The sequence below is a fragment of the Xenopus laevis genome, chromosome 2L (genome assembly GCF_017654675.1).
Source record: "Xenopus laevis strain J_2021 chromosome 2L, Xenopus_laevis_v10.1, whole genome shotgun sequence".
Lineage (NCBI taxonomy): Eukaryota > Metazoa > Chordata > Amphibia > Anura > Pipidae > Xenopus > Xenopus laevis.
The window spans coordinates 117914590-118058768 of NC_054373.1; the positions used below are offsets into that span (position 1 = coordinate 117914590).

At 38.4% G+C, this 144179-nt stretch overlaps 1 protein-coding gene across 2 annotated transcripts; it reads right to left on the reverse strand.

Moving 5' to 3' along the window:
- Positions 1–7423: 7423 nt before the first annotated feature.
- LOC108708431 (phospholipid-transporting ATPase VA) lies at positions 7424–84472 on the reverse strand. Of its 2 annotated transcripts, XM_018247118.2 has the most exons (21): positions 83661–84472; positions 55898–56102; positions 43702–43787; positions 41424–41527; positions 41211–41342; positions 38496–38626; positions 37060–37312; positions 30396–30613; positions 29778–29972; positions 28057–28615; positions 26676–26779; positions 25821–25947; positions 22856–23040; positions 19779–20106; positions 19361–19437; positions 18213–18338; positions 13399–13599; positions 13059–13139; positions 11327–11431; positions 10900–11087; positions 7424–8853 (listed from the first exon to the last, which is right to left on the reverse strand). In XM_018247118.2, the coding sequence occupies exons 1-21, from the start codon at positions 84098–84100 to the stop codon at positions 8211–8213; spliced, it is 4488 nt and encodes a 1495-aa protein (XP_018102607.1). In that variant the 5' UTR covers positions 84101–84472; the 3' UTR covers positions 7424–8210. The 2 variants fall into 2 exon arrangements, with proteins under 2 accessions (XP_018102607.1, XP_041438313.1); XM_041582379.1 differs by lacking the exons at positions 7424–8853; positions 10900–11087; positions 11327–11431; positions 13059–13139; positions 13399–13599 and having other exon boundaries at positions 18230–18334.
- Positions 84473–144179: the final 59707 nt, after the last annotated feature.

A 144179-nucleotide genomic window follows, 5' to 3' on the forward strand; every position in this document is an offset into this window, starting at 1 on the left:
TGTAGCACATTGAGACTAGTTGGGGGGTTTCCATTGTTTCCTGCCATTCTTCATCCAGTATGAAATCTGTTGCTCCTTCCCACTTTTTACGGAGGGTATCTAGTGGGCCAGCCCTACTTTCTTGCAGTAGTAAAGCTTAAAGGATAGATATAAGGCCTTTGATAGATGGCAGCCTTTTTTCCTCTACTATTATAGAGTATTACTATAGCCTTCACAACATCATCCAGCAGTGCATTCCACAACTTCACTGCACTTAGCATGAAGAACCACCTATGCTGCTTCAGATGAAAGTTCTTTTCCACTAGTCTAAAGCGATGGCCTCTGGTGCGGTGATCCTCTTTATGGGGAAACAAGGTGCCTTGTTACTGTCTATAATGTCCTCTAATGTACTTATAAAGAGTTCTCATGTTCTCTCGGAAGCATGTTTTCCAGAGAGAACCACAACTGTGACAATCTACCCTCATGATTTAAATCTTCCATCCCTTTAACCAGTTTAGTTGTGTGTCTCCAGCTTATTTATATCTGTCTTAAGGACAGTCCAAAACTGCACTGCATATTCAAGGTGAGGCCTTATCAGGGACCTATAGAGGCAAAATTATGTTTTCATCCTTTGAGTTAATGTCCTTTTTTTGCTTTAGTAGCCACAGAATGACACTGCCTAAAATAAGACAACTTGTATCTAGAAAAACCACTATATATTTCTCATTCTTAGAGAAAGATTAGTATGGCTGCATCAGGCCCCACTATAGGCTATTTATATAGAGCAGTCAGGTGGACCTCAATCACTACAATCACTACTTTCATCACTACTTTCATCATTCTCATGAAGTGAGATTCAGGTTAAACAACCTTTTTTTCCCTTCCCTGCTTAGCATAGCAAGCACCGATAATGGTGATTTACTGCCATGGTGACTTGGGGTATATAGAAATGTTGCTACTTACTCTCATAACAATTTCCAAGTCAGTTTCCATCTTCCCTCTCTTCAAAGGTTACTGTTATTAAAGCTGGTTGGTTGGAGAGCAGCCCTTTTTAGTTTCTCTGTTTTTGATGGCTGTGCAATTTTAGACTTATTTTAGTCGCTATATTCAGGGGCCACTAATGGACTTTAAATATTGAGCACACAAAGTTAGATGGCGTTGCACTTAATATACGGTAAACGTCACCAATTTCTCAGGTTTTTAAGAAGGGAGAGGGAACAAAATTATTGTAATTGCTTACCCAATTAAAGGCATGTATGAAACACATTATATTTGCTGAAATATAAACAGCTTTGGGCATACTTCCTACTTAAAGAATGTATTCGCAGTTAATAAACCAGAGCCTAACACTAAATTGCATCTAGTACAACTACTGACAGGATGACAGTTTGAAAGACTATTGAATATATTTTCCCATAGTGTTCATTTATGTCTTTATGTGTTAAACCCATCAACTACATTCAATTTTGACTGATTGCAAATGTTCTATATGGCATTTGGGGATAATACCAGCAACAAAACTTCATTATGTTCTATAATTGTGAAAATGAAAATGTTTTATTTACCGCATTATTGAATCAATATTCACGACTGAGCTGCAAATGTGGCTACAAAATTAAACATAATGCCGTTAAAAAAGCAATAAAATGAGCATCAGTCATACAAAAAAATGGTAAGATCATAAATTGATCTGAGAAAATAATAATTTCATTTAGTAAAAGCACATTTTCAAATGTTCTGTGTTCTCACCAGATTAATGTACTTTGTCTATATAGCATTTACAGGATCAAAACTAGATACATATAGTACTTTTAAATATAGTATTTTTAAAATTCGGGTTTATTTTTGATGTAGACAGTGAAATACAAGGTTTGTGTGATGTGCTGAAGCATTCTCCATAAATAACATGGCATAACAAGTCACCCTGAATAGATGATATTTGTGCAGTTGTATTGCTGTGGCCTTGGATAACCATAAGAAAAATAAAGCACCTTAGCAGCTGTCAATGAAACTGCTGATTTTCTAGAAAATGCCTTTTAAAAAGTTATACACAAATAAAAGCAGCCCCAAAAGGTCTTTATTGGCAAATGAGGTGATTGCATGGGCTTTGGCACCCACCACAATTGACTCATACTGCACAAAAACTTTCAGGACAACGTGGGACAATTCTGGGCAGTTTAGTACTGTCTTTTAAAAAATTGCCAAATCACCCACAATTGACCAGTTTGCCATTGCCCTATTACTTAAGACAATCTTAGAATTAACTTTTAATTTAAAATGTTCTGATTACTGGGGTCAGATAACTCCAACAGAGATTAAAAAATATGTCCTTGACTTTACTCATAATTATCCCTCTAGTCTAAAGGTTAATTTGAAATTGCCTAACTCCCTTAATAAAGAAAAAACAGTACTTTTATTTATACATTTTCTATTTTCTTTAAATTGAAAAGATTTTTTACAGCAATAAAATGACTATCTTACTTTGAGGAAAGTATTTTCTTAGGATACACATCATGACTTTCATCGTACAAGGAAGATCATATTAAACGAGATGGTAATGTACAGGCTTCAGTACTTTTCTATTTTTCTAGGATTGCACCACTTGTGCAAAACTGGTATTAGCTTTGATTCGCTGGACACAAGTCTCTAGTGTCTACTGACGCAACTGCCACTTCCATGGTGGCAATAGTTTCAGGGTTCCTTAGAGTCAGTACACGTGATTTATTAGAAGAGGCTCGACAGATGAATTGGTGCTATGCAGAAGTGCAAACAGTGTATTTGGCCTCAAGTACATTTAGGGGCCAATTCATTAACTTCGAGTGAAGGAATAGAAGAAAAAAAACGTCGAATTTCGTAGTGTTTTTTGGGCTACTTCGACCATCGAATGGGCTACTTCGACCTTTCGACTACGACTTCGAATCAAAGGATTCAAACTAAAAATTGTTCGACCATTCGATAGTCTAAGTACTGTCTCTTTAAGAAAAAACTTCGACCCCCCTAGTTCGCCACCTAAAAGCTACCGAACCCAATGTTAGCCTATGGGGAAGGTCCCCATAGGCTTGGCTAAATTTTTTTGGTCGAAGGATAATCCTTCGATCGTTGGATTAAAATCCTTCGAATTGTTCCATCGAACGATTATTCCTTTTATCGTTCGATCGCAGTATTTGTGCAAAATCCTTTGACTCCGATTTTCGAAGTCGAAGGATTTTCATTCCCAGTCGAATATTGAGGGTTAATTACCCCTCGATATTCGACCCTTGATGAATTTGCCCCTTAAACTATAGCATCAAAACACACACAACAGTTATAGTTCAGCTAAAATATGGTGCACCAGAACAAATCACCAGTAACAAATTTAGAGAAATTACATTTTCCAAATGCCACATTTATATTTTAAAACATTAAATTTGAAAGAATAGCCATATAGGCAATATATTAGGGGCAACACAGTTCATTGCATAGTCCCTCTGGAAAATGACCAGATGTTTTAGGAGCAAAGATCTGTGTAGATAAAAGGCACTCTAGGTTACATATTGGGGCATATTTAGTGCCCTAATCTCAAGTGCATACATAATCTCTCTAAAATCCCTGCGGTAAAACTAGACAGGTTTGAAAGTAAATAAGTCAAATCAGTGCCAAGAAACACATTTTCCATAGACGGGGCAAAGTAAATAAAAATGTAAACAAAAAGCGCCAACCTAACAACCAGAAAAAGTTGCTTGTTTACGGGGTCCTTCGCCAAAAAACGTTAAAATATTTCACAGTTATTTGTAAATGTAACTGCCAGTGAAAGCAGTAAGAAAGCTAGCCTATGACTAAATGCCACAAAGCGTGTAAGGCTTTTTTTTTTTTTTACAGATGTGATTTTTGTACAATAAATATTTTTAAGCAGCAACTTGACTGTGATCCAGTTTTGTGCCAGCCCATTTTTGCCTAATGATGAACCGTGAGGGTCTGCAAGCTTGAGAAAGGACTTCTACAGTCTAAAGGTTTTATGGTATATTGAGAGAGTTTTGCATCTTTATTATTTAGATGCCAAATGTTTGTGGACACATTATTTTGCTTGATTGTAGCCGACATTGTGCCAATGTAAACTCTTTTTATATTCAACTATTTCTTGTGCCACCTAAGATCTGGTTTGGAAAGGTCACCAAACTTGTGGATCTTTAGCTATTGTGTTCACCAATGTATTGAAGCACATCAGAATCCTCTGTCTTTTGCATGTGTGTAGCTAAGATCAGTTGCACTTCCATATTTTACAAAACCCCCCATATTGGGGAAAAATTCTTTTGCACAGCCTATTTAGCCAGTTTTTATTTTTACACAGAATTCCATTAACCATGCAACTTTGTACAAGACAAGTTCTCAGTTTAGAAAGCAATTATGTGTTAATTTGGCACAACATAGAAACAGTAAGCAGAAGGCTGGGTACTCACTGTGAGGGGGTTGCCAGTCAGTCTCCATAGTATTCAAACCAGTAAAAACGGGAAAAAACCAAACCAAAAAATTGTACATGCAAAAGGGTATTTTTTGCATGTGCCACTGACTGAAGACCCCTTTTATGGGGTTAGAATGCATTGGGTTTCCTATTTTTTATATAATTATAATGAAAATTTTTAATGCTGTTGTGCCCCATTCCCTTCACTCAAGTTCTCAGATTAGAACACAATACATTATCTTACAGTGCTTTACAGTAGGTAACTGGTTTCTCTTTGGGAATGGCTAAGGAAGCTAAAAGACTGGGCTACAGATACAACTTACTGGATCAGGATATCACTGTGATTTAAAACACCACAACATTTGTAATAACAATTTATAATTCCAAACAGTAAAATACAATTGATATAAATAATAAAAATGTATATAAAAAGGTATATATGAAAACCAACATTTAAAAATTAAAAAGTCATTTTAAAAATAAAAAGAGCATTTTATTTTTCCTTTAACATTCTACCACATTTGTAGAGTTAAACAGATACTGGCTTGAAGACATGTTTTTTGTTAACAGGGTGCATGCGAAAATGTAATTAAAATATATATATTATAATCTTTTGTGCTTTCAATACAACAATAACTTTCTCTACAATTCTTCCTAATTCTAAAGGAAAAGAATTCTACATATTTAATCAGAAAATGGAGAAAGACAGTGTTTATCCAGAGGTGAAGACCTGACTATAAATATATATCTATAGGAATCCTGTTTGCAGACAAATAAAATTTTTGCTTGTGTAATAAAAAATAAAAAGCAAATTGTTTAATATCAACTAAAATGGTTTTCTGTATTTTAAAGTTAAATGTTCATTACCGTACAACATTCATAAAAATGTATTAAAGGGCCAGTGAACCCCCTTGTTCAACATGAGTTTAGGGACTAGGGCTTGTGCAGAACATACTTGTTATACTGTTTTAAAGGATAAGTAAAAAATTCAAAATTTGATGTAAAATTGCTTAGGGTGTTAAGCACTTTCTTTTTTTTCAGGTTTCAGAGCTATTTATTTTTATTAACTGCCAATATAATGAATTTTGTAAATAACAGCACCACCGGCTGGTCAGTTCCTATAACAGTACAGCCAAAGTGGTAAATCTTCAGAAGGAAATCAGAAAAGTGTTTGCCTCAGAAAGGAGGTGGGAAAGGGCATCTGAGGTTTCTGATCCTCTTCTCGAGCAAAGCAACATCAGAACTCTTCTCTGTTTTCCTTTTTAAGGTAGATCTATTTGACTGTACAGTTACAGGAACTGACCTGCAGCTGTGGTTACAAAAGTCATTATATTGGCAGCTAAAAAAACTGAAATAGCAAAAAATTATTAATTGGAAAAAGAGTGCTTAGAAAAATTACCCTTAGCACTTTTACATTCAAATTTTTAAAGGTTATCATTCAATTAAAATAAATCAATGTTTTTTCTTATTTCAAAGAGGGAAACTGGAGCTACTCCATGCTCGGTCTTTGTTCAGCAGATAATTAGATTTCCAAAGCACAGATATGCAAATATACATTATGCAGGGGGTTAATCTGTGCACTAGTAAGATAATTACCTACCTCACAAGGACCAGCAGGAAGAGGCTTCAATATCCACATTTAGCTCAATAAATAAAAAACAGATTTTTGCACGATGAAAACTATAGGAAGTAGGCATGTTCACCACAAATACTGTTAATTGAACGTGTGCTAATATAAGGGTATACTCCTGCTTTAAGGCAGCTGTTTATGGAAAGGGTTTCACTAAGGGCTGGGACACACTGGGCGATTTGGGGAGATTTAGTCTCCTGGCGACTAATCGCCGCGACTTTCCACGACCAATCTTCCCCGAATGCCTCCATTCGCTCTGCGCCTGGCTAAAATGAAAAATCGCCTGCGCTAATCACACGCGGCGATTCGTTTTCCGAAGTCGCCCGAAGTTTCCTTCGTTTTCCGAAGTCGCCCGAAGTTTCCTCACGAAAAATCGCCTGCGCTAATCACACGCGGTGATTCGTTTTCCGAAGTCGCCCGAAGTTTCCTTCGTTTTCCGAAGTTGCCCGAAGTTTCCTTCATTTTCCGAAGTCGCCCGAAGTTTCCTTCGTTTTCCGTCCGAAGACTTCGGAAAACGAATCGCCGCGTGTGATTAGCGCAGGCGATTTTTCATTTTAGCCAGGCGCAGAGCGAGGGGAGGCATTCGGGGAAGATTGGTCGTGGAAAGTCGCGGCGATTAGTCGCCAGGCGACTAAATCTCCCCAAATCGCCCAGTGTGTCCCAGCCCTAAATGTTATTCCTTTAAGATTATTTAATGCATTTTATCAGTATTTAAATGATAACAGGCTCATTTGGCTAATCTGCACCTGGTCAGTAACTCATAGAAACCAACCAGAAAGCTGCAGTTCGAACTATGAAAGAAAAAATGTAACTGGTTGTTATGGGTTACTGCCCAGGCAAAACTTCGAAAACTTTATCTGTCTAACAGAAAGAGATTTTTCAGTTTTTATTTATTAGTTATTCATTTTTATTTAATGATGAATTTTGAGGCAACACTCTTGCTTTTTATTGATGTATAACCTACTGAATATTCTGCTTCCACCGTCACCTAAAATCTAAAAAAGCAGTCATACATGGACCTTTTAGTATTGCCTTTCAAGTTTGCAATCTAGACAATGGTTTGGGTATTCAGACCATCAAACGTGTCTAAATTCACACAAACAAAATATATATATAAACAAAGGATAAATTAATTTTACTGGAGCTTTACGTTAGTGCTGCCAACAAATGTATAAATGTATCACTTATAAATAACAATACAATCTGCTTGAAATGTTGCACATTTCAGTATGGTTAAGAATGTTAAGAATTACATTCAATCAGTGTAATTGACTGAAAGTTCCTCTATGAATCATCAGCTTAATGGCACAATAACGCACATGCCATATAGACTTTTGTTAAAGAAATATAAATATATCTTCTTTTAAAATTTGGTATAACCAGCTACCTAGTACTTAAAAAGAGATGAAAAATATTCAATATTTGTTAATCTCTGAATATACATTTTACACTGAATATATACTCTGTGTGTGTCTTTGTGTGAGAGAAAGAGGAGGGGTGGTGTTGGTAGTGTCCTCATGTGCACAGGCCTATTACTGTACCTAGTGGCAGCTCTCACAAGCACCCAAGTGTCTACATACTACATTTGAGGATATTGTTTCCTTAAGACCTGTAAGTGCAATCAATTTACTCCATCTCACAAATATACTCTTCTAAATGAAAAATACATTTGCCCTACTCTTTGGACTTACACGTAAACATTCATTATGCTGTACTTGTGTGTGTTATAATATACATATACAGTATTTGTATGTATAGAATATACATCACAATGAAGCTTACAGAATGAAGGTATTTGCAGGATTAACGTAAAAAGAAGCAAATGCAGGCGTTATTCCAAAGCTTTGTAATTTACCATGACATTGGTCATTTCCCAAAAAACAATTGCAGTTTGTGAGCAAAACACTGGAATTGCAGCTAGTCCTACAAAGCTCATCATTGTGAATGCTTTTGTTTTGCTCAGGAACCCCGGCCTTGACAACAGTAGGCACATCTTGAGCTACAGCACTATTCCTCTTACTTACTGATAGACACAAACCATATATATATATATATATAAAATTTATAGAACATAAAAAATATTTTGTACCTCTAATTGTTCTCTATAGATTAAAATAAAAATACCTGTGCAAAATGGAAAACAAAAAAAAAAGTTTTTTTTCTTTATAAAAAAGTTGTTTGCTGCAGTTCCCCATTTCCACTAGTCCTAATTACTGTGTCTTCATGGAAATGTGGATTGCATATGGCAATACTTTCCTGGTCTTTGGGGCTATAAGAGCCAGTTGGTGAAAAAGCAGTATCTTTCAGACTGTCCTGAATACTGTTGATACTGTTTACATGTTGGCTATACTTTTTAAACAAGGGAGTTGATGTCACCCAGTTTATTAGACTGATATCCGACTGGTCTAGCTTTGAGTTCCACTGGAATGTTTCATCCAAGGGTAAGGTGTCAAGTAGTATAGAAGAATCATGGTAAAAAGTATTGTTCCTTGCTCCAGGTTTCACACAGCTGGAAATATCCTCGCAGGAACAAAAGCTATGGCTGGCTGTCTCATTCCTTGCTTCATTGGGTGAGGAATAATACTGGCGATTTTGGTCAAGATCCATATTATTTTGTCTTTGGTTTGTGTTTGAAGCAATGCTATAGTTATTTGGTTCTGTTGTTTTACTTTGCATTTCAGATGCAGCGCTGGATTTCAATCTATTAAGATTACCAGTAAGGCACTCTGGATGGGCTCTCAGCAGTCTGCGGCCAAGTTGTATATGTGTTGGAAACATAGTGCCCTGGACAGATTTGTATAAAAACCTACAAATGGAAAACAGGAAAATGCTTAAAATACATATCTGAACAGAGAATTTATAACTTATACTTATAACCCTCAAAGATTGTGAAGCATAGCTAAGCAAACTTATGTAACATGGTCATTTCACAATGTGGCAGTGGGCAAGAGGCAAAAAAATTCTAAAGAACTCCAACAATTCCAGAAAAATATTTGAAAATAATGTTTTTTTTGTTTTAAATTGTAGAATAAATGTATTAAACTGTAAAGCTGCATTCTCATTTTAGGGCTTTGAAATAATACTTATGAACGATGACATTTAAAATTATATTTACCACTGTCTATTATGTGCCGGTATCACTCTTTAATTTCACATATTTATTGTAGGAAATAGTATGCCAGACGTCTGTGCCTTCTCTACAATGCAATTAATATTACTAATACTATTCCCACGTGATACTTGGTTGAGCTGGTCATATCTCACAGAACCAAAACTCTGTCTATGGGGTCTATGCACAGTGGTCTATCAGTATAAGTCATGGACCTTCAGATATGAGCAATCAAAATAAAAAAAAAAAATAAATAAAAATCTTGTTAAATGATGACCACTGCAAGGTACAAGGGGGATCTAATGTGAATATCTTTATGTTTTTCTCTAACTAAATGCATTTCGTTGAAAAAAGAAATAAGTAATTAAGCAACAGATGATATTTATGTTATACATGTTTATTATGTGCCTCCATAACAGGTATTATTATGTACAGGCATTCTGCTCATATATTACAGGTATGGGACCTGTTATCCAGAATGCTCGGGATCTGGGGTTTTCCAGGTAACAGATCTTTCCGTAATTTGGGTCTTCATGCCTTAAGTCTACTAGAAATTAATTTAAATATTAAATAAACCAAATAGGCTGGTTTTGCTTCCAATAAGGATTAATAATATCTTAGTTGGGATCAAGTACAAGCTACTGTTTTAATAAGAAAATCATTTTTAAAAATTTGGATTTGGGTAAAACGGAGTCTATGTGAGACAGCCGTTCCGTAATTCGGAGCTTTCTGGATATTGGGTTTCCGGATAAGGGCTCCTATAATTGTATTGTGTAAGTGCCTGGAGGCCCTTGAACAAAAGGCACATGAATTTTATGAGCATTCTAGCTTGCATTCTGCTAAAAAGTGGCTTCATTCTGTAATTCAATATATAAATGACAGAAAGTATTCAATGATTCACCTGATCTTAAAGAAATCACTATTCTATGACTGCACCACCAAAGTTACTGTGTAAAGCTGGCCATACACATAACCATACGCCTGTTTGGCGAGGCCATCAAACCAGTGGATCTTTGCCCAACTGGGCAATTTATGTGCTGGGTCCAAACAGACTGATCCAGTTGTTATGCTCGTTATGAGAGGACTAGATCATCATGTCGATGCAGTCCTTGCCCGACAGGATTTTGAAACTGGGAAGGGTCCATTCATGGGCAGATATGCTGCTGATTTGGTCTGAAGGGGCCAGATTGGCATTTTATATCTGACTGCCCAGTGTGTATGCCCAGCTAAACTGCCCAGATTATAATCAGGAAAAATATTCTATAGGGTTAAGAGATCATTATTTAAAACTTAAATTATATTACAAAGTATAAAAATAGCTGTAGTTTAGGATGGATAAGATGCAGCCATAATGTGAAATAGGGGCCAAATAGTAAAAGAGCAATGTGGATTGTAAATGTTCTTACAGATACTGAAAGGAGTGTGCGTAAAGAAGGTATTGGGCAAAATAAGAAAAACCTTTTGCAGCTGTATCCACTTATTGACCCCCTCATTTGAATTTCACCCCATTTTGCCTTTGTGCACACCACCATGTATTATCTTGGCATTAGAAGGCAGTCCCCATATTATTTTGTATATTCTACTACAAATACCCACAACAGCAGTAATTCCAAAACTGCGCCACCATTACTCTTACTTACTTACATTTTAGGTGCAAATAAAACCTCTTATGCAGGAAAATGGCAATTGAAAGAAACAAAACAGGACATGAAATGATAATGAATAAAAAGAAAATACAAATACCTTGGCAACAATGCTGTAACAGGTGATAAAATGCAAATAAAATAAAATAAAGGGTTGGCCATTAATTTCTGCATAGTCCAATAGGGATTTGAAGGAGGGTTGCATGTTGGACAAGATGAATTGTAAACAAGAGCCACAGTAAAAAACAAAAGGATGCTGAACACAATTGAAGATACATTGATCCATGTCTGAAAACAAATCAAGAATAAGTAGTTAGCGAAACCTAAGGAGCACCAAGGTTATCAGAAATGTGTTTATAGTTTTAAAGTAGGTCTTACATAACTTGCCCTAGATTATTTCATTTGCAGCTACTCCTGGTGATATTTTGCAGCCCTGACTTAACCAATATTTTTCAATAAAAACCTGATTAAACATTTTACCAATTAGAGCAGTTAACTGACCAAGTTAAAATTATCTTTTCCCTCACCCATGTTTTAGTTTCCATTCCCAAGTGCATCATAATCGTGAAAAGTGCACAAGTCACAATTGGCGTCCCCCAGGTAAATAAATCAATGTCAGAATCGTAGAAACTCTGGAGAATAAAACACATCATTATTTTGATTGATATAGCATTTAGGTTTTTAACTGCATGGTATGAATCAATTAGAGCAGTTCAGTAAACAAACACTTAGTCAGAGGGCACTGCCTGAAAAAAAAAAAAAAAACAAGCACATCAGACATTGCAAATCAATGGATTGTTGAGGGCAAGCCTGAGAGAGGAAAATGTTTTTGAGGAGAACAAAATCAAAGGGTCTGAAAGGTGATTTTAAAATGTACACTATAGTAAAAGAACAGTATATTGATATGTAAGGTTGGGCTTTTTTTTGGTGGTATGAGATAAGATTCTAGGGGACAAATTTACTAAAGGGCGAAATGACTAACGCGGGCGAATTCGCTAGTGAAGGAGACAGTCTCTAGTGATACTTCGCTCCCTAACGCCTGGCAAATTTGCGCTCTGGCGAATGGACGTAACTACGTAAATTCACTAAGATGCGGATTTTACTGAACGTTACCTCTTGTGCCAGACTTGGGGTAACCGGCTTCCCCCATACATTTCCTAACATATGGCACATAAACTATACACTGGGCTCATGTGTAGGGCATTATAACAACTTCATTTTATTTTATTAAGATTTCCTATGCTTGTGTAGTGTAATGTATTTGCTGCAACATATACGTCCATTCAAATTTAACTTCCTGCCGTATGTAAATTAGGCAACGCTAGTGCAACTTCGCTTTGCTTGGCGCAGTAACACTAGCACAATTCCCCAGCGTTCAGCTCCCTGGATGCAACTTCGGATTTTAGCGAATCAGCATTGTCCTGGTGAATCTATGCCTGGCGAAGTGTTGCGCTGTGAGCAAAGCGGTCGCTGGCAAATTTTCAAAGGTTAGTGAATTTGCCCCTATGGCTAGAAAGAATATTTATGGTGTGCATGTGCAATGCAGATTTATGGGGATTTGATAGTGTATATACCATACATAAGTATACATATAAGTATTACAGAGTCAAACTGTGACTGTGACACGTAATGCAATCTTTCGAGATTATCATAACATATGCTAAACAAGTGGAGGAATAGTCAGAGCAGTACAGTTAAGAGGCTGCTTTAGAAGATTCATTACAGTTAGGAAAGGAGGCAATCCATGGAAATGAAGGTCAATTCCACAGAAAAAGATGAATAGCAATTGCTACAATTTAATGCACGGAAGAGACAAGCAAATAGACATGCGACGAGGGCAAGGCAAGATCACATTATGGAGAGAGTGCTGTACACAAATGGTGAAGAGACAATTACCAACAAAACTCCCAGTCAAAGACAACTGTAAATGACAGGAATTGGAGAGAAAGGCCTGAATCTTGATAATGAAGTAGTCTGCAGAACTTAAGATAATGTCTACAGTAAGTAGGAGATCTATCTAATATTACACATGGTAGTTGGGAAAAAGAGGAGAGATATTATATGTCCTGAGATTATGTGCACACTGTGTCATTAGGTTGCCAAGATGTAAACAGGAAGAAGAAAAGTAGCCAAATAATGTAATGTATTAAGAAAAGTTTGAAGAGGAACATGCGTTAGAAAGGTAGATTCGTAATAAATATCAGATGAAGAAAGCAGAATAAGAACCACTGCAAGAATAATAAAAAGTAAGCTACTTACAAAATATGGGATGAAAAAACATACAAGGCTTTGGTAGAAAGCATCAACCATATTAAGCCAAAACATATGAGGCTTGTATTCCTAGAAAGTGCAAAAATATCATTTAAAACACATGCAGTTCATCTTTCTAGCAACTATCACAATGAACCGCCCAAAGAGTTATTTCTCATTTACTTAATGGAAATAAAAACTTGTGAAAATTGCTTTATTCTGAATTTAAGAGTAATAATTTAATCTTTCAGAACAAAATCTTACATTATCTGACAAAAATATTTACATTTATTAATGTATATTATTAAATTTACTCTGTGTTTATGTGACCTATATCTTATCATATCACCTCCATGTTGGGTCCACTTTTATAGAGCTCGGGATTAGCAGTCAGCATTTCAGCCGGCAAGTCTTTGTCCAAAATTCCAGTGATGAGTTGTGGAATGGATGAAAATAATAAATTATAGAAGATTAAATACCACTGATCAATCATTGCTGATCCAGAGAATCCACAATAGAACTGGTACCAGAAAAGAAGAGCCACAAACATCTAGAAACGAGACAAAAAACAATTTTTGTGCTAACTAAAAGTAGAAAAAAACGCACAGAAATCAGATTTCTTGTAATATATGTTTGATAAGAATGAATATACATGCATATATGCACATTATTTCATATCTAAATGAGTGGGCATTGCCCTGAATCATACAGCACTAACAAAAAAATAAAACAATGCTAGGCAGGACATTATGAAGGCATAAAGTTCCTATACCAGCAAATGGCTGGACATTGCATTCTAATTAAAACAAAATGATGTTATTTATATAACAATCATATCAGTCCCTGCCCATAGCACATTCACACAAGGTAGGGTCAATTTTATTAGAAACGGGTCTGCATGTTTTTGGAGCTTCAGAGGAAGCCCCAGAAAAATCCACTCAGACATGGAAAGAACAGTGGTTGTAGCACCCCATATCCCCCTTTAAACTAGTGGTGATCCTATGCTTTTAAAATTGGGCATTTGTTTTGGGAATATTTCTCCTTTAAAAGCCTGATTGCTGGCTGGGGAGGATTTAGCCCTCAGTGAAAAAACAGCGTTCAACGGACATTGATTACAGGTAATGCTAGAATGCACATAAAAAATAAAACAAGTTAGGGACCGCCATTCGGGGTTTACCTTGACGTGGTATGGTGGCTTATCAATTTTATGATCATAACTTTGTAACAAAATAACCCCTTTTTTGGGTACATATGCAATAGCATTTATTATACTTATATATAGACTTTAAAGCCTTTAGAGTGCTCCCACAACCCCCTGTTTTGATATTATATATATACCGGTATATATATATATATATATATATATATATATATATATATATATATATATATATATATATATATAGAGAGAGAAGTGAAGAAGCTCGCACTCACAGGACTTATCAAAATCAAAAATGGTGTTTATTTCAATATAAGTAACTAACGTTTCGGCTTGCACTCAAGCCTTTCTCAAAGTGAGAAAGGCTTGAGTGCAAGCCGAAACGTTAGTTACTTATATTGAAATAAACACCATTTTTGATTTTGATAAGTCCTGTGAGTGCGAGCTTCTTCACTTCTCTACTTAATTTTTGGGCATATTGCACCCAGGCAGCGATGACTTTTTGACGTGCTGTGCCGGCTTCCTGATTATCTCATATATATATATATATATGCTGGAGTTATATAAACAGGTATAAACAGGTAATTTTACATCAAATTTTACTTCTGTGTTGTAAATATAAAAAAATTTGGCTCCTAATATGTGTATAACAATGCATTGATATTAGTCAGCCAGCATTCTGTTGTTTGGCTGGTTGATTACAACACACAAATATTACTTTATTAATATCTTACGCCCTGTGATTAGAGGGGAAGATTTTCCTGATCTTTTCTAATTTTAGTTATATTCTAACACTAGGTTTAAAAATTGTTACAGCAATAGCATTTTATATTTTGTCTCTCAAAATATAGGTATAGGATCCATTATACGGAAACCAGTTATCCACAGAGCTCAGAATTACAGAAAGACTGTCTCCCATAGACTCTATTATAATCAAATAATTAAAAATTGATCGTTCAAATCCAAGTAAGATCGCATTCGATCAAATTCAATTCAAAGTATTTAAAAAAAAAAAACACAGAATGACTCCAAATAGGTTCTAGGAGGTCCCCCATAGGCTAAAACAGCAATTCGGCAGGTTTTAGACGGCGAAAGGTCGAAGTTTTAAAGAGACAGTACATGATAGATTTCGATATTCGAGTTTTTGAATATTTTTCAAATTCGAATCGAATTTGGAATATTCCCTAGTCGAAGTACACAAAAATTACTCGAAATTCGAAATTTTTTACTTAGAATTTTCAATTCGACCCTTGATAAATCTGCCCCTTAGTATTGCATCATAGTTTCTCTTTCTCCAACCCCTATAATCAAATTTGCCAGATCTTATGTATTTTAAAAAACCAGCCCAAAAGGAATGCTTATTTCTCCTTCCCTAGGCTGCCATCTTAGATGCAGTTGCTACTGGTTCATCTGCTTCTCCCTTTCCTTTATGCCTATTTGTCTAATACTGCTCATGTGCAAGCTTTTAATGGGTCCTCTCTATGTGAATCACCTTTTAATAAGGTGCAGCCTGGTCTTCTGTATATATTTGTGCTTAATTACATTACTGGCTGCATTTTTTTCTGAAGGGGATACTCTATGAAACTTGAATCTTTCCTACACTACACTTCTGCAGGTTGTGCCCACACACAAGACAGACTGAGGGTTCTGCGCATGTCCTGATAAGTGACAGCAGACAAAAAAGGAGAGAAGGAAAAGGATATGACTTGCCCCACTAGATGAAAATCTGCACTTACGTGCAACTGAAATGTTTTAAAGAAACATTTTAAGGGGTTAAGTGACTACAATGGGGTATTGTTTAAAATGCCCAACACAATGGAGTTATGCCAGTTGAAGGTTTAGTTCTCCTTAAAAGACAAACATTCACACTGTATTTAAATTGACAGTACAAATGCCATTATGAAAGGGATTCTAGTCCCAGCCTCTGACACTCAGAAGTCATCAGAGATGACTGTTCGAAAGCAAAATGGTCAGGTCCAAGGTAGGTTTAACCAGAAACAAATAAATCTATTACTTTGCTGCATCACAAAGCTGCATTACCTTTTTCATCCTTTATTTAAATTAGTTAAAGCTTTGTTAGGCCTTAGTACACAAACACATTGGTAGTGCACCACACTGAAGTTTTGTTAACAATATTTAATGCGCTGGTAAGGAAAGGTAAAAATCCTAGGCACTTCTGACCCAGGGACAGTATGCTTCTCTTTCTTGGAGAATTTCTGTACTGCATGAGCCTGCCCAGGGAGCTGCAGGGAATGCTGGGAAACCAGAGCAACATGGCCACTGTGCTGAGAAGAAAAATAATCCCCTGGGTTGGTATATTGAAAAAGTGGAGTGATGTCCTTTTCTGAAGTAGTTTTCGGAATTTTATTGCATGTTTTTAGCACAAAAATAAAATGTATACTTCCAGTTATTATTTAAGACACGAACAAGCATAAGGAATAAAAATTGCAGATGAAAATATTAATTACGTGTTTAAATGAGAACATTGAGGCATTTAAAACTTTTATTTCCTGCATAGCTTTGGGAATTCACTGTACAAAATGCCTATATATTGAAGTTTTGTAAAGTAGTCAATTTAAGTGTGCAGTTGTGTTCAATAAAACTGAATTTTCTTATTGAATCTATGTTAAAACTGCTGAAGTGGAAATTGCAAAGCAGATACTGCAGATCATTTATTCAAGAGTATTTTCCATACATAGCATTAGATTATAATGCAGTACGATATAGATGAGGGGTGAAGTTATACTGTAGTTTAATGAAGGAAATGAAATCCATAGATAATTTCTCTTGCACAGACAGATTTATATTAAACCCTCTACACCCCCAGACAGAATTTCTCTGCAGTTCATTTCTTGTTTTTATGAGGGAATATGAAGATATATTTTTTTCAAAATTTAAGTGGTTATAATAATGAATCCCATAGATTTTCATTAAACTGTGGTTATTAAAAGGTGATTTCTTTGCACATACTTAATCTGCATTCTTAAAACAAAGCATGTATTTTTAAGGCAAGGTTCATTATTGAAAAGCTGGTGCTATACTCATCAAAACAGTAGAATGCTTGTTGTGAATCCCTAGCATCCCTAGCATGAGTCTCTTGGCAGTATGCCAAGAGACTCATATTCCTGATATGGTGCCAATATTCAAAATGAGAACTTGTCCTCAGCTGGAAACTATAAGCCTGTAAGCTTGATGTCTGTAGTAAGAAAGCATTTAGGAATCAAGGAATCAATGAAGATTTATTAATTTATGTAATAAAAGTCATTAATAGGGTAATGTAACAAAAAGTCTAAAGTTTGCTTATCTCAACCTATAGCAACCAATCAAAAGCATATTTCTAAAAAGCTGAAAAGTCAATGCTAGCTGTGGATTGGTTAACTTTAGACCATTTAGTACTTTACCCACTGGGTTTTGCATATGCGAATTAGAGAAAGGAAGATTTTAAAAAGAACTGCGCGCTGTGCACATGGAAAATAAAAAAAATCACATGATTTTAAGGATTCAGTTTGACCAGACACTTGAATTTGGGTGAATCTGAATTTTTGCTGCAGGGCACCACAGTTAAGGTGAAAGGGGTTAAAGGAGCGCAAAGAGTTCCATTCTAAAGGGTTTTCCTTAGGCAGAAGCTAGATGTGTGTGTGGGGGCACACACATATATAGTATATTTTTTCCAAATAAAAATTATGTATATTTTTTTAAAGAGGCTCACTGGTGCAGAAGGTTAGCATTTGGGCTCACTATGAGGGTAGCTAACAAATTGCCATGTCTAGTGGTTTAAGCTCCTTTTAAAAAAACAAGTATTTATTTTTTTTATAATGCAGTACATCAGTTATAACATTTTAAACAAATAGACTGGCAGGAATGGAAGAGAATGTCCTAGTGGTGCTAGAGACCCAGAGAAAACAAAGGGCATTAATGATGCAAAGTCCAAGGGAAAACACACTTGGATATATTTGTTAAATTGACAGCATAGTTGTATATTTTCATTACAAGCTGTAACTTACTGCATTTTTATAGAAGAAATACAAGACCATGTTGGCCAGCCTGGAATAACACCATCGACCATGAACAAGCAAAAGCTTTTCCAAATGCCGAAACCTTGGAACAGCAAAATCACTTGCCATTACTGCCTACAAGGACAAAAGAAAGGAAACTTACTATTCAGATTACATTAAATGACACAATCATTCAGGTGAGTAACAGCAGCTGATAAGAAAAAAATATCTGGGCTACATAGAGGAGTCTAGCAAGTAAAGCAAAAAAACATAACGTTCCTAAGCTCTTGAATAAATGAGTAAAACAGGATGCCCATGTGGGCTACATTAAACCTAGCTGTATAAGGCCAAGTGTGATTTTCTTCACATTTATGTTTTTCTTTGTTTTGTGCTACTTTACACAGATCCATGCAAAATGAATCTAAACTAACACTCACAAAAAAGGTTTATTTAGGTAGCCAGCATTACACTGTGCACTGAACTGAAATGCACACAGATGTCTTTTTGCCCCACTGAGCAAAAATTTGTGCAATTAGATGTAAAATTTTGTCTAATAAGTATAATGGCACAGAACTAAAAGTCAGTCTGATGTGTTGGGTTTAAAATTTGTTCTGGGAGGTGTAATGGAGTGAAAAGGAAAATCAATTTGCTTTATTGCATATAATGGAGTGCAAGGAGAGGTTAATTTAATTTGCTACATATCCATTTTCTCTGTGCATAATAAGAGATTACTATTTGATTTTAGGTATTATCCAAATAAATGTTTCTAACTAAATTATTTTAAGTTCTAAGTGTAAATAATCCACCTACAAACATTAATATCATTATTACTGGTTAGAGAAAAAACAAAAGGCAATTTGTATTTTTTCCTGCTATGTAAATAATAAAAAACAAACAAACAAAAAAAAACCCCATAAATACCCAAAATAAAATAAAATCCCTCAAAAAAATCTCAAGGCAACCTAGTTTCCTGACTTTGATGCATCATAGAGCAACAATCCTATGTGGCGAGCAGAGAGGACTTGCTACCTATATTGATTGGAACAAAAATCCCAGACTTTCCCCTAGTGAGGTGAAACGTCCAAAGGACTATGCATAGTCAATTGTGAGAAAAGATTTCTCTATGCACAAATTTAAATTTAGAACAACAAACTGACCTGCATTCCTTCTTGACCAGAGATTCCAACCCCAACGTCAGCCACCTGTATCATGCTGACATCATTGGTTCCATCTCCTATTTAAAAAAAACAAAAAAAAAAACAGGTGAAACAATTAAAGATATAATATAAAATACGAAGAATTCCAGCTTTTAGATACAGCAACAACGGTCTAGCTAGCAGTAAAAGGCATTACTGGAGCAATCTGCTGTTGGGTGCACTAGGGATCAAATGAAGCAAACTACTATAAAAAAGTATTCTAGTAATCAGTAGCAAAGTAGTTACAGGGAGAGTTTCATGTGTGGATAATGTTATGTGAAATATGAAATAGAAGTATGGTACACAAACCTAACAAAACACTCGTATAAATATGGAAAAAATATGGAATTAGACCAGATCTATAAAATGAGATACTTACCTATTGCTAAAGTCATAGCTCTGAGCTTATCACGAACAAGCTTTACCACCATGCTTTTCTGAAGAGGGGTGGAACGACAACACAGAACTGAACGGCATTTTCTAGCAAGTAATAGAAATTTTTCTGACTGTGTTATATCTAGTGCAAAGGCTAAGGTTTTTCCATCTATCACAAGTCCAAGGCTAGACTGCTTTAAATCTGGAGGCCAAAGAGTATTGTTCTGGACAGAGTCAATGCCAGTCTCGCCAATGACTTTTTCCTGAGAGCCACTTGAAAACTTGGATTGTACGTAGTGCAAACACTGTTCAAGCAACATAGAACATTCTTCCTGGATAGAAAAATACGGGACAGTGAGAGCTTAGTCACATTGCGCTGATTTTTTGCAGTTAGTGCACTTGACAGTCTAGAAATTCATTATATATTTGTACAGATACGCATACTTGAACAATTGCTACACTTTGCTTTTACTTATTGCTTTTAAATAGTTTATGCAGTCCAAGCTAGCTTCACAAACTACATAATTACATATAGAATATTAAAGGGGAACTATTGTGAATTAGAAAACACAACACACAAGGATAAAATATTTGCGACATGATTACATTTATTTTTTAACTTTTTCTTGGTTAAGCCCATCTCTAGCCCTACTAGTTACCTGCTTAGAAAGGAGGTTACAGTTCCACTAAGAAGGGTAGGTATATACGGTTTAAATCCTTTGCATTAAAGGAACAGTAACACCAAAAAATGTAAGTGTTTTTAAGTAATGAAAATATAATGTACTGTTGTGCTGCACTGGTAAAACTGGTGTTTTTGCTTTAGAAACTCAATTATAGTTTATAAAAAATGACTGCTTTTTAGCCATGGGGGCTGCAATCCACAGCAGATAATCTCTGTATTTTTTTAATAGGATTCTTCAGAATTTATAGCCCCATGGCTACACTGCAGCTTGTTATAATACATCTATACACATCTATAATAAACTATAGATGTGTTTCCAAAGTAAACACTCCCGTTTTACCAGTGCAGGGCAACAGTACATTATATTGTCATTCCTTTAAAATACTCTTTAATTTTTTGGGTGTTACTGTTCCTTTAAGTGCCTGCTCTTGCTCCCTTACCTGAAACTAGCTGCTAAATATATTTCAAAACACACACAGTTTAATTGTGGTTGATTAACAGATTTGCACCTATTTATTGGCAACCAGACCTCCTCTCAAATTGCTAGTTACCAATGCAAGGATGATGCCACGACACTGATATTTTGTTGGCAAATAAACCCTAGTCCTGGAAAACTGTTCTACACTCACTGAAACTTGACAGACATTTGTTATATGAAGGAATTTGTCTAGAATTTCCAACAGAACATGCTACTGTCCAGAGGAGCTTGCGTTCTGGAGATATGCATACTGTCAACTGAGACACAAAAACCCTTGCTATAGAAAGAGAAGCGCTATAGGCCATAAAGAAGCTTACTGAAGGGCCCAGGATGTAGGAGTTTTAAATATTCTATCTAATCTATTTAATATATCTACTGTTCTATCACATCTGTAATACAGCACTTCCCCCACCAGCCCCATTATGCAAGGGAATTGTGACCTCTTGAATACACTGAAAAGCGTCTTTTCTTATGAGTCTGATATGTTGCATCATTTTCCCATCAGAAGTGGGTTGTGATTTTCTTTAGGTTAGATTACTTGCTATTTGAAAAATGGTATTTGTTTTCATTGATGACTAGAATAGCATTTCCCAACAAAATAAAATTTAAAGTTAAAAAAAGGATGATAAGAAGTCAAAATGGCCTTATAATTTTGTTTGACACCCAGGACAATGACACACAGGTAGCTTTGTTGCCTACATGAATTTGCCTCTCCTCTGGAAGACTTTACATTGCAGACACCCAGAAAAATCAAAGAAAGATGTGGGAAAAGGCATTTTCACACAAATACGCCAGCTCAAGTACAAGGAAAGCTGAATTCACTGGAGGGTACCGAGTGCAGCAGGACAATTCAGAGAACATACAAAAGAACCAGTGTACAACCTCAAGCTGTAAGAGTAATTGCATTACTCAGCCTTCCCCTAACTGTCAACGTCAAGAAGCATGAACTTATATGAACAAATGGAACATATATTACAATTTACATTCTTCAACATTAAATTCTCTGAACTGCTGAGATGGCAGATAGTACGATTAGTAATTAATTAGCAAGGAATGATCTTTTATTGTCAACCGGCATAATTGCTGCAACTAATATCTGCAAGGTTATTCCTGGTCAATTCTTAACCTAAATCCACTAATTTAAAATACTTTGTATTTTTAATATTGATTTATTTTAAATATGACGCACTGCTTACAATAATGCTGAATAATCATATGCAAAACAAAATCAATGGTTTGTAATTTTCATGTTGCAATAAATGAAAGCAAACATCTAGAAATAATTTTTTGCTTCTAAATGATCAGATTCTCCTTTCCATAGGTGATAACCAAATAAAACTATGTACATATTAATTCTGTGAGCATTCCTTGAGATATAAAGGCTCCTTTACAAAAGCAAACACAACTGCAAAGTACTATAATAGATGTAAAATTTAGCGTGTTGAGGTTTAAAACCACAAAGGTACTTGCATCCATTTATGCTACTTAGCAACTTCTGTCAAGCGCCAATAAACCTGTTCAACCTGCTTTGATAAATTGTGAGCATAGCAATCCTGAAATCACTGACAGCTTTCACCTGCCGGTCACTCCATGCCTCCCTTAGAGGCTTTATAGTCAAATTTGGCATGTGGCAAACAAATCAAATGGTAATGTTGTTATAGACACCATGCAGTAGATGTGATGCCGTGATGCAGACCAATATGATATGAAAAATAAGCCTTCCATGACCATAAGAATGCTGTGTAACATAGGAAATTTTTCTATACTCCATCAGACATCTGTGAGGGATACTTCGAAAATCCTTGAAAAGTGAAGCCTGGCCCTTAAGGCTAGTAATTTAGTTTACTATACATTGTGGAGACATTTTATGAAACCTGCTAGTTTACTTAAAAAATCAAAAATCAAAATAAGCAAAGCTCACCAGAGATTCCGCATTCAAAGTGATTAAGTCATCATCATGATCTAAAAGCTTGCAAGAATAGCCAATATTTACAGCAGTTTCTTGTTTGTCTCCAGTTAGAACCCAAATCTGCATGCCAGCTTTGCGTAATCTCATGATGGTTTCTGGAACGCCTTCTTGTAAACGATCTTCTATGCCAGTGGCACCTATGTTTAAGACACAAAACAACACTTTAACAACACAAATATTTAAAAATAAGATATTTAAACACAGAACAACAACTTATCTCTAGCATTTGTGTGGGTGAGCATTTAGGGAATAGTGATCACAACATGGTCTCCTTTGAGGTAATGTTGCAGAGGCAACTCTATAAGGGAGTAACTAAAACACAAAATTTTAGATTTGCAAACTTTGCCAGTATAAAGGCATCTGTGCAACATATTAACTGGGAAAGGCTTTTCACGGAGTTAAACACAGAACAAAAATTGGATGTCTTTAAAATTCTGCTTAATAAATATACATGTCAATATATTCCCCTTGTAACAAGGAACATCACAAAACAAAACCTTTCTGGTTTGATAGTGTTGGTCTCGAGATGGGTAAGAAAAGACATGCTTTTAAGGCATTCAAGTTAGATACAAGGAGGCCAATAAATCATGCAAAAAAATCAGACAAGCTGAAATTGACATGGAAAAGGGTATTGCAAAAAAAGAATCCAAAATAATTTTTTAAATATGTAAATAGTAAAAAAAAAAAAATGGAAGTGGTGGGACCCTTAATATCAGAGGGGGGTTTGTCTACACAAACGAGGAACTAGCTAATTAAAGGGGACCTGTCACCCCAAAAAATTATTCAAAATCCTATTTTATCACATTAGTCAAGCAAAATAAACTTTAATTACACTGTATAAATTATTTGAATCTTGTTTCCTTCACTCTGGGAATTCATAATTATAGCAAGCAGGCAGGAGCCATTTTGTGGACACTATTATAAAGGCAAGAATTGCATCATCTCAGAATCTGTTTGTGCACCAGAATAGGGGACCCGATGTTCATTCCCATGCCCTGGCTACACAATTAAATGGTGAAGTGAACGGGGGAATGTGTGGAAAGCAGTGATATCTAGGAAGTGCTGAATGGAAAGTGAAAGTAATTGTCTGCCCCACCTCAATGCCCAGGGCATAGAGGAGGGGCAGACAATATTTGATTGACAGCTGAGATTTTTAAATGCGCTTACAACAGCTATGAATGCTTTAATAAAAAATAGAAAATGGATTTCATGATTAATTTGAAAAGGACTTTTATTATACAGATTTTTCTGTCTGAGTGACAGGTCCACTTTAAGGTTTCCTTCTTAAGAGTACCAATCCTAGTAATACAACTAATATTGCATAGTTCACACACAAGGAAATTCAAACGAGACTAGAACATGTAAAGATATACAAAGGTCTGGGACCGAATGGTTTTCATCCCAGAGTAATAAACAAGCTTAGCGCTGTGATGGCCAAACCTGTTAATTTTTCAGGAATCACTGAGGTCTGGCATGGTGCCAAGAAACTGGCGAATTATTAATGTGGTGCCGCTATTCAAAAAAGTATCTATAATACTATGAGTTTGTGACAGCATGGTTTTATGAATAACAGATGTTGTCAGACTAATTTAATTTCATTTTATGAGAAAATGAGCAGAGACCTTGCGCAAATTCACTAAAGCGCGAAACGCGTAACGCTAGCGCAAATTCGCCAGCGTGACATCATTTTGTTACTTCATTGATTTACTAATGGGCGCTGGCGTAAATTGGTGAAGTGGACCTACTCTAGCGCTACTTCGCACCCTTACGCCAGGCGAAGTTGCGCTATGGCGAAGGGACGTAACTACGCTAATTCACTAACTTGCGCATTTTACTGAACTTGTACTGAACTGCGCCAGACTTCCCTTCGCCACCTCAGACCAGGCGAAGTGCAATAGAGTACATAGGGATTGCTTAAAAAGATCGAACATTTTTTGGGGGGTACCCTCCTTCCCCCCTACATTTCCATATGGCACCTAAACTATACAGTGGGCACATGTATAGGGCAAAATAACAACTCTATTTTATTTTATGAAGCTTTCCCAGGCTTGTGTATTGTAATGTATTTGATGCTACATATACATCCATTGTACTTTAACTTGGCGCCGTATGCAAATTAGGCATCGCTATCAAGCATGATAAAGGGGCTTGCCCTGAAACGTTGCACGTTCGCATTAAATAAACAGCAAGGGGTAACCCTGGATTCCTTTGCCTTGAGTGCCATTGTGTCCTATTTACAAAGCAGTTCATACCCACCCTCGAAAATAATCATAAATGACTACTGACAGAGAGACTGCGTTTCACTATGTACATAAATGCAGTCTGTTTCATATGGGATATACTCATACATTGTGACATTTAGAATTAAGAAAACATGACTGAAATCCAGTTCCCAAGTCTTGTGTTTTGTCACTGAGACTGTTAACGTGGGTGACTTAACAGCTGTGCTAAGCACCAACTTTGCTCAGAGATGCATTAATCTATTTTTGAATATGACTGGTAATTGCTTATTTTTCTGTATTTAACAGAATACATTTATGAGGATTCTCTTGAGGGTGTCTGCTTTATGATCAGATTATCGGTCTATTTGTGCATCAGACAAATCCTTTCCCCAGGGAACAAAATTGATTTTAAAAATTAAAACTATAAAAGCAGTAAAGTAATTCAGTAGAGAAGGCTGGAGCCCAATAGGTGACGTTGTGTTTGCATAGCCAGTCCTGTTGGTCCAAGCCCCCACTGTTGGTTACCTACATACAGATGTGACTGAGTAAGGAGACAACATCACCCATGTGTATCTATCGATGGACTGCATAATGGGACCAACATAATAGGATCAGATTTTGCTCCAGTTCTAGTAACCTACAGCAACCAATCAGCAGGCAGAATTTATGGGTAAACTAAGGCAGCAGTAACATACCGAGTAAATGTAGATTAGTCTCCAGACGAACTGCAGACTGGAACAGTAGTTCTTCCCGATTCTCTAAAGAAGACTCAGCTTGCAAATGAAATTTCAGCCAACAAGCATATTCTTCTTTACTGAGCACCTAAAGGAGATAGCAATTTTAATTTTGTTCTGCACAAAACAATTACCCAATAATAAGCTGTGGATGTGGGAAAATATGCTTCGACACAATGAATAATTCCAGTATAATTTCATTAAACCACATTTAGCAGTAAAGAAAAAAATTACCTTACAACAAATATGCACCTTAAAACTATGAGTATTGTATATATTATCAAGAAATCTTTTGAGAGTAAGACTAATACCTTCATGAAAATCAATGATCAAAATTTAATAACTATTTTCAGCATGAGAAAATAAATAGAACGTTGAAGTTGAAAGACATTCCCTTATTCTTTTAATAAGAAAAATTCTACTTTAAATTTTAAAAAACTAGATTAAAATTAAAAAGCAAGATTATTTTCAATCTTACTATTAACTACCTGAGTTACATTTTAAGTAGAAACATGAAGTAGTCCCAAACTGTAAACTTACAAGAAATATTTTTCAACTTTTCAGTATTACTAGCCCTTCAAGACATAATTACATGCAGAAAAATTTCTGTCCTTGACTTTTTTACTCTAATAAATTTTATTCTATTGCAGTCTGATGGGATTTCTGATTTTGTCTCAGCCAAATGTCAAAGCACCACTAAGAATAGAATTTGAATCTTTGCATCTATAAAATAACATTTCCATCCAATTAATTCTCTTCAGAAATTGAGGGTATTGACTTGACTAAAAAAAAAAATGAGCGGTCATCCATACTTACTCGTTTTGCAATACACAGAGTTCGTAGACCATCAACTGCGTAACAATTCAAGTAATTTTGTGTTTTGGCTTGAATTTTCCTTTGGTGCTTTCCCAGAGGATCATCTAGAGAATGGTAAACATTTATTACTATCTTTATCTAAAACCATTCTTGTAACATATGTTTAGTGTAAACCAATATGAAAGTTCATTTTATTAACAATGATGTAGGCAGATAAAGTTGGTATGCTCGTTTCCTGGGGGTACTACCTTTTGTCTTTACACTGTGAGTAAAGTTGTTGTTACATATTGCTACCAATCTACCTCTGGTAGGATAAAGTACAGCTGTAATAATATCTGTAATATTTTTGGTAACTGTGGTGAATACTTAAGTGTATAATAATAACATACGGTTGGAGAGCAAATTAACTTTATAAGCTACTAGTAATGTTCCTGTCACATAATATATAGTACATTAGTATGGCTGAATTTTAGACCTGAGCAACATAATCAAGTGTGGTACAGATACAATATCCATCATCTGGAAACCCATTATCCAGAAAGCACAAAATGATGTTGTTAGAGGCAATACAAGCCTATCAGGTTTATTTAATGTAAATTATTTTTTAACAGACATAAAATATGGAGATCTGAAATATGGAAAGATTCTGGATAACAGGTCCTATATCTGTATGAGTTTATGCCAGGTATCATGTTATCTGAAATCATCCATTAAAAAGAACTAACCTTAGTGTTTCTAATGGTGTGAAATGTAGATTTACTTCACTGTTACACTATAATTTAAGCTATTTTTCATACACCCTTTATAAGCGTTAAAAAATAAACAAATAAATAAAAAGATGCTGCAAAATGTGGCAAGTAGCATTTTTTTAAGCAGAAACTGCTTGTTATGTGTAATGTCTAGAATCAATACACAGCTTTATCAACACTCTTGATTTGGAAGAAAAGTTAGGACAGTCCACTAAAAGTATAATTAAGAGGGCAGGAAATGTTCATTTACATTGCACTTTTGAAAATGTACTTCATTTCAAGAAAGCGTGATTTTTATTGAAAATACTTGTGGAATTTCTGTTATGGCTTCATGATTAAGTATTATCTTAAGTTGCATTGAACACAGCAGACCAGGTGAAATTTTTCTCCATTGATCTGCAGACGCAGCATAGAGAAGGTTGGCCTGAAAATGGGAAATCATGCATTTTCAGGCTGACCTCTGCTCTGCTGCGTGTCTGCATGCAATTTTAATGTAGATCAACAGAGCTGGGGCATGGTGAGGATCTACTTCTCACAGCCGCAGACTGAGAGCAGCGGAGCCAATGCTCTGCGTGCCCTGGATTTAATAGTCAATGTATTTTCTTTTAGCACAATATCCGCAAATGTCTTACCTTTAGAGCATAGCTGAATAAGGTCCAGAATAACAGAATCTGCTCCTTTAGTGTAAACCACAATTTCATCTGTAAGTGGGTGTCTGACAACAACAGACATTCGCTTTCTGACTGAATCAAAACCAAGGGTGTGCAAGAGTTCAAAGTTTAGCTTAGCCAAATGCGGTAGCTCTACAGTTACTTGATCTGAAAGTCTCCCAACAAGAGCACAATTATATGCTCTGGAAGCATATACAAGAGCAGCTTCATCAGGACTCTCTGCTTCAAAGCGCAAATCCCCTTCATGTCCATCTACTTGTTCTTTAAACCCTGTTTGTATGCCTAGTCCAGTAAAATGTATCTGTGGTGAACTCGAAAGTTTTCTTTCTAACTTCGTAAAACTGCCTTCAGTGGAACTAGAAGACATGATGCTGGATCCAACTCTGTGCATTGACTTATTAGCACCGAGGCTGGATGAACTGCTGCTATTAGATCCTGAAGTTAAACGGCTGGGTGTAAATCTACGGATAAAGTCCTCTATGGTTTTCACTGGAGATTTCAGTTCAGATCTTACTCTCACCTACAAGTAGAAAAATGTTAAAGTTAAAAAAAAACAATAAAATAGTTAAATGTAGTAAAAGATGTAGCCATTTGGCTCAATGAGAGTATTGTTGTCATATTTATAGTGCCAGTGTGTTATGTACTGCCTATATACAAACTATAACAACACATTAACAAGAGTTGAATAAGACTAAAAAAAGTTTCAAATATAAAGCAAGGTTTTAACCTAAATCAGACATTATAACATTACACTATCTAACACACTTGACAAAAGACTACTCACTACCCACCACAGATGACCAAAACCTCAGTCCTGGCACACAGTATGTTCAGAGGTGCTGAACTGCCACTAGAGAAAATTGCACACAAAACCAGACTTCCTACACTACACATCCATGCTTTCATCTTGCAACACTTTTCCTCACAATCATCCGATCCCTGAACGCCTGTTCCAAACTTCCAACTCTTTTCTCTGCCCACTACTGCATGACCATCCTTCCTCTGTCAAGATCTTCAAAGCCAATTGGAGAAACCGCTCACCTCACAAAACCCAAACAGCGTGTCCTGGTGCTCGGTGGCAGGGGAATCGGCAACCTCCCAACCAAGGTACGTTGGTGAATCACCAAGCACACAGGAATTCAGTTAGCAGGGCAAGCCCTTGCAATTTTATTAATGCATTAATAAAATTGCAAGGGCTTACCCTGCTAACTGAATTCCTGTGTGCCGGTGATTCTTCTACGTACCTCTGTCAAGATCTTGCCATATACTTACAAGAGAATATAAAAATAATTAATAATCAGGTGCCAGCACCAACCACCACCACTGTCATACACAGGCCAGGACCCAACATCACAGCTGTCACAATTCTTCCCAATCATTGTGGAAGAGGTAGCTTCACTTTTCTCTACCTCACACCCAACCACCTGCCCTCTTGACCCAATCTTGTGACAACTTTTTTGCTTACTAACATCTACCCATTGCCCAAAAAAGTCAACCCCTTTGCTAACCTTTGATTTGCTGCAAATAAATTACAAATTTTGACAATTTGGCTAATTTGTACCATTTTGTATAGTGCTGCATAAAATGTTGGTGTAATAATAATAATAATAATAATAACACTGAGGAAGAAGCAACACATGCAGTGACCATTAAATGTGTTAAATGAATGGTTTTTTTCTTACCTTCTGTCGTGGTTGATTAGGAGAAGTAACAACAACTGTATTGCAAATTGTCAAAGCAATAAAAAAGTCAAAAATATCTGAGAGTTCTGCAGTGAGCTGAGAAAATGGTTGCTTGTGATTTCTCATGATCTTCAACGACTTTGTACACTCATTGACCTTTTCTAGCAATTTTGGGTCTGGTGTAATGTCCTTTTCCTAAAATATCAAAAGGCCCTTATTTCAGATAAAACCAATAGTACTTTATGTATTATAATAAACAAGTTTCAGTGAGTCATGTGAAATTACATCACTAGGCTCCGATTATAACAGATGACATAGTTTATAAAGATATAATTTGTGTATTATAAACTACTTACAGACAGGTTATGCATTCCAGTTATAGCATAACAGAATAGGAAATATTTTATGTTCATGTATAAAACCATTTGTATTGTTACAAAATAAAATGCCCCAAAGAAAGGAAATTATTTTAGTCATCTATTTTTCTAAAGTCTTACAAAAATATTGCTTTTCAGCTGATAGCGAGCCCACAATGTGCATATTTCTGTATATTATATATGCCTATTTATAACACATGTATATGTAGTTACAGTTTAGAGTGTAGCTTGTGTGACTTACCATTGGGCTGCTGAAAGCTGTGTGCTTGGACAATATGTTGGCTTTCATCGCCTCAGCTCTGCTCCCCGTACGTCGATGAGTCTTGGTATTTTGGCTTCTATATGCAGCTTTAACACTGTGGTGACTGCTATTACTATCACGCCGAGAAAGTGTTCCTGCTTTTGGCCCATTGGCTTCATCTTCAGAGTCTGCCTCTTGATACATTGCGAGACGTTTTGCTGTGAATTAATAAAGAGCAAATGTCATAATATCTTTACCAGGTAACTTGCAATCCTCCCAAACATCCCAAAATATAGTGCTTATTGTCAGATATAAGATGCATGACAAACTATACAGCATTGCCTTTTTTATACAGTTCCCACATCTAATAAATATGTTAAAAAAGAGCTGTAGATAATGAAATCCCACTGCAATATATAAAGATATCATAACTATGGAGTTATGTGATTTGTCCAAACATTACAAAAAAACATTTAAAGTTGCTCTTCCATCACAGAAAAAAAATGTCATGAAACTAGCATATTTTTGAGCCTTTCTTGAAACAAAAAAAATGTAACCTAACCCTAACAATCAGTATTCCACGTTTGTACAGCAGACCAATTTTCCAAATAATTCACTGTGTGCAACTCTACAAGTACATAAAAAAAGTAAAAATAGATGTGTGGAACTCAGAATATACAATACAAGTTAGTTTAAAGGGATACTGTCATGGGAAAAAACATTTTTTTCAAAATGAATCAGTTAATAGTGCTGCTCCAGCAGAATTTTGCACTAAAATCCATTTCTCAAAAGAGCAAACAGATTTTTTTTACATTCAATTTTGAAATCTGACATGGGGCTAGACATATTGTCAGTTTCCCAGCTGCCCCAAGACATATTTTGTTTTATAGTTTTTTCGAACCCAGAAACTGTTTAGTGGGTACTTCTGACAGTGAAAGTTTGTGAATTTATACTGATCTTGCCCACTCCCAGACCTTGTGGGACATTCACTAAGATTCGTAGTTGCGCCAGGCGTAACTTCGCCGCACTTCGCCAGGCGAGGTTTCTCCAGCGCTTCGCAAATTCACTAAAATCCGAAGTTGCGCTCAGGGGTAGCGTAAGGTTGCGAAGTTGCGCTAGCGTTGATTCGCTAAGCGAAGTTATGCTAGCGATGGTTAATTTGCATACGGTGCCAAATTGAAGTTACAATGGAGATATATGTAGCAGAACTACACAAGCCTGGGAAACTTTCAAAACATCAAATAAAATTTTTATTTTGCCCTACACATGTGCCCACTGTATAGTTAAGTTGCCATGAGTTAGGAAATGTAGGGGGAAGGAGGGGAGCCCCAAAAAATTTTTCGATCTTTTTCAGCCTATCACCCATAATATAGAAAAAACGCCAGCGTTTTTTGGGACTTAGAAAAAATTGTAACTTTTTTTGAAGAAATCCCTATCTACACTATTGTGCTTCGCCTGGTCTGAGGTGGCGAAGGATGTCTAGCCTAAAAGGTAGCGTTCAGAACAATGCGTGCATTAGTGAATTTGTGTAGTTACGTCCGTTGCGCAAATTCGTAAGGCGTAAGGGTGCGAAGTTACACTAGCGAAGTTACGCCAGCGTCCGTTAGTGAATTTGCGAAGTAACGAAAATGCCCAACGCTAGCGAATTGACGCTAGCGTTAGGCACTTCGGCGCATAGTGAATTTGTCCCCTTGTGTCTTATTCCCTTCCCTTTAGATTGTAAGCTCCTTTGCACAGGGCCTCCCTCACCTTTTGTACTGGTATTGGTTGTGATGTATATAATTTCATATGTTCTATGAATGTAATTAATGTGATTTAGTTGTATAAACACATTTACTTTACAGCGCTGCGAAATATGCTGGCGCTATATAAATAAATGTTAATAATAATAAAATAATAATTAGCTTTTTTGTACCAGTGCATAGCGTATGTAATAAACCTTCTTAGTGGAAAAGTTATTTTTGCTCCACAAGATTATGCCACATATAGGGGGTTATTTATCAAAGGTTGAGTTGTGTTTTCCATGATTTATTATACCCCAACCTTGGAAATAGCTCTTATATGAAAATATGGTATTGCATTTGGTAGCTAAACTGAATGAGGCTAAGCTTCTATAAATGTGTTATAAGAAATCTTTTAAAAGAGGAAAGGTTGGGAGAATTCCAGAGGAGGGGTGAAGCCCTTGCTAAGTCGTGTATGCAAGCGTGTGAGGAGGTAATGAGAGAAGAGTTGAGGAGCAGGTCAGTAGAGGAGCGTAGTAAGTGGTTGGGTGAGTATATAGAGATGAGTTCAGAGATGTAGGGTGGGGCATAGTTATGATGTGCCTTGAATGTCAGCGTTATTTTGAATTTTATTCTGAAAAGTAGTGTAAAGCAGGGATTGGCAGGGGAGGAGCAGTTTTTTTCAGTGGGTTTCGATAACTTGATCAGTTCAAGCTATTTTACATTTTAATGCCGAAAACTTGGTTTTCGATTTTTTTCAGGTTGTTAACCCCGAACTTGCTGATTCAAATTTTTTGACGTTTGAGTTTTTTTTTTAATTAGAAACCATCCGAGTTGTGAATTCATTCCAGGTTTAAAAAAGCTCACATAGCTCTAAAATTCGACAACCCTAAAAAAAGTGCACTATGTGTGATTAGAATTTGCAATACAGTTACAGTCTAACAAAGAATAATACATTGCAAAATGTGAATTTTTATTACAATTTTTGGATTTTTTTTCTTCTTATATTTCCCCCTTTCCTCATTTGACTTTGAAAAAATTTGTCCTATTTCAGTGAGTGGCCTTTGTTTTATTAGAGATAAGCAAGGTACAAGAACAACATTCAAGAAATGGGACATCTGCAATGTTTAAAAGGAAAAAGTTAGAATAAAAGGCAAAATCACAGCAGAAGTGAAAAAGCTGCTTACCTTAAAAAAAAAAAAAAAAGGGGGTGACTATCTTATGAACCTGTTTTTAAACAACATTATTTATTGCTGCAACAGCAAAGTTAAGTATAATGGTCTAAGCAAGCAAAGCCCAACTCTGACAGGGAAAGAAAAGTAAAACAGATGCCCATCTCATGGGGCACTGGAGTGCTGAGCTAAAAGCCAACAGCTGAAACATTATTCTCACAGATGGCACTGTTTTGGTTGATATCTGGAGTGCTCAGGTAGATTAGCATGCATTTATCCAACAGACTGCTTCCCTAGGTTCACGGAAAAAAAAAACATCTTTCATCCTTAACACCTGATACAACTGCATCCAGTCTTTTTACACAAAACTATGTTGTATTGTAGGACATTGTATTTTACCAACACTAAGAGTTCACGAATGAACTCGAATGAACTCACAACTTGAATGGTTTTTAATTTAAGAAAAAACTCAAATGGAAAAACCACGAATTAGCAAGTTCGGGGTTAACAACCGGAAATAACCCATTTTTCTGCAGGAAAAAACTAGATTCGCTCGAGTTTTTGGGCAAAACTCTCCAAAAAAAACGGACATCATGAAGGCTATTAACATCTTCAAATGGTTCAAGGGACCTCTGCCATTGACTCATACGTTACCTCATCAGGTGTATTTTCCATTCAATCTATTTTTTTTTAAAACTTGATTTTGACCTAAAAAAAACCCTCAAATTTTTGTGACAAAAACAACTCAAACCTTAATAAATCTGCCCCTTAGTGAATTATCGATTGGATATCCCTATAATATATAGTTCTTTGGGAATTAAAAGTTAAAATTTGTCTTGAATTGAAAAACCCTCTTCCTCACTTTATTTGCATCTTAGATTGTAAGCTCCACTGGGGCAGTGCTCATGTGAATGATATCAAATCTGTGAAGCGCTGCAGAATATATCAGCATTATAGAAATAAAGAATATTACTAAATAATACTAATATGTGGCCAGTGGGAAAGATGGGCTGAGTTCCAGAGACTTGTCATTCATAAGTCACAGGACATTTTATCCTTGTTTATCCTTGTATCCATAAAAAAGAACAGGCAAATTGTAATTATTATATGCAAGTAATTGGCTTATTGTAATACAGGTATGGAATTATTTCCCTTTTTCCTTTAATAATGAAACAGTACCTTGTACTTGATCCCAACTAAGATATAGTTAATCCTTATTGGAAGCGAAACCAGCCTATTTGGCTTATTAAATGTTTACATGATTTTCTAGTACCAAATTATTATAATTTGGTATGAAGATCCAAATTACGGAAAGATCTGTTATCTGGAAAACCTCAGGTCCTGAGCATCCTGGATAATAGGTCCCATACCTGTATTAAAATAACTAATTTGACAATATTTTGTGTGTAGGTTATGGTACATATTGTATTTTACCTGTAAAAAAATATATGATGTATGCATATAGAAAAATAGTAAAATAGAAGACAGAATTTTGGTGCCCATCAACAGGAGTGCCTGGCAAATATTGCTCCTTTGTACAGTGCATTTGTACGATGCATAAGGCTACAACAGAACTTACATGGATGAGAATATGCCATTTGTTTGGAGAAATAGTGGTCAAAAAAAACTAAGCTAACCGAAAGAGGCAATACTAAAAGAGATAAAACAGTGTTAAACAAAGTCAAACTCAATATATCACATGATATATCACATGAAACTAAGCTGGAGCAATTGCAGGAATAGGACATATGATCATTGAATTCTGTCATATGCTAAGATGAATCAGCCTTTATAGTTAAAGGAACAGTTACATCAAAAAAATCAAAGTGTTGAAAAATGATTAAAATATAATGTAGTGTTGCTCTCACTGATATCGTTTTCAGAAACTCTGGTAAAAACCGTGTGTTTGCTTCACAAAGACTACTATAGTTAATATTAACAAGCTTTTGTGTAGCAATGGGGGCAGCCATTCAAAATCAAAAAAGTAGAAAAGTCACAGGTTACACAGCAGATAACAGATAAGCTATGTAGTATACAATGAGATTCTTCAGAATGTATCTGTTATCTAAGTACCCTGTGCTTGAATGGCTGCCCCCATGGCTACACAGAATTAATATAAACTATAATAGTCTTTCTGATGCAAACACACCGGTTTTACCAGTGCAGCACATCAGTACATTGTATATTCATTACATTAAAACACTTTAATGTTTTGATGTTACTGTTCTTTTAAAAATGGAGCAGTTCCTGGAATTGGCAGCAATATCATGATACGCATGGGTCCCACTACTCACCAATATGGTGAAATTAAAGCCAGTGGCTATTGGAGAAAATGCACAATTTCTTCTGCAGTAACAGATGCATAGGGCCTCTATAACTGCTTTGCCTGGCTGACTGGAATGTAAAATGCAGTCGCAGCTATACTTATATTAGCCTACAGTGAAGAAAAATTGAAGAGGATGTTAAAATTGAGTGCTGGAAGATGTCACTTATAGCGTATGCTTCGGCAATGTTGCTAGGGAAATCAGAAAGGGATGGGAGTGAAAATATTTGAAACATGCATTTTGAGCAGCTTTAACTATTAATGCCCTGCCCTTGTTTTGTACACTCAAGTTGTTGATGCATCCCAACAGCACACATACTCTATTGGTTCCAAAACAGATGATAAATCTCTAGTACACAAAGCCAGATGTATTCAGTCTTGGTTTCAGGAACATAAAGATATAGAAAATTGTTTTATTGGAGCAGTTTGACCACGCTAATGGGCAGATTTATTAAGAATTAAGTTGTGTTTCGAGTTTCAAGGATATATTTTTGGTCAAAAATCTACTTTTCGGGTAAAAAAAATAGAATTGAAAAAAAAAACCCCGACCATGGAAATAGTTCTAATCCGAAAATACACCATGTAAAACCTGTTGAGGTCATGTAGGAATCAATGGCCAAGGTTCCTTGAACCATTCAAATATGTTAATAGCCTTCATGATGTTTGAGGTTTTTTTCAGAGGGTTTTGCCCGAAAACTCGATCAATTCGAGTTTTTTTCACTGAAAACTCGATCAATTCTGGGGGTTTTTTCGTTGAAAACTTGACCAACTCGAGTTTTCAGGTTGTTAAACCCAAACTCGCTTATTCAAGTTTTTTAGAATCAAGTTTTTCCTTAAATAAGAAACCATTCGAGTTGTGAGTTAATTCAAGTTATAAAACAACTCGAGAATTCGACCTTTGTTAAATAACCCCCAGTGAAATTTCAGGCATGGTTTTAGACTTGTTACGGTGTAGCAGCAACATTGATTCTTTTTACATTTCTACATTAGCTCTATTGACGGCAACAGCCCTGAATGGTTGCATTATCTCTCGACTTTGCTATATCTCTTGACAGTCACTGTATTCATTTGTACATTATTTACTTTGAAAGCATGTGATCCTTTTGTGATAATCAGCTGCACCCAGCAGTAGGATTTCATCCACGAGGCCACTCCAAATCTAAGGACATTTTTAATTAACACATTAGGAGTTCTAGCTGACGAAAGAAAGAGGTCTGATTTTTTATAAGATTCTGAAAATACGTTCTAGTTCTGATGCAATTTATTTTCAACTTTGAATTTTGAATCTCATCTGTCCATTCTGTGCACAATATGAACTTTTGAATGAATAAATTTCAGAATGACAAAGTCCTTTTTAAAATTATTGAAGAATCCTGCAATATATTATTTTTCAACAATAAACAAAAAGTAATCAACTCTTTTACAATTAATGCAGCTCGAACCCTTACCATTATCATCATGAGAGTATTCTACTCCAGAGACAGTGCACCTTCGGAAAACCATTTTATTTTCAGTGAGTGTTCCAGTTTTGTCAGAGAAAACATACTGTATCTGTCCTAAGTCTTCAGTAATATTTAGAGCTCTGCACTGAAGTTGGGAATCTGTTTCTTCATCATATAAATCTTTATCTTGGTGAATGAAATACACTTGGCATATTTTCACTATTTCAATTGAAACATACAAAGACACTGGGATGAGCACCTACAATTTAAAGTTGAAAAAAGCACCTATTAGTCATCGTGATTCAAACTAATTCCAGTTTTAAGAAAGGTGTAAAATGTTTCCCTGCTGGTAAACTGACAAAAAAGACCTTTGCAGATATAATATTGTTAAAAATGTGTAAAGGGAATCTGAAGGACTGGGTGCAATCCCTCATACTAAGGTTGGGGAAAGTGATGAGCTTTTCAGTCTAGAGATGCATGGTAGTGATGTGCAGGCCAGGAGAAACTCAACCTACACCCGACCCTAACCTGCAAAATATTGCCATTGTAGGACTTGCGCCCAACCTGTACCCACGTCTTCTCACTCTGTAGGCTACTTATGTGCATGCCTTTGGTTCCAAAACAGGGAATCTTTTGGAGAAAAGGAGGAGTATACTTCCCCAGACTGACCCACACCCAACCCTAACCTGCACTAGTCATCCACATTTCAACCAGAATCCACCCAACTGGCAGTAATACAACGGTGCCCGCAGGTTACCGATCAATTCACATATCACTAACACATAGGCTCAAAGGCAAGGCAGAAATAGAAGAGCATGGTCTATATAGGTAGAACTCAGACATGGCTGGCTGGACCAAAACATGCATGAAGACTGCCAGTATTTGGCAGACACATTTTGGAAAGGCCAAAATCCCCCAGGAACCAATTGGAGCTTACGAAGTGGAGTAAGTATTGAACATCATCAAAATAAGGAATATAAAACAGAAATAAATACAGTACTCATTGCGTTGATAAGCTTTGACATATTTTTGTCTTAAATGGAGGGAGTTCACAGTATAAATTTAGTCAAATTACCAACATTAAAAATATATATTAAATAAAAGTATATATTTAAATGCATATGCTAAGTTGGCATGCTGATCATGACCCTTTCTGTCTCCTTTAGGTTACACAGAAGTTTTAATTCGGCATGCAGACAGAAGCAAAGAGTTGGATGGCTACATGTGACATGTAGCAAGTGGTTTGCACGCATCAAAAGATTGAACTCCATGGGGATAGTAATGTATTAAAGGTATATGCACTAATATAGTTTTTGTCTAAATAGCCACTTTATGTGGTACCAAGGAGCATATTTGGATATACAGTACCAACTGAAAGTAAATGCCAAAAATTCATTTTAATAAATGTGACATTTTTAGAAAAATTTTACAGATGACCCTACCTGCAATACTATTATCATGGTGAAAAATAAATATACAGCTGAAAGAAATGGCTTAACATATTTGCCATCAGATCCCAAAACATCAAACACGGGTCGCTTTTCTCCATATTGCCAGACCCAGAGAGCATGACCTGTGCAAGAAAAAGAGGCTGTTATTACATCTTATTTCCCAACATCAAAATAAAGAGTTTGGCAGGTTTTAGGTGCCAAGCTTTTTATTTATTTATTTTTAAAAACTTTTAGGTATTCAAATGAAGAAATCACGCTAGAGTTTATGAGCGCTCGCATTTTTGTAGTAGCTGGAGTCTTGAGCATTCTTACATTGTCATTTTAAGCAAGTTTGCAATGCATTTGCACTAAAAATTGTGAATCATTCGCAATAAAGTATTTTTTTTTTTATCATAGGTCTTTCTATAGATGCCAGGTGTGGGGGGGTTGCAACCCATTTTTTTCCTTGACAGAGTGCGCACAAGCAGATCATATGTAATGTTGAGTGTAGACAGAAATGGGTTCAAAGTTGCTACTGCGACTTTATCTAATTGTATTTAAATAATTTAATTTTTTAATTTGTACTTTTTTTTACAGCTCCTTAATTTTCCATGTGTTACCCATCTCAGCCTTCAAAAGCTCTGGGGCAAATGTTGCCTCTCCTCCATTTATCAGGTTCCTGTTTACTAATACAATAAGCTGCATACAAAAATGGAAACAGGCATTTCTAAACTTTGTGTCATGTCCCAGCATAAGCTGTCATCATGCTGTTGTATTTCATTGCTCCTTTGACCAACTCTCTCTGCTGGACACTTGCTGTAAGTGCGCAAGGCCACTTCCTGTATTTGTTCTGCACCTCCACATGGCTTATGGCAGAACTGCATTTGGACTAATCAGGCTACCATACTCCCACCATGTGACCTAGAGCAGTGCCTTGTAGGAGCTAAGACTCCATTTTACAGACCATCCTGTGGAAGAAGTACGCACTACTTTCTGTTTCACCTATTCCCCTTGCCATCCAGTAAAATCTACAGACTTCAGTTCACAGTCTCTTTATTGGAGTGTGGGGAGGTTTAGCTGCATGTCAAACTACACAGTGTCCCAGGGTAATACGTAGGGAGGACAGAACACTTTGCAATGCCAGACTCCTACTAATCTTGACATGCTGCATGTTGCCAGAAAAGAAGAACCAGCATTAAACAAAAGGGAATGCTGAACAATATGATTTTTGGTACTGGCACAATGTTGTGACATGTATGGGGTTAAGAGCATAAAAACAATGCTTTCAGTACATTAATAGATTAATTTGAATAATAGTAATATACAGTAGGTATGTAAATTGTGTGTGAAAGCACAGGATAATGGTAACTCAAGAGACAAAAAGCTAAAATCTAATAGTGTTGGAGCCCCTGGACACAATTTATGAAGGCAGACTCTGCTGCTTTACATTTACATAAATAGATGCAATAAGTAAAGAAATATATATTGCGTATGTGTTAAAAATAGACAGTACATTAGGGCTGCAAGGCCTGCCAATAGGGCAGTTACAATTTAAAAAAAGGAGAATTGCAAAGGTTAAATATTTGGTTAACTAATTAAAAGGAGACAATATAAATTAGACATATTGTTGTACAGTATGGGATCGGTTATCCAGAAAGATCTGAATTACTGAAAGGCAGCCCCCATAGACTCAATTTTATCCAAATAACCCACATTTTAAAAATGTATTTCCCTTTTCTCTGTAATAATAAAACTGTACCTTATACTTGATACAAACTAACATATATTTAATCCTTATTGGACCTATTGCAACCTATTCAGTTTATTTATTGTTTACATGATTTTCTAGAAGACGAGGTATGAACATCCAAATTACAGAAAATTCCCTTATCTGGAAAGCCCCAGGTCCTGAGCTCCCGAAACCCAAAATACAGTATACAATACAGGCCTCTCTGATGTTATCAGGCAGAAAGGGTTGAACACAGGTTCACAGAGAAGGAAAACCCCTGGGCTCAAAACCCCTCCCCCCTCCCCTGTGTTGCCCCCCCTGCCTCCTCCCCCTGGCCTACCTGTCCCCCTGGGCAAATGCCCCTAACTTGTTACTCGCCCCTCTGCGCAGGTCCTGTCCACGGAGTTCACAGTCGCCATCTTCTCCCCCAGCGCGTCTTCTTCCTGCTTTGACCGGCATCTTCTGGCGCATGCGCAGTAGGAACAGTTACCGGTATGGATCTACTGCGCATGCGCCAAATGTCACGAAGTGAAATCGGAAAACTTTGTGACATTCGGCACATGCACAGTAGATCCGTACCAGTAATTGTTCCTACTGCGCATGCGCCAGAAGATGCCGGTCAAAGCAGGAAGAAGACGCGCGTGGGAGAAGATGGCGACTGTGAACTCTTGGACAGGACCTGCGAAGAGGGGTGAGTAACAAGTTAGGGGCATTTGCCCAGGGGGACAGGTAGGCCAGGGTGGAGGAGGGAGGGGGGGGCAACACAGGGGAGGGGTTTTGCGCCCAGGGGGTTTCCTTTTCCTTTAAATCTCTTACCAAACTCAGGTAGGTTGGCCCATTTTCGAGAAGGGTGAAGAAGGGTTGAGAAGGGTGAGGGGTTGGAAATTCCTGACCCAGTATCACTAATACAGTCTTCCTGCTGCTGTTCTAAGGTTGGTTGCATGAGAACACAGTTCTATATGAAGGCTAATTCTTTATATAAAGGCTGCATATCTTACCAACAGCTGAAAAAAGGCACATCATGAGGAGGATTAGAACACACCAAAATACATCTTTATTCATTTGCCTCTCGAGTTTACTACGTTTGTAGCGAGGTCCATTGTTGTTTAGCAAAGCTTTAGTTTCATGGCCTAAAACAAAATATATAAATATTTATTAAAATAGATTGTCTTAATAGCATACTCCTCATGCCTTTATTTATAGCAACATACCTGCATAGATAACAATGCCAGATACAACTTCTGTATTACGAATAGTGCACCCTCGCAACAGAAGGTTTTCCTTAAAAAGTCCAGACTTTTTCCCATTTTTATGGCTGTTGAAAAACATAAGAAATTCCTGAAAATAAATATTGCTATCATTTATATAGCTCCACACACTGAAAGGGGTTACGAAGGCACACATTTAAAGACTTAAAACCAACCTTGTATAGTTGTGATAATCTGGAGTAGGGGAATTAATTTAACAATTTCAGTACCAGCCAATTTCACACCCAGTTTGCAAGCACATTTTCAACATACTGTGCCCTCTCTCTCTCTCTCTCTTTAGGGGCTACTTTTAGCTTCCCTAAGAATTATTAATATTTTTGCAAGCCAACAAAAACTTTCTATATATGACTGAATTACCAGAAGTATAATTTCCTACAAGATCTCCAGCTCACACAAACCGTTTTCTCAAAGCTCCTTAAAAATCAGTTTCTAGAGGAAACAAATGTACCTGCCTATCATAACAGATTGCAAGCTCTTCTGTACAGGGCCCTCATTCCAACTTTATACTGCAACAATTACTGCACCCTGTTTGTGTTTATTCCTTGTAAAGCAACGTGTACATTTGTGGTTCTATATAAATAAATACAATACAAATAACAATATGTGAGCTAATGGTTTATTTGAAAACTTGAATTGAAAAGTTAAAGTGTTTACCAGATAATAAATGAATATTTAATTTACACACACACCTTCTATATATGTTCTAAGTCTAGCAATGACCTTGGGTTAAGAAATGCCTCAACAAATAAAATATGAATGACTCTATAAAATGCAACTGTAAAATTGAATAGAATCTGTGTTTCCGTAAACCAAGCAAATGTTAATAACATTTATTAGATACAACTGTCATAGCATTTCCCATAACAATAAAACTAACCAAGGCTGTGAACAGAATTTGGTTCCGGCACTGTGATTTTGTGCCCTAGGAAGCATATGGTCTCATTTTCATGACGCAGAAATCAGAGATAAGAGAATTTTCAGATGCTGAAAAATTTAATTTTGACATCCAGAGGGTAAGATCTTGAAAGTCCCTCAATATACTCCTTTATACACCTAACAGCATTTTGTAATATGATGTTATAAAAAATTAAAGACTTCCCTACTACCATTTTTATAAAGTATTGCTTTTCATCGTTTCTCCCCAGGCATATTGTTTCAGATCATGACGTACAGTTTTTACATCTAGATATATATTTAAAACTTCTCTCCTCCTTCTACTTAACTGAAAGATATCCATTTGAACTTTTAAAGTCTTTTACGTTAAAAGTTATTACTGGAATGTAACCATTTGTAGAAATCCCCTACAATATTGACAATATCTTCTGGGATTTGAACCAATGACCATGGAACCAATGACCTCCAGCATCCTTTAATGTACAGGAATGACATCAGTTAGCCAGAAAGCTCCAAATAACAGAAAGGTAGTCTCCCACAGACTCCATTTTATCCAAATAATCCAAATTTTTAAAAATGATTTCCCTTTTCTCTGTAATAATAAAACAGTACCTTGTACTTGATCCAAACTAAGATATCATTAATCCTTTTTGGAAGCAAAACCAGTCAGTTTACATGATTTTCTAGTAGACTAAATGGATGTAGATCCAAACTGCAGAAAGGTCTATTAACCAGAAAACCCCAGGTTCTGAGCAATCTGGATACAGGTCCAATACATGTATTAATTAGCTTGGTCCTATAATTCATCTTCCTCTCTTCCCTGACCACTGTATGTAAGGATCTCCTTATGTCATCATCAAGCATACCTTGATTAGGCCTTCTCTAGCTCAGCGTAAGTTGCTGACTGCCCTCATGTTAATCAGTTATCATGCACATATGATAATCAAGCCCAGTATCTGAGTGTATTATCTTTTGTGTCTGTGTGCAGGGTAGTTTTCCTGTTGCCCATTTTTATCAGATCTTGGTATTACTGCAGTACTCTACAGCATGGTGACTGCAGCTGCTACCAATAGCAGAGACCAAACAAAAACACCTAATGTTTCATAGCTTTTAGTGAAGCTTGCAGTTTTTGCTATTGTTGGTTGCCATCTTCTAAATGTTTGATTATGCCAAGAGGGTCAAATCACATATTTATTTCACTTTTATCATGTTACATTGTGCCTGTTACATTGTCCCCTCCATGCTTCTTGTACACACTTCATTAAAGTGATTTTTATGTAACAAGTGGTTTCTTCAAAGTAATCAAACACTGACTTAAAATACTTACATGTAACCACGAAACCTGGCTAAATCATTGTTTGGTTTCTCACATTCAATGATGCTATTAAACGTCATCGGATCAAATTCAGATTCCTGAAAGATACACAGAAGCAAATATATACATATAAATGTAAGCATAGTGAAAGCTAAATAAATAGTACATTAATGTTTATTTAAATTATATATGAAATGTTCTTTTGGTGACTACATACTTCAGATATCTTACCTGCTAAACAATGTATATATCCATACATCTAATAGTTCCAATTTCTTTCCGTTTGTAAAGATTTCAACCAACCAGCTTTGAAGCACATCCTGCATTAAAGGGACAGTATACCCTCTTTTGCAACACGGGTTCGATAGATAGGGCTTGTGTTGACCTACTTGTTACCTACCTTTGCTATTAATTGAACTAAACTGGGAATACAGGGAAACCAAAGATGTTCCATATTTGGTTCTTGCAAGGCAAATATTGAGATTACCAGTTCACAGATATGCGGAAGTCCATTTTACAGGATGTTTACATATGTATTTGTAATGTAATTATCTACATTGCAAGGACCAAACACTGAGTAGCTTCATTTTCCATGTGTTATTCAAGAAATAACAAAAGTTTTTTGTTTTTTTTTATTAAAACCACAGGCAAAGAGTATGTTGTGCACAAGCCCTATTCACAGAATCCTTGTTAAACAATAGGTATGAGTTCAACTCTTTACAAAAGAGAAACAATAGATGCAGGTTGTTGCTGCATTTTAATTACATTTATCCTTTCTGGTTTAGTTTACTAACAGGTTGTGCAAATAAAGTGCATCGGTAGCAAATTTCAGAGACAGCTGGTGCCAATTGCAAGTGGTAGTACAGGTTTTAGCCAAAAGCCAGACACAAATATATCAGTATGTCAGCTTAGCAACATATCACTTAAGGCCAATGGTAGACTAGACGGTTTCATGTATTTTAAACACCACAGTTTTAGGCAGGCAAAACACTCTACCCAATGACTTCCATGTGAATCTCCTGCAGATACTTGTGCAAGTGCTTGTCAAGATATTGTTACCCGAAAACACAACAGTTTGCATTTCCAGGGAATAATTGGCTGATAAGTACTTGTGATTCACATAGAGGTAACTGTGGTCAGTTCAAGACCTCAGTTACCTATATATTTGCAAAAGTTAGATTTGCAGATCTATGGTATCACCAAATCTGTTGTGAAATAAAAGTCACAAAGGAACCCCTGCAGAATGCAGATGTACCAATGACCTGCTCTGAGCATTTAGTAGCACTGTCTGGTAATGTAATAAATAAAAAAAAAATCACTCTACCTGTCATGCAGATGGCATGTAGCACCAAGCTGAAAGGGCCACTTTCTAAATTCTAATTTACCGTACAGGAGTCACTGAGGCAGATACTAATGGCTGAATTAAATTCAGATTAAGTCATTCTTGTCTGGTTTAACAATCCCCTTTACACTGACCTGACAAATACATTGTAAGTAACATATAATCTTTCAAGCCTGCCTAAGATAAAGGAGTTTTTTCTGGTTATAAGCCTACAGCTCACAAAGACGGTTGCTTGCCACAATAAAGCCTTTGATTTAGTACATATTATAAATACAGAAAGGAATGTCACCTATACTTGTACCTGTAAGAATACCCAAACTATTTGTAGTTAGGATTACAAACCATCCCTTAAAAAAATGAAAGCCGAAAAGTCAGCTTTAAGTCAGAAAAGACTGCTCATTAATGCACCTACAACCATGTACATAGAAGCCCCAAAAAATCCCATATTGCATGGATTAAATCAGGGGTGTCCAATCTTTTGGCTTCCCTGGGCCGCATTGGAAAAAGAAAAATTGTCCGGGGGCCACACATGAAATACACAAACACTTTTGATTTGTAAAAGTAAAGAAAATACACAGAAAAGAACTGCAATACCAGTTGGATAACAAGATGGAGCTATACACTGTAATATGGGGCATCTGGATATTAAATAGACTTATTATTATATTATTATTGACGTTTCCTCGGGAACTGAGAGTTTCAAGCTGGGCCGCATTCATATCCATCCCGGGCAGCATGTGGCCCTCGGGCCGCAGTTTGGACACCCCTGGATTAAATCAATGTATTATTTTTCCCTGGTACCTGTGGTTGCTTTATATTAAGTAAGAGCAAAGCAGAAGAAAAAAAGTCAGCTAAAAGAAGGTTTCCTTCCATAAGCTGTAAAACTATATTTAATACATTTTAAAAAAGATTATTTTTAGGACTGGCCTATCTTACAAAAATGCCTGAGAACACACACTGCGAAAATAAATCCTGGGATATCTGGATCAGCGCTTTTCCCAGGGTACAGAGTGAAGCACCCAGTGCCAAGTTAAGGTGACATTACCATTTAAGATTGAATCTGAGGTCCATACTGTTGTTGAATATATGTTTTAATCTCTAAAAATTACTTTTGAACTATAAGGGACAGTAGCACCATTTTTAATACTGTGTGCACAGTAAGTCGAAATACAAATAAGTATAGAGAAAGGAAACCTTCCAGGGCTTTCCAATACCAAGCTTACACAGATATTGAGTTATATTGTGAAAAATAACCCTCAGCTTTGGTTCACACACATTTCCACTGTGGGGTATGCTTTAAATAACTAGCTGAAGAAAGAGGTTACATTGCCACTGAAAAATCTAATTTAATTACATGACACTCAAAAATATTATATATGCATATGTTGCTACAAGAACATTTGTTATATTATTACAGAGAAAAAGGATATCATTTTCAAAACTTTGAATTATTTGATTAAAATGGAATCTATGGGAGATCGCCTCTTGTAATTTAGAGTTGTCTGGATAACAGATTCTCAACCTGTACTGCTTTCCTTCTGCTGCTCTCTTTTTAAGCAAGACTGATCACCGTTCAAAGTCTGGGGTTGCTGAAGCAGAACACTTGCCTTCAGTGTAAGATAATCAGTCTGTTAATCCTTATATTGGTTCTGAGAAATTTCTTCTCTTCGAGGTTTTTTCAGTAGAGGCGAGTTCAGCTCAGGTTACCTACAGGAACAGCTTGTTTATAAGCATGACTATTTCTTATACCCACCAGTTAAAAGTAGTTTGTGTCTAAGGTGTCTAAAATGTCCATCAGAATCAAAGGTATATTCATAATGATTAAGTAGTATTTCATGGTTTCACAACTAGCCTCACCGTTGCTTGTTAGAATTTGATACACACTCTAACACTTGTCACCCAGGCACAAAAAGCTGTATAATAAAAGTCCAGTTCAAACTAAACATGAAATCCAATTTATATTTTGTATTAAAGCATTCTTAGATTTTGTAAGCTCATTTAAACATCTCAGCAGTCAATCAAATATTATCTGCCCCTACTCTATGCCCTGCGCATAGAGGCGGGGCAGACAATTACTTTCACTTTCCATTCAGCACTTCTTAGATGTCACTGCTCTCCACATATTCCCCCCTTCTCTTCATCATTTAATTGTGTAGCCAGTACATGGGGATCAGATCCCCCATTCTGGTGCACAAACAAGATTCTGAGCTGATGCAAGGCTTGTCTTAACAACAGTGTCCACAAAATGGCTCCTGCCTGCTTGTTATAATTATGTGTACATTATAGAGAGTTCTAAAAACAAATTCTTAAAGGAGAAGGAAAGTCCTTTTATATATGGGGGCGCAAAAGGTTAGGCATTCGCATGATCGCATTTACTTACTTGACACTCTGGGCCTGTGCGATCAACTTTCGGGTTCTTCTCCCTTCTCGCGAATAGCCGAAGTTGGCTATTTCGTTCTACTGCGCATGCATCAGCCCCGGGAAATTTGAAGAAAGAAGCAGGAAGACGATCGCTTCGTGGTGCTCGCTGGAAGAACCTAGGGCTGTTGCAATTTTCTGCTGATAGGAGCACTGGCTCGGGGTGCCAGGTAAGTAAATGTGATCACTTTGGGGTGACTAACTTTTGGCACCCACAAGTAAAAATGACTTTCCTTCTCCTTTAAGTTTATTTTGCATTTAATAAAAAGGAAGTCTCCTTGCCAGCTCATTTGTTTGCATCCATGTATTTGATTCTCTGGGGATAAAGCACAGAATGCTTGCAATATCCTCAATGAAATCTACTGTATAGTCTGTTCACAATATGATTCTGTATGCCACATGTGGAAGAGCAGTAACTCAGAATATAGTAACTAACTGGAAACAGGCAAAATATGTCTTATTTGCCAGAAATAAGACATATAAAAAAATACATAGTTTTCACTTAAATATGTTTAGTAGATTAGTAGTTTCTGACTTTGGAACTTTAGTAGTAGATTAGTAGTTTTTGAACTTAAATTTTTTTTTTGAAATTTGCTTTTTGAAAGAAAAAAATTAATCTTTAATACATAGGGGGAAATTCACTAAAGGGGGAAGTGACTAACCTTAGCGCAAATTCACCAGCGTGACGTCATTCTGGGACTTCGCTGATTTACTAACGGGTGCAACTTTGCTAGTGAAGGAAATAGACTCTAGCGCTACTTCGCACTCTTACACCAGGCAAAGTTTTGCTTTCACGAAAGAGCATTACTTGGCAAATTCACTAAGATGCGCCTTTTACTCAACGTTACCTGTTCTGCCAGACTTGCCTTAGCCAGCTCAGACCAGGCGAAGTGCAATGGAATGTATAGTGCTTCTTCAATTTTTAATTGTCCCAAACGTCCCAAAAAACGCTGGCTTCTTTCACTTTTTCAGGGTGACAGGCTGCAAAAGTCCGTACAATTTTTTTGGGTATCCAGGCTCCCCCATACATTTCCTAATATATGACACATAAACTATACACTGGGCACATGTGTAGGGCAATATAACAACTTTATTTTATTTTATTAAGGTTTCCCGGGCTTGTGTAGTGTAATGTATTTTCTGCAACATATGCGTCCATTCAACTTTAACTTCTCACCGTATGCAAATTAGCCAAAGCTAGCGCAACTTTGCCAAAGTTCGGCTCCCTGGACGCAACTTCGGATTTTAGTGAATTACTAATCTACGCCTGGTGAAGTGTTGTGATGTGAGCGAAGCTGGCGCTGGCGAATTTCCACAGGTTAGTGAATTTGCCCCATAATGTCTTCATACCTTGTGTTACATAGTTACAGTACATAGTTAAATCGGATTGAAAAAAGAGAAAGGCCATCAAGTTCAACCCCTCCAAATGAAAACCCAGCATCCATACACACACCCCTCTATACCCTCACATAAATTATATATACCCATATCTATACTAACTATAGAATTTAGTATCACAATAGACTTTGATATGTGTTATAAGACAAAATATGAGAGAGGAGATGTGGATAAAATGGGGAAGAGAAAGAGAATTTAGAAATGAGCAACAAAATTCATGGAGCTGGGAGGGAAAAACAAAATAAACTTTGATGTGTGTGTGTCTTGTGTTTCTCTTAACTGCACCTCGTTACATATATATATTGATTTACTGATTGACCCATATATGTGTGGACCAATCTTTCTATTTACTGACACTTCTGTTACTGTTATATAAATATAAGCTTTTATTAGCAATTTTTATGAAACTCCTTAGGTTTTAATCGTAGACAGGAATGCCAGGGGTCTTCAGAATCGATCGATGCCAGATATGAACCTGTATATACACACACACGAGTACCAAAATATATGACAATTAGAGACCCCAAAACTGTCTGTTTAAATTACTACATACAATGAATGCACAAATAAGCAATCAACAGCAAATAAACTAAAATGCATAATATCCATAATAATGCACTAGAAATGTCCAGAATAAAATAATTACACAGTACAATTAGGCAATAAAACATTCAGTACTGTTAGTGTGTCCCTGCACATCCCCAAAAAGTATATATACTGTATGTGTTAAGTATAAAAAGTATGTGTGTAGCACAATGTGCCCCAAAATGGCAGGGGGATAATTGGGCAGGGTAATAATGCAGTGACAACAGCATAGAATAGGTTGTGAAAACACTCTGAGGCTAAGCACAGTAAAAGAAAAAATATATGCATTTGCACAGAATACATTACATGGGGACAGGAAATGTGTATTTAGCATTTGTTTCTTTTTTAATATTTGCAGTGACAACAACAAGCTCATGGCTTTCATGTCTGCTCTTGTCTACAGAGACTGCATATTTTATCCTTATGTCCGATGCACGATCGTGTGCTGCAATCTCCCGACCTACAACTAACCATTCAGATAAAATAAAGTAGTAAAAAGAACAAATCAGACAATGTTCTGGCCATGAATTGACAGACGGCAATAGTACAAAAGTTGTGTCCGACAAATAGTTGTGACAGTCTCCCATTGATATCGTCAGATAGACAATACATGCAGAGATATCATAGTTATCCAACAGAAATCTTCTAACCCGTCCTACCTAGTAAAAGACCATCGCCATGGTACGAAAAATGTTGGGACAATCCACACACGGTCCGAAAATCTTACGAACCTTCATTTCATACGACTTAATATTTGCATCTCTGGCCAGCTTAAGGCTCCAAGCGGTCACAGAGGAACTAAGGAAAATTTCACCACCAGCAAGTGACTCAGATTGGCACAATCTGTGGCACTTAAAGGTTACTTTATTAAAAAATATTGTTTTCTTAAATTATTATTATATATAAAATATCAATGAAATAAGCCGGTGCATTGACAGGATTTTCTATATACATAAGACAAATTAAAATACATTTTATACATCATACATAAAGCTGCCAGGCACACCACATAAGGCATTAGATATTAAAACTGAATGAATTTTCTCTGTGCAATGATTTTAAGGACACCTATGAATAAACCTCAGTTTGCAATACTTACAGCGACATTTCTTAAAAGTATGTAAAAATATTAAATGCTTTTCCAGGAAGGTAAAGCTGGTTTCTGACTGTAAAAATCACAAACTATGACATAAAACCAAACAAAAACTTTGCATTTGAGCAGTAACACAAAACCTTATAGTCATTTCTTAGGACTGTGTCTTCTACCCTTAACTTCAACTGAAGACATGAGTAAAACATTCCATAAGCAATTATGGGTGCGGCAACATAACACAGAAAAGGCATTGATTTCTGTCTCACAAAGTGACTTCTGTTTAATCATTTTGGAAACTCCTATAGCTCTAACTGGAAAGGAGTTAGGTGCGTCTGGGTTAAAGTTGATGTTTTGACAACACCAGAAAATCTGTAGTTACTTGTTCTTTCCAGGGCGCACTATAAAAAAACATACTTAAGTTTGGCAAGCGACACTGAACCTCAATTTAGCATAAAACTCCTTGCACAGAAATAACCTTCTTTTTTTCCCATTTGTTTTTATGTTTATATGAACAATATTCTGTAATTTTGAAAAGTCAAACATATTATGTGAGAGGCATGTATAACGAAACCGTTATCAAGAAATTGGTCAAATAAAAAGAAGCCGCAAAATTTAGGCTTGGTACAACATCACACTTTATAGGCACATAATGAAAAATCAGTTCTTCACACTAGAGGAATATGTATTTGTCACTCATAATTCACAGCTCTGTTACCAAAACCTAAAGTAGAACATTTTATATCATGCTTCACTTCTTCATGAATCCCCCCCCCACCGGTGTCAAAAATAAGCTCTAAAAACAGAAAAACTATGCTTTTCAAGGGGTGGTTCACCCTTAAGGTAACTTTTATTATGTTATAGAATTGCCAATTCAAAGCAAATTTTCAAATGGTTTTCAATATTTATTTTTTATAGTTTTATCGTTATTTGCCTTTTTCGTCTGGCACTTTGCAGCTTTCAAATGTGCGTCGCTGACTCCCTTTTAAAAAACAAATGCTCTGTAAAGCTACAAATGTATTGTTATTGTTACTTTTTATTACTGATCCTTCTATTCAGGCCCTCTCCTATTCATATTCCAGTCTCTTATTCAAAACAATGCATGGTTGCTAGGGTAATTTGGACCATAGTTGCTTAAGATGCAAATTCAAGAGCTGCTGAATAAAAAGCTAAATAACTCAAAAACCTTCAATAATAAAAAATGAAAACAAATTGTAAATTGTCGCAGAATATCACTCTCTACATCCCCACCAGTATAAACTGTGAGCGAGCTAACTTCAGGATCAATATGGCAGATTCAGTTATAAGTTTGGCCCTGGCTTATATAATATATATATATAATAAAAATAGTACCCCCAGTTGCAAAATATAAGGATATTAGAAGTTACCTCAGAGTTCCATGGTCATGAAACTCCTCGGTAACTTATAATATCCTTATATTTTACAAGAAGGGTTACTTTATTCAATATATATATATATATATATATATATATATATATATATATATATATATATATATCTATCTATCTATAAATATGCTAGGCCTTCAGCCTCATGGAACTCTTTATTAACTTATAATAATATTCTTATATTTTACAAAAGGGGGTACTATGTGTGTGTGTGTGTGTATATATATATATATATATATATATATATATATATATATATATATACAGTATATATATATATATACACACACACGTACATACACCACTTGTTACTTATAAATATATAAAATGGCAACTTTTTTATCAGGCTGGTAAAATCTTTTCAGCAAAATTTCCATTATTTACGAAGCTTTTGTTCACTGTGTGAATTTCCGTCCGCAAGAGCTTCTTTACAAGGAAAACTACCTGCCCTTAAATATGTTATTATTGGGTTCTAATGCCTGCTGTGTACAGACACATTATTTTTAAGGGAACAAAGCAATATTGCAGGCTACTCCCAAAACTCAGCAGGCAACAGTGCTCAAACCTGTGTTCAGTTCTTATCAGTGTCCCAAACCTTTAAAAATTATGTAACATCAACATTTTATCACACATGGAAAATTCTTCCTTAGAAATGATAAACAGGGTGTTGTTTAGAAATTCAATCTGGAAAAGCAAAATATACTGTAGTGAATAACAATATGCAGTTTAAGACTTCTGGAATCAAAACGGTACTGCAACACACTAGTTAGAAATCCCCTTTAAACTGCCAGAAACCTATTCAATGTGCCTTGCTCCCTTATTAAAGGAACAGTTCAGTGTGAAAATAAAAACTGTATAAATAGATAGGCTGTACAAAATAAAAAATGTTTCTGATATAGTTAGTTAGCCAAAAATGTAATGTATAACAACTGGAGTGGCTGGATGTGTAACATAATAGCCAGAACACTACTTCCTGCTTTTCAGCTCTATAACTCTGAGTTAGTCAGCGACTTGAAGAGGGGCCACATGGTACATTTCTGTTCAGTGAGTTTGCATTGATCCTCAGTGTGCAGCTCAGATTCAAAAGCAACAGATATGACCCAGCCTTTATACATTACATTTTTGCCTAACTATATTAAAAATTGTTTTTATTTTGTGCAGTCTATTTACCCAGTTTTTATTTTTACACTGAACAATTCCTTTAAAAAGGCAGAATTCACTTATGCACCCCTTTTTAATATAAGCAAAATAAATATAACTTATGCAGAAAATGTAATCCCTTTTAAAGGTGTTTTAACCTTTCAATTAACTTTTAATATGATGTATAGAGTGAACAATTCAGAAGAAGAAGGCAAATAATTTAGAAACTATTAAAAAGTAAAAATGAAGATCAATTGAAAAGTTGCATAGAATTTACCATTCTATAACATACTAAAAGTATGAGTGAGCCACCCCTTTAAAAGAACAGATGTATTCTAACAGGTATTTATGGGTAGAAAATGTTCAGGAAAAGTTTGATTTATCTATTATCAGAGCAGTTAAGAATAGGATTATGTTCTAAAAAATGTAGTGCTACTGTTTTAATTAACAAAATCCATATTTTCTCTATTTTCTTAAAAAGCACTAAATGGATTCTGTCATGTTTTTTATGATGTGGTTTTTTTATTTCTAAATTACACTGTTTACAATGCAAATAATTCACTCTACCATATAAAATTGGATTCCTCCATCAATTAGGGGGCAGATTTATCAAAGGTCGAATTTCGAAGTGAAATATACTTCGAAATTCGACCATCGAATGGCTATACTTCGACTTCGAATATCGAAGTCAAAGTATTTTTATTTGACTACAAAAAAACGTAGAAGTATTGAAGTCAACGTTTTTTTAAAGAGACAGTACTTCGATTATCGAATATCCTAATATTCAAACTATTTTAGTTCGAGCCGAATTCGAAGTAAATTCAAAGTCGTAGTATCCTATTCGATGGTCTAAGTATCCAAAAAATTACTTCGAAATTTTTAATTTTTTTACTTAGAAAATTCCCTCAAATTCACTTGGACCCTTGATAAATCTGCCCCTAAGTGTATTTTTTTTAGTTGTAATATTGTGTGTAGGTAGCCATCTCATGTCATTTTGCCTGGTCATGTGCTTTCAGAAAGAGCCAGTGCTGCACTATGGAACTGTTTTCAGGTAGGCTGTTGTTTCTCCTACTCAATATTAGTGAATGTTTCTCAGTGGGACCTGTATTTTTACTATTGAGTGCTGTTCTAAGATCTGCCAGGGAGCTGCTATCGGGTTACCTCCCAGTTCTGTTGTTAGGCTGCTAGAGGGAGGGGGGTAATATCACTCCAACTTGCAGTACAGCAGTAAAGAGTGGGTGAAGTTTATTAGTTACAATATCTCTAGCCCCATGTCAGATTTCAAAATTAAATATAAAAAAAATCTGTTTGCTGTTTTGAAAAACAGATTTCATTAAAGAAGTCTGCTGGAGCAGCACTATTAGACGATGCATCCCATGATCGTATCCCTTAATGGTCTTTTTGTTTTTACACTCAATACCTCTCTTGTTGAAAGTTTGAACCTGAAACCGGGTTTATTTGCCCAATTAAGCTAAAAAAATAATTAAATAAAAGATTTTTCCTAAGGAAAACAGGCAAAAAAGTATATTCAGAAACATATTCATTGAACTTGTTACACCATTAAGCTATCTGCAGAATACTACTAGATCCATTTAGCACATGGAAAGATCAGCCATACACATAATATAAACATAGGAACCTTAACCATGCATGATACGCACCTCAGAATAACAAATTGTGACCAAAATAGGGGCCTTAACTCAAAACTTGCAAACAAGTAGAAGATTTTAATAACAGATGACCTTGAAAGATAAGCACAGTTGCAGAAATTAAATTTAAATAAATTAATTAAAATTAGTTAAATGTGCCGTTTTTTAGTCTTTCAAAAAAAAAAAAAAAAAAAAAAAAGTAAGTTATTTATTCATTCCAAAATGCTATCTAAACAGAAGTAACAACTCCCCCCCAAAACAGGTGCAATTTCAAATTACAGGAGGTTTTTCATCAGCTGTACCCTCAGCCTTTATTGTGAAGGGATTCATTATCGGCTTAAGCCTTAAAAGACACCTATGGGCACATTTGCTAAGCTCGAGTGAAGAATTTGAATAGTAAAAAATTCTAATTTCAAAGTAATTTTTGGGGTACTTCGACCATCGAATTGGTCAAATTCTATCGAATTCAATTGAATCGAATGATTCGTACGATTCAAAGCAAAAATCGTTCGACTATTCGATAGTCGAAGTACTGTCTCTTTAAAAAATACTTCGACTTCATACTTCGCCACTTTAAACCTACCGAGGTGTAATGTTAGCCTATGGAGGCCTTCCCCAGCACTTTTCTAAGCTTTTTTTGATCGAACAAAAATCCTTCGATCGATCGCTTAAAATCGTTCGATTCGAAGGATTTTATCATTCGATCGTTCGAAGCATTTGCGATAAATCCTTCAAATTCGATATTCGAATTCAAAGGATTTTACTTCAAGGGTCGAATTCGAGGGTTTATTAACCCTCAAAATTCATAAACTTGATAAATCTGCCCCTTAAACTATATATGTTAAAGTATTAGTTCTTTTTTATATTTTATTAAATGTTTTAAAGCTGAACACTGAGCAGACTTATCTGAAACGTGGCACACAGAGCTATATCCTTTTTAAAACTGAAATTAATGTTGTACATTCCACACTGTGCATGTCACATGTATTCTGTGAGTGTTGGTAATATTTTTAAACAATGTATTCATGCTATAGTTAGTGGAAACATTTGATGTGAATCAGCTGTACATTTGGACACTGCAACCTTTAGAAATAAAACACGCAGTGTATTGGTACCAAGAGCAAAACAAGGGTCTAATCTTCCCTTTATGCATAGCGAATGCTGAAATATAGCTCACCAGTTCTACAAATCCTTTCACCACTTGTCTTTGTTTCAAGTTTGTTTCTCCATCCAGATTGGCGGTTTCAATGTGACAGAGTCCATCTGGATCACTAGAGGATAGCAGCAATATATCAGCAGGAATGATTTCATTGCAACGTAGTTGTACAAAGTCTCCAACCTGAACTTCCTTCCAGTACTTTTCAAGATATTTCTTTGCACGCCTACAAAACAAACATAACAACCTTTAAAACATATACTTACAAGTAAATTGTCATTTTACCAAATGAAATGTAGCTCTAAAATTTAAACATTTAATTCTCATTATTTCATTAACAGAAAATGTTGCCTTTTTATTGAGACTTTGTATCTAAATTTCAAATAGGAATTGTAGACACCCATGAAAAGGTTAAGCAAATACAGGGCCTCATTTCTTAATTTTAGAAAAATTTACACCAGTGCAATAACCAGTCATTAAAAAGATTAATCAATTGGCAGTAAAATAAATATATGTTTACTTACAATGGGATACTGCACTGATACAACTTTGCGCAGTATTAATAAATGAGCCCTGAGTGTGAAGATTATTTAAGCACCTAATTGCCACATTGTTGCTCTTTCCACTCCTTAAAGGGATACTGTCATGGGAAAAATGTTTTTTTTTTCAAAATGCATCAGTTAATTGTGCTGCTCCAGCAGAATTCTGCACTGAAATCCATTTCTCAAAAGAGCAAACAGATTTATTTAGATTTAATTTTGAAATCTGACATGAGGCTAGACATATTGTCAGTTTCCCAGCTGCCGCCAGTCATGTAACTTGTGCTCTGATAAACTTCAGTCACTCTTTACTGCTGTACTGCAAATTGGAGTGATATCAACAACCTCCCTTCCCCCTCCCAGCAGCCTAACAACAGAACAATGGGAAGGTAATCATATTACAGCTCCCTAACACAAGATAACAGCTGCCTGGTAGAAATAAGAACAAAATCCAGGTCCCACTGCGACACATTCAGTTACATTGAGTAGGAGAAACAACAGCCTGTCAGAAAGCAGTTCCATCCTAAAGTGCTGGCTCTTTCTGAAAGCACATGACCAGGCAAAATCACCTGAGATGGCTGCCTACACACCAATATTACAACTAAAAAATACACTTATTGGTTCAGGAATAAAATTTTATATTGTAGAGTGAATCATTTGCAATGTAAACAGTGTAATTTAGAAATAAAAACTACATCATAAAAATTATGACAGAATCCCTCTAAGCAACATGGTTCCTGGTTCCTAAAGCTCAAATGTTTCTAGTCAGGCTATTAAAGGAGAAAACTCTAGGTTTTTTTAGGAAAAGAAAACTTGATTTTTTTCAAGAAGTCCCGTTTCCAATTTGAAGATATCATGGTCTGTGCTAGTTTTCATACAATAATCCGGAAAATTTGGGGGTTCGGACTATACCTTGAAAAAAATCGAGTGATTCAGGAGTCAAATCTGAAAAACTTGTATGATTCCACTTTTTCCCCATTTTATCGAGACTTTAACCAAACCAAATTTTTTGAGTTGTTTTATTAATAAATAAGGTAAAATCGTGGGAGTTTGGTTGAGTTTGTTTTATTGAAATTTTGAGAAAAATGTGAGTTTTAGTAAATAACCTCTATATACCTGATCCAAAATGAAAATGTCAGATAAGTAATAAGCAGCAGTTTTAACATGTTAAATAGAGAGGATGTGTATTTTATTATTAGTATTTTCTTTTTTTTTTCACACAGCCCAAATATTGGCCAACTCCAAGGTACTTATGTCAGGTTACTAAGGAGCATATATTATCTGAAATTAAAACCCAATTCAAACTATTACAACTGTGTTCCAATCTGATGCAAATGCAGCAGTCATAATGCCATTTAATTCTTTGCAAGGTAATTTTGTCTGGACAAATAATGGATCCTGAGGCATTAAGATAAGTGCCTTACAGTATATACTAAATAAAGAAAGTGGATATGGCATGGCCCCTTTGACAGCCATTTATGCAGTAACAGAATTTCCATCTGACTAAACAATCTGCTCTAATAACATCATTGACAGATTAGGCCTTCCACCAAATTTGTCACCAGTCACCAGACTGGCCTGACCCTCTTGCAAATGGCCTCTGACAAAACCTACAGAGTGAGGCCAATGCTGTTCCAATTTCCACTTAAAATGTCTTTTTGCATTTGAAGAGAGTCATGCGTAACAGACTAAGCATGTCATTCTGGTCTAATGGCTGATAAAATGAAGCAATGTATAGGGATAATTAGCAATGTCTGTCTCGTGCTCCATGTTTAGCTGTCCGTCTTCCCCTAACTATTCAGATAAATGTAATTAAAAATCATTTTTAGCACTGCTATCTTGCTGCCACAATTGACTCATCTCAGACTTCATCTGTCATCTGAATTTTCTTTTCTGTTTATGTCTAAGATGAGTGAATGTAATTTATACACCTGCTGAACACTTGACATGAAGAACAGCTGCATTTCTAACTAATAGCTTTAGCTTATATCTGGATTTGTAGTAGTTAGTCTCAGTTTCACTGCAAAATGAAACACCTGTGCTTCAATAAGTATTGCTAAAATATACATTGTACAAAGTAAAATACTAAAATGAAGTCCTTGAGAAGTTAACTTGAAACATTTATTGTCATCATACATTTAAAATTTTTGAGGTATGTACCTGCTGTGCTACTATTTGGAGGAGAATTTAGACTAATCTTCCAGGTTGATTAGCACCAGATTTTTCAGTCAAGTTGAATGACACTTGTGAACTTCAATTATAAAAAGTAAGCCACAAATTCTGAGCTGGTTTGAGATCAGGGCTTTGAACAGGCCATTTACAGGACATTCAACTTTTCATTTACGAGCCACTCAAAAATTACTTTGGAATTGTGTTTGGAATCATTGTTCTTTTGTAAGATTAATTTTGTCCCAGTGTCAGTTTGTTAGTGGGTGTCAGTCCAATGTCTTTATCTCAATCCAACTGAGAATATACGGCACTTTTTTACATTTAAGATGCAAAAAACAACCTGCAGCAAATCTTACCTTGGGCTCAGTACCCACACAAAGGACACTATGTCAAATGCAGACAAAACAGTTCTCTCATTTTTTCTGCTCTTTGTCTTTGTCTTTATTTACAGGTATATACACCCAAAGGTTACAATTAAATTAACATCTGCATTTTTATGTATACCAATGCACCACACAGCAAGAGCAACAATAACGTATTCTGTGCTGCTTAAAACATTTTAAAAGAAACATCTTAGCAAAATTAAAGGGGTTGTGCACATTCTAAGCACTTTTTTCAGTTGAATTGTTTTCAGATTGTTCAACTGAAATAAAGACTTTTTTCAATTACTTTCCACTTCATCTCTGGAGTATTAGCAACTATTGTATCAATTCTAACCCAGGGATTCTGCTCAGCAGAGACAAACATAAGAATGGATCAACTAAGGGGCAGATTTATCAAGAGTCGAAGTGAAAATTCGAATTAAAAAAATCGAATTTCAAGCTATTTTTTGTGTACTTCGACTAGGGAATAGTCCTAATTCAATTTGAATTTGAAAAAAATTTGAATATCAAAATTTATCATGTACTGTCTCTTTAAAAATTTGACTTTGACCATTCACCATCTAAAACCTTTTTTAGCCTATGGTGGACCTCCTAGAACCTATTTGGAGTCAATTGGTAGACTTTGAATCGAATTCGATCGAATACGATGTTACTTCGATTCCTACGATTCAAATTCAAACTAAAATGGGCTATTCACCCGCAAAAAAAAAAAAACCTTAGATTTTTTTGATAAATTTTGGTTGGTCTTTTTTTTTTTATTCGAATTTCGAAGTTATGGGAGTTCAAAAAACTCCCATTACTTTGAAATTCGACCCTTGATAAATCTGCCCCTAAATGTATCAATTTAGAACGGTTTACAGGGTCGGCGACCCCCTCTAGTAGAGCTGCTTTAGAAGGTGAAAAACTACACTTTACACTACAATATTAGTAAAAACACATATAAAATAGAAAGTAACTGGAAAAATTCTTTATTTCTGGTGAACAATCTGAAAATAACTGAACGGATACAAAAAAAACCTTGACTTGGGTCAAACTTTGTTTTTTTGTTCATTATCTTCGTTATACAAAAACCATGCCAGATTCCTCCACTGTGAAGGTCCCCATACACAGATAGATATAAGCTGCCAGCTTATTGGGCAGTGTATTTGGGCCCATATTCTTCTTGTTGTGATCTGCTTGTTTGGCGACGTCTCTCTATGTATGGCCATCTTAACACTGCAGTAGTTTTGATTTCAAAAAGAATTATCCCTGTTTAAGTATGCACATTTGAACAAAGGTTCAGATTAGATTTAGCCAAAGCCCAAATGTGGATACCTGCTGCAGACCTCTTTGAGACTGTGATCCTGTAGTCAATCTACCAGAACAGGTAAATCACTGTTGCATCCAGAGACACAACATAAACTGAATTGTCAAAGCCTCACTTGCACAAAGTATAGCACTAGTGCAGAAGTTAATTACAATAGCTAGTTATTAAAAATGTGATCTGGGGCTATGACCTGTTTTTCTTTTCCCTTTCCACTGAAAGTATCAGATCTACTCCCCTATATCCAGAAAACCCAATATTATTCTCTTCTGGTATTAAATACACTATTTTAATGCTCATGGGAGCCCCTAAGGGCCTGGGCACAATTCTGCCATACCTTGTAGTTAGAGAAGGTTTGCCAGAAAGATTTGGTTGTATCCAAATTCTGCAAAAACACTGAATAAGTTTCTGAGCTAAAACAACTGTACATAAGACAAATATTTGGATTTAAAAAATATATTTGGGAGTGTCACATCTGATAAGGATACTGCAATCACGCCTTTTATGTGCATGGGTGGCATTCATATTGTGCACATTTGATATTTTGATTTAATTTTAACTATTTTTGGCTTTAAAATGAGCAAGGCTAATATTTACACAATGTGTCCATCACAATAACAAACAGAACACAGTTTTTCTTAAAAAATAGGAAAGGCAGAAAGCGAAAAGGCATCCTGTCCATGTACTGGGACCAATGTGCTCTTGGAAACAAACTGTACAATTAGCATGTTTCTCTCTTCCAAAAAAGACAATAACACACAAAAAATTAATAACACAAATTATACACAAAGCAAATAGAACAGGCTTCTGTCAAAATACACATAGCAATGGACATTTAGCATTGGGGTGTAAAAAAAAAAAACAGAAAAAAGATTCTATAAAATATAAAGTGTAGGTATTAAAGAGATATTAAAGCACAACTTATCTGTGCTATGCTAAAAATCAACATAGTAATTGCACTTTAGATACTTATAATAAAATAAGAGGGTGCAAAGGCATTCTGTATTTTCTTGTGCCAACAGTGGATAAAACGGTACAGAACTAACTATACATATATATATATATATATATATATATATATATATATATATATATATACACACACATATATATATATATATATATATATATATTACAAAAGTAGTAAAAATTAATAATCATAATAATATAACATATTAAAAATACATACTACTAAAGTCAACAAATGCAATCATTTGCAGAAAAGATTTTCTATGTGAAAAGAGCAGTTAAAAAAAAAAAGGGAAAATTAACTCTTAGGCTACAGCCAAACCAGGCTATTTCTTGGCCATGAATATCCTGTTAATGATATCCTTATAAAGAGTGCTTAGTGATGTCATCGGTTAAAATCGGAGCTTACTGATGTCATTTCTGTCACGACTCACTGAAACTTGTGTATTATAATAAATAAAATACCGCCTGTTGCAAAATATGAGGATATTAGAAGTCACCTTTGAGTTCCATGACCTGTATAAAAACATTCGGCCTCATATCTTTATATGGTCATGGAACTCCTCAGTAAGATAATATCTTTATATTTTCCTTCATCCCTCTCCCTGTAATCAGCTGAATTTGTTTAACCCCCTTTCCCTGTTGGAGGTTAGCTCTTTAACTCTTTTACCCCTGTTTCAACAAGTACTTTATTTCACCAATAACTTGCCAGTTATACAATGTCCTAAAATAATCCAAATCACTTCCCAGCAAGGTCCGCCTTGCATCCTTTACACCGGACTATGCTTACCACCGGGACTGACATTATTATGCATATCAATTTTCAAGTCAAAAATACACACTGCCATCCAAGAGACCTCTATTTTATGGCCTAATCTTCTGAAAAATCCAGTGGAGGACAAAAGCATTCGATAGGGGACAAGATGGAATCTCTTGAAATTAAATTTTTTCATCTTCATTTGTGGAAAGGAAATGGATAGAGGGCCCAGAATAAAGGTAAATTAGAATAACTAGATCACCTTTTTATCTGAGCATACAAAAACAAATAGCTGCACCATAGATGCATATCATTTATTGCTGCACTAAAAGATACACTTTTTATGCATAGTTGTTTAATTAGCAATTTATCATAATAATTTATAGAAAGTTGTAAAAACAATTAGTAATCAAATCAGATGCATGCTGTGCAGTGTACTGGTCTCTGTTCAATTAAGTAGTGTGCGGAGTACACCTATTATAGGTGCTGGCTGAACAAATATTGTATAAACTTTAATAGGTGATACATGTTATACAATACATTTAAAAGGGTCCTTGCCTAAAAACATTTTTTTATGTAAACCACTTCATAAAACATAGTCATTAACACTTTTTAATGGTTTTATATTTAAATGTAGGCACATTCCATAGAAGTATTTGTCTATAATACACAAAAGCCATGAATATCTTGTAAATTATATTCTTATAAACGGTGAGTTCTGATGTCATCAGTTATAAACGGTGAGTTCTGATGTCATTTCTGTCACATGACTCACTGAAATTTGTGTATTATAATAAATAAAGTACCCCCAGTTGCAAAATATGAGGATATTAGAAGTTACCTCGGAGTTCCATGACCTGTATAAAAACACTCGGCCTTCGGCCTCGAGTTTTTATATGGTCATGAAACTCCTCGGTAACTTATAATATCCTTATATTTTACAAGAGGGGGTACTTTATTCACTATATCCCTTTCAGTTTTCTGGATTGAACTCAAATCAATGTAACAGAAGTCAGGGTACACCTTTATTTATAGTTGCTAGATGAACAAATATAAACTTTAAATTGGAAATTCATAAAAGGAAAACTATGGCACCAAACAATGTACCTCTCTATAAAAATATATTGCATAAACAGCTCATATGTAAAACACTTCTTCATCTAAATAAACCATGTTCATAATAAAATACTTTTTTAAGTAGCACAGGTATGGACCTGTTATCCAGAATGCTCTGGACCTGGAGTTTTCTGGATAAGGAGTGCTTCCATTATTTGGATCACCATAACTTAAGTTTACTAAAAAATTATTTAAACATTAATTAAACCCAATTGTATTGTTTGGACTTCAATAGGGATTAATTATATCTTAGTTGGAATCAAGTAAAAGGTACTGTTTTATTAATACAGAGAAAAATTACATAATTTTTTAAAATTCTAATTATTTGATTAAAATGGAGTCTTTGGGAGATGAACCACAGTGCTCCACTTTCCCCCTCCTCTCCTGTAACGTATGCCCGGTGCTGGTTAGAGCAGTCGGCCCCTCTCCCGCTTTAGATCAGGAAATTGATAGCAAACACTATGGCTAGTGTAGCAGGGTTAACCCCTGCACGTTTATTTTCGTCAGTGATGTAACGTTTTGGGGGCGTGCCCCTTCGTCAGACATCTGACAAAGGGGCACGCCCCCGAAACATTACATTGAGTGTTTGGTATCAATTTCCTGGTCTTTGGGAGATGGCCATTCTGCATCCTATACCCATATATGCCATTGGGTAAAACTAAGGTGCCACAAACAAGGGCACACATACATTTTAGTTCATAAGCCAATAAATGGACAAAGTTCTGTCGTGCAGCTCTAACAGTGACAGGAAGAAGTGTGGGATTAAATCATTCCTTGTGAGATGATCTCTGAGGCAGCACAGAGAATATCATAAAATGGTGGCTCAAGGTTAAAGATGAAAAAAGGACAATATTTAGTGATATCCATATTCCAGTTTGGTAAAAGGCAACTTAATATGCTGGATAAATATTCATTCTGGGGTATACATTTCCTTTAACGGGGGGGGGGGTATAGTTTTAAAGAGGCCCTCCTCCTAAAAACTTTTTTTCCATAAAGAAAGAAAACGTAAGTATAAAGAACATATTCATTACATTTCAGTGGTTTTTATAGTTATGTAAAGGAACTTGCAGTCAAAAACAGTGTTTGTTTATCACTGTTTTCTGGATCTGACTTTTAAAGCGATGTAACAGCCACATCTCTTCCAGTTCTTTTAAATTGATTTTATGAGCTGGCTTGCAACATTGTTTCAGGAGTCAGAGCCAGAAGTTCATAAAATGTAAACAGCCAGAGAAATAATGCTTATAATAACAATTAAATGTACAAAACTATTGAAAGTGTGTCATTAGTGGATATTGGAATGTTCTTTATATGTTTTTATCATTAAGGAAAGTTATTGGGAGGAGGACTCCCCCTTTTTTTAATCAATGGATCAGCACTTCCAGCATAGATGATATAAAAAGTGAGGAAATAAAATGTCATATTATTCACAGAGGGAAACTGCAGTGGAAATCAATGTCACTACTCTTTAGCCAAACTGCCTAGAAACTATCAGCAACTGTTACTACTTTATCTGACCCACAAAATCATGTCATGCAACAGTGTGGGACAAATCTTGCCTCAAGAGGAAACTTCAAACGATTTTGGAAGACTGAAGAGACACATGGGTTTTACCAGCAGCGAGTCACATTGTTGCCGGTGGGAAAGCTTTTACAGGAGATTAGTCGCCGCAGAAGTATAGATATATATCGCTGGTGATTAATCTCCTGGTGTGCCATTGCCCTTAGGGACAAGGCCACAAATTAAAGCTAAATTCTTATACTTTACTGTTTGCATAAAGGGATTGTTGCTAATAAATCCTGGTTGCACAGTTCTCTGCCTGGGTGCTTATTATGTTCTTATAATGTTGTCCTGTGCTCTAGGATGTCACAAAGCTGGTGGCTATAGTTATAGTAGTTAACTCATACCACACTAAAACAATGGTGTTCCCCGGGGGCTGCTGCTGGGGGATGAGCTGACCACTGCAGAAAAGATTAGACCAATTGGACACGTCTTTGTCAGGGACCCCCCAAGGCTGACACCTGCTTAACCTGTTGTCACTATATACACTGTATATCAGGAAAGCCCTGAGCCTGACCGACTGAAAGCAACATCAGAGACCAAAGAATTTGCCATAATGCACATCACTGGGGAGACAGATCCAGAGGGAGATGGTTTTATTGCCTAGAAACCAACAGGGCTCTTGAGAATGGGGCTTTTTTTTTCTCTTTTGTTAGGGGGTCACATAAAGATTGGAGAGAGTCAAAATATACATAAACAAGAACAAAATATATTCAGACAGCAGGATAGAAGAGGTATCATTGTTGGTTATATGCAAAGCATTGTTAGGCTGAGTCTCAGTAATTTCCTCCACCAGTGAAACTGAAACCACCCTTGCAATACCTTATTCACTTAAAACAGGCTGAAAGTCAGAATATGCTCTTGTGCTCAAAGTACAAGTTTGGGAAAGCAGCAATCATATGACAAAAAGCAGGCTTTTGCCATAGATTATTTAGAAGCACTGGATGACTAGCTTCTAAGCACAATTTAAATTCTTCATCTGTAATAGGTTACAGATGGAGAAATGTAGCACACTCCTGCAATATTCCTCAGCATAAAGCTTGTGAGAAGCATGTGTCCCTAACTGTTAGCTGATTTATACTTGCCAAAATGGAAGAAAAGAACTACAGTCACCTCTTGTGCTTCTGGTCAGTTGCAGATAAATAAATATAATGAGATTTAACACTTGACAGCATAACCTGGGGTCTCTGGATACTGTTGGATTAGAAGAACACCACTACTGCCAATATACTGTGCATTTTTTGGAAGCAACAGGGTCTTAGTGCTTGAAGGGTCACTCAAAGAAACCACAAGAATTATTTATTTGGCCTGGGCAATAAGAGGAGAATGAGAAATGAGTTAAGGAAATTAAGTCAGTAAATTAACTCAGTAAAGTGGCAAACAAAATATTAATTAAATATTAATTAAAAATGTGTAGGTTTAGAATCAAATTTATTTTGATTATTTTGTCAGGTGAAAACAGCTTGAAACCATAAAGTCTAGCAATTTAGGGCCGAATTAAATGTAGGAGAAATTATTATTTTATTACAGGAAGGAGTCTTTTTTGCTGGTGCTTAGTGGGAGATTGGTTACTTTAAATACATTATGAATTAAACAACTGCAGCAGCACTCTGATCTTTGATCAAACTTTTTATTCGTGCAACAGCGGCTTGATAGAGGGCTGGTATAGCCCAAAACGTTGCAGTTGTTGCACGAATAAAACGTTTGATCAAAGATCGGAGTGCTGCTGCAGTTGTTTAATTCATGTGTAGAGAACCTGTGCAGAGAGGAGTACAGCGTGCACCCGAGGCTTCAAACAGCGAGTTGTGTGAGTGTGGTGTGGCACTTTACTTTGACTTTAAATACATTATGGAGATAAAACATTTTACTAATAAAATAACACAAAAGTAGTATTTTTCCTAATCATTGGAGCCAACATAGGGTGGGGTAAAAGACAAAATTACAAACAGTGGCGTAACTACCGGGGGAGCAGGGGGTGCAATTGGGCCAGGGCCTCCGCAGGGCCCCCCGGCAGTCACGCGCCCACTGCAGCTCCACACGGAAGAGGGCGGGGGGCAGGGCCCGGCCCGCACCAGGGCCCGGCCGCACGGCCCGCACCAGGGCCCGGCCGCACGCCCCGCACCCACCTAGTTCCGTCTCTGATTACAAAAACATACACCACAGTACCTAAAATGTTAAAGTGAAAGTGACACCTCTAGTTGTGTGCTTAGATCTCTACTTTGATGGCAATAATAACCATTAATCACAAAATTACTGATGTAAACCCACAAGTTAGTAAAATATATTGTATTTAAAAAACATTACACTTCCTCATATGGAGAAGGATACTACTTCCTATAGGGGGCAAGTACTACTGCTATCAGCCTCTCTTATCTCACACCCACTCTTGCAAAAAATAAAAGCATCCGCTTTCTGAAAATCTCCTTAGATGGTGCTTAACTCCCTCCCTCTTACTAGGTTATATACTGTATGCGTGTCCCTTTCCTGCCTGCTTGACTTTTCCTGCATTGCATCTACTCCATCTCTGTGGGTTAATAGGTGAATCTTGCAAGCAGTCCTGGCACATATAGCACAGTGACACATGGGGCGTGACCGTGACATATAGGGGCGGGGCTATGATGTGGCTATTGCCGTGTCAATCAGGGGGAATCCTGCCCAGTTTTTCGTGACCCGGGCAGCCCTTCAAAATGCTGGGCTGTCTGGGTCAAAACCGGACATGTATATTACTTCCCGGCCCTGCAGCTCTGATTGAAAAGCCCCAGGGGGCCATAAGAACGTGTCGGAGTCTGACACTCTTTTAATGGAGAAATGACCTTTGTCCAATTTACATAGAAAGAGGTCACATTGAGGAAAATGGTCTAAAGGGCATATAGGCATATTTTGATGAAGAATTCAATTATGTTAAAAGAGATGGGTGTTGATGTTATAAAACTTTCACAGTTTAAAGGGGATGTATGGTCAAAATTTTTAATCCCCCTTTAATCCCCGCCTACCAATGAAAAACTAGTAGTAGCACATCTAGCAGGCATCTGCAAACAATACTGCCTACTCGTTTTTCATTGGTAGGTGGGCGGGACTAGCAGCGCAGCGGCATGTTGCGGATATGACTGCGCTGCAAACAGTTACAAAATGGCAAAAAAACCCAACTATTTACAATTTGAAAAATCCTTCTATTCACTTCCTAAAGCCAAAGGGGAATTAAAAATTTTGACCATACATCCCCTTTAAACAATGTTTGGTAACCCACAGCAACAAATTAAAAAGTAGCATTTACTGGTTCACTGTTTAAATGCAAGGATTATGTGGGTTACTACACCTGGTGCAAACTTTGCAACTTTTACTACATCTTGAGATGTACAATAGGGTTCAATTACTAACACAGGAGAAATATGTACCATTGCAAACAGTAGCTTATATCGGGTAACTGTGTGGATAATATGTATACCTTGGCTTCTATTCCAAGTGCCTGTACTGTGAGACAGCCCACTGGCCCTGCAATTGAAGCCATAGAAATGTATAAATAAAAAAGGAAATGGACCACCCACAGACATAACAATCTCATTACAGTCACAGTGGTTGACTGGAGAGGTGTGGTTCCCAATACGTTTCAGAATAAAATGCATGTGAGAACACTACTAAATATATATATATATTTTGCCATTAAGGGAATGCCTTCTCCATGCATGGATTAAAAAGGTTCAGCAGCACCAGAAAAGATGACAAACCTTGACAAAGAATGGGGGACCCACTCAAACCACTGTCATTACAATCTTGTTGTCATTAAGAAAACAAAGCCAATTTAATTGTATAAGGGTACTGTCCTATTTGGAAGATATATCAAACACGTCTTTTTAATGGTGGAGTGGTCTTTAAAAACTGAATGTTGGTTTAGGAGACCTTTCAGATATAAAAACCTTGGGGAGGATCAGCTTGTGAGACCAATGCTTTGGTAAGGAGACAATTTTCACAATAATGCAACCGTACATGGAAGTGTAAGCCAATGAAAAATGTGAGGTAAAAGTTGATGTTTGCCTTCACCTGGGTTTGGTGGCTTGGCAACATTGATTATAAACTCGTTGTTCAAGCCCCTTTTTATTGTATGTCTGAATCAAGTTTAGGTCAGTCATATCTACAAGTTCAATTTCCTTGCCTTTTGTTTTGTGGTGCATGTTACTAGTTAACATGCTAGTTGCCTTATTTTTAACTAACTTACTCCATAGGACATTTTATATAGTGTGGTTACAACCATTTCACGGTTTATTGTAACACTTTGGATCATAAGTAGGATCCAAGAAGTCAAGACAGAACTTGAAAGACAAAGATGGCAAGTCAAATATGACACTAATAAAAGCCAAGACATTTTTATGCTGTTACTTCAGGAATTCAGGAAAAAAACGCTTATACACATTTCTAATTTATTATGTTTCCCATGGAAAAACAGCACACTTGTTAATACAGTACAAATGGTGCATATTTATAAACTTGTAAAATATTGTTTTACAAAAAAGGGTTTATAGTTGATTTAAAGCAAATGCATGTGTGTATATTTTTATTTGTATAGCGCTCCTTGAGGGAAAAGCACTGTACAGCAAAACAATAAATTAGTAGTAACAAACAAGGGGTCATTGAAATAAAAAGTAACAATAAGTACATTATTAGAAATACAATTCACATAAATATAAAATATAATTACAATACAGATTAAGTGCTCAGTGTCAAGGAGACAAAAGGCTAGAGGCCCTACCCCGTAGGGCTTACAGTCTAAATGGGAGGGTAACATACAGACACAATTCAGAGGGGTATTAAGGTGCTGCAGGTTACAGTTTCTTACACTGTTGTATAAATGTCAGTTCTCAGTTCAGGTGTTATCCAGGTGTTGCCAGAGGTAGTCTTTGAGTTTCGTTTTAAAAACACTGAAGGAGGATTCTCTCCTGAGAGATTCAGGAATGGCATTCCAAATATAAGGAGTCGCAAGAGAGAAGGGTTTAATACGGGAAACAGCAGTAGTAGTGGGAGGTAAAACCATGCGGTTGCTCTGAGTGGAGCGGAGGTTTCGGCCAGGAACATATAGAGAAACAAGAGATGAGATGTAGTTAGGTGCAGAGGAATGAAGAGCTTTGTAGGTTATGAGGAGGAGGAGTTTATAAGTTATTCTTTGTTTTATAGGAAGCCATGATAAGGACTTCAGCAGCGGAGGGGCCTGTATCCCTTTGGATGAGAGGAGGATAATTCTGGCAGCAGTATACAGACTGTAGGGGGGAGAGATTGGAGTTAGAAGTAGTAGGGAGGCCAGTTAGTAGAAGGTTACAGTAATCTAGTCGGGATAGGATGAGAGCATGCATGAGTGTCTTGGATGTATCAGGTGAAAGGAAGGGACGGATTTTGGCAATATTGCGTAAGAAAAAGTTACAGGTTTTCCCAGTGGTGTTAATAAGATCAGAGAAGGAGAGAGAGGAGTCAAAGATTACCCCCAGACAGCGAGCTGAGTTGACAGGATTAATGAGCATGCCATCAATAGAGATAGTAAATAGGGGAGTAGGACCAGGCTTATGTGGAAAGATGATTAGTTCAGTTTTTGTTAGGTTGAGTTTGAGGTGGCGCTGGTTCATCCAATTTGAGATAGCTAGGAGGCAGTTAGAGATTTGAGCCTCTGTTCCAGCTGTTAATGAAGGGGTGGATAAATATATTTGGCATATTTTGTCATCAGCATACAGATTTTAATTAAAGCCAAATGTGCTGATGAGATCTCCCAAAGACAGAGTGTCTTGCATTTATAAATTTCAGCAGTTATCCTTACTTATAAATGAACCCCATGCATAGTCATTATGGAAATTACTGATTATAAGGAGTTAAAAGTGATTCAGTTAAAAGGTGTGCATATTAGTATGTCAAACTAATGCCATTATTAAAGGAACAGTTCAGTGTGAAAATAAAAACTGTGTAAATAGATAGGCTGTGCAAAATAAAAAATGTTTCTAATATAGTTAGTTAGCCAAAAATGTAATATATAAAGGCTGGAGTGAACAGATGTCTAATAAAACAGCCAGAACCCAACTTCCTGCTTTTCAGCTCTATAAATCTGAGTTAGTCAGCGACTTGAAGGGGGCCACATGGTACATTTCTGTTCAGTGAGTTTGCATTGATCCTCAGCATTCAGCTCAGATTCAAAAGCAACTGTTATGACCCAAGTGGCCCCCCCTCAAGTCTCTGATTGGTTACTGCCTGGTAGCCAGGGTAACCAGTCAGTGTAAATCAAGAGAGCTGAAAAGCAGGAAGTAGTGTTCAGACTGATATGTTATACATCAAATCACTCAAATCATATATGTTATACATCAAATCATACCCAGTTTTTATTTTTACACTGAACAATTCCTTTAAGGCCACTCTGCATCCTATATAATTAAAGTCAATGGTACAAATTCAGAAGGCAAAGAATTTCTGGCATGCAAATTTGTGTAAAAAGGGCAGTGACACAAAACAGCAGTTTTGAATTGCTATATTTTTTTTTTTTTTAAATACAGGAACCTATTATCCAGAATGTTCGGGACCTGGGGTTGTCCGGATAACAGATGTTTCCGTAATTTGGATCTTCATACCTTAAGTCTACTGGAAAATCATGTAAACATTAAATAAAGCCAATAGACTGGTTCTGCTTTCAATAAGAATTAATTATATCTTAGTTTGGATAAAGTACAATGTACTGTTTTATTATTTATTACAGAGAAATTTTATAAATTGTTATTATTTGGATAAAATGGGGTCTATGGGAGACAGCCTTTCCGTAATTCTGATCTTTCTGGCTACTGGGGTTCCGGATAACAAATCCCATACCTGTATAACATTTTTACAGCTATACAGTCACCTATAATTATTACATAGCTTTATAAATACATGTGATTTTGCAAGGGTTCTGTGGCATTAATTAGAATTAATATGCCCCTTGCTTTACGTCACAATAACATAACATTCATGTTAAACAGATATCTAATTCATCACATTATTTATATGTTCCCTCAAATCTGTTGTTTTCTTTTACACCTCAGTTTGGACAAAATAGGGAAGGAAACAGATGGTACAAAATGACAGCTGGCCAAAAATGCAGGTATATGCCTATATTAAGGCAAAATAGAAATGATGGTGCAAAATGGTATGTTTTAGACAACTTACAGGTGTATTGTTTCAGCCAGTTATATGATAGATTTGACAGGATATCTGCTTCTGGCCTGTAGGTCATAAAGAGCACGGATTACATAATGGTTTGATTTATTCATTTTAGGAATTGCGTTTTGCAGAGCGTCTTGACTTTGCAGCAAAAACATCTTGGTCATGATTCTTTTTGCCACAATCATGGGTTTTTTTTAGAGATGATTTGTGCTATAAAAAATATGTAAGGGAAATTAAAAAAACCTACTGAGATGATCTGTTGGCATATATGTATATTCAATCCTTGCAGTTTCTTTTTTTTGTTGGGCTACCTTTCACAGCAGTAACAGCATTAGATCTTTGCTATCAGCTATGCATATTTTAATGCCAAAAAGTGATTTATTGGCAAATAGTTATATATAGACAATGTTTGGGCCTTTATCAAGTCTGGGTCAGGTAGTCTGTACTTGAATTGATCAATGTTGCAACAATCCCAGCAGATTCTTCATTTCATCAAGATCATGGAAACAAGGAAAATTAAAATTCGCTATAAGGCACCAACCAGCAAATTTAATCTCTTTCAGCAAATCCGTTCAGTCACCTTACATAGTTACATAGTTAACTTGGGTTGAAAAAAGACAAAGTCCGTCAAGTCCAACCCCTCCAAATGAAAACCCAGTATCCATACACACACCCCTCCCTACTTTCACATAAATTATATATACCCATACCTATACTAACTATAGAGTTTAGTATCATAATAGCCTTTGATATTCTGTCTGTCCAAAAAATCATCCAAGCCATTCTTAAAGGCATTAACTGAATCAGTCATCACAACATCACCCGGCAGTGCATTCCACAACCTCACTGTCCTGACTGTGAAGAACCACCTTCACCTGTGTATCGTGCTCACTTTCCAGTCAGGCCACACCAGGAGACCCACAGACAATTTCAGCAAACGTAGGTTTGGATGGAGCACATAACTGCAGACTCAGCCGCAAATAAATATTTATTGAATCACAACATGTTTCGGATCACAAGGATCCTTTTTCAAGTGAAGGTACAAAATTAAGGCGTGTTTGTAAATTTTGTACCTTCACTTGAAAAAGGATCCTTGTGATCCGAAGCATGTTGTGATTCAATAAATATTTATTCGCGGCTGAGTCTGAGAGTTATGTGCTCCATACAAACCTACGTTTGCCAATATTTAATCTCTACCTTGTTACCCAGCCAGCACTCCTCTTCTGAAGAAAGCTGTCATTAGGGGCACATCGTATCTCACTGTAGCCATGTCTTTTTATTTTGAAAAGCAACCTGGGCCAGCCCAGAGCCTCAAGTTAACAAGAGAAGATTTACTGGTGCCAAACAAATTCACATCTCCTTTCCAAGGGGGTGATCACCTTTTTGTTCCTGTGCCACTTCATTATTACTTTTGTCTTGTGTTTGGAATCACAGTCTTGCTAAAAGATTAAATTTCTCTAAGCTTCTGTTTTTCAGACTGAAATCGGTTATTTTATAGTGTTTCCTTGTACCATACATTCTTTCTTCATTTGCTGGATTAAAGAAAGTTTTCAGAGGGTAGAAGAAAGAAGTAGGACAATTAAGTGGCAAAAGTTTGCAATAGCCAAGTCATTAATGAGAATTGCGGCAGATCACTAGAAAAGTCAATGGGTCTGGTGCACAAACAAGATTATTCCTTGAAAACTTGGGCACTAGAGGCTTTTGAGAGTTAATCACACCCACAAGTCATACAGTATTTACCCATTGAATCACTCTCTATTTCATTGTGACTACACAAATTGCTATGAAATACTCTGGCAAAAATCCAGCTCATAAAATATAACTAGTACATTGTAATTGTTAAAGTATTTTCAATTAACATGTGTGACAGAAAGGGCAATCCAAACATCATATTTAACTTTGACCATTATAATAGGCCAAAAAAAAATCACTGTCCCGACAATAAACAAACACACTGCATTTGTTTTGTTCTCTTGTTTATGTGCAAACTATCATTCCCGTACCTCAGATGATAAATAGAGGGGAAAATGCAAGACTCAAGCAATAAGTCTAGCAGCAGACAAAAATCTGAAGCTATCCTTAGGTTTTGAATACAGAAGCCAAAACGACAAGATGATCTAGCTAGCATATGTACAAAAGAAGCTTTACAAGTTCTGTTTTATAGAATACTATATATGGAAACAGTCTACTGAGAATTCTGCATGGAGGAAGAAAGGAACTTATCACACCTTTACTGAGGCAATCAAACAAAAACACTTCCAATAAAACAGATAAAGAAATTGCTGTTTTCTTCATTTCCCCCCAAATTAAACATAAACATAAATGCTGTGTTTACTGGCACAGATATAGTAAATAATTCAGGAAAATACTAAACACTGTACTAGGGTGCACTGAAATTTAGAACTACATACTGGTTTTATCTGAAATAGCAATGCACAGTGATTTGGGTGAGTTAGAGGGGAAAAAATACATGGCAAGTTATCATCCCAGAGGAAGCTGTACGATAATAGATAAGTTGCTCTAGTTTTATAGCCAGCATTTCCACATATACATTATGGCTTATGATCTATACATATATACCATCATTAGTAATAACTTAGTATATTAAATGGACACTATGCTTACATGAACTTTGGAAATAAATGTTTTAAAAACATTTCCCAGTGTAAATCTGTGCTTACTCCAGCATATGAGTAAGTAATATATGGGTATGGCCACTCCCTCTTTTGTGAATAAACGTGAGTGGATATTTATTCATGGATTAAAACTATATATGACAATATAATGTGGAAGGAAAGATTCCATCAGTATGCCTGTTATTCATGGGTCAGATCCCTAAAAACTCAAGTTTAATTTAAAAAAAAACACACATTTACCACCAGGTAGTGGGGTCATACGCTGTCAAATGGGGGAATGGGAGATAGGAAAATGGTAGAGAACAACATATACAGGAGAGAAATTATTAGAGGGGGAAAAGTAGGAAACTGCAGTAACCGGTCTGAGCTTTGAACTGTAAAAAGTAAAGTAATGCCCGTGCAGAAACGGAGTGGCTGGGTTCAGGGTAAGAGAAAACAAAATAGATAAATGAAGATCTGACATAAATTAGATGCTACAGATCATTGTCAACTATACTTTATTCATGCCTATTCTCTAGTATAGCTGAGCTGGTGGCCAGGAGATTGCAGTAGCCTATCACTGGCCACACTATTTTATCAGCCTTCTGGGTATTTTCAATTTTTTGCATATTTAAAACAATATAGATGCACAAAACTGAGACTTTTCATATTGCCATCAGTCAAATCTCAAGGATGAGGATAAACATAAGAAACATTGTAACACTGAAAAATCAGTTAGCACTCACAAACAACATGATTTTTTGAGACAGGAAAGCAAGGAAGTCTGGCAAAGTATTACAGCAGTGTTAGGAAAAAGGAATGTCTATAATGGGATGCATTGTCTGTCAAAAATTATTTCAGTGACAAATTTATCAGGGATTGTCTGTGTACTGGTAATCGAATTATCTTCCTCTAAGGACCAAACATGGAAACTCTTCACTTTCGCTGTTTCCCCTGTTTAGCACAAGAATAACAAAAACATTATTCAAAAGTAGGCAAAAAGTATGTTCAGCACAAGCTGTATTCATTAAACTAATGTAACAAGGTGGTATAAAACTAGAAATTTAGATCGTACTGAAAAATCAGACAGCACTAACAAACAGATTTCAGGTCTGTGGGCAGGGTCATCCTGGGCCGATGGGACACTGGGAGAAAACCTGGTAGGCCTCAACGGTGCAGGACCGCTCCCCTGCTCACTGTCTGCTGGGAAAATAGGCACAAAGGGGCAGTACCATAAATTATGTAAAAAAGAATAAAACATGTAAACTACATCCAAGCTATACATAACACTACTTTCACTTTTATATATATATCAATAACAAGATTTACATCTTCCATAAAAATCCTTAGAAAGACCTTATAGCCTCAAAACACAATACAAAACGTCCAAGGTTGTTCTCTCATACAGTCAAGCAAGGTAAAGAAGTAGTAGGCACACTTGTGCAATCTTGGAACTCTAATTAAGCTTATAGTTCCCAAATTTGCATCTTCAAGAAAGTAATCACAAACATCAATTTAAATTCAACAAATATAATCCTAGTAGCTCCAGCTTGAGACAGGAAAGCATAGTATTTGGATCTCCCTACCCCTGAAGAAAATCTACTAACTAAAGATCCAATTTTTCAGCCAAAACTAGCACCCCTGCAATTACAAATTTGCAGGGGTGTGTGTAATTACCCGAAAACAACAATTTGTGATATCTAATAATCTCTATTTCATTTTAATCAGGGATGTGGAGTCTGTACATAAATCCTTAAACTCCGACTCCTCAGTTTATGGTATCTCTGACTCCAACTCCGGCACTGAAAGCGTTTAGAACACTTTCATTTTTAGTGCTACTGTAATTTCCATGTTGTTTGAAAGAAATTAAGTACACAACATACAAGGCATTTTATCACTCCCAAAGCTCAAAAATATAAACCATAGCCTTTGGTACTTCTAAACCAAAATCTAAGTTAAACTAAATTAGGGTTGCCACCTTCTGACCCACCTCAACGTAATGGAGGCGGGTCCATGATGTAACAAGGCCGGTCATGACATCAGGAGCGGGGGCAATGACGTGGCAATCACCCACCAATCGCCATGTCAATTATAGGAAATTCTACCTGGTTTTCCTCATTTTGAAATCCGGGCAGGCAGTTTTGACCTGGACAGCGCATTAAAAAACTCGGCTGTCCGGGTCAAAACCGAACAGGTGGCAACCCTAAACTACATAAACCAAACACAATTGGAAAACCTAAAACAACATATATTAACCTGGCATATATCTGTAGACTAGCTGTTAAATAAAATCCAAAATTAACTAAAGTATCGTTCTTAGAAACAGAATTGCTTCAGTCATATCCTCCTTCATAGAAGCTCTTAATTTGATTATTTACAGTGCTTGTATTTAAAATTATTAGGATTCGGTACATTTTACGCGACTCTGACTCCACAGCTCTGATTTTAATGAATTACAAATTTCAGAAAGCAAACGGAGTACTGCCCTGAGAGTTTAGTGAGCACCAAAAGTCATTATTCTCTATGTGACTTCCTCTGTACTGTGAAGAGTTGAGCTGTATTTTCAGGCTTCTCTAGCTCTAAAAATACATGTTATTGCTTTTTATTACTCATCTTTCTATTCAGGGCCTCTCCTATTCATATTCAAGTCTCATTCAAATCAGTACATGGTTGCTATGGAAATGTCCTAGCAGCCAGATTGCCGAAATTGCAAACTGGAGAGCTGCTGAGTAGAAAAGCTAAATAACGGAAAAACCACTAATAGTAATTCACTCTCTATATCATAGGTCCCGACCATTTTTACCTGTGAGCAACATAAGTATGCAAAAAGTTCCTACAGCTTCGAAATAAGGCCTGTAATTGGGTATTGATGGCCCGTATGTGGACTTGCAGCCTACAGGAGGTTCTATTTGGCAATACACATGGTTTTTATGCAACTAAGGCTTGCCTTTAAGTCTGGAATAGAAAAAGAAGTACCTGCTTTGAGGCCACTGAGAGCTAACAGCAGAGAATCAGGCAATAAACACGAGTATTTTTCGTAAACCTTGTAGTGGCAACACTCTTTTGCATGCCTCTTCCTGTCACCCAAAAAAATTAATAGAAGGACGACCGGTGGGACAGTTTCTGAGGCTTCGAAGAAACTGCTCCACGGGTAAGGACTTTGGGAATCAGGCACGGGACATGCAGCAGAGATTTGCGGAGAGAGGTTACAAACATAAAACTATACAGAAAGCTTTACGGAGGGCAAAAGGGAGCGTTAGAGAGGACTTGCTAAGGACCAAAACGAAACAGAACAAGAGCTCTAACTGGTCAGATAAAGTAGTACTTACTACTCGGTATAGTAAACAATTTTTTGAAATATCCAGGATTGTTAAAAAATTTTTGCCTATCCTTTATGGGGATGAGCACTTTTTTAGAGTGTTGAATCCAGGGATTAATGTGATTCCTAAGCGAGCCCACACTCTGAAAGATATGCTATCACCCAGTCACTTTAAAAAGAGAGGCCAGGAACGAAATTTGGGGCCACTTACATCAATTGGGAACTATAGATGTGGAAGTCAGAGATGCATAAAGTGTGGACATATGAAAGTATCAAAAAAATTTAAATCAACAGTGACAGGGAGGGAGTTTGACATTAAAGGCTATATCAATTGCAACACCACTTATGTGATATACTTAATTACGTGCCTTAAATGCCAAATACAGTATGTAGGCTGCACGACTAGGAAATTGAAGGAAAGAGCAAGGGAACATTTGGGCCAGATAAAAAATCTGCGAATGACCGAAAAGAGCAATGTCACTAGGCACTTTAATATATGCAATGGAAACTCCTTGGAATTTTTTAGTATTCAGGGGATAGAGAGAGTTAGACTGGGAGAAAGAGGAGGAGATCAGTTGAGCCTCTTAGAGAGGAGAGAAGTATTTTGGATATTCCATCTGGGCACACGTTTGCCCTTAGGGCTTAATCATGAATTTGATGTTACCTGTTATACGTGAAAGGGTTAACATTGTTATGGGGCTATCTAGATTATAAAATAAAAAAAAAGAGAGCTATTGACGGTTTATGAATAACAAATGCAAAAGAAGTGAGTGCAATTGATTTTTGGTTACTACACTGTTTTGTTGTGAGATAAATTATGATATATATTTAACAATTGAATTCAGAAACAGTGATATATGAAAAGGAATGCAAATACCCCATATAGGCATGTTTGATGAGCAATTAACATAATAGGGTTAATCCCTCAAAGAATTTGATTGGTTTTAAGAAAAGTGGGAGGGACTAACAGGGTATAAATCCCGCAGAGGCTATGCTGTTTACAGATACACCTATGACTAAGCGCCGGAGGGTGCAAAACGCTTAAGGTGGGCCTGGGGGGTCTGTTTGTTATTGAACTTTTAATGCTAATTTAAATAAAGAAATTTTTTATGGAAAAGAAAGCCTTGGGACAGCTATCTTTGGATAAAAGGAATTTTGATGTATATATCGCCTGTGAACTGGGGCGAGTCCCTTGGGCTTAACTAAGTTTAAATCAGAGGTGGACTCCCAATTTTTGTATACAGCACTGAGAGCAACATCCAATGTATCGGAGAGGAACATGTTGCTCACCAGAGTTTACATCAGGACCGCAATCAGGGGTGGCACAGGGGGTACTCCTGTATCGGGCCTAAAGGGGGCCCAGCTGTGCTGCACTTTTCAAAATAGCAGTGCCGAAGCCGTGCCGCCTCTTCTGAAAATGTTGATGTATGGGGCCCCGTCATTTTTAATGGCGGCCCTGCTCTATATTATACTAAAGGTTGGTTCCCACTAAGTCTGAAACATCACATCAACATTTGTTTCAAGTACCCACCATTACATTCTGCTAAAACTCCTGTTGGTATTATTGAAATAAAGCATACTAAAATTATCAAGCCTCAAATCTTTGTTAATCAACAGTTATATAGAAGGCTGTGTCAAAGTAAACACTGACTTGAAGTCAGACAGCCAGTTCACTCAACTACAAATAGCTTCTGTTCTGCTCTAGGGTACTACAAGTGGGAAAGCTGCTTCCGTGTATTCCTTGGCACTTGGCCATGGTCTAACAAACATGCATGTCATTTATATATATATAGACATTAAAGAGAAAATGTGGCATATTTTTCCAGTGGGATGAGGAAACCATATTATACTAAAACAGTTATCTGACAACATTTGGATTAACAGAGATACTTAAAAAAAATTATTACTGCTGAGTGATACTAAACTCATTTCAATGTAAAACTATTGAACATCCTGCTTTTACAAAATTAGCTAAGCAATAATATTTCAACCTTCAGCTGAATCTCACCATTCACCTTAAACGACATGGAAAGGCCAATAGGTTAATGAGCATGATGAAGAGGGTGTCTGGCCAATACGGCAATTGCGGCCCTATTGCAACTCACATTTAATCTTACATATCAAGCAATGACAATTACACCCTTGCTGCTTTTCAGTAAATTGATTGTATCACAGTACGTAAAAAACCTTCAACACACGTGGAGATTGGCGGAGATTAGTCGGCCGGCAACAAATCATTCCTTCCCCAAGCTGCCTTCCCAACAGCTGGAATCTAAATTGCCAGCAGGATGGCACTCGGAGAACTTTGTTTTCCGAAGTCGCCCGAAGGCAGTTTAGGGAGATTAGTCGACTAAATCTCCCCGAATCTCCACGTGTGTCTCTGCCTTCAACCTTACATCCTAGCAAAACCTACCATACTGCTAGTTGATATTTTGTGAACATGGGTACTATGCACTTTCTTCATGGTAGGTGCAAAAAGCCAACATTTTATATAAGGCCTTAACATTTCTAATGGTAGTCCTGCGTCTATGGCACACATGGCATTTGTCCTACATCTGTTCTATATGTGAAGTGAAAAAAATGAATGATATTCACCAGTCACTACACACACGGGGGTACACTGCAGACAGAAATGTAAACACAAGTGTCTGCTGGCTGAACTCCCCATGTGTGAATTATGGGCAGATTTCATTCATACCGGTCACCTTGAACATGGCCAAATACAGGAATACAAATACAGGACTACATGGAAATTTAATGAAGGGTGCTAATTTGTTAAGAACCTTTTCTCCTCAGAAAATAAAATAGTTTATTTTTTTTTACCCTGAGCCAGGACTCCTTAAAGGAGACAAAATATACATTTAAAAAAAAAACTAATATTATAGGCATAATGAATACTATATGTTGCTGGTTTTACTTTGGCCTGAAAAATTAATATTATCTTGAAAAATTATTATTGAAGCTCCCTATAGATCAGATATAGGTGCTGTCCAAGCACAAATGAGGGGTGGACATGTCCTAATGGTCCCTGCCAGAGCACAGTAGGTATAGGAGTAGTAGTCAATCACAACCCTGCACTCACACAAGCAAAGACAGGCTTCAGTTCCCCATAAGGTCTGCCTAGCTGCTGATTGGTTCCTATCCTACTGTGCAGTGTGCCACCTGCTCCAATGCACGGCCTGGGAAAGGAGGCAACAGGAAATTGAACAGATGGGTGGGACTAGTAGGGTTTTTTGCAGAAATGTATAATAAAGTAACCATAAATACTACTTTTTAAGCACATTCATTATATGTGTAAAAGAGTATAATGCACTGGCATATCTTGTTTTAAACACAATACTGTAAATCTCCTTTAAAAAAAATATTCCATCTTATTTTCACATTATTTTAATCTCTCAAAAATTTCTTGCACCACGAACAAATATCCCAACATCTTCCATGATCGCATGGCTAACATCCATTTTGCAGTAGGGAGTGATATCAGGCCCAGACTGGCAATCTGTGAGTTCTGGCCAATGCCAGGACTGCTATAGAATGCCATCGGCAGTCATTGTTTAGTGGCTGGTGGGGGATGGATTGGGCCTATTTGCACTTGAAATGTCAGGGCCCAGATTTGGGTAATATTATAACAGACTCAAAGTTTGCTTAATAAGTTCATTATATAGAATATGGCATTTTATTCCAGATTCATTTTTAGAGTTTTGTTCTCCATTAAAGAATTAATAAAACTGGACAGCTAATGTTGCATTAAGAAGGTGTAACCACAGATCATAATGAAAAATAACATGTTCTACAGTGGAAATGATGTGCCAGATCAATATTGTAAGTTTCTGCTAGCTAGAATTTATTCAATTTATACTTGCCTCTACTATAGTACAAAAACCTAAGCAGAAAACACCAGTAGCTTACTAAATACAAGTATCAAGAAAGCTCTTAATTACGGGAAGGCCATCTCCCATAGACTCCATTTTATTTCTGTAATAGTATAAAACAGTATCTTGTACTTGATCCAAACTAATACATAATTCTTATTAGCGGTAAAACAGTCCTATTGGGTTTATTTCATGTTTAAATAATATTCTGGTATGGAGATCTAAATTAAAGAAAGACCTGTTACCCGGGAAACCCCAGGTCCCGAGCATTCTGGATAACACATCCCATAGCTGTACAAATTATGTTTCTGATACATTAAGTTGTCAACAGTGTGTGACAACAAAACGTCCCAATTAAGCTATTTACAAACTTTAAGTTCTATGCAATTTTCACTTTTCTTAAAACAACACATATAAAATAATGACTTTAACAGGCTAACAGAAACCTTACAAAACACTGGAAAAAACAAGCCTACCAATCTGCCAAAATGCATTTGGATTGCCCAAATGGAAAATATAATCTGTTCAATCTGGATTTGGCTGTTGTCAGGAATGTCAAACTTGGGATATTCAAAGCAAAATGAGCGAAGGAAAAAAAAATATTCAAAAAACATATAACAAGGTATGATAAGGGTATAGGACTGCTGAAGCTGGCGCCCGCACTTTATTCACAATATAACTGTGAAATAAATAGGAAAACCGTGTTCCAAATAAGCAGCAATAACCATAAAGTATTCTGTACAGTTTAAAAACAAAATATGTGACTGCAGATGAGTCTGACAAGATGTAATTTACTGAAAAGCTTGGGCAGTATTTGTTTAGTGTCTGTAAGGTTAAGTCTGCAACTTATACACTACTGGGCAGCATCCCACCCTGACTGGCATGTGCTGCCCTGGCACAACTCATGGCCACTGAATGGAAACAAAGTGTTCACCCTGCGAGGATAAAAACAAACAGTCCCATTTTTTAACTTAATAAAAAAAAGAGAGAAAGCACAGGCACCACCGCCCTGAGTGGAAAGAGTAACAGAGGCAGCACCAGAGGGTCCCACCCACATACAAATGAATAGTGAGCACTTATAAGCGCTGTACAAAAACGTGGCAGGTTTTACTGAATCAGCTTCTTGTGTTCTGTCGCAGGGAGGGCCTCTGTGGACAGCTATTTTACAGCTGCAACTTCCAGCATCCCGCCAATGATTTGCAGTTTCAACATCACTGCTGCTCTGTGCTTGACATTCACAATGCAGGGCATGAGGGCAACACCTTCTAGTGAGAATGTGATGGGTTACTGGGTATCATGTCTGAGGTGCAGCTCTGAACTCCCCACACTGAACACTGGTACAGACAAACCTGGCACAAATTCAAGGAATGCCACACCAGTTCCTCAACAAAAAAAAGTATCAAATGGTGGATAAATTACAGACTGAGTGAAACAAATTTGCTCATTATTACTCCCAAACAACAGAACCTTACAGCATCTCAGCTTAGGGTCACCATTTAGCAAAACCAGAGATACCTTTAATAAATGAAACGGCATGAACATAAAGAATGCTCTGAAAACACTCAATGTGGGTCATTTATCAACACTGGGCAAATTTGTCCATTGACAGTAACCCATGGCAACCAATCAAATTGCTGCATTCATTGTTTTACCTACAGCTGGTGTTAAAAAGCTAATCACTGATTGGTTGCTCTGGGTAACTGCCATGGGCAAATTTGCCCAGTGTTGATAAATGAGCCCCAGTATTCCAAACTGGTTGCCAGAAATACAATTTCTAACTAGAATACTACTGACATGATTCTGAGCAGTTGGTCACTTTAAAATCAGTTCAATTTCCATGCACAGCACAAAACTAGGGACCCCAGTGTAAATGTGGTGCAGGAAGTATACATGCAATGCCATACTGTAGCACATGATCAAACTGGGAAGCAGATGGGAAAAGTGGTCTCTTCAGGACTGATGGGATTTGTAGTTTAGCAACAACTGGAGAGGCTCAGACTGACAGCCCCAGTAGTACATACCTGCAGAAAACCAGGCAATCCATGTGGTTGATCTCCTTGTCCGAGCGGTAGCGCCGGTAATCCTCCCACAGGTCCTTAATAGCGGTCACCGCCAGAATGAATAGGACGGGGGCCAGGGCCAGCTCGGGCTTGAACGCGTTCACCGCCGGCACGAAGTTGAGCAGAGCGATGAAGACGAAATAGACATTGGCCAGACGGTGGAACTGCTCGAAGAGGTTTTTGGGCAGGAAAGACAAAGCCGTGTACTTGGTGGTTTTTATTGAGTTGCCGGCGTAGTGCCGGTTCGGGTTGTCGGACTCATAGAAAAGCAGATTGGAGCGGACAGTCCTCACTTTGCTCTCTTTCCGATTTTTCCTCTTCTTTTTCTTCCTCTTCACGTTGTCCTCTTCATCTTTAGCCACCTGGCACTTGGGCTCACCTCCCCCGCAATCCGTCGCCATTCCCCTCTGTCCCCTTTTTTACCTAATGGTGTCTACCTATTAGCCCGACTCGCTTTGCATCCCAGGGATGTCCCACAGTACAAAAAGGGGAGACAAACTAACTCGCCAAGTAATCATTATGCGTGCATTGCGCACAGCGAGGGACGGATGGGTCGGGCTCATGCATTTCCCACTTGCTATCTAAAGACTTTTTTTACATGGTCTGTGACTTTTTTTACGTTCCCGCTTTGAACTTTGGCTTCCAAACTTTTTTCTTGCTACAACTGAAAGTTCCGCCCTCCTCTCTTTCAGTCACAGACTGGGCTGCACCGCTGTGCCTCCTGTCTAGCGGTATTACTGTTTCCGCTCCACAGCTGCACACTGGGAGGAGGAGGAGGCAAACAGTGGGGCAGGCGCTGCCAAAGATGCTTTATGCTGTATCTGTCTGATTAACAACCTTAAATATGTGAACTACATTCCACTTTCTTGTGTATTCTTATATACAAATAGATAAATAACCTTTCCATTGTATTTTTTATAACACTATATGGATTGAGTGAAGAAAGCATCAGTAGCACTTCCATTGTACCTAAATATATTAAAATGTAGCCTTAGGTGTGCACCCACAACCCCCCTTTTTTGTATTTGAGTAAAGCAAGTGACATACTGCTATGGAGAAAATAATACAAAAGTGATGTAAAGGTGACATGCTCATTGGCTGACTAAAGCTGGCCATACAGGTACCAGTAAAGTTATATATTTATAAAGTTTTGTACAATTTCAGCACGTGTATACTGTCTGGATATTCCCTACTGTTTCTATGTACCATGGATATTTGGTTGATTAGTGCGTTGGGCAGTTTTGATGCTTTTATTTGCAGATACTGCTGCCCATGCCACATTAAGCGGCTTTTCTGATGCCAGCCCTCTCAGCTTCTGCATTTACGTTTTATGCAGTCCTACAGGCAGGTCCGGACTGAGAATTAAAATAGGCCCTGGCATTTCAGGTACACAGAGGCCCAATCAGCCCACATAGAGGCCCAAACAGCCCCCACCAGCCCACTAAATACTGACTTTCTATGGGACCTTATAGCAGCCCTTCTGGCATTTGCCAGAACCCATAGATTGCCAGTCCGGGCCTGCCTACAGGGCAAGAAGGGCTGCATTAGAGTCCTGCAGCGAGTCGGGTACCTGTAAAAAAAAGCAGGCACCCTGCTGAATGAGGGGAGGATTTTCAGGTGCGGGTCGGGTCGCAGGTCTCATCTAAATTTCTTATCTTATGTAATATTGTCTATATTTCACTCCTTTTAAAGTTTTACAAAACTTGTTTTTGTCCCCGCCCACTTTTGATGATGTAATTTCCGGTTTGCGGCACCATCACTTGATGGTAGTCGGCGGGTTGTGGATAAGGCAGTTGCGGGTCCAGTTCGGGTAGTGGATCAAAGTGCGTAAATATGCAGGTTCGGGTCTTAGAAATTGATTTCGCGAAAGACTCTAGCCTGCATCACTAATACACAAAGCACAACCGGCCTCTCTGCATAAGAAGAGTCGAAATTCCATTTTTTTAACTACAGCCCTGGCCCTACAAGTTAAAAGCAGAGCATTTTTGCCACATGACAGGATACAACACACCTGTCGCAAAGGGAATGCTGCAGATCTTCATCTGACAAGATATAAGATGATGGTTTCTGAAAGGTCTCTCATTGAAATACACTGGATGTAGATGCATGAACAAAACACACTATCCACCTTTATATCTGATACAACTAATTCTTAAACAACTGGACTTGCTGAGTAATCATTGAAGACGTTTCACTACTCATCCGAGCAGATTCTTCAGTTAAACTCACTGGTGTAGGAAGTCCAACTTTATCTAATCCAATTTACATTACTGGAAGAGGGATCAGATTTTGTAGGATACCACAAAATAATGATTTTTGCTTCTAATTTCAACTTTTCACTCTACTCCACATGTGCACCCAGACCAGAACACAGGAACAATCCGGAAAAAAGAAGATGATGACAATGTGGCTTTTATAGCTTAGTATCCTTTTCAGCACCAGCTTGGGGTCTCAGGTAATTACTAAGTACCTAAAATGTCGGTACAGCCAGTGATTATACCTACTGTTTTCCTTTAAAGCACTCATGCAACCTTTGATAGGCAAGTTTTGCTTGGAAATGTGGTGGTCCATGGACGATCTACAAAAACTCTTAATTTACATCATTTTGGTTACACCTCCCAAAACATCAGTTGCAGCTGCAAAATATCTAAAGATTGTCCATACCTAGCAATTTTAAAACCAGTAACATAAAAATTTTTTTTTATAAAAATTCTTCAGTATAGAATGAAAAAAAAAACACAAGGACAAATTAAACTTTTAAATCGCTAAGTCTTTATTAAGAAATAACTGACCGAAACTCCGCTTGCGCTCCTCTTCAGAAAAGGCGGTCCACTCAATTTCTCCTCCCTTGCTTTCCTTATAGGAGATCAGAATTTTAAAAAATTCCTTTTTCACTGTAATAATAAAACAGTATCTTATACTTGATCCAAACTAAGATTTCATGAATCCTTATTGAAAACAAAACCAGCCTATTGGGTTTATTTAATGATTAAAAGTCACTTCCATGAGTTCCTTGACCTTTATAAAAGCTAGCTAGTCAGACTTTAAATGTGAGAGTTTGAATAGAAGAGGGCATTAATAGAAAGTAATAAGAAGTTACAATAACAGTGGCAGTATGTACAGTGAATCAACAGAAAAGAAGATAGGGAGCTACTGGGGGTATCTTCAGATGCACATATCTACACTGCTATGGTTGCATTGTGCTGGTACAGAAGCCCAAAACAAAATGTACAACATTTCTGCCTTTTAGTTAAGCTTTAGTTCTCCTTTTTTTGTCATCTCCATCCCACCCTGTTTTCCCTCTTTACTTATTTATAATTTTATCAGTATAAGAATCACCCACAAGCTTCAGCTGTGTTGAGGGAGTCAGTAGAACTGTGAAGTGAAAGACATTTGGTAGTCCCTATGGACAGGACACCAGTTGAAGCCATCAGTAAACTACATCTGTAAGGAAAGATTTTTTTATGAAATAGATATGCATTGTTGTTTGTAAAGTTATGCCCTACAGTAAATTGAGTATTTTACATTTAACCAGACACCATCTATTCCACTCTTTCCACACAGAACACAAGAACCAAGCTTTAAATGAATACTGTCACGGGAACACATTTTTTTTTTCCAAAAAGCACCAGTTAATAGTGCTGCTCCAGCAGAATTCTGCACTGAAATGTGTTTTTTAAAAGAGCAAACAGATGTTTTAATATTTAATTTTAAAATTTGCCATGGGGCTAGACATATTGTCAGTTTCATAGGAGCCCTCAGTTCATGTGAATCTGATAAACTTCACTCACTCTTCACTGCTACACTACAAGTTGAAGTGATATCACTCCCTCCCTTCCCTTCCCTCCCCAGCAGCCCATCAGCAGCAGCCTATCAACAGAACAATGGGCAGCTAACCACATGGCTGCCTGCCTCTGCTGAGGGATTTGTTTGCATTGCAGGAAAACCCCTGCTTTTTCCTGCTTGGGTGCTGTTCTCATGTCTACCACTAGGTAGGGCTAACATGACCCATGTTGTGGTATAATACAATGGGAAGGGGATAAACAATAGTAGTCTCAAGGAAGTTCTATCCTAAAGTGCTGGCTCTTTCTCAAAGCTGAGGCTAAGGCACAATGCACTGAGATGGCTGCCTATACACCTTAATTACAGCTAAAACAAAAATAAATTTGTTGGTTCAAGAATACATTTTAAATAGTAGAGTGAATTATTTGCAATGTAAACAGTGTCATTTAGAAATAAAAAGTAAACCATAAAAATCATGACAGAATTAGAGATGTGCGAATTTGGGGCGCTTCGCCGAAAAATTTGCGATTCATCGAAAAACTCGCAAAAAGACGCCGGCGTCTCGTTTTTGACGCAGGTGTCCGTTTTTTGCGAATTCGCAATGGTCGAATCGCGGAAATAATTTTAATTTGATCCTTTGTAAAATAATTTTCAGTTACTACTTTATCTAATGTATATTAAAGGAAAACTATATCCCCCCAAACAATGTAGGTCTCTATAAAAAGATATTGCATAAAACAGCTCATATGTAAAATCCAGCTTCATGTAAATAAACCATTTTCATAATAATATACTTTTCTAGTAGTATGTGCCATTGGGTAATCATAAATAGAAAATTGCCATTTTAAAAAATAAGGGCCGCCCCCTGGGATCGTAGGATTCACTGTACTGTATGTTAGGTCACATGAGCCAATTAACAGACAGAGTTGTGTCTTTTGCTTCCTCATTTCTTCCTGTTACAGTTAGAGTTGAAGTATTTCTGGTCAGGTGATCTCTGAGCAGCACAGAGACCATCACAAAATGGTGGCTCAAGGCAAGAGATGTAAAAGGGCAATATTTACTTAAATATATATTCCAGTTTGGTAAGATTCTTTAATATGTCACTTAATATGATATGAACTATCTGTTGCTTAAGTGTTCATTTTGGGGGTATAGTTTTCCTTTAATACATTCTAAGCTGGTGTGTATTTTTAACTGTTTTGAATAAACTGTATATTTATTTTTCCTAGATCTTGGACAAGGGTAAAAGCAAAATATTTTGACTGTTTGTATAATTCTAAGACAAATATGTTCATTTTTTAATTGCTATATGTATGGGTGGCCAGCCACACACTGTGCCTAATGAACAAATAAAATATGTGAGGTTGGGCTTTTCTGGGCCAATCTGTTTATGAAGACTTTGGCAGATGAACGCATATATTTGCCATCTGAAATCTTTGAAAATATTTGTTCATTATCATTGTTTGACCTGATCCGTTCTATTGCCTTCCTGTACTATCTACAAATTCCAATCTTTATCCATTGCTGATGCCAGAGACTGGGTGTGTAATGGGTTGTTTATAAGAGGGTTGATTTATACAAGAAAAAAAATGGCTCAGACTGTGAGCCAAACATTTTTGTGTGCACTTTTAACATTTTAAGCATTTCAAGCACAAGCTGAAAGATATTTCTAGTTATTAATAATTATGACTGTTATTTATAATTGTGTCCCATCATATTTAGCTGTTTTTTATATTTAAATATTACCTAAATGAACATTTAAATTCTATCTGCATTAGGGATGTAGCGAACGTCGGAAAAAATGTTCGCGAACATGTTCGCGAACGTCCGGACAAAAATGCGAACGGTTCGCGAACGTTGCGAACCCCATAGACTTCAATGGGAAGGCGAATTTTAAAAGCTAGAAAAGACATTTCTGGCCAGAAAAATGATTTTAAAGTTGTTTAAAGGGTGCAACGACCTGGACAGTGGCATGCCAGAGGGGGATCAAGGGCAAATATGTTTCTAAAAAATCCATTGTTGACACAGCGCTGCGTTTTGTGCTGTAAAGGGCAGAAATCACACTACGTCACTCAGGTGGTGTTTCTGGAGACGGTATTATTATTGATATTTAGACAGAATGTGAAAAAGCTCACACAGCTAGGTGGCAGTGGTTTGAAGAACACACTGGGCAAATAATGCCTGCAAGGTCAACGTATACACTACAGCAGTGGATACGGAATATATTATTGCTGCTTGGAAAACGTCACTCAGGTGGTGTTTCTGGAGACCGTATTATTATTGATATTTAGACAGAATGTGAAAAAGCTCACACAGCTAGGTGGCAGTGGTTTGAAGAACAGATACAGATGAGAGATCAGCAGCAGGACAGACAGCTGCCCACAGCAGCTACATACAGAGCACTGCAGTCAGGGCCGCCATCAGGGGGGGACAGGGGGGACAAGCGTACCGGGCCCGGGCATGAAGGGGGGCCCGGCAGCGCTGCATTTTTTTGAAGATCCGGGCCCCCCTTACGAGCGCCCGAGCCGTACGTCTTGCCTCTTCAGTGCCGAATGCGGAAGTGCCGAAAAGCCGAAGCCGATGCGACGAAAAGACCCGAAGTCACGGAAAAAGCCGAAGTCCCGAAGTCACGAAGCGCCGAAAAGACCCGAAGTCACGAAAACAGCCGAAGCCGAAGTCCTGAAGCAGCGCAAAGACCCGAAGTCACGAAAACAGCCGAAGCCGAAGTCCTGAAGCGGTGAAAAGACCCGAAGTCACGAAAGGAGGCGAAGTTGAAGTACTGAAGCCATGAGTTCAATTCTACTGAACACCAGTTTGTGTTTTTTTTTTTTTTTAATCCCCTGGCCACCAATGTATTATTTTAATATTCTATAGGCCCCTGCCACCAATCTTTTTTTTAAAACTTTTGTTTTTGGGGCCCCAATTTTTTTTTTAACTCGTAAGGGGCCCCTTGCCACCATTGTTTTTTTTGGGGTTTTTTTTTTAAAAAAAAAATTAATTTTCTTTTTGGTGGCCCCAAATTTTTTTAACTTGTAAGGGGGCCCCTGCCACCAGTTTTTTTTTTTTTTCAAAAAAAAATTATTTTTTTTTTAAATTTTTTTTGGGGCCCCAATTTGTTTTTAACTTGTAAGGGGGCCCCTGCCACCATTTTTTTTTTTCAAAAAATTTTTTTTTTCTCCAAATTTTTTTTTTGGGGCCCCAATTTGTTTTTAACTTATAAGGGGGCCCCTGCCGCCAATGTTTTTTTTTTTTTTCAAAAAAAAATTAATTTTTTTTCAAATTTTTTTTTGGGGCCCCAATTTGTTTTTAACTTATAAGGGGGCCCCTGCCGCCGATGTTTTTTTTTTTTTTCAAAAAAAAATTAATTTTTTTTCAAATTTTTTTTGGGGCCCCAATTTGTTTTTAACTTAGAAGGGGGCCCCTGCCACCAATGTTTGTTTATTTTTTAGTTTTTTTTTACATTTTTTTTTGTTGGGGCCCCAAGTTTTTTTTAACAGGGGGCCCTGCCACCAATGTTTTTAAAAAAAAAAAAATTTTAATTTTTTTTTTTTTGGGGCCCCAATTTTTTTTATAAGGGGGCCCTGACCATCAATAGCTTTTTACAACTTGTGTGGGGGGGGGTTACTTTTTTAGCGCTGATGTCTGTGTGGTCTTTTAACTGCGATGTGGGCGGGATATGGGGCGGAGCTTGGTCGTCAGTGTGGGCGGGGCCCCGTGATTTCTAATGGCGGCCCTGACTGCAGTAGAAGGTAGATTACTAGCCAGCAAAGCTACCTAACCTAAAATGTCCCTCAAATCCCTGCAGAGTTCTGTCCCTACAATACAGAGCAGTATCAAGTAGATCACTAGCCAGCAAAGTTACTATCAACTGTCCCTCAAATCACTAACAGCTCTCTCCCTACACTAGCTCTTCCAAGCACACACAGGCAGAATGAAAAAACGCTGCAGGGATTCAGTTTATATATGGAAGGGGAGTGGTCCAGGGGGTGTGGGGGTGGTCCAGGAGGGAGAGCTTCCTGATTGGCTGCCATGTATCTGCTGGTCTGGGGGAGAAATGGCAAAAAAAAGCGCCAGCTAAGGCGAACCCAAATTGGCGAACGTTGCGTTACGTTCGCGAACATTCGGCGGACGCGAACGGTCGATGTTCGCGCGAACAAGTTCGCCGGCGAACAGTCCGCGACATCCCTAATCTGCATGAACCTCGGCGCTGCTTTACCATAATCTAAACTCAGTTGGGTATTTATAATTTCCAAAAACCCAGACTGTGTTTTCAGTCCACTGACACTGATTTCAGAAACTGTTTCAATTGCAAAACATGTTTTAATTTCTGATGTGTTAATTTATTGGACAATAGTTGTGGTAGTGTTACTTATTTCATCCAGATATACATCAGCTAGTGACACAGTTTCGATAATAGCAGCACTGTACACCACCACAATGGATTTGAAATGATACAGTCTACAAAGCAGAGAAGATTACAAAAAGTGCTGTTATTCATAAACCCAATTTGCATGTAAAGTAAATTAAAGCGGTCAGTTTGCATATTCAGCTGATAATTATTTTACGTCAACTCAAATATATTTTGTAAAATTTGTAGTTTGCTCACCATAAGTAATCTATAGATTAAACCTGTATAACTAATCAACAGTTCTTAAGGGGCAGATTTATCAAGGTTCAAAGGGAATTCGAGGGAATTTTCTAAGTAAAAAAATTTGAAGTAATTTTTTGGATACTTCGACCATCGAATAGGATACTACGTCATTCGAATTAGATTCGAAGTAAAATAGTTCGAATATTCGACCATTCGATAATCTAAATACTGTCTCTTTAAAAAAACTTAGACTAAAATACTTTGCCAAATTAAACCTGCCGAAGTGCTATGTTAGCCTATGGGGACCTTCTAGAGCAGTTTTGTTTGTTTGATCAAATGATTTTACTTTGACCGCTAATTTCGGGAAAAAAATACTTTGACTTCGATATTCGAAGCCAAAGTATTCCAATTCGATGGTCGAATTTCAAAGTATTTTTACCTTCGAAATTCGACCCTTGATAAATCTGCCCCTAAAAGTTGTTAGACTAATTATTTATTTGGTTTCCTTGTAAAATGGTTATATATATTTACTATACCAAAAACCATATTCGATTATTTAAATTCAGTAATGGTTATTGTTTATACATAGGAAATATAGTCATATGAAAAAGTTTGGGAACCCCTCTCAGCCTGCATAATAATTTACTCCACTTTCAACTAAAAAGATAACAGTGGTATGTCTTCATTTCCCAGGAACATCTGAGTACTGGGGTGTTTTCGAACAAAGATTTTTAGTGAAGCAGTAGTCAGTTATATGAAATTATATCAAATGTGGAAAACTGGCTGTGCAAAAATTTGGGTAGCCTTGTAATTTTGCTAATTTGAATGCATGTAACTGCTCATAGTGAGAGTATGAGATCCTCAAAGCAACTCTCAAAAGATCTGAAAACAAAGACTGTTTAGTATCATGGTTTAGGGGAAGGCTACAAAAAGCTATCTCAGAGGTTTAAACTGTCAGTTTCAACTGTAAGAAATGTAATCAGGAAATGGAAGGCCACAGGCACAGTTGCTGTAAAACCCAGGTCTGGAAGGCCAAGAAAAATACAGGAGCGGCATATGCGGAGGATTGTGAGAATGTTTACAGACAACCCAAAGATCACCTCCAAAGTTCTGCAAGAACATCTTGCTGCAGATGGTGTATCTGTACATCGTTCTATAATGCAGCGCAATTTGCACAAAGAACATCTGTATGGCAGGGTGATGAAAAAGAAGCTGCACTCACACCACAAACAGAGTCGCTTGTTGTATGCAAAAGCTCATTTAGACATACCACAGTCATTTTGGAACAAAGTGCTTTGGACTGACGAGACAAAAATTTTGTTATTTGGTCATAACAAAAAGTGCTTTGCATGGTGGAAGAAGACCACTGCATTCCAGGAATAACACCTGCTACCTACTGTTAAATTTGGTGCAGGTTCCATCATGCTGTGGTACTATGTGGCTAGTTCAGGGACTGGGACCCTTGTTAAAGTCGAGGGTTGGATGAATTCAACCCAATATCAACAAATTCTTCAGGATAATGTTCAAGCATCAGTCACAAAGTTGAAGTTACGCAGGGGTTGGATATTCCAACAAGACCCTAAAAAGACTTCGAAATCTACAAAGTCATTTATGCAGATGGATAATTACAATATTCTGGAATGGCTGTCACAGTCCCCCGACTTGAATATCATTGAAAATCTATGGGATGATTTGAAGCAGGCTGTCCATGCTCAGCAGCCATCAAATTTAATTGAACTGGAGAGATTTTGTATGGACGAATAGTCAAAAATACCGCCATCCAGAATCCAGACACTCATCAAAGGCTTTAGGATGGTCTAGAGGCTTTTAAAATTGTAAAAGGAGGCTCAACTAAGTATTGATATGATATCTCTGTTGGGGTGCCCACATTTATGCACCTGTCTAATTTTGTTATGATGCATATTGCATATTTTCTGTTAATCCAATAAACATTATGTCTCTGCTGAAATACTACTGTTTCCATAAGGCATGTTATAATTTAAAAAGAAGTTGCTACTTTGAAAGCTCAGCCAATGATAAACAAAACTCCAAAGAATTAAGAGGGGTTCCCAAACTTTTTCATATGACTATATGACTCTTAATGGGGTTGTTCACTTTTGAGTCAACATTTAGTATGATGTAGAGAGGGATATTCTGAGACTATTTGCATTTGGTTTTCATTTTTTATTATTTGTGGTTTTTTACATTATTTATCGTTTTATTCAGGGGCTCTGCAATTTGCAATTTTCAATTTCAGCAATCTGTTTGCTAGAGTCCAAATTACCCTAGCAACCTTGCATTAATTTTAATAAGAGACTGGGATATGAATAGGAGAGGTCTAAATAGAAAGATGAGTAATAAAAAGTAACACTATCAATACATTTGTAGCCTTGCAGAGCATTTGTTTTTAGATGGGGTCAGTGGCCCACTGTTGAAAGCTGGAAAGGGTCAGAAGAAAAATGCAAATAATTGAAATACCATAAAAAAACCAACCAAACTGGCACAGAATGAATCACCATTCTGATCATCTGTGCAGTATCAAAACATTAGTTCAGCTGACTGGTTTGGACCATTTTTATTGACTTTTTTTATTAACTCCTCCCTCCAAATATTCAGCCCTAAAATCAAAATACTAATTTAGCCTGCTAGTGAGTATTTAGGAGGGATCTGCCTCTATACTTGACCAAGGATTGACAAAGAAAGCCTGGGGAGGCGAGTGCCTGTATAGTCAAGCAGCTTGAGGGTTAGTAACTGAGCAGCTCTATGCTCCACCAAAGTAATACAGTGTAACCAGTATCCCAGAGGAATATCCATAAGCATATTATCCACAGGTACTGCATATTAGTTCTGTGGAATTTTATTGCTATATGTTCCATTGTTTGGTTGTTGTTTCAGTTTTACTATTTAATAACCACTGGGACCCAATGCATGCTTTGTTCTGTGTACAGGAGTTCTTTTTTAATAAAAAGACACACTGCTTCCCCAGATGCAGTAAACTACAGCAACTGATAATACAGTATATTAGCCTTTAAATGGGTGCTGATTGGCTGCTATTAGTAGCAAATTGAACCTTTTATTACACAGCCCCTTGTGTGTAGAAATATGTAGTCTACCTTGACCCTAGCAATAGTGTAATACCTAGCATGGTACTTTAGGCTATTTTGTTATTAGACTACATGTTTTTTTAATAAACAGGCATAATAAAAGCAAGCACAAAGTCTCCTTTTTATGATTAGTATGTGCTTGAGCATTTTCTTGACTCAAGATGGCCCCACCATTCTTCTTGTTTGGCTATGCAGTTATTTAGAGAAATCCACCAATGCCAAGTACATCCGGCCAGTTGATGTGCTGCCAGCTGTAACAAGAATTCCAGTGTTTGGCTAATTTAAAGATGAAATGTATTAAAACCATTTGCTTATTTTTACCAGTTCCTGTTTATATGCTTTCATGCCCAGCCCCTATAAAACTGGCAAGTAAAGGTGTGTGATAATTCAATCCAAGTATAACCCTGCAACAAACACTTTGGACATTTTGTACCAAAGAAGTTTTTCTTGAAAAGTGCCACAGGAAGTATTAGTACATGTACACACCCAAGCAGCTGGATATCCTATAAAAACGTAGTTTAGTTATGATTGAGTACAAGGTACTGCTGTATTATGACAGAGAAAAGGGAAATCATTTTTTTAAAAAAAACTCTTTGGGAAATCGACGTAATGTAATTCAGAGCTTTCTAGATTTTCTATAGATTTCTGTATAAGAGATTCCATACATAACATATTCAGATATGGGTTGTATGACTTGTCTGTTTTTTTTATTCAGCACTGTTTTTTTAAAAGATTACTATAATTTTATATGTTATTGCGTTTATGTTACACTGTTATTACCGCCAAAGTAAGACTGTTTAGTTCTTATTTTCAAAGGATTTTGTTATTTGTTACTTGGTTCATAATCCTAGGTACAGGTATATTTTGTGTACACAGGGGCAAACCTGGCCTCTTTGCCACCCTGACGACGACTTTCTGCTGCAGCCCTTCCCCCACACTCACCCATTTGGTGCCGGAGGGGATCCACAATGCTGCCGGAGGGGGTCCAGGTTGTTAGCACAGAGAGCAATGGACCTCTCTGTGCTAAAAGAGCCAAATTTCTGGATTAAAAGTCGGAAATTCGGATTTTGAAGTTGAAAGGAGTTTCATTTTTGTCACCCCTTATAACCAGTGAGCCACTGCTGCCACTGCTGAAACGTTCTAAATACAATCAATTACAAATTCTCTACTGTTTCTGAAATAATCAAGTTCATCTTCAGTAGTCCTCTCTCAGCATCTGTTTCTCTTCATTCTGTCTTTTTGACAGTTAGATCCAATATATCTTATAGGGGGGCTCCTTTTGCCCAGAAGATGTATTAGAGTTCACTCTATTAAATTCACCAGACATCATGGGGCTGATTCACTATGGGTCGAATATCGAGGGTTAATTAACCCTCGATATTCGACTAGGAATTGAAATCCTTCGACTTCGAATATCGAAGTCGAAGGATTTAGCGCAAATGCTACGATCGTACGATCTAAGGATTATTCCTTCGATCGAACGATTAAATCCTTCGAATCGAACGATTCAAAGGATTTAAATCCAACGATCGAAGGAATATCCTTCGATCGTAAAAACGTAGGCAAGCCTATGGGGACCTTCCCATAGGCTAACATTGACTTCGGTAGCTTTTAGCTGCCGAAGTAGGGGGTCGAAGTTTTTTTTAAAGAGACAGTACTTCGACTATCGAATGGTCGAATAGTCGAACGATTTGTAGTACGAATCCTTCGAGTCGTAGTCGAAGGTCGAAGTAGCCCATTCGATGGTCGAAGTAGCCCAAAAAATACTTTGAAATTCGAAGTTTTTTTACTTCGAATCCTTCACTCGAATTTAGTGAATCGGCCCCCATGTTTCTCTACAGGCAGTATTTGTGCAAAAGGAAGTTATTTTTGTTATATTTTGTTTGTACTGGAATCAGTTATTTGAGCGAGCTCTAATTCATCTGCTATGATAGGAAGCCATCCCCCTATAATATATATATATTGGATCAAACTGTCAATGAATATCTGACACCCAACTGCTGCAAGAAGAAAGATGTAAGAGAAACAGATTGTAACCCGTCACTCGTCCATGCTCACCCTCAGACGTACTGACTGTCAGTTTCGGATGAGGCTCTTCAGGCGTATCCTGTTCTGGCCCTCTGCTTCTGGCGCAGCCGCGCCTAACTAACACGTGCCCAGCGCGTCCACGTTTGGCGATCGAGTGCCTGGGGCATTCATCTAAATAAAGACTGGAGCATTAGACACTAATTGTTCTTCCCTTCTGGCTATTGGTCCTCTTTGTTGTCCATTTGATATTAAATAGCCTCTTCCTTCTCCCCTCCTTGCCCAAGCTGGTTTCTGCTTGTTCGGTTCCTGCCTAAGCCCTTCTACGTATTGTATCCCGATTTTTGACTCTGCCTGCCATTTGACTCTGCATCTGCCTAATCCTTTTTGTGTTTGCTTCTCTGGTTTTTGACTCCTGCCTGGTTACCAATTCTAATCCATGCTGCCTGTCCCGAACCCTGTCTGGCTTGACTTCAATTCCACTTTTTCTTGTCTGTACCACAAGTATCCTTGACATGTTAGGATTCCCTGTTGATTCTGCAGCAGAAAGTCCAGGGCACCAAAAAAGGCGTCGGTGAAGACCAGGATCGTCAGAGGGGATCTTGTTCGCCAAAAGGTACTTACTAGCGTTCTCCCTGGGTTCCTTGTTAACTAATATTACACAGATGCAGAGAGAGGGATAGTGAACACAGCTTGATTATTTCAGAAACGATTAATTAATTGTGTCTACAAAGTTTCTTATTTCAGTATGATGAAGCTTTTATTAAATTTCCATTTTTGCGATAGTTCCCCTTTAAAAAAAGACATATAAACTACAGTAGATAGACCAGAAGGGAAAAACTCCCAGTTGGAGCAATCCCAATGCCAGCCTGCAGCTCATTTATCAGCTTCCAGATTCTCTTCCTCCCTGTGTCAGTCTGAAATCAGAACCCAACTCTTTTCTTTTCACAAGGGTGTTAGGGCTTTAGGTTTGCTTCCAACCATGGCACCATCTCCACTAGTGATGTGCGGGCCGGCTGGATACCCGTGGGTCGGTCCGACCTCACACCCCCATGTGCGGGTGGTGGGCAGGTCGAGCTCTTCTTCCTGCTCTACCCGCCCGCCACCTTACACTGCTGACTTCCGGGATCTGGTTTTATAACCATGCGCCTCCCCCCAGCCCATTATGTTACGTCATCGGTGGGGTGGGTTGGCAAGGGTCTATAAAAGGACCCCATTGTGTTCAGGTGGTGGGAGGTCGAATATCGGGCAGTTGGGAAAAACCCTGACCCGCACATCACTAATCTCCACATAGTTCGTATGCAGCACTATATTTCGGCCCGGTGCCCCCCAGCTTGTGGAAGTGATGTTACATGCACTGCTGTGCGTGATATCATTTCCGATATCTGTGACATCACTTCTGCTATGTGTGATCGGGAAGGTTTTTTACTACTCTGTACATAAATACGGCCCTGTTTGTATATTCTGCGTTAACTCAGGGCTGCCACAAGTGGTAAATAATGGCTGATTTTTCTAACTTTTATATGTAAACCATTAACTGTCTTTAAACATACAAACTCAACACATTACAGGGATAGCAAATTATCATTAATATATTAAGTTAGCATGGCTGGCTTTGCCATTTTCATTAAAGCAATTCCTTTTTTTTCTACAAAGCAATTCAAAGGCCTTTCTCTAGACAGAAAACATTTATTACAGACAATTAACATTTTTATTTCCATTATCTGAAGCAACTCTGTTCATCTAAATAACATTTTATTGGCAGAAAAACAAACAGTTCAAATAATTTCCCCACAATAGTCATTTAAACTAATTTCAAGTAATCCACAAACAGGTGAACTTGGCATGGTTTTGCTCTGCATTCTTTGGCTGTCAGAGTATTTTATTTCTAGCCTAGAAGACATAAATTTGGATTGGATTCAAAAATGCAGAAGCTGCAGTAAATAGCTATCACTAAGAATTTTATTCCTGGCCTTAAACATATGTTTACTCTCTCATTCTGTTTTGTTGTAGGAACCTAGTAACCAAGCAAATTATACAGGCATTATTAATAAAGTCTGTATGGGGCATAGATCATCTTTTTTGATAATGGTTTTGGTATATGTTTCATTTTGTAGCTTATAAACAGACTCTGCATGCACAGATATAGTTCATACACGCATAGATTCTGGTACAACTTCTTTCAAAAGCCACTACTCTGGTGTATTCAGAGAAACTATGCCAAAAGTAATGATAGCTATTATATACAATCAATGCCAGCAGGCCTTCACCTACAGAAACCCAAGACACAAGACGCCTCATGTCCTTTCAGCTTCAATAATGTAATGGTTGGGACCCTAAATCTAGAACCGATGCCAAGCACCCTGGTCTCGGCTCGTGCTTCTGCCCGTAGCAGCCGCCTTTGGCTTCGGGAGGAGCCCTCAGCTACTCAGATGCCGCCAGGTCTTAAAACGAGAGGTGCAAGGCGAGGTGTTCTAGACAAGCAGAGGGGCACATCTGTAAACTAGAGTCTTTGGGCAGAGGCATAAGGCAAAATCGTCAGATTAGGCTGGGTCGAGGCTGGCAGAGAATAAGCGTAGTCAGGCAGGCAAGGGTCAAACCGGGAGATCAATCAGAAGGGAATTAGCAGAAGAGGTAGTCGGTATTCAGGCATGGGTCAGGATCCAGAGGTCAGAATAGTCAAAAGCCAGGCAGGGGTCACAACAGGAATCAATCAGAATCAGGAACAGGATCAAACAGATAGCACAAGGCTCAAAAGCACCATACGATAAACCTATCACGGGCAATGAGTGAAAGAATGGGATCCCTTTAAATACCCTTTAGAATTTCGCACCATTGCGCGCTGACATCATCACGCCTGCGCTCCTACGTCAATATTACAAACGAGACGCGCGCACCCCCTAAGTAGCCGCAATGGCGGCCGAAGAGGAACGGCGGGCGTACCCGCCGCAGCACTGGACCACCAGGGTGAGTTGCTTCTCTTACAAATAACCTGTGGATGAAACATATAGAAATCATATAAATCTGTGGAAAAGAAATGTTATTTTTACGAAGTGGCAAATTCAATGTTAGCCCTAGAAAATGAACTCACAGCAGGGACTAAACAAATGAAAGGTATTTGAATTTTCTAGCAAAAACATTGAAAAGCATGATGGTGGTTTAAGGGATTGGGAGAGAAAAATCAACCTCTTTTGTTACATAGTTAGTTAGTTACATAGTTAAATTGGGTTGAAAAAAGACAAAGTCCATCAAGTTCAACCCCTCCAAATGAAAACCCAGCATCCATACATACACCCCTCCCTAATTTTAATTAAATTCTATCTACCCATACCTATACTAACTATAGAGCTTAGTATCACAATAGCCTTTGATATTATGTCTTTCCAAAAAAAAACATTGAAAAGCATGATGGTGGTTTAAGGGATTGGGAGAGAAAAATCAACCTCTTTTGTGAATATCTATTATTATTATTATTAACATTTATTTATATAGCGCCAGCATATTTCACAGTGCGGTAAAGTAAATGTGTTTATATAACTAAATCACATGAATAACATACATACAACATATGGAGTTACATACCAACCAATATCAGTGCAGGTGAAGAAGGCCCTGTGCAAAAGAGCTTACACTCTAATGGGAATAAGACAAGGTGTGGGAGTGGGCAAGATCAAAATTAAGTGGGTGGGAGATATAGTACTGTATGTGGTATTGCATTTGGTAGTTAAGCAGAGTGAGGGTAAGCTTCTCTAAATAAGTGCGTTTTGAGAGATCTTTTGAAAGCAGGAAGGTTGGGAGAAAGTTGGACAGACCGTGGGAGAGAATTTGAGAGGAGGGGTGCAACCCTTGTAATGTCTTGAATGTGAGCATGTGAGGAGGTAATGAGAGAAGAGTTGAGTAGCAGGTCAGTAGAAGAGCGTAGTAAGCGGTTTGGTGAGTATTTAGAGATGAGTTCAGAGATGTAGGGTGGGGCAGAGTTATGAAGTGCTTTGGATGTCAGGGTCATTCATTTGAATTTTATTCTGAAAGGTATTGGAAGCCAGTGCAGGGATTGTCAGAGTGGCATGGCAGAGGAGGAGCGGTTGCTGAGGTTTATAAGCCTCGCAGTAGTGTTTTTAATGGACTGGAGAGATAGTCTCTGGTGGGGAAGGCCAATTAAAAGAGAGTTACAGTAGTCTAGACGTGATATGATGAGAGAGGGATTAAGAATTTTGGCAGCATCTTGAGTGATAAATGGTAGTTTTTTGGATATGTTCCCTAAGTGGAAGTGACATGATTTACTAAGTGACTGGATATGAGGAGTGACGGACAGGGCATAATATAGAATTACTCCAAGGCACCGGGCCTGGGGAGATGAGGTGATAGTGGAATTGTTATGATGGATACTTCCGGGATGTTAATTGTATTTGTAGGAGTAAGAGAACGATTTCCATTTTAGAGAGGTTTATTTAAGGTAGCGTTGCGACATCCAAGTATTGATAGTGGACAGGCAGGAGGACACCCAAGTTAGGAGTTCTGGGTTGAGATCAGGAGAGGAGAGATAGATCTGAGTATCGTCAGCATAGAGGTGGTAGTGGAAACCATAAGAGTTGATTAGTTTGCTGAGGGAGGAAGTATAGAGGAAGAATAATAAGGTTCCCAGGACAGAGCCTTGAGGAACTCCAACAGGGAGAGGTAAGGGAGAAGATGCTACTACATTGTAGGAGACACTAAAGGGACGATTAGCGATGTAAGAAGAGAACCAGGATAGGGGAGTGTCATGAAGGCCAAGCAAATGGAGGGACTGGAGGAGGAAAGGGTGATCTACAGTGTCAAAAGCAGCTGAGAGATCAAGCAGTATCAGTAGTGAGAAATGTTTTTTGGCTTTAGCTGTTCATTAGTTAGACAGGTCATTAGTTAGTCGGGTTTGGGCAGTTTCAGTGGAGTGTTGTGGCTTAAAACACTAGCAGGTTATTGTCAGAGAGGAATGAGGTTAGTCGGTTGTAGACTAGACGCTAAAGTAGTTTAGAGATGAAAGGTAGCAGAGAGATAGGTCATATGTTGTCAAGAATGGAGGGATCAAGAGAGTCTTTTTCAGAATTATGTGACAAGAGCATGTTTTAGTTGAGAAGGTAACATTCCAGTTGAGAGCGAGAGATTAAATAGAGTCAGGGCTTTGATTAGACAAGGATTGGTATTGCAGAGAAGTTTTGAAGGAATAGTATCAAGCAGGCAGGTGATAAGGTGAGAAGAGGCCAACAGTTTTGAGACTTCCTCATTAGTGATAGGGGTAAAGGAGCACAGGAGAGACTGGGGAGTGTGGAGGGAGGGTGGTGGAAGTCTAGTGGGGGTTGAGTAGTGTAATGTCCCTTCTGATAAATTGTAAAGTGTAAATTTTGTTTTTGAAGTGCTCAGCAATATCTTGAGCAGAGACAGATGTGCACGGAGGGATTGGAGAATGGGAAAGAAGAGTGTTAAAGGTGGAGAAAAGTTGTGCCATTTTTTTTAGAAAGGGAGTTAATGAATGATGTAAAGTATGTTTGGCTTGAGAAAGGCTGGTGTTATAAGGGCGTAGGGCAGATTTGTAGCTCCAAATGTCTGATTCTAAAGTGCATGTGAGTCTCTTTGGAGCACTTTTCTATGAGCAGTGTGCCAAGGTTGAAGTGGTTTGGGTCTAGCACGTTTTGTTTTTGCAGGAGCAAGCTCATCAAGGGCAGTGATAAGTGTGCTGTAGTAGACATTAGGACAAGAGATGGTCGAGATAATAGAGTGAAGAGAGTCAAAGGAAGAAGAGAGATGTGACACGTCTAGAGCTTGCCAGTCACGGTAGGTACGTGTTTGGTAAATAACAGGGGGTGTGGAGGGAGTTAGTGAGAGTTGAAATGTGAGCATATTGTAATCAGAGAGGGGAAATGGTGAGTTAGTAAAATTGAACGGAGCCTGGTAAATATGAGAGCCAGAGCATTAACATTGGAGTGAGAGGGGGGAGACTGAGCATAAAGATATGCCTAAGGAGGATGTTAACGAAAGAAGTTTAGAAACAGGAGGGTTGTTAACGGGTATATTACACTCACCCAATATGATGGATGGAGTATAGAGGAAGAATAATAAGGGGCCCAGGACAGAGCCTTGAGGAACCCCAACAGAGAGAGGTAAGGGAGAAGATGCTACTCCATTGTAGGAAACACTAAAGGGACGATTAGCGATGTAAGAAGAGAACGAGGATAGGGGAGTGTCATGAAGGCCAAGCAAATGGAGGGACTGGAGGAGGAAAGGGTGATCTACAGTGTCAAAAGCAGCTGAGAGATCAAGCAGTATCAGTAGTGAGAAATGTTTGTTGGCTTTAGCTGTTCATTAGTTAGACAGGTCATTAGTTAGTCGGGTTTGGGCAGTTTCAGTGGAGTGTTGTGGCTTAAAACACTAGCAGGTTATTGTCAGAGAGGAATGAGGTTAGCCGGTTGTAGACTAGACGCTAAAGTAGTTTAGAGATGAAAGGTAGCAGAGAGATAGGTAATAAGTTGTCAAGAATGGAGGGACCAAGAGAGTTTTTTTCAGAATTATGTGACAAGAGCATGTTTTAGTTGAGAAGGTAACATTCCAGTTGAGAGCGAGAGATTAAATAGATGAGTTAGGGCTTTGATTAGACAAGGATTGGTATTGCAGAGAAGTTTTGAAGGAATAGTATCAAGCAGGCAGGTGATAAGGCGAGAAGAGGCCAACAGTTTTGAGACTTCCTCATTAGTGATAGGGGTAAAGGAGCACAGGAGAGACTGGGGAGTGTGGAGGGAGGGTGGTGGAAGTCTAGTGTGGGTTGAGTAGTGTAAGTCCCTTCTGATAAATTGTAAACTGTAAATTTTGTTTTTGAAGTGCTCAGCAATATCTTGAGCAGAGACAGATGTGCACGGAGGGAGTGGAGAATGGGATAGAAGAGTGTTAAAGGTTGAGAAAAGTTGTGCCATTTTTTTTAGAAAGGGAGTTAATGAATGATGTAAAGTATGTTTGTTTGGCTTGAGAAAGGCTGGTGTTATAGGGGCGTAGGGCAGATTTGTAGCTCCAAATGTCTGATTCTAAAGTGCATGTGAGTCTCTTTGGAGCACTTTTCTATGAGCAGTGTGCCAAGGTTGAAGTGGTTTGGGTCTAGCACGTTTTGTTTTTGCAGGAGCAAGCTCATCAAGGGCAGTGATAAGTGTGCTGTAGTAGACATTAGGACAAGAGATGGTCGAGATAGTAGAGTGAAGAGAGTCAAAGGAAGAAGAGAGATGTGACACGTCTAGAGCTTGCCAGTCACGGTAGGTACGTGTTTGGTAAATAACAGGGGGTGTGGAGGGAGTTAGTGAGAGTTGAAATGTGAGCATATTGTAATCAGAGAGGGGAAATGGTGAGTTAGTAAAATTGAACGGAGCTTGGTAAATATGAGAGCCAGAGCATTAACATTGGAGTGAGAGGGGGGAGACTGAGCATAAAGATATGCCTAAGGAGGATGTTAACGAAAGAAGTTTAGAAACAGGAGGGTTGTTAACGGGTATATTACACTCACCCAATATGATGGATGGAGTGTTGCATGAAAGAAAATAAGGAAGCCAGGCAGCAAAGTTGTCCAAAAATTGTGCGGTTGGTCCTGGAGGTCGATATATGACAGCAATGCAATGAAATAGGAGAAAATAGTCTAATGCAGTGAGCCTCCTATGAGGAGAATGATAGAAAAGCAACAGGTGGAAGAACTTTGAAACTACAGCAGGGAGATAGTAGCACACCTACCCCACCCCCAGGTCTGTTTCCAGGCCTGGGTGTATGAGTAATGTGTAGGACCCCATAGGACAGGGCAGCAGGTGAATCAGTGTCAGTAGGAGAAAGCCAGGTTTCAGTAAGTCAAGTAGGTTGAAGGAATAGGCAATGAAATGGTTGTGTATAGCGGTAAGTTTGTTGCAAATGGAGCACAGGAAAGATTAACTGGGTTTTTGGGTATAGGGATAAGAGTTCTGCACTGCTGGAATTTGCACCAAAGAGAAGGAGCCCGTGGCCGTGATATAATTGGGATGGGGTAAGGGCCAGGGTTTGGGAAAATGTCCCCAGCTGCTAGATAGACTAAGGAGAGATAGACTAAGTGAGAGCGGGATTTGTAAATTCTTATTTTGTATGAAGAGGAGTTAACTGCAGCTAAATAGAGTACTTTGTATACTTCATGTGTGGATATGGAAGGAGAGGAAAGTAGGGAGGCTGAGATTTCTATAGCTTTGTGACTTAATGGGGGAGGTGGTGAAAAATGTTGTATGAAGCATGAAAGTGAAAGGAGGAAAAATACAGGATAAAGCATTTTTGGAGTAAGAAGTAACAAACTAGTAGGTACAAACAAATCTGTTGTCTTCTTATTCCAGCTGGTTCAAAGTCCCTTTTGAGGGGGTTATTTATCAAATGTCGAGTTTTAAAGGTTTGTGAGGTTTTTTTCATACCTCGAATGAACTCAAAACTGGAGTTTTTCCGATTTAGTGTGAGGTTTCAGCGCGCATAAGCGCAGTGCCAAGACACACCGACACAGACGCATGTGCGTCATCTTACGTCGTGCGCCGATACTGACGCGCGTCAAAACATCCACTGACGTGAACGTGTGCGGCGTGATGGCGCAGGACGCAGGCGTCATTACGCTTGGTGCCAAAATACCTCTTTAAAAGGACGCTCAGGGGAAGGCTCTGTGCTTGTTGATAAAAACCTGCTCCTGTATCTTTTGGAACCCTGACTATTTTGATTTTGGTTTTGACTTCGGCTTTGGATCTCGACTTACGACTGAACTCCGCCTGCATCTGACCCCAGCCTGTTTATCCGTTTACGATTGAACTCTGCCTGCATCCGACTCCAGTCTGCCTTCCCGCTAACGACTGAACTCCGCCTGCACCGACAACAGCCTGCCTTCCGACTACTCTTCTGCCTATTCCTTCTTACTACTATTGCCTGCCACAGCTTGTGACACCCCTGCTGGACCTTGTCTCCTCACATCTGGACTCTAGACAGGTGAGGCCTGACATTTAGGAAAAAACTGGAATGGAAAAAACTCAAATCAGTGAATTCAGGATGAAGAAACCAAAAACTCGAATTAATTGAGTTTTTTAGGGAAAAAACTCTGATCAAATAATTTTTCAAGTGAAACTCACTGAACATCACGAAGGCTACAAACATCTTCAAATGGTTAAAGGAACTTTTGCCATTGTCTTTTACATAAACTCGGCTGGTTTTAGCAGGAGTATTTTCAGATTTGAGCTATTTCCGGTTCCGGGATATTATGAATATCGAAAAAATTTTGACTGGAAAATACCCTAGAAAACTTGAATTTTTGGGGTAAAAATCAACTCAGCCTTTGACAAACAACCCCCTATATGTCTTAGCAAGTTAAAGTGGCTTTTGGTGTTTCCCTCTACAATAGGCCTTTGTCAGGGTTTGAGCAAACTGAACGAGCCAAGAAAGGAGCCCAGTAATTCACAAGGCATTGGTTGCTGAAGTGCCCTGTTTCTGGTAAACTAGTTTAATAAACTGATAACAAACCAATGAAGTCTCTCTATGTGTAGGCCCTGGTCCTGCAGAACATTACTGTTGTTGAACAATTAAAACAACATAATATATACATGAACACTTTTAATGTTTTTTGTGTTGCAGTGCTAATTTGTAAAATTCTGCACGCCACATGCATAGTTTAACCGTCATAAAAGCTGGCAGTTTTTTTTCCAAAAGATATTTATAAGTTCACATCAACAACTATTAGCATACACTTTCTCAGGATATAGCTCCTTACCTAGGTTCATACAAAAAGCTTTCTCCAGAAAGTCCAGAAAGTTTATGATGTGATGTTTTATGACATCTACATGTTTTACACACAGAGATATACACATATATATATATATACAGTATATATGTGTGTGTGTGTGTGTTTATTAAAATGATACAATTAAAGAATTAAATTCCAATTAAAGAAAAACAAAAAGGGATACATTTGTACTGTTTATTTGTGAGCCACTAATGTCAAATTGAAAAAACATGGATATTGCTACTATCACTAAAAAAAAGACCTAAAGAAACAACGAAAGCCCAAATTCTCATTTAAATGTTTTGGTGGTCTTGTGTTCATTTTATCTACACACATTGCATAACTTTGAAACATAATTCTATCACAACTGCAAATGTTTGGAGAAACACTGACAACTTCCATTACTAACAGAACCCTACTGGACTGTGATTGCATTCCTCAAATTGTCTGGATAGTGATGTGACTTTTCTTCTTAGCAAATAAATCTTAGGGCTTATTTGTAATTGTGTGGGGAAAAGATTATAACATATTCCTCAGTTCATCGCAATAGTATAGTACAGTATGTAAATGTTTGTGTCTTTATAAAATCTGGAAAGTTTATTAGCGGGTTAAAAAGGATTGAACAAAAACTGCATTATGTCTCAGCATAATTTATTTACGCTAGCCTAATTACCTAGAAAAAAACTCACCAGTATAGAAATTTATGGTCCTTGCAGAGGATATATGATACAAATGCAGGCATCCATACTTATCAATGATCTTCTGTATTCAATACTTGACAATGATCTTTCTGTATTCAATACTGTTCTCTGAAAAATTTCCTTTGGAAAACATAAGACAAAGACTCTCGTACATTAAAAAAGACAAAACGGGAATATAATTAAAAATCGCAAGCATTGTTTAAAATGGTGTGAATGTTTAGTGATGCTCGCAATGTAATATCATTCAATGGCGAATATTACATAAATAAGCAAAGTTTAGCATTAACACATGCTCTGGAATTTTGTTAAATATTTTGTCACAAAATACGATTTGCAATTGAGAAAATTTATTACATACATTGTGAATTTACATAAAAGCCATTTGGTCGGAAACTTTGCAAGGAAGTCGTTGAGGTCTGTAATCAGTCAAAAAGGATGCAAACATGGTCGCTAACACTGGCAATGGTCTTTGCAAATGTTTTTTGCACTAATGAAACATATTACATTCTTCCAAAAATGCCCTATTTTATGTCAAAATTTATTTGTTGGGATTAAAACATGATTACAAGTGCCGGGGCATAATTTATATGCCATTGATGCTAATAGAGTTAAATGAGTATGGGGGCCTCTATATTTTGATTTAAACATTTTTTATAAACAGGCAAAATATATACTGTCTTTATTCAACACGCCAAGGTATCACTGACAGGGACTTCACTTATGTTAAGATCTTTTGGCCCATCCAGAAAACATTAGACTGATGCTATTCAGCTAGCGCTGTATGACCACATTGGACATTGGGGGTGCCTTTAATTTGTACTCAGTCTTCCTTCCCTGCATATGTTTATTCTTGCCTATTTTTTGTAATAATTATATTCTTGTCCATTATCTGAAATTCATAATACATTTATAATGTATACTTTTAATCAAGGTTTATGAGATTTTATTCACATATTTCCCAGTTTCCTCACTAAATATAAAACTAGCTGTATATGATTTATATTATTTCAGGGCTCTTTGAGGGATGAAATAAAATAAAATAACATTGTCAGTAAGGTGTGAGCAAACCAAGTACTGTATATGCAAAATTACAAGGAGAGTTCATAAATCACTATTACATTGAGAAAAGGTATATGCGTACGCTGTGCAATACAAAGTGTAATATGTAATCCAAAACCTTTACATCATGAAAAACAAAACTAAGCTTTAACATCTGAATATTATTTTGATTGCATTAATTCAGGAAGAACTACTGTAATGTCACTTCAGTTCATACATGTCCAGTGACAGACCGAGGTACAGTAGAAGAATATCACTTGTAATAAAAAATTTAAAAATAAAAAAAGCAGAATATTACTTGCCAGTAATAGTGTTCCTTTAACATTCTCTCTTAGCCACCAACAGAAGATCATTATTTTGTTGATGAGCCTTAACATTAAGGGGCAGATTTATTAAGGTTTGAATAGGAAATTCAAATTCGAATTTTCGAGTTGGATTTTTGGTCAAAACTCACAAAATCAAATAGGGAATAATACAAATTTGAATTTGAGATTTATCATACCTGCCCCCTGGGAACAATTCGAATTAGACTATTCACCACCTGCCGAGTTCATGTAGAAGTCAATGGGAGAGGTTCTGTGACCCATTTGAAGATGCTAATAGTCTTCCTGACATTCAAGTTTTTTTCAGAGAAAAAACTTGTCAGGACTTTGTTTTGAGTTACCTGTGCACTTACCTGTTGTGCCAATGGAGGTCCTTAGTCTTGGTTTGTTCTTTATTCCTGTTGTTCCTGGTATCCTCCTGTCTTCTGCTTTATCTCTCCGCCCATCTCGTTATCCCCATCTGTTACTCATGATCCAATCCTGACCCTTTATAAGCCTGCCCCCTGGTTTTCTCATGACCTTGCTGTTGGTTCCTGTATCATCTGATCCTGTTCCAAGTAACAAGTTCCTGTGACCTGCTCTGTTCCTTACTCCAAATCCTGTTCCAGTTCCTGCCTTGTTCCTGTACCCTGGTGCCCCTTCTTGCTCTGCTTTTGGATTCCCCCGGTTCTGACTCTTGTCTGCCGCCTGGCCTGATTCTGGACTGTGTCTCTGCCGGCCGATTTCTACAATTTTTGTACAAGTTTGTACATACATTGTGAGCACTTGTATCACCTCTCTAAATGTATTAAGTATTCTTTCATCATTATGGATTCTGATCTCTGTAATTCTGTGTATGGTTACACCCCGGGTTACCCAGTCTTCCGGCTACTAACGTCCTGATACTCCACAACATCTCCCCAGGGAAGACATGACAACTCGATTCGAGTTTAGTCAAATTTGATTCCAGTTTTTGGGTAGATTTGAGTTTTAGATATTCAAGTTTTTTCTTAAATAAGATACTATTCGTCATTTGTGTTCATTCGAATTAATAAAAAAAAAAAACTAACATTCAACCTTTAATAAATCTACCCCCTGATTTTATTGTGGCTAGGGGGTCACTTAGTATTTAGCCCTAATCCACTATTTTCTTTCCTTTTTCTTAAAAATATGGCTTTTCTCTTGGCCATTTACTTTTGACTCAAAGGATTTTCAGATTGAGGAATTCCACTGCTGCAGATTGCATTTCTCATTTTTTTCTAAATATTTCGAATAGTTTTCTTACATTTATATGTTAGAAGTTGGTCAGTAATTTAGCAAACACACTTTTCATACCATGTACAAAATTCAAATGAAAACAACAGTATTTTGGTAAGATGGACCAGTGCTCCTGGAGAAATAGTCATGCAACTCACAACTCCAATGGTTTCTAATTTAAGAAGCTCAAATATTCTAATTGATTGAGTTTTCTCTGGATAAAAACATGAATCAATCAAATTGATTGAGTTTTCGAGCAAAACATCAAATGCTTCAAGGGACCTCTGCCATTGACCTCGACAGGTTTTTAGGTGTATTTTCGAATTCAAGCTATTTCCAGCTTTTGGTATAATACATCTCAAAAAATGTAGGGTTTTTAAGAAAAACTAGAATTTTTACATTTTTTTAAACCTAAAAATTCAAGTGTTGACTGAAAAATACCCTCAATAACTCGTAGAGTCAGGTGTATCAGTCAATAGATAATTAGGCAGGAGCGTGGCAGCCCTGCACTGTTTAAAGAATAGAAATCTCTTCATTAACCATAGTCTGATCTTAACAACACAGGTTTGTGAAAGAGTGTCATGGTTTAAACAAAGGACATTTTTGAGGACTTGTGAAGTGCTACATGAAGCAATGTTCTCACATTGTCTTATGTTGAGGGAGCACGCATAAATATAGCTCAAAAAACATAGTTGTGAAAAAGCAATTTATTATTTAGGAATAATCCAACAAAGTAACAGGTCTCAGATGATCTCTGCAATCTTCTCTGGGGAGCCAATAATCAGTGTCTGAAGAGACATTGGTGCTGTTTTTTTCCCTACCCCTCACACTTCATACTACAACACAAACAAGATACTTTCAGGGCAGGGGGATAATGTATATTGAAACCATAGTGCACAATAATCATCATGTATGTGCAGCTATGATTAATTAAGTAATCTTTCCATTTATTTTTTTAAATTCTACTATGTAAAAAGTCCCACAAACCTTGACAGTGAAGTATGATGTTTGATTCCCATAGTGGCCCATAGCATTTCACTTTACCTTTCTTTGCCTCAGGCACCAAAATAAGGTTGTTAGTTTTGTCACTATTATTGGAAACTGTCTATCTTACTGCATATTTTAAAGGGGAACTCCGGCTTCGAAACCAACATTTTAAAGAGGACCACATAGCACAGAAACCCCTAATATACCCTTCACAGTTACCTGTTTCTTCAAAAAGTATGAATAAATGCCATTTGTTATGCTGAAATCCAGCTGGTTAACAGTTCTCCTCTTTCTGTATCATTTCAAATCCTGGCAAGGAAGGAGGGACTAAACATTGATGTTACGAATTACAAACAACTTCTGTGCTGCCCCAGCAGTTAAAGTTATCAGGGTTAGAATATATATGTTTAATTGCTTATGTTTATATGCATACCTATTGTTATGCTGCCAGCTACTGACCAAAGCTGTATTGCAAGCTGTTAATTTCCTTCTTTGCAAAACCCTCCCATTCCCTTCTCCTTATGTGTGACGTCAGTTCCTCCCATCATCCTCTTGTGTTCCTGCCTTCCATAAGTGAGGAGCTACTCTAAGGGTTAGGAAAGAAATATTCTTTTTGACCTGCAGCACTTATTCATCCACTGCTACATGTGTATATCCACCTCAAATAAAGCAGCTTTGTGGACTACAAGTAGGGTTGCCACCTGGCCGGTATTTTACTGGCCTGGCTGGTAAAAATGATGGCGGATCCCAATGTTATTAATAGGGAAAAAGTTAAATATATAGCAAGGCCGGTATTTTTTTCCAGAAAAGGTGGCAACCCTAGCTACAAGTGTCTGGCGAGTTCAGCTATCTGGCAAAGATTGCCATCAGTGGTTGTTACAGCTCCATACAGGTCCAGCAGGGAGGTTTCACTGGGAAATCAGCCATTATCACAGCAATTGGAGTGAGAATAACTTCTCCACTGCTTACAGACAGCATGCAGGAACTACATACCCCAAAATGCATTGCACTGTGATGTTCCTTTCCTTATTAAAATCACATGTGCATGGAATTGTGGGGTTTGGAGGATGCAGGCTGAGGACAGCTGGCTGCTGATACAAAGTAACAATAGTCAGCCAGCTCAGCAAAGTAGTCAGACAGAGCAGCAGGAGAGCAGGAGGCTAGGAAACCATTAAAAAATCATGAAAAGTCTGCATATTTTTTAATTGATACAAAGTTGCTTGAAATGATGTTTACTTTTGAAAAAGCTTAAGTTATGTTTTTGTGGAGTTCCCTTTTAACAAAAAGTACGCTTTCTCGTTATCATTTCTCCTTGCAGATAAAAAATGTGAATTACAGTCATAGCAGACCAAACACTTCAAAGTGCAGTATTACCCTGCAATGATTTTAAAATGTGTATGAATCCATTCTAACCATAATTGCAAAACATTAATCTTCACAATTCATAAAAAATTCCAATCAAGCAAATTTACCATAAGCAATGCATACAACTGGAATATACTCAAATAAGCTGTTTAATTAATTCATGAAGAAATGTGTTAGAGTAATAAATATGTGATATGCTGAAAAGAAAAGTGAACCAAAGGGGGGTGATTCACTCTCAATGCTCCTAACCGCGAGGCTCTGCCCTGGTTTGAGCTGAACTATTATTATTAGCGATGGGCAAATTTATTTGGCAGGCATGGATTTGCGACAAATTTCCACATTTCACCATCTTGTATTATTTTGTGAAAAAATTTGCAGCTGAAAAAATTCGCTGCGACAAAATAGTTTGTGCGTGTAAAAATTTTTCGCCAAAACAAAATGGGACAGATTCGCCTGTCACTAATTATTATTGAAGGTGGGATGAAGATGGGATGAGTTTTCAAAACAAAATTAAGTTATTGAATAAAAAGCCAGAAAGAATGACAAAATAAGACCATTTAGGTTCCTGGGGTGGAGGAACCCACAGCTGATGGATCCCATCATAACCTAAAATAAAGCAAGGTATATTATAAGATCTAAAAATGAAGCAAGAGATAAAAAAATCTAAATTGATCTCTTCTGCAACCTTTTCTAAAACTGCTATGGTTCCTGTTTGTAAAGGAGGGAAAGGTGATCATAAATGGTACGTCTTTCTTCTTAATTTTTTTAAAGCAACAGTAGAATTGATATTGTGAATTTAGCACATGCCTCAACTAATTTTTTTTCATAAATTTAATTTATAAATAATTTTGGTTAACTGTCAATTTGTAAAGATGTATATAATATTGAAGTGGCATGCTTTCCTCTAAATTACTTCACTATTTTAAAAGCCAATTAACTTGCTTATGAAAGAAACAGGCCATGTTTTAAAGTGTTATTTTTTGTTGCATAAATTCAGCCCCATTTAATTTTTATTTTTTTCTTGCTGTATTTGAATCTGCTGATGGCCTTGGGTGGTCAACCCAGTCTCTTACAAGTAAATTGGACTGCATCTGAATTAAGAAAAATAGTGTATTGAGGCACCATAATGAGGAATGTATTAAATGACATTTTAACATTAGTTTAATCAAAGGGACTCTCATGAGAAAACACGTTTTTTTTACTAAATACATGAGTTAATAGGACTCCTCCAGCAGAATCCTGTACTGAAATCCTTTTTTTCAATAGAGCAAACAGATTTTTTTGTATGTTTAATTTTTACATTTGCTAGCATTTGCTTACTTTCTAAACCCATGTGACTTGTGCTCTGATAAACTACAGTCAGTCTTTACTGCTGTACTGTAAATTAGAGTTATGTCACCCCCTGCCTTACCACCCCCCCTAGCAATCATCAGCAGAACAGTGGATCTGAAGCAAGATAACAGCTCAGCTCCTTGACATTACTCTTTACCAGCAAATTATTATATACAGTGAGAGATAGTGGAAACTAAAATAATATACAAGCAGGAGAAATATCAGACAAGCCAAGTCGCTGAAATTACTTCAAAAAGAACATACAGTAGGAGAAACAATAGTTTATCTGAAAGCAGTTGTATTGTGCAGTGCTGGCTCTTTCAGAAAGCACAGGATTAGGCACAATGACCTGAGATGGCTTCCAACACACCAGTATTAAAACTAAAAAAATACACTAATTAATGAATACAATAAATAGCAGAATTAATTATTTGCAACATACACAGTGTAGTTTAGTAATAAAAACTACACCATAAAATCATTACAGGATCCCTTTAGGAAGACACACAAGGGGTCATTTATGAAGACCCCATATAGAAGTGAAGGATTGCAAATACATTTCCCTTAGTAACTATGCACAAAGCACTTTTTTCCAGTGTATGCTCTGCATCTTATGCTGAATAAAACAATCAAGGGGCCGATTCACTAACTTCGAGTGAAGGATTCGAAGTAAAAAAACTTAGAATTTCGAAGTGTTTTTTGGGCTACTTCGACCATCGAATGGGCCACTTCGACCTTCGACTACGACTGCGACTTCGAATCGAAGCATTCGAACTAAAAATCGTTCGACTATTGGACCATTCAATAGTCAAAGTACTGTCTCTTTAAGAAAAAACTTCAACCCCCTAGTTCGCCATCTAAAAGCTACCGAACTCAATGTTAGCCTATGGGGAAGGTCCCCATAGGCTTTCCTAAGTTTTTTTGATCGAAGGATATTCCTTCGATCGTTGGATTTAAATCCTTCGAATCGTTCGATTCGAAGGATTTAATCGTTCGGTCGAAGGATTATTCCTTCGATTGTTCGATCACAGTTTTTGCGCAAAATCCTTCGATATTCGAAGTCGAAGGATTTTAATTCCCAGTCGAATATCAAGGGTTAATTAATCAATTAGTTAATCAATCATAAGTTTGTGGACGGGAGAGTAGAATGCAATACAAGTACTTATAGAACTCACATATTATTTTTTAATGCTCAAATAAAGCTTTCCCTGTAACCTAAAGGCAGACAAAATATTCCAATTACTTAACCCAATATGGGTAGGGTGCTAGAAGCCACATAAAGGTACACCTTAGCAAACTTGGAAATTAAAATTTACATTTATTTAAATTGCTACTTTGTCAAAATTCGTAGAAAAACAATGACCTCCAATATATTTTCATTGCTGTATAAAATGCCTGCACTAGAATAATGAAAATGTGATTTATAAGCAGTGCCTTGCAAAATTATTATATTCATTCATTCAGCTCTTATTACTGTATTTTTTTTTTCCTTTTTTGGCATGCCTGTCTGCTGTCTGTGGAGGTAACAAATGCATTTTTAGTTTAAAAGTGAGTAGAAACGTCAAACAGGAAAACTGCACATGTGCTGTAATTGATTGTAGGATCACTGTCTCTAAATATATTCTGCTTGGCTCTATATCACTGTCTAGGCAATTCGTGTTCATCTTAGAATAAAAGTTCAGGTGTTGTGTAAATGTTTTATATGGTGTTTGCTGACATCACTTCAGTTTATGTGATAATTTCTAGAAGCATCCAAGGATACATTATCATAGACACTTGGATTCCGAGAATCCAGCATTTTCATCTTGGTATTCAGATGGCACTGAACAGCACTTTTTTTGCTGCTTCTAATTCTAGACGGTTTATTGCGGCTGAGAGACACTATTTTAATTTCTTCCCTGGTGGATTGATGCTGTTCTTATCCTGACATATAAAAATAGATAGGTCCCATGGCTACAATTTACTTGTGTGGTTGATAAGTACATTTAGCTTGCTAGAGAAGTGACCTCTTTTTTCTGACAGCCTGGTCTAGAATGACCTAGGGATGCTTAATGTAAATAATCATACAGAAAACTATATTTTCATAGTTAATGCAAAAATAAAAGCAGTTTAATGTTTGATTAATTAATTAATTAAAAATACTATACATAGGGTCCTACTTTGCCTTTAATTTTAAGACAGTAATTTTCTTGTATTAAACAGGGCAAAGACTGAAATTAAGGTTCTTTTTACTTTCTAACTTACTGGTTTTCAAGTAACTATTGTAGGAGAAGACATGCGCATAAACACTAGCAGAGTGCCATAAGTGATTAAACAAGCTTCTTCTTCCTTCCTCTTCTCTGCCAGGTCCACATACAGTGCATGAACTTTTCTCAAGCTGTCTCACTACAGCTCCACTAGGTTCCCTCTAACCTAGTCCTAAACACAGTTTCTGACAGTTTTCTGACTGGCGCACAATATCCTGGGGTCTCTTCCCTGCTCTAGAGACCTGGGTATCCATGGAAAACCAGCAAAGGAGTAGGGTTTTAGGTAGAAAGTTTTTATAAACTCCCATAAACTCTAAATTCGACCCTCGATAAATATGCCCCTTAGAGTTCATCTAAATAATAATTTAAATTGCCAACAGGTTGCTAAAGTGTAAGTGCTGTACTGAACACAATAATACCAGTTTTAATGCAGCCAGAAAGGTAAGTTAATACCATGCTTTATCTGTACAAGTACAGAGTTTAATCGTTTTTTTTCCATAACTCAGGAAAGGAAATTGGCTTTTTTTGCAGCCTCTTCCAACAATCACAACTCATAAATTATTATGAACATTCTTGTTTAGAAGATTTATGAATTTCTCCAGCATACACTACACAAAAAGTGAAAGAGAATCCTATTATGGTGCCAAGTTTGTTATAAATTATATAGTATGGCTTTTCACTTACACACAATAGAGAACACAGGCGCTGCAGGTTGGTCAAATGTAAGTTATAATATATTATTGTCTATCTGAATAAATGCAGATTACATACAAATTGCAAGGGTTGTAGCATTTCCTTAATTAAATGGGAAAATACAAGATTAGCTGTAGTTGAAATGTTAGGAAGAAATACCATTTTGATACAGTGATATGATAAATAAAATAAGCAATGTAACGACCTGTATATGTAATTTTCTTAACTTTAAAACCAAAACCTACATATGTCCATAAAGTGTTTTTGTTTTACATTATAAAGTTTGCATCTGATCCATTAACCGCTAAACCTTTATATACAGTATAATTATATATATATAGAGAGAGAGAGAGAGAGAGAGAGAGAGAGAGAGAGAGAGAGAGAGAGAGAATCAGCATTCACTGTTTGTTCTTTTATTTCAAACTAATTTACATCTTATCCGACATTTTGGTCCCATACGGGAACTGTTCTCAATGATGTGTATATATACTGTATATAGGAAATAAAAGGAAAAGGAAAAATAGCTGCACCCACTTACTGGAGAAAATGCCTGGGTGCACACCACAGAAAAGTCATATAGAATATCATGTAAAGCAAGGCACTCACAGGACTTTAAAATATGGTGAAAACAGATAAGGTTTATTTATTATTCCAACGTTTTGGTCTTCCTTGAGACCTTGATAAAAAATTAAAGCGTGTTTGAAAGCTAAAATATATTCTTGCCCTGCTCTAGTATAAAATTGTCTTTGCTTTAGATATAACCTATCAATAGAAACACATAAATATAGTTCTTGAACCCAAAGTATAGTAATTGGCACTTTTTAAATTCGTTTTTTTTACTTGATGCCATCCTCATTATACTCCTATTTCACAATCTTCCTATAAATGAATGTATTTAAGAAGCACCTGCCCTTCGCACATAATAGAACAATTGGCACAGAGATGAAAAAGTAGTTACTGAAGTTTGAGAATGTTAATTGTTCCTGTATTTTGACTGACTGCATAACTATACTCGTCTTTCTGCTAATACAAGACCATTTTGTATACCTGTTGATTATTTTTTTATAGAAGTATATAATATTTCTATATATGGTAAACTTGCCCTGGTTCTGTCTGTAAATAGTCAATTCCAATTAGTATGCACCTCATAAAGTCTTACACAAATAGGTTGTGCATGTGACATTCAGAGAGGCTTTGCACATGCCCCCCCCAGTGTGACATTAATGTTGCTACAGTATGCTTAACTCTTGTCATAAACACAATAAATATTGTATTTTAAAGTAATACATTTTCCTGATTTTACAGTTTCACGAATTTCATTTTCATTTTTTCATTTTTTTATGGTCCCCTGAAAAATGTAAAATGGGGTTTTTAATGTATACCATATTTATAGTAGTGAACTGTTCATGGAACATAATTGCTTGGTTTTAAAAAGACAACTTATTTTTTGGTCTAATGAATTCTAATCAAATTATGGATATACGGTCCATGCAAATTTGTGATAGCTATTAGCACTTTGGAATGGCTGTTCAATTAGTGTTTTTGCAATAACAGCAATTACCTCTGAGTTGTAAATGAGTTTGTTCATCTTGGCCTTTTATTCCAAGATGTATGCAGCCATGTGGTATAGACTTATTCCATGAAATTACTGAAATAGAGCCCTTTGGTACAGTGTTGTGAGCACATTTGTTGTTAATGGAATAGCAAGATATTAGGTAATCTTATTATGTAAATTATAGCATTCTTGATATAGGTGTAGGATCCGTTATCTGGAAACCCGTTATCCAGAAAGTTCCGAATTACGGGATGGCTGTCTCCAATAGATTGTATTATAATCAAATAATTAAAATTTTTAAAAGTTATTCCCTTTTTCTGTGTAATAATAAAACAGTACCTTGTACTTGATCCCAACTAAAATATCATTAATTCTTATTGAAAGCAAAACAAGCCTATTTTTTTTAGTAATTTTAAGGCACAGAGATCTAAATTATGGAAAGATCCCTTATCAAGAAAACTCCAGGTCCCAATCATTCTGGATAATGCGTCCCATACCTGAACAACACTTTTGTGGGGTTTTTGTTTTTGATGTTTAAAATGCCATGCTCTGATGCTTTTTGTAGAACATGAGAAACAGAATTATACATTTTGGCCTAATAATATAAATGTAATCTTGTAATGAATGAATAGAGATGTCGCGAACTGTTCGCCGGCGAACTTGTTCGCGCGAACATCGGGTGTTCGCGCTCGCCGGAAGTTCGCGAACGTCGCGCGACGTTCGCCATTTTGGGTTCGCCATTGTTGGCGCTTTTTTTTGCCCTCTCACCCCAGACCAGCAGGTACATGGCAGCCAATCAGGAAGCTCTCCCCTGGACCACTCCCCTTCCCTATAAAAACCGAAGCCCTGCAGCGTTTTTTCACTCTGCCTGTGTGTGCTGAAGAGATAGTGTAGGGAGAGAGCTGCTGCCTGTTAGTGATTTCAGGGACAGTTGAAAGTTTGCTGGCTAGTAATCGTTTTGATACTGCTCTGTTATTGGAGGGACAGAAGTCTGCAGGGGTTTGAGGGACATTTAAGCTTAGGTAGCTTTGCTGGCTAGTAATCTACCTTCTACTGCAGTGCTCTGTATGTAGCTGCAGTGGGCAGCTGTCCTGCTTCTGATCTCATCTGCTGACTGCTGCAATAACAGTAGTCCTTGTAAGGACTGCTTTTATTTATTTTTTTGTTGTTTTACTACTACTACTACTACTACTACTATAAGAGCCCAGTGCTATTAGTCTAGCAGTGTTGGGGAGTGGGACTGGTGTGCTAATCTGCTGCTCCTAGTAGTTCAGCAGCACCAACTTTAATTTTTTTTTTTTTAATATTCATTTTTTTTTATTTTACTTTTTTTTATTTTACTACCGCTGTAGTAGTGTATAAGTTGACCTTTTAGGCATTATTTGCCCTGTAGGCATTATTTGCACACTGTTTTCTTCAACCCGCCATCGAGCTGTGTGACCTTGTTCACATTCTGTCTAAATATCCATAATATTACCGTCTCCAGAAAAAACACCGGAGTCACTTTTTTCAAGCAGCCATAATATATTTTACGTAATCCGTATCCACCGCTGTAGTAGTGTATACGTTGGCCTTGTAGGCATTATTTGCACACTGTTTTCTTCAACCCGCCATCGAGCTGTGTGACCTTGTTCCCATTCTGTCTAAATATCCATAATATTACCGTCTCCAGAAAAAACACCGGAGTCACTTTTTTCAAGCAGCATTCATATATTTTACGTAATCCGTATCCACCGCTGTAGTAGTGTATACGTTGGCCTTGTAGGCATTATTTGCACACTGTTTTCTTCAACCCGCCATCGAGCTGTGTGACCTTGTTCCCATTCTGTCTAAATATCCATAATATTACCGTCTCCAGAAAAAACACCGGAGTCACTTTTTCAAGCAGCATTCATATATTTTACGTAATCCGTATCCACCGCTGTAGTAGTGTATACGTTGGCCTTGTAGGCATTATTTGCACAGTGTTTTCTTCAACCCGCCATCGAGCTGTGTGAGCTTGTTCACATTTTGTCTAAATATTGATAATATTATCGTCTCTAGAAAAACCACTTGAGTTACTTTTTTTCAAGCAGCATTCATATATTTTACGTAATCCGTATCCACCGCTGTAGTAGTGTATACGTTGACTTTGTAGGCATTATTTGCACAGTGTTTTCTTCAACCCGCCATCTAGCTGTGTGTATTATCGTTTCCAGAAAAACCAACTGAGTTTTTGTTGTTGTTGTTGTTTTTTTAAAAATAATGCCAGGCAAAGGCAGGCCGCCACGCAGAGGCCGTGCTAGGGGCCGTGCTGCTATGCAATCCTGTGGCCCTAGCAAATTGCCCAGTTTTAAAAAGCCAATGACCCTGAACTCCCAAAATGCTGAAGAGGTAGTTGACTGGCTTACACAGCACACCCCATCCTCTACCGTTTCTAACTTTACCACAACATCCTCCTCATCCTCCACTGCTATGGCCACCCCACGTAACACTTCCTCCACCACCGGTGCCCCTTCTTCACTGGGGTCAGAGGAGTTATTTTCCAATGAGTTTCTTGAACTGAGTAATGCGCAACCATTATTGCCAGAAGAAGATGAAGGAGATGAGGACCTTACACCAGATTTAATTCTGGCAGAGAACACGATAGAGATGGACATAATGAGTGATGAGGAGGAGGTCCCCGCTGCTGCTTCCTTCTGTGATGTGTCAGAAGAAATTGATGCATCTGAGGAGAATGATGATGAGGAGATTGATGTTTTGTGGGTGCCTAGTAGAAGAGAGCAAGAGGAGGGTAGTTCAGATGGAGAGACGGAGAGTCAGAGAGGCAGTAGGAGAATAAGACTTAGAAGAAGCAGGGAGGACAGCCCGCAGGGATCAGCAGGGCAACAACATGTATCGGCACCTGTGTTCAGCCGGCCAACGCACCCGCCATTGCCGCCAATACCGCCAACTCCGCCAACTTCTACTGTTACCGCCAGATCGCACACTTCCAAAAAGTCAGCAGTGTGGGATTTTTTTAATGTGTGTGCCTCTGACAAAAGCATTGTAATTTGCAATGAGTGCAGTCAGAAACTGAGCCTTGGTAAGCCCAACAGCCACATAGGTACAACTTCTATGCGAAGGCACATGAGCGGCAAGCACAAAGCACTTTGGGAGCAACACCTCAAAGGCAACAGGCAAACTAAAAGCCACACTCCTTCTGGTCCAGCATCTTACTGCTCTACCTCTGCTCTCCTTGACCCGTCTGAACCACCCTCCACTCCGCCTTCCACCTTGACCACCTGTTCCCATTCCCAGTCATCTGCCACCAGCCAAGTTTCTGTGAAGGCCATGTTTGAGCGTAAGAAGCCAATGTCTGACTGTCACCCCCTTGCCCGGCGTCTGACAGCTGGCTTGTCTGCACTCTTAGCCCGCCAGCTTTTACCATACCAGCTGGTGGACTCTGAGGCCTTCCGCAAATTTGTAGCAATTGGGACACCGCAGTGGAAGGTACCCAGCCGCAATTTTTTTTCTAAAAAGGGAATACCACACCTGTACCAACATGTGCAGAGCCAAGTTACCGCATCTCTGTCACTTAGTGTTGGGCCAAAGGTCCATATGACTACTGACGCATGGTCCTCCAAGCATGGTCAGGGCAGGTATGTCACCTACACTGCCCACTGGGTGAACTTGGTAATGGCTGGGAAGCAGGGAATGGGTAGCTCAACAACAACAGTGGAGTTGGTGTCACCGCCACGGATTGCACGCGGTTCTGCCACCACCTCTACTCCTCCATCGCTCTCTACCTCGTCTTCTTCTTCTTCTTACTCTGCTGCTGGGTCCTCCTTCTCCTCCTCCACACCTGTGCACCCCCAGCTCCCCCTAGGCTATTCGACGTGCCAGGTACGCCGTTGTCACGCTGTCTTGGGGATGACGTGCCTGGAAAGCAAAAACCATACCGGATCTGTACTCCTGTCATCTCTGCAGTCACAGGCCGATCGGTGGCTGACCCCACACCAACTGCAGATCGGAAAAGTGGTGTGTGACAATGGAAGCAATCTGTTGGCAGCGTTGAGACTAGGCAATTTAACACATGTGCCCTGCATGGCACATGTGTTAAATTTAATAGTCCAACGTTTTGTCTCCAAGTACCCAGGATTCCAGGACGTTCTCACCCAGTCCAGAAAGGTGTCGGCCCATTTCAGACGTTCCTACACAGCCATGGCACGCCTTGCTGACATTCAGCAGCGCTACAACATGCCAGTCAGGCGTTTGATTTCTGACAGCCAGACTCGCTGGAATTCAACGCTCCTTATGTTGGAACGTCTGCTGCAACAACAAAGGGCCGTCAACGAGTACCTTTTTGAACTGGGTGGTAGGACTGGATCTGCACAGCTGGGGATTTTTTTCCCCCGTTACTGGGTGCTTATGCGCGATGCCTGCAGGCTCATGCGACCTTTTGAAGAGGTGACAAATATGGTCAGTCGCACCGAAGGCACCATCAGCGACCTAATACCCTTCGCTTTCTTCCTGGAGCGTGCCGTGCGACGAGTGACAGATGAGGCTGTAGACCAGCGTGACGAGGAGCTGGAAGCGCACGATTTCTGGTCGGAATCACCAGAACGAACCCAGGCACCTGCTGCAACGCAGGGAGAGGTGCCAGAAGTGGAGTCAGAGGAGGAAGGTGGCTTTGTGGAGGAGGAGGAGGAGGACCAACAGGAGCAGGCTTCCCAGGGGGCTAGTGGTGACCTTTTGGGGACCCCTGGTCTTGTACGTGGCTGGGGGGAGGAGACCGTGGATGATGCAGTCCTTGATAATGAGGAAGCGGAGATGGATAGCTCTGCATCCAACCTTGTGAGAATGGGGTCTTTCATGCTGTCATGCCTGTTGAAGGACCCCCGTATCAAGAGGCTTAAGGAGAAGGACCTGTACTGGGTCGCAACGCTACTAGACCCTCGGTACAAGCATAAAGTGTCAGAAATGTTACCAACATACCACAAGTCCGAAAAGATGCGGCATTTACAAACCAGCCTGCAAAACATGTTGTACAATGCTTTTAAGGGTGATGTCACTTCAGGAACTCATCAACATTCCAGGGGCAGAGGTGCCAGTAATCCTGCCACGAGCACACCTGCAAGGACAAAGCCCTTTGGCCAGTCTGTAACGTCAGACATGCAAATGTTTTTCTGTCCAAGGCAGCGCCACAACCCTTCTGGATCCACCCTCAAAGAACGCCTCGACCGGCAGGTAGCGGACTACCTGGCATTAACTGCAGATATCGACACTCTGAGGAGCGATGAACCCCTGGACTACTGGGTGCGCAGGCTTGATCTGTGGCCAGAGCTGTCACAATTTGCCATGAACCTCTTGTCTTGCCCAGCCTCAAGTGTGCTCTCAGAAAGGACCTTCAGTGCAGCAGGAGGGATTGTAACTGAGAAGAGAACTCGCCTAGGTCACAAAAGTGTCGATTACCTGACCTTTATTAAAATGAATGAGGGGTGGATCTCGGAGGGTTACTGCACGCCGGAAGACTTGTTCTGACTTCTATGCAGCTGTCCTTCTCTTCAAGCCTCATGACTCCACACACAGCTGTCCTTTAGCGTCCTCCTCCTCCCTCCGCCACCGTTACAAACTAGGGTGCAAACCCTACTGGTTTAATTTTTTCTGGCCTCTGTGCTTCAGTGGCTGCAACCAAAAAAACTGGGCAAACAATGTCTACAAGGTCAACGTATGGCAAAAAATGACTATTTTCAGCATTTATATGGCATATTTTTTCTGGCAACTGTGCTTCAGTGGCTGCATCCAAAAAAATGCATATTTTCTGCATTTATATGGCATAATTTTTCTGGCCTCTGTGCTTCAGTGGCTGCAACCAAAAAAATGCATATTTTCTGCATTTATATGGCATAATTTTTCTGGCCTCTGTGCTTCAGTGGCTGCAACCAAAAAAATTTATATTTTCAGCATTTATATGGCATAATTTTTCTGGCAACTGTGCTTCAGTGGCTGCGACCAAAAAAATGACTATTTTCAGCATTTATATGGCATATTTTTTCTGGCCTCTGTGCTTCAGTGGCTGCGGCCAAAAAAACTGGGCAAACAATGCCTACAAGGTCAACGACGTTGACCTTGTAGGCATTGTTTGCCCAGTTTTTTTGGCCGCAGCCACTGAAGCACAGAGGCCAGAAAAAATATGCCATATAAATGCTGAAAATAGTCATTTTTTGCCATACGTTGACTCAACGTATATGGCAAAAAATGACTATTTTCAGCATTTATATGGCATATTTTTTCTGGCAACTGTGCTTCAGTGGCTGCGACCAAAAAAATGCATATTTTCTGCATTTATATGGCATAATTTTTCTGGCCTCTGTGCTTCAGTGGCTGCAACCAAAAAAATTTATATTTTCAGCATTTATATGGCATAATTTTTCTGTCAACTGTGCTTCAGTGGCTGCGACCAAAAAAATGCATGTTTTCTGCATTTATATGGCATAATTTTTCTGGCCTCTGTGCTTCAGTGGCTGCAACCAAAAAAGTTTATATTTTCAGCATTTATATGGCATAATTTTTCTGTCAACTGTGCTTCAGTGGCTGCGACCAAAAAAATGCATATTTTCTGCATTTATATGGCATAATTTTTCTGGCCTCTGTGCTTCAGTGGCTGCAACCAAAAAAATTTATATTTTCAGCATTTATATGGCATAATTTTTCTGGCAACTGTGCTTCAGTGGCTGCGTCCAAAAAAACTGGGCAAACAATGTCTACAAGGTCAACGTATGGCGAAAAATGACTATTTTCAGCATTTATATGGCATATTTTTTCTGGCAACTGTGCTTCAGTGGCTGCGTCCAAAAAAACTGGGCAAACAATGCCTACAAGGTCAACGTATGGCAGTTGTTTAAAGAGAACAGTAGATTACTAGCCAGCAAAGCTACCTAAGCTAAAATGTCCCTCAAATCCCTGCAGACTTCTGTCCCTCCAATACAGAGCAGTATCAAGCAGATTACTAGCCAGCAAACTTACTATCATCTGTCCCTGAAATCACTAACAGCTCTCCCCCTACACTATCTCTTCCAAGCACACACAGGCAGATTTTTCAGATACATTTTTGCCCTTGATCCCCCTCTGGCATGCCACTGTCCAGGTCGTTGCACCCTTTAAACAACTTTAAAATCATTTTTCTGGCCAGAAATGTCTTTTCTAGATGTTAAAGTTCGCCTTCCCATTGAAGTCTATGGGGTTCGCGAACCGTTCGCGAACCGCTCGCGTTTTTGCGCAAGTTCGCGAATATGTTCGCGAACTTTTTTTCCGACGTTCGCTACATCCCTATGAATGAATAAATACATATGTAGCACTATAGTAAACTGACTTGTGCTGGTACAGTTTAGCTACGTTCCTTGGTGGGCTGAGACCACCGATGAGCTCTCTTTCTCAGGGGTAAGCCCTCGCAGCGGGGTGGAGGCAAGGGTGTAGTGTACCTGTAAACTGATGCGATAGCACAATGATGGGCGCCAGTAGTTCTTTAACAGTTGAACCAAGAACAGTATTTATTGAACAATAGCACAGAGATCATTTAGCACATTGATCCACAATGGAGTATAGAACATACACAGCAGCATAAAGGAAGCATATACTCACAGCACGTATAGGCTGAATCCCCACAGGCTAGGGAATATACAGCAGAGAGTAAGTTGACAGCATGTGATGGGTATTGCCCAGTTTTCAGGATATCTTCCAGTGGCAGACTAGGGGAACTCCTGACATCCCTATCTCAACACTTGGTTCCTTACTCGGGTCAGTAATACCCTGGGATCTTAAAGGGCATGTAAAGGCAAAAATATAAAATCCCATTTTTACTTTCTTTAATGAAAAAGAAATCTATCTCCAATATACTTTAATTAAAAGATGTCTACAGTTTTTATCATAAACCTGACTGTATGCAGTGCAATTCCCCCTTTTTTTACTGCTGTTGATAGGAATTGTCAGATGGTCCCCAACTGCTGTGCAGGTAAACGATCATACTTTCAAATGGCAGTGGGAGCCCCCCCACCTTACTTCCCAGAACTCGAGCAGCATTGTTGGATTCCCTGTAGAGATTTGTATCCAGAGACGCAGTGCAGTCTCTATATTATGATTATTAATCAGTCTTGCTGTATTGGCTTCTATGGCAGATATTATTTGACTTGTGCTGTTTTGATAATTTATGACGATCCCTAAGCTTAACCTCCCAACTGAAGCCCAGACCACACTGAGCATGTGCGAGTCTTGATATTGCAGAAATGTCTAACAAAGTTACAAGATGACAGCCCCCTGCGCCAACTTTGAAAGCATAAATCATTTGTCTTATTAGGCTGCTGGTGCAGTAAGTTCATGTTTATATTTAGTATACATAATACAGCATTTCTAACATTATTCTATTTTAGACTTTAGTTGCCCTTTAATCCTTCTAATCTCCTTGGCGGAGCCTTGAGCTGCTCAACTAAATAACCTCTCTATCACTCCTAGAGCGATCTATAAAACGAGTATAGCTGTCTAATTACTAGGGCCAAGGCGCCTAGGGTCAGCACTACCCATTCCCTTCCAGCCTGCTTGGTTGGGCTAAAGCAATGGACCCAGAGCACATGGTTCCTAAACCTTTTATACTCTGGCACAGTGCCTCTAGAGTACACTGTGTGAACTACAGGGGTTACATAAGCACAAGGTCCCCATAAGGACCCACTAAGATGTCCATATTACTAGGGATGTGCCTGTCTGTAAAGTGTAAGGGTGTCTATGATTTTCACATCCCTACATTCTCCCCCTGGTGAATTCCTTCCGTCCCAGCAAGGAACCTTTCAAAGAGCAAATACTGAAAATATAGCAGTTAAGGCACATCATGCAAGAAACCTTTTCAGAGACCAAAAATACATTGCATTTCTATGCCATTACCTTATAACCTCTTCGGGGTAACTCTCCTGAGTAACCCAGGTACAATGGCATAGCTGGAAAGAAACATATCAATAGCAACAGTTTCATTCATGGGCAGCTAAACTTTATCAGTAAACACCTGCAAAAGAAAGTACAAGTTAGAAATACTGCATTTCAAACACATCAGTATTCTAGTCCATCAAATAGTCGAACCCACAGTCTTTTTCAAATGCACTTAGGAGGGTAAAAGGGAAAAATTGGATGAACCTACCAACAGGCAGGTGTTAACTAAAACAGTCCTTGGACCTAACTCCAAGAGGAGTAAAAGAAGAAAAATCCTTCCCTGAAGAAAGTTCAGTCACTTTGGAGGGACAGGAAAAACGATACTGGAAACAAACTCCCAATGGAGTAACCTCAGTGGAAAAACAAACCACCACCCACCAGTAGACTCAGATCATATGAAGAAACCTGGCCTTGGTGTCTTCGTAGGGGATGTAGTACTTGGGATGGGGTTTGTCCACGCATTGTCCATCTCCCAAGTAGACTTCTAAATTAAAGTACTTGGTAGGGTTGTACTTCCCACAGCTCTTCACTGCATTCTGGAGAATGGTGCGACCATACCACCACTCCTTCTCGATAGAGCGCAGGTATTGCCAATCTTGCTCACGCCTCACCTTGTCGGGGTTTGTGAGGCAACTGTGGTGCATCTTCTCCTTTCTTAGAATCTCGTCAATCAGCCAATTCTCATAAGATGCAGCCACCTTTTCGTACACCCACAGAGGAGCATAGGGCATAAAGTAACCCCATGTCCGGTGCACATGGAAATTTATCACTCTCTGTACTCAGGACACAGAGGTGAAAACATTGGGATCTGCCCGTCCTGGCAGCACCCAGAAATCTTTTTCCTCCTCGGGACCTATGATAGGAGGAGCAATGAAGCTATGAGGCACTTCTGTTGGAGGACCTGGACCATGCTCAGCTTCTGGAGTCTCCTCATATTCTTCCCATCCTGGAACTGGTCCTAAGGGATTGTCGTCCTTAAGCTTGGGAATAGCAGCCAGCAAATTCTTTTCCCTCTCCAGGGATATCTTTCCCCACTCATAGTGGTACAGCTCAGGCTCACTAGGAGTTTGAGGCACAATCACTTTGGGACATACAGATTTAGTTGGCTCACTCACCACAGACCTTTTACTTTGGCACCGAATATCAGGCGCTGTGGTAGGTCTGACGAATTATTAGCCTCCCCTATGCCTCTTACTGGAACTTAGAGCCCGAATGGAGACAGGAATAAGTCCAGGTAGAGAGTAACAGAGGTGCCGGTAATAGATGTTCAGCAGCACTTGTGTAGAAACCGAGTCGAAGTAGCCGAATAGGGTAAAACGAAAACGTAGTCAAGCCAGGCAAGGTCAGGAAACAGGATCTGCGGTACCGAGGGAGAATCCGAAAGAAGAGTCGATAAACAGGCCAAAATATTCAGGAAACCAATAGATCAGGCAGTCAAAAGTTCAGGAACGCTTAGTGTCAGGGCAAGATCACTTCGCAGTGATTTGCAGGCCTCGGCGTCCTTTTACGCGCTGTGCGCATGCGTCAAGAACGGGCGCGCGCCCGCGAACCTTCGCCCTCGCGCGCGCGTCCAACTTGACGCGGACGCGCCGATGCGCGAAAATGACGCGACCTCTCGCGAGGGCAAACATCAGCACCAGAGGACTGACATTGCCCCCCCTCAAGGCGCGGCCTCAGGACGGGCCCAGGCTTAGCAGGATAGCGTTTGTGAAACAGCTTAATAAGCTGAGGAGCATGAACATTGTTTGTTGGTTCCCAAGACCTCTCTTCAGGAGAATACCGCTTCCAATGTATAAGATATTGTAACTGACCTCTGCGGTACCTGGAATCCAGAATTGCACCTACTTCGAATTCCTCGACCCCTTGGATAGACACTGGCACTGGAGGAGAAGAAGAACGACCAGGAAACGTGTTCTTGACAACTGGCTTGAAAAGAGACACATGAAATACTGGATGGATCTTGAAGGATGCCGGTAACTTCAGCTTGAAAGCCACTTTATTTATTTGTTGAGTGATGAAAAATGGGCCAAGAAATTTCTGTCCTAACTTCTTGGAAGGGCAGTCTAATTTAACATGCTGAGTGGACAACCATACTTGATCCCCTACCTTAAATTCTGGACCTCCTCTTCTCTTTCTGTCAGCAAAAAACTTGTACGATCTCTGTGACAAAGTCATAGCTTGCCAGATCTTTTGAAGGTTACTTGACAAAAAGGCAAGTCGGTCTTGTAGTAAGGGTACTGTTACTTCTCTGGGTAGGTTGGGTTATACCTGAGGATGAAAGCCGTAATTGGCAAAGAAAGGAGTCTCCTTGGTAGAAGAGTGCACAGAGTTATTGTATGAAAATTCAGCAAATGGAAGAAGTTGATACCAATCATCTTGTAGGAAGGAAGTAAAACAACGAAGATACTGCTCAAGGGTTTGATTTGTTCTTTCTGTTTGCCCGTTAGTTTCAGGGTGAAAAGCTGTGGAAAAAAGAAGTTTAATCTTCAGGGACTGGCAGAGTGCTCTCCAGAATTTGGATGTGAATTGAACTCCCCTGTCGGACACGATCTCATCAGGAACTCCATGTAGTCTGATGATTTCTTTAATGAAGACCTCAGCCGTAGAGGCAGCAGAAGGAATACCCATGAGGGGAATAAAGTGCGCCATCTTGGATAAACGGTCAACCACAACAAAAATTGTATTAAAACCCTGTGAGGGAGGTAATTCCACAATAAAGTCCACTGAAAGAGATCCCCAAAACCTGTCAGGGACTGGTAAAGGATGAAGAAGTCCCATGGGTCGTGAACGAGAGAATTTAAAACGAGCACAGGTCTCACAAGAACGGACAAACAACCTACAATCCTTATTTATCCCTGGCCAAAAAAAAAGTCTTTTAGCTAAGTCAATGGTTTTCTTTGTTCCCAAATGCCCAGACAAAGGATGATTATGAACAAATTGAAGAACCTCCACACGAAGTTTCTCAGGAACAAAAATTCTATTCTTGAAGAAGAGAAAACCATCCTTTGGTTCTAGATCCGGGGCGATATCAGAGGCAGAAGAAGCTTCTTTGACTCTGGACATAAGTTCAGACTGTAACAAAAGGAAGTTTTGTGGTAAGAGAATGGTATGGGCCTGTTCAGGGCATTCACCTTCTTCGGAAAACATACGGGAAAGGGCATCAGCCTTGCCATTCTTGGCTCCTGGTCTGTAAGTAATGTGAAAATTGAAACGAGAGAAGAATAAGGCCCACCTCGCCTGTCGAGGCTTGAGACGTTTGGCTGTACGCAAATATTCCAAATTCTTGTGATCCGAGAAAATCAAAACAGGATGTGCAGCTCCTTCCAACAAATGTCTCCACTCTTCAAAGGCAGCCTTAATTGCGAGGAGTTCCCTGTCGGAAACATCATAATTCTTCTCAGAGGATGAAAGTTTCTTGGAAAAAAAAGCTACAGGAAAAAGAGAACCTTGGGATCCAAACCTTTGAGAAAGAATAGCCCCTACTGCGACCTCAGAAGCATCTACTTCAAGGACAAAAGGCAAAGCAGGATCTGCATGTTTAAGAATCTGAGCCGAGACAAATAATTCTTTCAATCTTTGAAAAGCAGACTGAGCTTGAGAAGTCCAGAAAAAATGTCTAGAAGAGCTGGTTAAATCTGTAATGGGGGCAATGATTCTAGAAAAGTCTTTAATAAACTTTCTGTAGAAATTGGCGAAACCCACAAATCTTTGAACTGCTTTGCGACTGTCAGGCGTTGGCCACTCAAGAATCGTCGCAACCTTCTTCTTGTCCATACATATTCCTTGGTCAGAGATGATGAAGCCTAAGAATTCGATGGAAGATTTATTAAATTCGCACTTTTCCAATTTAGCAAAAAGACCATGGGTCCGGAGTCTGTTGAAAACCCTCTTCATATGTTGAATATGCTCTTCTAACGATGCAGAAAAAATAAGTATGTCATCCAAATAGACAATAACAAATTGATCGAGGATGTCTCTAAAAATATCATTGACGAAGTGCTGAAACGTCGCGGGGGCATTGCAGAGACCAAACGGCATGACAAGGTATTCGAAATGCCCATAGTGAGATCTAAATGCTGTCTTCCACTCATCGCCCTCCCGAATTCTCACCAAATTGTAGGCCCCTCGTAGGTCGAGCTTTGAGAATATCTTTGCACCTCGAAGATTTTGAAATAGTTCATGAACAAGAGGAAGAGGATAACGATTCTTGACAGTTATATGGTTTAACTGCCTATAGTCAATGCATGGACGTAAAGAGTGATCCTTCTTCTCTACAAAAAATATGCCAGCCCCAGCTGGCGAAGTTGACGGACGGATGAATCCTTTTCTTAAATTCTCGTCAATATAATTCTTTAACACCAATAGTTCAGGTTCTGAAAGAGGGTAGATACGTCCGAAGGGAATAGCCGCTCCGGGAAGAAGATCAATCGGGCAATCATAAACCCGATGAGGGGGAAGCTTGTCAGCCCCCTTCTCATCAAAAACGTCTAGGAACTCATGTAAAAAGGAAGGTATTGTTGTCAGACGAGCATCGCCGGATGTATATAGGGCTAGGGAAGTATTTTCACAACTCTCAGTGGCTAAATGAGTGACACCAAACTTTGAGTTGAATTGCAGAACACCAGTGCACCAATTTATTGAAGGATTGTGACGTCTCAACCAGGGTAATCCAAAAATAACGGGGAACAAAGGAGAAAAAATAACATTGAATACAATAGACTCTGAATAGTAGGGGGTAATCAAAACATTCAGGGGAATCGTCTCATGTGTCACAGGCCCGGAAGAAAGTGGTGACCCATCGGCTGTTCTTACAGAAAAGGGATCTTGTTTGAGACGAATGGGAATGTCGTGATTCTTAACAAACTCAGAGTCAAGGAAACAGTCACAAGCCCCAGAGTCAATGATGGCAGAAGCTTTAATTCTTCCTTGGAGCCACTGTAGAGAAATGGGAAGAATTAATGGTGAAATTCCCCTAGATGAAGTGTTAACGGACAAAAAAGACAGTCTTGTTTTACCTGAAGGACGAGTGGGACAATCCTTCAAGAAATGGCCAGACAAACCGCAGTATAGACAGAGATTTAATTGACGTCTACGAAGTCTTTCTTCAGGTGAAATGGCCGATCTCAAAAGACCAATTTGCATGGGCTCACCCGATTCCACAGCAGATGAAGAAGAAGAAAAACGAGGGAGCAAAGGAGCCTTGGGAAGAAGCCAGGAAGAAGATCTTTCAGCACGTCTTTCTCTTAAGCGTTGATCCATCTGAATCACCAGATCAATAAGGCCTTCCAGATCAGTAGGCATTGCTACACGAGACAATTCGTCTCTTAAGGTATCAGAGAGACCAATACGGAATTGATGTCTTAAAGCTTTATCATTCCACTCCGTGTCTGCAGCGTACCTCCGGAAGTCTGAGATGTACTCTTCCACGGGTCGTCTTTCTTGACGAAGACAGCGAATAGCTGCTTCAGCAGATACGTCACGTCTAGAGTCATCATAGATTTGACCCAACGCCTGGAAAAAAGTACTAGAGTCATTCAGGAGTGGACTTTGACTCTCCATGAGGCGATGTGCCCAAGCTTGTGGTTCCCCAGACAGTAGAGAAATAATCACTCCCACCTTGACTTGTTCGGAGGCATAGGTCTGTGGCTTTAAGGAGAAGACCAGGCGGCAGCCATGGAAAAAAGCCCGGAAAAGTTTTCTATCTCCAGCGAATTTTTCGGGTAGCGCCACCTTGGGTTCAGAAAATGCAGGAGCAGAAGCGGTAGGTAGAGCTTGAGATGCGGGAGCTGGAGGAGGGTTGGCAGGAGAAGCAAGATCTTGAAGCTGCACCTGGATCTGTTGATAACCCCCTTGGAGGTCTCGCACCGCCTTGGTGAGAGAAGTGATTTGTTGCACGAGGGCATCAAATGGCTTAGAGGCTTGATCACCGTCAGACTCCATACTTGGCGAAGTGATACTATCAGGCGCTGTGGTAGGTCTGACGAATTAATAGCCTCCCCTATGCCTCTTACTGGAACTTAGAGCCCGAATGGAGACAGGAATAAGTCCAGGTAGAGAGTAACAGAGGTGCCGGTAATAGATGTTCAGCAGCACTTGTGTAGAAACCGAGTCGAAGTAGCCGAATAGGGTAAAACGAAAACGTAGTCAAGCCAGGCAAGGTCAGGAAACAGGATCTGCGGTACCGAGGGAGAATCCGAAAGAAGAGTCGATAAACAGGCCAAAATATTCAGGAAACCAATAGATCAGGCAGTCAAAAGTTCAGGAACGCTTAGTGTCAGGGCAAGATCACTTTGCAGTGATTTGCAGGCCTCGGCGTCCTTTTTACGCGCTGTGCGCATGCGTCAAGAACGGGCGCGCGCCCGCGAACCTTCGCCCGCGCGCGCGTCCAACTTGACGCGGACGCGCCGATGCGCGAAAATGACGCGACCTCTCGCGAGGGCAAACATCAGCACCAGAGGACTGACACCGAATCTGTGCAGGAACTTTCAGTATGGATTCATCAGCACTGTTCACACTGGAGGACATCAACTTATCCAGCAGATCCTCATCATCCTCCAATATTGGAGGGTCCCGAATGGAGGGAGCTATAGGTGCAATCGCCCCCAATCGGTTAAATGAAAACTTTCTCCAGTCCACGTCATGGCCTATGACTGGAGTTGGAGCAGGAACAGCAAGGGCTGTATAGATGGTGACAGTCAAATCCCCACACGGCTTTGAATCACTGAGCAACACTTTGCGGGATGAAGACTTTGACTTTGACCTCACATGAGGAGCGGCAGCTCCTGGAACAACCATAGGAGTTTTGGAAACTTGAGATTCAACCAGCGGGTTCTCTGTTCCAGAATTAGAAGCATGCTGAAAGTATTCCTCCTCCGAGGATATAGAAACAGCGTCAGGCCTGCAGGCCACATCAACTTCAGGCGCGTGCCACGCCCTTTCCAGACAGTCCTCTGGTAGCGGTTCTGGTGTAGGCACACAACAAACGAGGGCCCCTATAGCAGAAGGGGTACACACTTCTCTCCCTGGTGCATCCAACACTGTAGTAGACACAACCAAAGGTGTAGGCATCACAGCCGCCAAAACATCACACAAGCCCTCAGGCTTTCACGAAGGGGTAGTGGAGCACCCATCTGCCGTCCAGCCGGACGGGGTGATTTCACTGACCACAGCCGCGGTCACGGGCACATCTCCCTCAAGCGGAGCCACTTCGGTTGGGGAGGCACAAGCTGAGGTGAGCGTAGACTCACCGAGTGATCTCTCTAATACGCCCTCTGGTGCGGGTACAAAGGCCGGTTCTAGCACGGGCTCTGGGACCTTCTCTGGGACAAGTTCTAGTGCGGGGGCCGCAGCCGCTGACACCCCCAGGGCCTCCTCTATCTCTTGGTAGACAAGAATAGTTTTGCCGCTCACCTTGTCCCGTGTCTTCTCGACCAATGGAGGTTGATCAGCCTGGTTGAATGGTCCCATCCATAAGCGGGCCTCGCATTGCGAACACATGCCATCCGGGTCCTCCAAGGCGTTGGGCACTTCCATATCACACACGCCACAGGCCGGAATCATCATGCCCCTTTTGGTCGGGGTAAAGGTACCCTGATACACATACTGCCGCTCGGGCTCCACCCAGGTAGTAGCGCAGGGTAGAGGCTCCATGGTAGGCTCCGGAACCTCCGGTTCAATAGCAGGTTCAGCAGGCTCAACAAGCGGTTCGGCAACACACTCAGCAATTGGTTCGTCAACACACCTATCTGACTCAGCCGAGTCTAACAGCATGGAAACCAAACTCAATATGGCAGCGGTACTATCCTCCAGGGCGGGACGTCGCGCCATAGCTCGGGTAACAATCCCTTGGGATAATCTGGTACGCCCTTTTCTACTTTTCCGCGCGTTTCCCTTCTTAACCCATGCAGGGTAGTGCGTTGGCTCTGGAGGTTGCGCAACACAAAATTCCTTCACAGCAACTTTTCCTACACGAGGTGGTATAGGTGGCGGTGAAGGTGGTGGTGTCGCAGGGCAACTGTCCACCAATGGTTCTGTTCCCAAGGCCAAACAAACAGGTTCCTCAGCTAGCATAAAGTCATTAAAGTCTATGGCATCAGCAGCTAGGAATGGATTTAGCCCAGGGGTAGACATTTTAATTTCAGCATACTCTGAATCCTTGATACTACAGCCATTTTTCTCTTCCCATAGGCTGGAGCTATAGTAAGATTCATCTATCATCGGATCCTCACACTCAGAGGTCAGATTAAGCAATGATAGAGGAGGGGGACTGCTTATAGTCTGGGCAGACTTAGGCAGGCTCTGATACTGGCACGGACACCCCTCTGCAGAGACTCCCATAGGGTACACCTTGGAAGGCCATGTATCACTGCTAGGTACGGCAGGGACCCAATACAAGACCCGGATAAATCCTTTCTCATCAGACGGTTCTCGTGCAACATATTCAAAAGCATTAAATATGGGGTTGCCCCTTAAGGAATGATTCACAACATCTATAGGGCACCCCTCTGGGACATTATCCACTACAAACGTGTAGTCAGGATCCGCTTCCATTTCTAAGGACCAGTCCCACAATGCTGCCTCAGACAGGGGAGCCTGTAACGTACAGTATCCCACAACCCAGAGTAAACCCCAATGTCCCGGGCTCCGCTCACGCTTCGGCCTATAACCGCCGCCTTTCACGTCGGGAGGAGCCCTCCGCTACTCGGATGCCGCCAGGACTTAATAGTGAGGAGACTGAGGGAAGAACTCTGGGCGAGCAAGGGAACGTAACGTAAAGTTTATCAAAGTCCAGGAACGGGCCGAGTCGAAACCAATCGGGAATGCAGTACAAAATCGGTAAGCAGCAGAGTAATCGAGGTCACAGGCCAGGTCAGCAACTAACAGGGTCGAAGTAAAGAACGGAATCCAAAGAGTAGTCAGGGACAAGCCAAAGGGTCAGGGCAGGCGGAAGTCAAACAGGAATCAGGGATAGCCAAGGTCACAACAAGAATCATCGCACCCAGGAACCATATACAGAACCTACGTTGGGCAAGGCACAAAAGGACTGATGGCCCTTTAAACACTTGAATTTGGCGCCATTGGACGCTGGCGAATCAGCGCCAGCGCCTGTGCAAACGCGCCAATGCAATTGCGCCAGCGTGCCTGCGTCTTTAATTCTCGCGCATGCGTGCCTGGGGCCTAACCGCATCGGCGGTGCGAGACGGGCGTCCCCGTCGAGGGGGCGGCAGGCGTCCCTGCCGTCCCCTGGGTAAGTTCCTTACAGAGCCATTATGCTTTTGCTGTGACCGAAATGTGTGAGGGATACACGCTCACAATATAATCAGTAGGCACACCGCTCGGGGAATAAGAACTACAGACTTTCCCCGCCTAGGTGCCTTTTTCCTACTGAGTCCGCACACGCAGCGCCTGTCACACTAGGCCGCGTGCAATGTTACAGTTAAACCCTTTAAGAGCCCCACGTTGGGCGCCAATATGTAGCACTATAGTAAACTGACTTGCTGGGACAGTTTAGCTACGTTCCTTGGTGGGCTGAGACCCCCGATGAGCTCTCTTTCTCAGGGGTAAGCCCTCGCAGCGGGGTGGAGGCAAGGGTGTAGTGTAACTGTAACCTGATATGCGATAGCACAATGATGGGCGCCAGTAGTTCTTTAACAGTTGAACCAAGAACAGTATTTATTGAATAATAGCACAGAGATCATTTAGCACATTGATCCACAATGGAGTATAGAACATACACAGCAGCATAAAGGAAGCATATACTCACAGCACGTATAGGCTGAATCCCCACAGGCTAGGGAATATACAGCAGAGAGTAAGTTGACAGCATGTGATGGGTATTGCCCAGTTTTCAGGATATCTTCCAGTGACAGACTAGGGGAACTCCTGACATCCCTATCTCAACACTTGGTTCCTTACTCGGGTCAGTAATACCCTGGGATCTTAATCCCTCTAATCTCCACGGCGGAGCCTTGAGCTGCTCAACTAAATAACCTCTCTATCACTCCTAGAGCGATCTATAAAACGAGTATAGCTGTCTAACTACTAGGGCCAAGGCGCCTAGGGTCAGCACTACCCATTCCCTTCCAGCCTGCTTGGTTGGGCTAAAGCAGTGGACCCAGAGCACATGGTTCCTAAACCTTTTATACTCTGGCACAGTGCCTCTAGAGTACACTGTGTGAACTATAGGGGTTACATAAGCACAAGGTCCGCATAAGGACCCACTAAGGTGTCCATATTACTAGGGATGTGCCTGTCTGTAAATTGTAAGGGTGTCTAAGATTTTCACATCCCTACACATATATGGCAATAGTATTGACACATAAGATGGAAAATCTACTCCCCGTAGAATCGTAGATAGTTACTTAATTACATAGTTAAATCGGGTTGAAAAAAGACCATTACGTTCAACCCCAAAATTAAACACAGCATTTATACATACACACACAGAATGCCAATGACCCCTCAATACCCTAACATAAATTATATATACCCCAAATCTATACTAACTATACATTTTAGTATCACAATAGCCTTGGATATTATGCTTGTCCAAAAAATCATCCAAGCTCTTAAAATCATTAATAGAATTAGCCATTACAACAATACCTGGAAGGCCATTCGACATCCTCACTGTCCTCACTGTGAAGAACCACCTACGCTACTTCAAATTAAAGTTCTTTTTCTCTAGTCTGAAGGGGTGGCCTCTGGTGCAGTGATCCTCTTTATATAGTAACTAAATACAACTGCAATCAGGCTGATATGAACTAAAACAAAACTCAACTAAAGCCAATAAATTACTTTCTTGTATGTTTTGTTGAAGGACTATTTTAATAATTATTTTAATGATGTTGAATGGTGGTCAATAAAGAAACGCATGGAAGAGCCCATAACATTTTAGTGGTGTTTTGTTGAAGCCACACATGGAAGAGGGAAAAGATTAAATGTCACAGTAATACAAGGAGCCTGAAGTCAGAAGATGAAACTGATGAGGAGAGAAATCAGAAATCTTAAAAAGCTAAAAGAATTAGAAACAAAAGGAGTCTGGAGATAAATTGAATGAGTTGCAGAAATAAGACAAGTTTAAATCTAAACATGAACAAAGGAACAGAGGTTCTTAAAAAAGGTTCTTATCCCCACGGCGTCTCCTTCCTGCATAAGCAGAAAAGGCAACTACCCATCTTTTGAAAAAGACATACAACACCCGATAAAGAGAAAAAAAAGTTTATTGCGTCCCATTAGCATAACCCCTGCAATAATTATTTTTTATTTTCTGCTTATTTAAATTTTAATAAAAATGGTATGAGCTTTACCAGCCATCATTGTGTCAGTAAATCATATGCAGTCTGCAGCTTATGTTGTATCTACATCGATTGAAGATACCTGTATTATATATTTTTTTCACATTAAAGAAACAGTAGGAATAAGGAATCTGAAAATGTAAGTGCCATTATTGTAGTGTTATACATCAGTCTGTTCTGAAGATTTCCTATTAAATTGTCTGTATGTGAACTTTTAATCTGGGACAGTGGGAACTATTGGATAGCTCTGCTTTAAAATAGAGGAAATAATAGCTGGATATATACATCAGGCTTATGACAGGCATTAAGGACAGGGCTTTGATGCAGCTTCTGAGCTCCGGATTTTTGATCTGGCCCTAAATGCAGAAAGCAGCACACCAGGGATTTAAAAATGACCCTCACTGTCTATTAAAATCACCAAATATATTTCAAAAAATAACCAGCTCATGTATGACATCAGGGCTTTAAGGTACCAGCGGACCTAGGGCAAATATTTAATTGATTCTTTGATAAACACCCGCAGCCCAAGGTGGGAATGAACAGAAAAAACTTCCACTGCCCTAGTACAAGTATGGGATCCCTTATCCGGAAACCCGTTATTCGGAAAGCTCAGAATTATGGAATGGCCGTATCCCATAGACTCCATTTAATCCAAATTATCCAAATTTTTTCTCTGTAATAATAAAACAGTAGCTTGTACTTGATCCAAACTAAGATTTTTTATAATAAAAGGATTTTTTAGTAGATTTAGGGGCAAATGCATCAAGGGTCGAATATCGAGGATTAATTAACCCTCGATATTCGACTGGGGAATGAAAATCCGTCGACTTCGAATATCGAAGTGGAAGGATTTTGCGCAAATACTTCGATCAGACGATCGAAGGAATAATCATTCGATCGAACGATTAAATCCTTCGAATCGAACGATTCGAAGGATTTTAATCCAACGATCGAAGGATTATCCTTCGACCAAAAAAAGTTAGGCAAACCTATGGGGACCTTCCCCATAGGCTAACATTGAGTTTGGTAGCTTTTAGGTGGCGAACTAGGCGGTCAAAGTTTTTTCTTAAAGAGACAGTACTTTGACTATCGAATGGTCGAATAGTCGAACGATTTTTAGTTCTAATCGTTCGATTCAAAGTCGTAGTCGAAGGTCGAAGTAGCCCATTCGATGGTCGAAGTAGCCAAAAAAACACTTAGAAATTCGAAGTTTTTTTCTTCTATTCCTTCACTCGAACTTAATGAATGGGCCCCTTCATGTATGAAGATCCAAATTACAGAAAGATCCATTATCTGGAAAACCCCAGGTCCAGAGCATTCTGGATAACAGGTCCCATCCCTGTAGTACTACACAAGGTATTTTATATATTTTATATATTTTTCTATTAGGTTGATGCACTGCATAACTATATTACTTGTATTACTGTATTTCTCGTATCACTCAAATATTCAGCCTGTTAAAAATAGGAAGATAATTAGGTGTTTATGTTTCTTGTTTTTATGGCATATAGTTCAATCATAATGTCTGCATTATTTCTCTTAAAAATGTTCTATTGCTTATTTGCTAATAGAATCAGTTGCAACTAGCAAACAAAGCCAATATAAGCACTGCACAGAACACATTCTTTTCTATTTCAGAACGCCTTTTATATGCAGAAACAAACAAACAAATTAAAATTGTAGCATGCAAAATGAAAGCAATTACAGTTAGCCATATTACAGCAATACGTCTCCACTCATCTGCCAATATACTTTATGACTGCCAGGCAATTTTTGTCTCATCTCATTCCACGTTTTGTACGTTTGCTTAATTAGTTCCACTTCAACAGATACAACATTCACTGCAGGGCACATGAATGCAGAAAATATAGCTTCAGACCCACAAAGCAACACAGTTCCTTATATTTATATAACATCCTACAACTCATTCACCCAACCATCACATTGAAAGGAAAACTACGTCACAATTCATTCCAACCATTATATCTAAAGTGAGCCAAACACTCTGTCAACTCACACTTTGGGAGTCTTATATTGTTTTACAGTGCCTGAGTTTTGCAGCAGCATATTTTAAATTTATGAAATGTAGTTTCATATTTCCTGCACCACTACTGAATTTGCTATTTGTGTGAAAAACTAATAAGCTGCATTGTAATAATTCAAGTTTATAAGGAAAAGCATTGGTGAATAGAAGTATTTTGAACTTGCATAAAGGTTTCCAATTTAAAACACCCTGGATCCAATTTTCCAGTAAGTCAGTGATTTGTGTTTAAATCACAACTGTAGTTATTTTGGCAGTGCAAAGTCCCTATTCCTAATATAAAAGAAGTCATGTATTTTAATGACTTGTTCTAAACAAGCCTCTTGGCAGCTTAATATAAATATTGCAGAACACTGCCTAATTACTTCCTAAGCATGTGAACTGCACTTAATTTAAACCTGAACAAAGTGTTACATCATTCCTGTTCTGTTTTACTAGTCTCTTATAATAAGCTTAACATCTCCATATTTTCTCATTATCTAAGATCCTGTGAACAGAGAAGGTTAACTTCAGAAAACTTTGCAGTGTAAAAGTGTTCCTTGGACCATTAAAAAGACATCACAAATATAAAAATGTAAGAAGAGTGCAACTTCTTTCACTCCATTTCCTCCATCTAAGAAAAATGGCCTTTTAATGTATTAATGCTTACATTTTTATATTTCCTTGAGCTGAACATACTTCTTTTAAGACCTGTATTTTTAGATCTATTTATATATTTCATTCTGGTCCTCTAACACTTTAAAATAAAAAGTCACAAAGTGTATAGTACTTTTTTAGGGGTTATTCTGGTCATAGGTAATAATAAAACCTTTCTCTGATTTCTGATTGTGGCAGACTCTCAAAGCGGCTTTGGACAAAGCAGGATGCTAGACATCAGTCTCCACAAAGAACTGCTACATAAAACAGCTAAAATGACTGAAGGGTAAATCAAGTCTCAAACTCTTGTTCTCCATGTTTTCTCTTTGAAAACTTCAAAACTTTTCAAATTATATACAGAAATGTACCTTGTACATGAATTGCCTATTCAGTGTTGGACTGAGGGTTCAGGGCCCACTGGGCTTCCCAATCAGCCCCCCCCCCACCACAGCCTCAACTCTACTAAACACCTGTCGTGTACCTTCTTTCTTAATGACTATGATCAGGGTCGGGGGTGGGAGGTCAGGAAGCAGGCAGGTAGGGTGTCTGTATTAGCAGGGCCCACAAGGGTTTTTTTTCCCGGTGTCCCACTCCAGTCCAACTATGTGCCCATTCTCATAAGAGGGCTCATAGCTTTCAGCTACCTTTCAGACAATTCATTATTAGGACATAGGTCTTACACAGAAATCAAATGAATAGGGCTTATATTGAAAATGTGTTCTTCCCTTTTCATTTATATGAAAAAATGTATTTTCTTTATTTTTCAGATTTCATAATAGCTAATAGATATGGTTTAATTTTTACTTTCTGCTTTTCCAGTTACTTACTATAATCAACACCCTAGACGCACTGTGGAAGACTTCCTCTAGCAATTGGGTGCACACGCTTATAGAATAAAATAGAGTAAAACAATGGATGGGTTGCCACCAATCCCATTATCCCCACATGTATAATATGCAATCACACAAGTTTCATATGTAATCATAACATTTGGCAATGTACATAGCTCAAGCATATTTCAGTTACAAAATCCTTATATTAGGGCCTTACATTGCATAAACCCATGTTACTAACAATAACATGACTATTTTCTGAATTGGGCAGAAGCTTGTAAATGTCTAACTCTGAATATATATAGATATATATTTGATTTTGGGACAACTATATGAGCATATATACAATTAGATCCTTCTAAAAAAAAAAGTAAAAATAAAATATTCATTAACAAAACATCCTCAACATCTATAGCTTTATTGATATTTATTGTGTAAGCATGTGCACCCAAATGGTAAACAAATCCCTACAGAATGGTAATTTTTTCTCAGGATTAAAGATTGAGAAGGTGGAGTTCATTATATGGGGATTCCAATTGTGAATGAGATATAGAACCAAGGAAGTTTAAACTGAAAAGTGGCTTTTGCCTTTAATTTTCATCATTAGCCCTATATATTAATCTCATGTTGAATGCTTATTCGTTAAAAATCAGGGCCCTATTTATAAAGCACTTAAGCTGGCAAAATGGTATTGCCACTTTTACCATATTTACATATTTATGTATATGTTATTTCAGTATATTCATTATTTCAGTAAGACTAGCAAGTCTTTAGATACAGTAATTATTTTCTAGTAGACTTAAGATATGTAGATCCAAATTACAGAAAGATACATTATCTGGAAAACCCCAGGTCCCAAGCATTCTGAATAATGTGTCCTCTACCTGTATGTAGAAATGTACAGTGCAGTAAAGGGTATGGAGGAATAGGAGAAGTGGAGAGGACTATAGAGAATAAATACAGGTTGAAGGGAGATGTGCTTCTAGGCTTCCTTATTGCCGCACATCTAATTATTAACACAGTCCTGCACTGGCGGTACAAATTTCTTCAAATCACCAGGATACATCAGTTCATCAATGAGAAAACTTAAAGGAGCTGCACACACACACAATATTATATGCAGGCAGAAAGATGACCTCTTTTATTGTGACCACCATGTTTCAGGGGGTGCAGACTTCCACTAATCTTGATACATACACAAGTGCAAAATAAACCTTTAAAGGTTGATTTGTACTCAAACACAGGTTGTGTAAGAACTTAAAGGTTGATTTGTATCCAAACACAGGATGGGTAAGAGAGGAAAATAGGTCTGCAGAATGTATGTAGGGGAGTGGGGAAAAGGGCTCCTCTTTTGCCTGATAACATCCAATGACACAGGTGTGGAGGCTGTTTTTGAGTAAGTATTAGGTGATAGCCTCAGAGGTGAAGGGCAGCTTAGTTAGCTAAGCAAGAGCAGCTTGTGCCCTGACAAGAAGATCTCCAGTCAGCAAAAGTAGCATTCAGGTGTGAACCTACTAGTACTGCAAGTGAAGCAGTGGGAGGTTTTGCACTGTATTGTTTCACACAACAAAGAAATAGAGGGCAGGGCCACTCCTGCCATAAGAAAGCAGCAAGCAGCCAGTTACAGGGGGCAGCAAAAAGCAATAGCGCTCTTTGCACTAGTGTGCACTAGTGATGCGGCCCCCTTGCCCAGCTCCTCAACTGTTCATGACGCACTTTTTGGTGTAATTCCACTACAGCTTGCACTGGAGACTTTAGGGGTCATGTATAACCATAAGTACAGTTGCAGCCCCTCAATTTCCATGAGTTAGTTGAGTGTAAAACCACTTTAATTAAAGGTACTTGCATCAAAATGCAATACTTGCACTTCCATAGAGTTGCACTCGGCACCCATCAGTCCTTTCTGCCTTCTGTTCCTAATTGAACACTGCTGGGCTTATTGATGCAGGGAAACCAGGAGTTACTGC

Bases quoted from the DNA above. Each gene is read 5' to 3' on its own strand.
- LOC108708431 (XM_018247118.2), bottom strand. From the start codon at position 84,100: ATGGCGACGGATTGCGGGGGAGGTGAGCCCAAGTGCCAGGTGGCTAAA. The intron at 20,107-22,855 runs GTGAGCTTTGCT...TTTTCTATCCAG, and splicing joins CTTTGAATGCGGAATCTCTG to GAAGAATGTTCTATGTTGCT. The intron at 8,854-10,899 runs GTATTTGTATTT...TTCCATTTGTAG, and splicing joins GTTACAGCATTGTTGCCAAG to GTTTTTATACAAATCTGTCC.